This window comes from Pygocentrus nattereri, chromosome 9, assembly GCF_015220715.1.
Source record: "Pygocentrus nattereri isolate fPygNat1 chromosome 9, fPygNat1.pri, whole genome shotgun sequence".
Taxonomy (NCBI): domain Eukaryota; kingdom Metazoa; phylum Chordata; class Actinopteri; order Characiformes; family Serrasalmidae; genus Pygocentrus; species Pygocentrus nattereri.
Window position 1 is genome coordinate 12,303,797 of NC_051219.1, and position 144,179 is coordinate 12,447,975.

Here is a 144,179-nt window from a genome sequence, read left to right on the forward strand (position 1 = left end):
AGCTTGCATGATACTATTAGGAACAGTCAATGCCAGTAGGACCAAAATGTTCGGACAATAGAGACCTGGGGCCACCGGAGCCCTGTTTACAACAAGTCTGCGGAATTTGGTGCTTCAACCATGTCATAATTCATTTGCATAAAGTTGGGAAAATATCAACTCGTTTTGTCTATTATGGCTGCGGATCACCTGCTTCCATAGAAAAGAACTGGACGCCTGCCACTGTCTCGCCTGCTGAGGGTCTTTTGGTGTTTCACCAAAATCTTCTTTTAATGTTTAAGAATGAAACTCTATTACAAGATTCACTGTATCCTGTATAATGAATCACAAGGGCTTCTCTGTGCAGAACATGTGTTTTCCTGCTTCATGCAGCTCGTTCACCACATCCATAAAGCTCTCATCTGGACACAGACTCCTAGGAAGTCTAATCAAGCTTCATAATGCTTTATGATTCCTTATCTCCATTGTAATGCTTAACAGAGTTCCTTTCATTTGTTCCATCTGATTCAATTCAGACAAGGTTTAGATTGAGATCAATGCGGTTGAGTCAGAGCGACTCAGCACAATGGAATACAACTGAAGACAATGCTTGCGTCTTGTTCATCAAATGAATTGCTTTTCATCAAGATGAGCTTGATGAGATGGCGTTGTCAGCGAGCGAGGGAAAAAAACTTATTGTGTGATCTGTGAAGCTCCAGTGTTGTGAATAAACCCCCATTGCTACACTCATCATGCTTCAGATAGAGATAAAAGGGCCTGCTGGTGTTTATGTAGAGCGTGTAAGGGATAGCATGTTTGAGAACGCGTTCTGCGCTGGCGAAAAAACTTCTAAGATTTAACTCATGGTTCATTTGCTCTTTACGACTGAACTGATCTACTTTCCAGGCTTCTTCACGCACGAGCCGACAAAAGCCTCATTCAGGCCTCTGGAGGGCTTTCTCATGTGGTCAGCTTCAGAACATCAAATAGCCCTCTGCTAGCACCTCCCTCTGTCTGTCTCAGGCGGGACTTTTTGCAAGAGTTTAAAGCAGTATTCCAGCTATAAATGTAAATAATTTTCCCCTGTACTCCAGCTCAGTTTGCTTCTTCAGTTTTGAACTGGAGCTACTAGCTTACGAGCAAAGAAACCTTATTAGCATCTCTAAAACTGCATGCTTAAATCAGCACGCACTTTTTTCCAACTACATCATGCTGAAAAGTAATCTCAGATAGACCTCATTGTGTGGTTTCTGTCACTGTATGATGTACTGTTATCTATACACATGAAGAAAAGTACACCGTAAAGCTGAAAACAGTAGTAGAAGCAACCAAGAAGCCTGAATGCTGACTGTATATTTGCCATTTGTTAAATAACAGGATGACATATAGTGTCTGAAACTATGTAAGTGAATAAGGTGTAACCACCATGGTCACGTTTTCTTTTTGGGTGAAGAAGGTACCATTTTCTGCATGGCATTACCACCTCCAGCCTCAGGGATGACTCCCTGTTTTGACTCCTTGAGGCAAGAACAGGTATAAAGTTTAGAGAGACAGGAATTATGGAAAAAGTTGTTTGGATTCCAACACTTTATGCTCTCTTCAATCGTCTCTCTTTCCAGGAAACTTGTGTTTCTTACGCTGGTGAGGAGACTTTATACCACCCATCAGTTTGCTGCTGTGCAAGGCAATACACTTCGATTCACATCTCTGGGCAACAGCTTTTGTCTTCCTGTGGATTATACATTTCTCCAGACATTCCTTTTCATCTTCCTCTCTCTTTTCCTCCATCATTGGATCATAACCGGTGAGACTGTTCCTTATATAAAGCTAATCTGTACAGTTGTAAAGCTGGACTCAAGGACTGAAGAAAAAAGTATTTGGGACAATTTTGGTATTTGATGGTTGTTTGTGTGTCTGGTAAATCATATTTAATACACTTTGGGGTTTTTTTGAACACATGGGTATGATTGAATGCTAAATGTCTGTCTCATTGCTGTAGAATGTAGTAATATTATTCTGATGAGATCATACCTTATTAAGCTGCGGTAATCTTTATTATCTCATTCCCACACCAATTATTTTTATTTAAACAGGATGTCACCAGCAGGACTCCGTAGATGATAGCATACCACCACTAAGACGAGGCAGTCGTGGGCTGGAGGTTAGGGGAAAAGCCTTGTGACCAGAGGGTTGCCAGTTCGATCCCCTGAGCCAACAGTACGTGACAGGTGCCTCTGAGCAAGGCAGCTAACGCCCAACTGCTCCCTGGGCGCTGCGAATAGGGCTGCTCTGGGCAAGTGTGCTCACTGCCCCTTGTGTGTGTCTTCACTAGTGTGTATGTGGTGTTTCACTCCACAAATGGGTTAAAAGCGGAGGTGAAATTTCCCCTCTGTGGGACTAATAAGGCTCATTTAATCACTTTTGAAACTCATCCCAATGGTATTGGATGCAGTTCTGTCACTCTGGAGAACACAGCTCCACTGCTGTACAGCCCAATGCAACCCTTCTAGTTAAATCTTGGCATTAGACATGGTGACCTTAGGCTCATGTGCAGCTGCTTCTAAGCGTTCCATTCGATTAGCAGTGTTTTTCTACGGACATTATACAAGCTGTGTGTGCAAAATTGTATCAGCAATGAGTGTCTGGATACGTCTGGCCATACAGAGCACCGTCTATAATAAGTCTTTTGTGTCAGTCTCATGCACAAATGTTTACATAGTGAACTTGAACCACCTCTTTTAAACCCTGTGCATCATAAGTGAGCAGTTCGTGGGATGAGGCTTCATACGGTCTGCAGACGTAGTAAATTGAACATTTAATTGTAAGTGCTAGGGCTGCTTGTCGCCAAACATTTTTGCGTTAACTTCGATTCTATTTTGAAGGGAATTAATGGAGTCTACACAACAATCTCATCTCCAAAAAACAAGATATAGACCAGCACATCACGGTTAAGCTCCAACCCTAATCTAGCACACCTGAGCCAGGTAATGAAGGTCTTCAGAGGCATCTGAATATTAGAGTCAGGTGTGTTGGATCTGAACTCTCCAGGATGGCAGATCTCCAGGACCAGGATTCGGCACCCCTGTTCTAGACAGTGACAGCGCTGTCACTCTATCTTTCACTCGGGGGCACATAAGCACAGGCAAATTCTGGAGTTGAATCTCAAGCTTTGGAGTTGACTCTTGATTTCCAAATCCCTGTAATTGAGGAATGAATTCTTTCTGGAATGTACTCTCAGTCCTTGTGGCTGCATTGAGGCACACTGCACTGCGTATGCGCCCGTATGTACATCAGGACCCATTATGTACATCCGCTGGACTTGTAGCTCCAGTGCAAAACTACTGAAGCAAACCTCTGACACCAAACACATCTTGAGTGATTGACTTCATTTGAGTTCAAATTGGGTAAAGTTCAAAGTATCATTTTCAAACATCCTGAAGACGTAAGCTCCTCACAAAATCCTCTCCACTGCTTATACTGACAGGTCGTTGTCTGCATAAAACGTTGCTTGGTTTGATGACTCAGTGTGAGTAATCTCTACAGCTCAGCTTCATCTCTGACTCTATTGTCTGCTTCCACCCATGAAGTCTGAGGGAGGTTTGGACCAAGGGGGGCTTTCAACAAGCATCACAGACCACAAACCAACACTGTGCTCTCGCTAACATGCAGCAGACCATCTGCACACATGCACAGCGGCCCACTGAGATTCTGTGGGAAAGAAACTCTGTAGGATTTGTTTCCTCCTTCAAAACTGCTGCTAGGGGATCTAATGGTCTCACTAAATTCCTTAAAACCTAGTCAAAGCTATCAAAACAAACTATTCTCAAACTATGCTCAAAACATTGTTAAGTACTTTTACTTATAGCAATTTTACTTAAGTGTAGTAAGGTGTTGGGCCACCATGAGTTACCAGGATAGCATCAATCCCCTTTAGCATGGATTCTATAAGCGTCTAGAACTGTACTGGAGGGATAGAACTCGCCTCTTCCAAAAGATATTTCCTCAGCTGGTGGTGGAGATGATGATGGTGGACAGCGGTGTGCAGCAAATCCCCCAAAGACCATTCAGTGACATCTTGTGCCTTGCAAATGGGGGCATTGTAATTCGTGAAGAGACCACTCCCATCAGGATAGGAATGTTATATCATAAAATGAAGGTGATCAATCAGAAAGATTATGTGTTGATTTGCAGTGACCCTTCCCTCGAAGGGCACAAGTGGACTCACCACAAGAAAACCATTGGACTCCTCACTGTAGAGGTCAAGAATTCAGGCCTGTATTGTTGTCTTGGTACATGTCACACAAGCACCCACAAGTTCTCAAACTCCAAGTGAAAATTTGAGGTATTTGTTGATTAATGATGCTTTTGTTGAGGTAAATTAATGTATTTATTGAGATAAGTTTGGTAGCTACTTTTATTTTATTAGCACACTATGGAAACGGAAATCGTGATAACGTTCCAGGAATGTCAATAAAACTTTTTTTTATGTTGAATTTTAGCTGATAATTATTTACTGATACCTGAAATGTTAAATTGGAAGCATTTTTTGAAGACGTCTGCATAAATTTCTTGCCATGTCAGTCAGCGCCCAGCCGATACAGGGCCACAGTGGGAGAGAGAGAGCATGGAGAGACATTTCCTCTCCAGTAACCACCTGTCCTGCTCACAGCCTGTGCGGCCGGATGTAGAGGGAGCGGGTTATGAGCGGAGATGTTTGTTGTTTGTAAAGTGAGGACATCCTTGTGTGCGCATGAGTGATAGAGCAATGACAGCGAGAGTGCTATCATTTATGATCCTGCTACAGGATGCGGCCTTGGGGACTGTGCATATGCGTGTGTGTGTGCAGGATTGATGGCGATGTTTGAGCTTTGGCTTCCTGTGAGAGAAATATGTGTTGTGAGAGCACACTGACACCAAGGCCTTTATCACTATGAAATGTATGTGAGGGTGTTAAGGTGTCTATATGTACACATATACAGTACTGTACAAAAGGCTCTTCATTTCTTTAACTGACAGGCAAAACAGCCATTAAGTATTTTGTTTGTCAGGAAATGTTGCTGAAAATATGAAAATTGTAATTTCAACCAATTTCTAAGACTAAACCTTAGACAGGTGCAAGAATCACCCTGTAGATTTCTTTAAAAACTGAAAGCAAGTCTCCTGAAAAGAATTGAAGCTGGAATAAAGGCAAAGGGTAGAAACAAAAGTATTAAGACCTACACATTTCACTTACAGGACCTTTTATGACATCTCAGTCTAAATCCATAGGCAATAATATGGAGTTGGTCTCTTTGCATATATAACCCATAAACATCCCAAAGATGTTTGATGGGGTTGAGGTCAGGGCTCTGTGTGGGCCAATCAAGTTCTTCCACACTAAACTCATCCAGCTGTGCCTCGACTTTGCTTTATGCTTTGGGGCTCAGTCAAGGGTCTTCCCCAAAAACTGCTCCCAAAAGGTTAGAAGCATAAAATTGTCCAAAATGTCTTGGTCTGCTGAAACATTAAGATTTCCATTCACTGGAACTAAGGGGTCTAGGCCAACATCTAAAATCCACCCCATATCATTATCCCTCCTCCACCAAACTTTATAGTTGGCACAGTGCAGTCAGGCAAGTAACGTTCTCCTGGAATTTGCCAAACTCAGACTGCCAGATAGAGAAGCACATTCCATTGCCAGTGTTTGTCTATCGAGGCTGCATGGCTGTGTGCTTAATTTTATACAACTGTTAGCAATGAGTGTGGCTGAAACACCTGAACGCAATGATTAGGAGTGGTGTCCCAATACTTTTGTGCATAGAGTATTAACCAAAGTTTTACTGAAACAATGTTGTAGTTATTAAATCAACATAGATCTCTGATGGTGACTTTGTATTGATTTTGTTGTGTTGGCCATTGATGAGCTGTTGCTCTAATCTCAGTATCGATGTTGCTTTAATGTGGCAGCAGTTTTTACTCTATGATTTTGTGGTTTTAATTGAAGGTTGCTGTTCAACCATCAGCAAGCACAACTGAATCAACATTGGATCAATACACAACATGTTTGCTATTCCAGAGTTGAACCAATGGCCAATACAAGTAAGATCAATGCAAATTCAACCTCAGAGATCTATGTGGATTCAAACATTGAGCCAACATTGTTTCAAAGTGGAATAAATACTCTGTTTGATATTACACGTAGTTGTTAAGGTTTTTGTGCGATTGTCTGTTAATTATATGTTTTGTGTTTTTTCCGCAACCCTGAAAAATGAATAGAAATGGAAAAAAATGAAGGGTGGTCTCTGACTTTTGCACAGTACTGGGTGTCTGTGAGAGCGGGTGAGTGTGCATGTGTGGTCCATGGGGTAACAGGTTCAGCGAGACTAATTGAGGGGGGCTTAGATGGGCCCCGTCTCACCCTCCATTAGACACACACTCGCACATGGCAGACACTAGAGGCTCTTATACCCACCACAGGCCATTATGTTAAAAGTCATTACACAGGGGAGAGCAGAGGACATGCACTTTGTGTGCTCTGTGTCTACGACTGTGAGGTCACACACAGTTACAGCGTGTGTGTGTGTGTTTGTGTGCATGCATGCACATGTGTGAGTGGTGGTCTGAGGGTGGTCTATTAGGTAATTATTCCTTAAACACTACTGCTGTCAGTGTGATTACCTGCTGCCTTTACAGGATCAAACTAAACCTGCAAACACAGTGTTTACTGTTCATACAATGTAGAACTCTGAGAACTACTCAGACAGAGAGAGAGAGAGAGAGAGAGAGAGAGAGAGAGAGAGAGAGAGAGGATGTGAAACACAAAGATAAAGAAAGGGTGAAAGGAGAGAGAGAACGAGGCAGGCTGAGAAAAAAAGTGAGCAAGAGAGAAAAAAGTGAGAGAGAGAATGCAACAGATAGACAAAGAGAGAGATAGAAAGGAACAGAATTGAGAGGGGCAAGAGAAAGTCAGTAAGACAGAGAAAAACAGAAGAAGTCGAGGAGGAGGAAGAAAAAGAGGAGAAGGAGGAGAAAGAAGGAGAAAAAGAAGAAGGAGGTGGAAGAAGATGAGGAGGAGGAGAAGGAAGAGGAGGAGGAGGAAGAAGAAGAGGAGGGGAACGAGGAGGAAGAAGGAAAGGAAGAAGACAAGGAGGAGGAATAAGAAGAAGGGGGGAAGAAGAGGAGAAGGAGGAAGAAGAAGACGAGGAGGAGGAAAAGAAGAAAAAGATGAGGAGGAAGAAGAAGAAGAGGAGGAAGAGGAAGAAGAAGAGGAAGAAAAGGAGGAGGAAAAAGAAGAAGAAGAGGAGGGGGAGGAAAAAAGAGAAGGAGAAGAGGAGGGAAGGAGGAAGAAGAAGAAGAAAAAGAGGAGGAGGAGAAAGAAGGAGAAAAAGAAGAAGAGGAGGTGGAAGAAGATGAGGAGGAGGAGAAGGAAGAGGAGGAGGAGGAAGAAGAAGAGGAGGGGGACGAGGAGGAAGAAGGAAAGGAAGAAGACAAGGAGGAGGAATAAGAAGAAGGGGGAAGAAGAGGAGAAGGAGGAAGAAGAAGACGAGGAGGAGGAAAAGAAGAAAAAGATGAGGAGGAAGAAGAAGAAGAGGAGGAAGAGGAAGAAGAAGAGGAGGAAGAGGAAGAAAAGGAGGAGGAAAAAGAAGAAGAAGAGGAGGGGGAGGAAAAAGGAGAAGGAGAAGAGGAGGGAAGGAGGAAGAAGAAGAAGAAGAAGAGGAGGTGGAGGGAGAAGAAGAAGAAGAGGAAGTGGAGGGAGAAGAAGAAGAAGAGGAAGAGGAGGAAGAAGAGGAGGAAGAGGAAGAAAAGGAGGAGGAAAAAGAAGAAGAAGAGGAGGGGGAGGAAAAAGGAGAAGGAGAAGAGGAGGGAAGGAGGAAGAAGAAGAAGAAGAAGAGGAGGTGGAGGGAGAAGAAGAAGAAGAGGAAGTGGAGGGAGAAGAAGAAGAAGAGGAAGAGGGAGGTGGAAGAAGAAGAAAAGGAAGAAAGAAATGCTTTGGGAGAGTGAGAGACAAAGTGGCAGTGAGGAGGAGAGAGAAAGAGGAAGAGCAGAAAGGATTTTTAAAACTATTCAGCAAAAGTTGTGTCCTCAATAAAGAGAGGAAAGGAAGGGGAAAAGGAAGAGAAGAAGAAAGTGAGAGTGGAAGTGAGAATAAGAAAACAAAGAACAAAAGACGGAAAGAGGACGAGTGAAACAGAAGAGGAGAAAAAGAGTGCGAGCTGACAGAGATTTGAAGAGCGCATGAGGGATCAGGGGTGCTGCCCTGTTGGCCTCTGCGGAGGAGAATAAAGCCCCCATCTCTCCTCACGTCCCTCTGGCTGTTTAGACTGGGCTGCTTCAGACTCGTCTATCATCACCCGTTCACCGGCCCCTAAACCCAGCACGGCCTTCTCCCCTCACAGACGGACCTGGACTGTGTCTGAAACTACACACGATGAATAAGTGAACTAGTTTGCAAGGCTGGCCTGAGGTGTCTGAAAACACTACTGGAACATATCCAGAACATATACATGCACTAATGTAGAGATCAGTGATTAGAGACCGTTTCTGTTCTCTATAGTGTTCTATATAGTGCTCTAATGTAGGGAACAGTGATTAGAGACTGTTTCTGTTCTCTATAGTGTTCTATATAGCGCTCTAATGTAGGGAACAGTGATTAGAGACCGTTTCTGTTCTCTATAGTGTTCTATATAGTGCTCTAATGTAGGGAACAGTGATTAGAGACCGTTTCTGTTCTCTATAGTGTTCTATATAGTGCTCTAATGTAGGGAACAGTGATTAGAGACTGTTTCTGTTCTCTATAGTGTTCTATATAGCACTCTAATATAGGGAACAGTGATTAGAGACCGTTTCTGTTCTCTATAGTGTTCTATATAGCACTCTAATATAGGGAACAGTGATTAGAGACTGTTTCTGTTCTCTATAGTGTTCTATATAGCGCTCTAATGTAGGGAACAGTGATTAGAGACCGTTTCTGTTCTCTATAGTGTTCTATATAGCGCTCTAATGTAGGGAACAGTGATTAGAGACCGTTTCTGTTCTCTATAGTGTTCTATATAGCGCTCTAATGTAGGGAACAGTGATTAGAGACCGTTTCTGTTCTCTATAGTGTTCTATATAGCGCTCTAATGTAGGGAACAGTGATTAGAGACCGTTTCTGTTCTCTATAGTGTTCTATATAGCGCTCTAATGTAGGGAACAGTGATTAGAGACCGTTTCTGTTCTCTATAGTGTTCTATATAGCGCTCTAATGTAGGGAACAGTGATTAGAGACCGTTTCTGTTCTCTATAGTGTTCTATATAGCGCTCTAATGTAGGGAACAGTGATTAGAGACCGTTTCTGTTCTCTATAGTGCTCTATATAGCGCTCTAATGTAGGGAACAGTGATTAGAGACCGTTTCTGTTCTCTATAGTGTTCTATATAGTGCTCTAATGTAGGGAACAGTGATTAGAGACCGTTTCTGTTCTCTATAGTGTTCTATATAGTGCTCTAATGTAGGGAACAGTGATTAGAGACCGTTTCTGTTCTCTATAGTGTTCTACATAGCGCTCTAATGTAGAGAACAGTGATTAGAGACCGTTTCTGTTCTCTATAGTGTTCTATATAGCGCTCTAATGTAGGGAACAGTGATTAGAGACCGTTTCTGTTCTCTATAGTGTTCTATATAGCGCTCTAATGTAGAGATCAGTGATTAGAGACCGTTTCTGTTCTCTATAGTGTTCTATATAGCGCTCTAATGTAGAGATCAGTGATTAGAGACCGTTTCTGTTCTCTATAGTGTTCTATATAGCGCTCTAATGTAGAGAACAGTGATTAGAGACCGTTTCTGTTCTCTATAGTGTTCTATATAGCGCTCTAATGTAGAGATCAGTGATTAGAGACCGTTTCTGTTCTCTATAGTGTTCTATATAGCGCTCTAATGTAGGGAACAGTGATTAGAGACCGTTTCTGTTCTCTATAGTGTTCTATATAGTGCTCTAATGTAGCGAACAGTGATTAGAGACCGTTTCTGTTCTCTATAGTGTTCTATATAGCGCTCTAATGTAGAGAACAGTGATTAGAGACCATTTCTGTTCTCTATAGTGTTCTATATAGCGCTCTAATGTAGGGAACAGTGATTAGAGACCGTTTCTGTTCTCTATAGTGTTCTATATAGCGCTCTAATGTAGGGAACAGTGATTAGAGACCGTTTCTGTTCTCTATAGTGTTCTATATAGCGCTCTAATGTAGGGAACAGTGATTAGAGACCGTTTCTGTTCTCTATAGTGTTCTATATAGCGCTCTAATGTAGGGAACAGTGATTAGAGACCGTTTCTGTTCTCTATAGTGTTCTATATAGCGCTCTAATGTAGGGAACAGTGATTAGAGACCGTTTCTGTTCTCTATAGTGTTCTATATAGCGCTCTAATGTAGGGAACAGTGATTAGAGACCGTTTCTGTTCTCTATGGTGTTCTATATAGCGCTCTAATGTAGGGAACAGTGATTAGAGACCGTTTCTGTTCTCTATAGTGTTCTATATAGCGCTCTAATGTAGGGAACAGTGATTAGAGACCGTTTCTGTTCTCTATAGTGTTCTATATAGCGCTCTAATGTAGGGAACAGTGATTAGAGACCGTTTCTGTTCTCTGTAGTGTTCTATATAGCGCTCTAATGTAGGGAACAGTGATTAGAGACCGTTTCTGTTCTCTATAGTGTTCTATATAGCGCTCTAATGTAGGGAACAGTGATTAGAGACCGTTTCTGTTCTCTATAGTGTTCTATATAGCGCTGTAATGTAGGGAACAGTGATTAGAGACCGTTTCTGTTCTCTATAGTGCTCTATATAGCGCTCTAATGTAGGGAACAGTGATTAGAGACCGTTTCTGTTCTCTATAGTGTTCTATATAGTGCTGTAATGTAGGGAACAGTGATTAGAGACCGTTTCTGTTCTCTATAGTGTTCTATATAGTGCTCTAATGTAGGGAACAGTGATTAGAGACTGTTTCTGTTCTCTATAGTGTTCTATATAGCGCTCTAATGTAGGGAACAGTGATTAGAGACCGTTTCTGTTCTCTATAGTGTTCTATATAGTGCTGTAATGTAGAGAACAGTGATTAGAGACTGTTTCTGTTCTCTATAGTGTTCTATATAGTGCTCTAATGTAGGGAACAGTGATTAGAGACTGTTTCTGTTCTCTATAGTGTTCTATATAGTGCTCTAATGTAGGGAACAGTGATTAGAGACCATTTCTGTTCTCTATAATGTTCTATATAGCGCTCTAATGTAGGGAACAGTGATTAGAGACCGTTTCTGTTCTCTATAGTGTTCTATATAGTGCTCTAATGTAGAGAACAGTGATTAGAGACCGTTTCTGTTCTCTATAGTGCTCTATATAGTGCTCTAATGTAGGGAACAGTGATTAGAGACCGTTTCTGTTCTCTATAGTGTTCTATATAGCGCTCTAATGTAGGGAACAGTGATTAGAGACCGTTTCTGTTCTCTATAGTGTTCTATATAGCGCTCTAATGTAGGGAACAGTGATTAGAGACCGTTTCTGTTCTCTATAATGTTCTATATAGCGCTCTAATGTAGAGAACCGTGATTAGAGACCGTTTCTGTTCTCTATAATGTTCTATATAGCGCTCTAATGTAGGGAACAGTGATTAGAGATCGTAATGTTCTATATGACGCTGTCATGTAGGGAACTCACATGTCGGTTCTCTACAGTAGTAGTGTTACTGATTTTCAAAAGTAGGGAACAGTGACTATTTTGCCCACAACTCTAAAAAGAGAGAGTCGGAACACAAACACATGACAAATCTTGTTCAGATTTCCCTGCTTTTATGAGATAAACATGTTCGATTAGCTTGGAAAACTCTTTTCCACATTTGGTTTGAGTTTTTTTTTACGGCAGGCACTGCGAGAGTTAGTGTTCAGTGACAGCTTTACTGTCTTTCAGTTTGTTTTCATTTGTTTGTGCAATGTCACATGACAGAGCCATTGTCACCACATCTACCTCAAAAGTGCAAGTTCCTTGTGAAGTTTGTATGTTTTTTGTATGAACTAGTTTCAAGGAATACTCTTAAAGGCTTGATGCAGGCCTGATGCACATAGCGGTTCCCACTGGTCCTGAAGGATCTTCTCATTCCCTGCATAAGGGAAACTCCTTTTTTCACTTTACATCGTGTTAGGAATGGGTGAAAAGAAATCGGCCAGTAGAAATTTGGAACAGGAAGCCTTAAAGTTTCAGACAACCTTAAAGAAGAGATGTTATGAAACGTTTTGGCTCCCGAGTGGCTTCAGCCTCAGATCCAAAGTTCAGTCCATCGTGATGCCACAGTCATCCATGGCCGAGAGAGCACAACTGATCTCTCTGGGTGCGTATGATGTCCCTTCTCATCAGTGCAAAGCTTATGTGGTCATCTATTAGCTGACATAACAGAATTGCCCCTTAGCATTCTCCTCTAAGCACACTGAGTTGGCCACTGACGTTGCTCTAGCAGCAGTCCGGAAAGATGTCGTGGAGCTTCACGTGTCTCAGAGGAACCATGCGCTAGCCTTCACGTTCCCAACTTGGTAGCATTGTGTGATTGAGAGGGATCTAGCTAATGGAGGGCAATTGACCAATACTAAGGTCATCTTCACCCTCTCCCGTTTGGGCAAGGGGCTCATTATTACTGGTTTGCTTTTGCACACAAGAATTCCATCTGGACTATTGTAGAATTCCATACATCATTTTCTGTGCGCAGGTTTGCAAAAAGGTAGGCACTAGTTTCCTCTGCTGTCCTCAACAGCCATTTCCTCATCCTCACAAGGCTTGAAACAAGAAATGACACAGTAAGTTGGATGTTAGATGTTAGAAAATGAACCAATCACACAATAGCTTCTACTCATGCAGCTGACCGCAGCAGAGTTCACTGGAAGCAGATCCCAGACCACCAGTTTCAGGACCAGAGATAGGTTCTCTGGACCACTCCCAGGCTCACAGAGGACATGGTCCTGGGTCAGGAAAAAACCACAGTGTGAAATCACCCTAGATTGGGGGGATAAACTGGACGGAAAACCCCTCCAAAAGAGAGTTTCCTTTTCCTATAAGTTTACGAATAGTTTGGAAATGCAAATTGTCTTACAGCAACTAGGACACTTTGATGTCGTCTTTGCTCGTTGACAGGAGCATCAGACATAACGAGGGGAAAGGGCAAAAATACCCTTATTGAACATTCTGAGACCAAAAAAGTTTATTCACAACAACTATACAAGAGGCTGCTGCAAACAACGATTCAGCTTAACAGCATTCACCACCTCCGCCACAGCTCACTCGCCAACGCTAATGCTAACCAAGTCTGTCTAGCACTGAGAAATAGAAACTGGAGTTGAGTGTCGATGAAAGTGTCAGAAACTGATGGTGCTAATCTCTTTGATTATTCACAGAAGAGCTCGTGCTGTAAGGAAGGCATGCGGTCTAAAGCTCAAACCAGCTCCACTGTGGGTTTGGATGATTAGTCAGTCTAACTAGTCAGACCAGCCCACCAGCCTTATAATGGAGCTGGTTTGGGCTTTAGGCCTCATGCCTCCCTCGGAGTACGAGCTCCAGGCCGTAGGAAACCTCTGTGGGAGAGAGAAAATAAATGAAGTGGTCAGGAGAGGGATTTCCTCCTTGTTTTTCATCTTCGGCTCTTTTCTTCTCCGATCTTTTCTTTCAGTGAAACACGACTGACATCATTCCCCTTGTGTGTCTCCATCAACATCGGCGTGCGGAGTGAGGACAGCATGCGGACCGTGTGTGTGTATGTGTGTGTGTGTGTGTGTGCATAAGGAAGGCTGAATGCGCACAGCGGTGTGTACGTGAGTGAGGCTTTGTGTGCGTGTGTTGAGTGTGGACAGGTTTGTGGTGGTAATACAACACTTGATGTCAGTGATCTGTGCGCTGACAGGCCTGAAGAACGCTTTCATTTTTGTGGGTTTATTTAATGATCACCCACTGCTGATGGACACATCTCTCTCTCTTTCTCTCTCCCTTTGTCTCTCTCTTTCTCTCTTTCCCTTTCTCTCTCTGTCTCTGTTTCTCTCTCTCTCTCTCTTTCTCTCTCTCTCTCCTTCTCTCTCTCTTTCTCTCTCACTCTTTCCTTCTCTCTCACTCTTTCTCTCTCTCTCCCCCTTTCTCTCTCTCTTTCCCTTTCTCTCTCTGTCTTTCTTTCTCTCTCCCTTTGTCTCTCTCTTTCTCTCTTTCCCTTTCTCTCTCTGTCTCTGTTTCTCTCTTTCCCTGCTTAAAAAACAAACATTTCTCTTTCTCCGAACTCTTTCACTCATAAAAACGTTTCTTCCACTCATCCCACTATTGTATCGTTCTTTTTCCACTCATTCTCTCTCTCGCTTTCTTTCTTCTCTTATTCTTATATTTCCCATCTCTCATTTCCTTTTTTTCCTCATTGTTCCTCTCTTTTTCCTTTTTCAAATCTTCTACTTCTCTCTTTCTTTTGCACTCGCTTTATCCTCTTCTCTCATTCTTGGTCCTTTCCCCTTTCTCGCTCACTCACCCTCCCCTTTTCTCTTTCTTTACTATTCTTGCATTCTCTAGCTCTCTATCGCTTTATCTTTTTCTTATTCTTTTTCATTTTCTCTGTAGCCTTGTCTCTCTTTTCTCATGCTCTTTCTCCCCTTGCTCTCCATCTTTTTTCATTCTCTTTCTTGCTTTCTTTCCTTTTTCTACCACCTTTGGTTTTTCTTTTTCCTCTTGCTCCTATTCTCTCGTTCTTTCTTCTTTCCCTTCAGCTCAGTTTTTACTTATGTTGTTCTTCCTGAAATTCCTGTCATCTTTCTGTCTGTCCCTCTCATTCTTACTTTCTTTTTTCTTAATTACCTCGTTTTCTGTCATTCTTGCTTTTTGCTTTCTATTTCGTCTTTTTTGTCAGCCTTTCTCTTCTTTCCTATTTTCTCACTTTCTGTTTCCTTTCCGTTTCTTTTTCATATTTTTTCTTCTTGTTCTTCCTGCTCTATCTTTTCATTTTTCCCTTTCTCTAGCTTTTTCTTTCTTTCTCTCTCGCTCTCTCTCTCTTTCTCTCTCTCATCATGCTGTTAACCCTCTTTGTTCTCTCTCTGAACATAATTTTCCTATTTTCTTGTTCTGTCTCTCTCTCTCTCTTTTCCCCCTATTATCTCATTTTCACTCTCTCTTGTTCCCTCTGTTCTGTTTTCACCCCCTTGCTCTCTTTTTCCTCTCTTTTTATGCTCTTACTCTCTCTCTCTCTCTCTCTTTACTCTGGATTGTGGGAAAGCATTATTGGCTTTTTTTTTGTAGGCTTAAGCCCCACCCTCCTCATCTTCGCCGCATATTCACTGGAAATTACCCCTGCTCCCCAAATCAAACAGAATAAAGTGGAATTAAATTGTTGCTCTTTTTCAGCTGGAATCCCCTCAGAAAGGGGACGGCGAGGCATTCCAGAAACCGCTAATAACTCTGCAAACAGCAGGCCGCTGCCACGGGGCCGGAGGAGAGAGAGCGGCACTGCGGAATATTTGCTTTTGCTGAAGAATCCCCTGAATGGAATTCAGACGCAAGGATTATCTGCTTAGAGCGGCGTCAAAGTTCCTGAGAGATAAAGTTATGAACAATTTGAACAAATTACTCAAGCGGACCGTATTTCACACCAGGCCCAGACCAGGCCTTAGCTTCTAAATGGAAGGAAAAGGAGCTCGGAGGAGGAATTCAGGAATCCCACAATGCCTGGCCAGACTGGAAGACTCTATCAGCTCCCAGCAATAGAAAGATGGCAGGGGAAATGTTTTCTTTGGACCAGATTGGATCTCTAGACGAACGTGATCGCAGAAGGGCTCGATAAAGCACAGAAGCACGTGTGTACGTTTGACGGGCGTGGACAGCATGGCTTCACCACCTAGTATTCTACTGGGGGAGAACACACACTGAATGTTTCCGAATCTGCCGCTAACATAGGGCTGCCCAATATATTGTACATTAATTGACCTATTTATGCGCCACCCACACAAGTTCTTTGCTAGGCTGGACAAGATTTACAGGACATTGGAAAAATCTCATTCTAACTAATAAGAAACTGTAGAGACATAAACCATAAGAAACTGTCGCTACATAAAGTTTCCAGTTTGAAATGCAAGGCTGGACTATGCTATCGTAGCTAATCAAACTGTTCAGATCTGAAACAACAAATGTCATAAACAACCATGCTTAGTAACATGACAACAGCATCTGATATATCCTGACCCTCTGACCAATCACGCATACAACATAAATCACATTTGAAATGAATTATACATTCTAAATGTAGTTGATTTTCAAGTTTCTTAGGCTGAAATCTCAATAGGTTGAATTCAATTGTTGCTAACAATTTGTAAGTCTTCCAACCTCAGTAAAAGAACACATTTGTGGGCTGGGCAGAGATAAATCAGCTGCTATTGCAATGTAGGCCTTTGCAATACTGATGTCGTAGAAGGGAATCTGAACTTTGCATAACACATTGTCAAAATTGGCAACCTGCTGCATTTAGCAACACAGTTCCGTAGATTTTTATATTTGACCACAAGTCACACTGTGTTATAAGCCACATCCACAAATCTGTGTGACCTTAAGGAAGAGCCGGAGGAGAGAACAGGTTAAGGGAAGTTTTGGGCATGTAAAAGATTTGGGTGACCATTGACTTCTAGCACAGCTAGCCTCATACGTCTAGCACTAAAGTAAAGAAGCAACGTTCGGACACCAGAAATGTCAAAAACTGTGTAAATAAGATGATTTGCCAAATCATTTGGACCTCAGTGATGGATGCGCATGCTCTTCAGGCTTGGTACATGAAGGGGTCTTCAGCTTTCCCAGTTACTTCAGTGGAAGGACGTAAAGATTTTTCTCCCCTGACTGTACAATAAAGTTGAATTCGAGTCAATTCTCCCAGTCAACAGGATGCATCACTGCAATTCTGACTACAGCCACTAAGGGGCTTAACTGTAAACTACTTGCTCATCAAACATCAAATAACACATTAGATCTGAATAGAACGCATATCTATGGTTAACACCCCCTCCCCTAAAACATTCCCACACTTCTCATCCTCTTTTCCTATTTACCTTTTTTCTGCCTCTTCCTCCATTTTTCCGTCTCTCTTGTCGGTAGGCTGACCACACTGTGGTTTGCGGCCTGCTTCCTTCTGCTGGTACCCCTCCCTTTGTTTCCATGGTACAGGACCCACACACACACATTCACTTTGAACAGGCTGCTGGATAAGGGCAAGGACAGTGCTGGCATCTTCCCTACTATTCAAAGACACTTGGGAGGGCCTACAACTTAGTGCAACTAAAATGATTAACCCAAAAACTTAAACTAACCCTAGGCCTAAACCACTAAATTGTCCTGAGAATAATGTTAATCCTCAAACTCTAACAGCAGCCACATGGTTCATGGTTCATGAAGTACCTAACAACACCCCATAGCCGTGGTAAAATCACCATAGGTGGCTTACTGCTTTATTATCTCAAAAAAAAAGTAGACAATTTGTGTTAGCCTTTGATCTCTGGTCAACATCTGAGAAAGACCATCCAGCTAAATAAGATCTGGTCAGCAGTATCCCAGTGGTTCCAAATCCCAAAGAATTTTTATTCACAGACTTCACAGCTTAGAACTGTTCCCTGCACAGATGACTTAGGATACTGGTTACTCCCTTGAAGGTCCATTAAGTCCATCAAGCTAAGGCTTAGTGGCCTAAGGATAAACATGATACAAAATTTAAACAAATACAGTAAGTTATCAAATTCTTCATGTTTGACTAAGAAGATCAAGATTACACCAAGCAACATGTCCTCACTAAGTGGACATTTTTCCATCTGGTCCTCAGAAGTATAGAAAAAGAAGTATACGCGTAAACACACAGACGCTTTGGTTGCGTCGTGCACGATGCTGTTTCAGGACATACTTTGCATTCTGCGGCTCACGGACACATCCCACGCTACCTGTTGCCTTAGTGATGGTGAGGCGGATTGATTGGGTGGTTTATGCGGTGAGGAGTTAATGACACTCCTGGACCCAGGGTGGGGACCAGTGTCTGCCTGCATGCACATGTACACATATGGACGGGGACAGGAAACCAGTGCAACCAGTAAAAATGCTAAAAAGCATAATTAGAAACAAACACACTCAAGGCCAGCGAGGGGTGTGATACACCCTGTGACTGATGCACGAATGCAAGCGTTCAAGTCCAAGCATGCTGCACCAGGATTTCTCAGCCATCTCATAAAAATCAGTGGAAAAATAATTGACTTAATAATAAGAAATACATTTTGCAAATGGTAAATGGTGTTAACACAAGGCTTGCCCCTCATTAGCGGTCAGTTTCAAAGATTTGCCCTCTACTCAAATACTCAGGTCAGACTATTACTGCCCCTTTTCCATAGATACTATAAGGGAGGTGTACCTGATATAACGTCCAATAAGCACAAGTGGGCTTATAAACTGTCAACTCAGCGTACACAGTCAGTACAATGTTTACTTTTTATTACTTAATGAAAACTAAACTGAATTTAATTGAAATTTTATTGAAAACTAATTCGCAGGCAGCCATCCTGAGGTCTGCTAAGACTCGGTGATTCCTCTGTGGAACTGGGGGGAATCTGTTCTGTTGTGTGGCAAGTTCAGACAATAGTTTCCGAAATTGATTCACAACACTACTTTTCTCCAGTAATTGTAGTTGTTTGGCCTCCAGTAAAAGCAATTCATTTAGGCTGTGACAAATGCTTGAGTTCCATTAAGGAAAGACCTATTTGAGCTCACTTGTAGATTAAAGCTTGATCAGGTTTTTATGTCAGGTTTGAATATAATTTCTCAAATATTTGTGGGGCTGGGCTCAGGTTCAAATGAAATGCTCTGGTTTCTCGCACTGTGCCTACTTTAATCATGACTGGCAGTTACCTCTGCTTCTGCTTCCTCTACTTTTATTACCTTAAAGGGTTTTTAAATGACAGCTGTTATTGTCATTTATTCTTAGGAAACTTATATAGCAGGTAATGTAACATGCAGAATAGATATGCAGAGCTTTATTTGTCTTATTCAGCCTCTGTTTAGTTGTTATTGGCTTTTTGGGCTTGGACACAAATATGTTGTGCTTAGGTTGGGCTCAGATTTAACCTTAGTGCCACATGTTAGTTTGGGTCTGACTCAGGCTTTCTAAATTCCTGTATTATGAAATGGTTAAGATGGAGACATTAAAGTCACATATTAATGAATAAAGTATCATAACCTTGAAATGGTTATGATTATGCTGCCTGATGTCTGAGACTTTGTTTTATGATAGTTTTCAGATAAACGCTTGGCTTAGTATCCATTCTTATCAGTTTAATATCTGATACATCTTCTATATGAGGACTATATATTACATTGATTTTTAGAACAGGGAGACGGAAGAGGGGCTTGCTCCGACCACTCCACTTTTAGGGGCAGTCATGGGCTGGAGGTTAGGGATCTGGCCCTGTGACCAGAAGTTTGCCGGTTTGATCCCCAGCACCAACAGTCCATGACTGAGGTGTCCTTGAGCAAGACACCTAACCCCCAATTGCTCCCCGGGCGCCGTGGATAGGGCTGCCCACCGCTCCGGGCAAGTGTGCTCACTGCCCCCGTGTGTGTGTGTATCAGTAGTGTGTATGTGGTGTTTCACTTCACGGATGGGTTAAATGCGGAGGTGTAATTACCCCGTTTGTGGGATTAAAAAAGTATCACTTAAAAACCCATTCATGAAGTCCTAAATGGTCCCAAAAGAAAATGTGTTTTTTTCAGGATTAGAACTATTTCACCATCATCAGCATTACATACAAAAACTCAGAAGACACTTAAGTTCACTGGTGGTTTTGGATAGTAAATGGCTATATTTGTGTTGTCAACATTCATAGTGGTTGTGATTGACTGGCTTCTATCACCACCACTGTAAAGAAATCTGGGTAGGTTTTTAACTGTTAAAAACTAAGTTACTAAGTTTTTGTGCAGTGAATCATTTCACGTCAAACCACTCTGAATGCAATTCTGAAAAAACCCTAGCAGTTTTCAACCTGCATATTTGATATTAACATAATTTTGTTTCGTTATTTTCCCTGTAACACTGTTATCAGATTGACTAGGACACTGTTGGCGTGAAAAGTTGTGATATTGAGTTGTTAGGGAGCGGCGAGGGACGAGAACCCCCTGCTGCGAAAACAATTCACATCTTCCCGTAAAAACAGCTGTGCCAAAGCAATTCAGCCAGCACAACTGCAGCTTTCTTCATATCAAAACTTTGTGTACAACTGTGCTATAATAAAAAGTATATATTTTTTTTCCTTAACTTGCTTCCATTTTTTGTAAATCATATTTCCATCAAAATACAGAATACAAAATCCACAGATGTTACTGAAGAGTAAAAGTATTGCTCAACTGAGGGACCTCCTCCTAAACAGGCAGAAAGTGGCCTGGTACTTTGAAAAGGGGTTAAAGCTCTACCCAAGAAAGAGGCTATTCTAGTGCTACTGATTACGGCTAATTGAGTTCTCTTAAACAGCCACTTTAAAATCGCTTCCCTCAGCTACATGTACAGTAGGCACTTCATAAAATCACAGCAAAGCACTCAAAAGCAATGGCATACACATGCCTCACACGCATCAGGAAAAACCCTCACACATCTGAAATACCAGTTCGAACCCTCGAGCACTGAAGACTCCTCAGATGTAAGTGTGTTAGTGTATTGAATGTGTTCCAGTGCCACCGGACCAGTCGTGTGCCATTAATTGTTCGAGCAAATAAAAAAATAAAAAAAACATGACCACAGACCTCTTTTTTCCAATCTGCAGCCTCACCAACACACATGTGTTTGTGGTTGGTGGGCACAGCTGCCAGCGTGGGACGGCACGGTCACTGTTGTTGGGGCCACGCCTGATGTCCGAGGCATGGAGCGGTTGCCGTGGTGACCCTGTTCCCGCGGGAATGCCGACACACTTAGGGAAGTGGCTCACGCACACATAGGAACGTATATAGATCAGACAGATGTTCAGCACATAAACACATACAGGCCATGAGTGCTCTAGCTGTGGGAAAGCCAACTGGAAAAGTTCTCCTCAAGTGAACACATGCACACGTACACACAGGTACATATATAGATCAGAGCGATGTTTGTCCTGATACAGATGCAGTTGGGCTTGGATGAAGCGCTTCTGTGTGATTTGTGGACAGACAGTGAGGGAGTGTAGAGTAGCTGGGGTGTGGAGCCATCACTCACCGGCCTGTTTACACTGCTAGAAGTGGCAACTATTAATACAGCTGCATGGGAACACAGTGCACATCTGGCTGAAGAGTGTCTGCTCAGCCCAGCTTGGGTTTCCCATGTTCTGCAGCCGGCAAAGGAGGCTCTTGAGAAGAGCCAGCGGCTCCTGGGAGTTGCGAAACAGACCGTTTTACAGGAGAACTTGAGAACTCATGCTGAGGTTAAAGAACGGCTTCCAATGAAGAAGATGAATGAGCAAAGTAACGCAGTAACGTGTTGAGAAGCAACTGGATCTCAGATCTTGATCGCATAGCTTGACCACCCACACCAACACGCAATAGAGAATTAACACCAGCAGTTATCTGACATAAAGGTTTGTTGTGAGACAAAGAGATCAACTGAGGAGGAAAAGGAACGGAGAGAAAACAGACACATAAGTCTGTATCAGTATGAAAACCCACAAGAAAAAATTATGAATAAGAAAGCCAACAGCAGGGTAGAGGCCTCATTAATCCAAAAGTCAAGTATTAAATAGGAAAAGAGAAAATGGGCTGAATCTATGCAGCAGGAGTGGGCAATAGCACAAAAATATACCACAATACGTATGAGAAATAAATTGTACACAATATACATAACAGTATTTCTTTTTCAAAGTTCAGCTCTGAGTAGGATATTTCTTCAACGGTTTACATACTGCACCAAATTCAATGAAACAGGACTGATTATGCTCTCTATTCAATGACAACATCCACAGTATCCTAGTTCATCAACAGTCTCATCTAGCTATTAGCAACAAAAAGGCAGAGCAAAGAAAGATTTAAGAAGAGCATCGATGTTTATAAGCTCTCCAGATGTTTTCCTGATATGTTTAATCTGCAACAAGACACTGTCAAACACTAAACAGTGCAGCAGTTACATTCTGGAGTCTCAGGCATCATTTAATTAAGGTGGAATGGAAAAATTCTATCATGATGCTGGCGAGTAAAAAGATGACGAAAAAAAGTCGAATAGATACGTTTTACAAGAAACTTCTCTACTTCTGAGGAGAGGTTTCCTGCTGGAGATGTAAGAAAAGCAGCTTAAGCTGAGCTAAAGCTTAAAGCAGAGCAACGTAAGTCTGTGCTTTCGCTTATATTTTTAGGCTTTACTAGAACATCAGCACATACTGAGACATATTTACAGCCAAGATGGCAAAATGAACATAAAAATGTGGCTCCCAAGGTGGGTTGATTTTTAATGAAAGGACAAAATGGCTCTTCTTAACATTTGGGTTGCCCACCTCTGCCCTAGTTCCTGGGACAAACTGAAAAATAATCACTTTACTGCAGCCAATCAAAAACACCAGCTGAGCAGACCTTTCAAAATTTCTAAATAAACTCAAAAATATAACACATAAAAAATATATATGACCGGGTAAGCCTACTTTTGGGCAGTCACCAAAACTCTAAACAAGTAATGCACCTGAAAGCATTGTTCTTTTTGAAAGGCGGTTGATAAAATACCTGATGGGGTTTCTGATGTGTCGGGTTAGGAGGATCCAGAGGCAGTTTACAAACTGAGATGTAAAGCGTAACTATGTGGTATCCCTTCAGGAGATCAGGAGAGAGCACAAGAGTGCACAAACAGTAGAGTAAAATATAAAGATTGTCATTTTATTAGCAAATTCATGATTACCACGTACTCTTTATGGATGTTGAATAGCAGGACACAAACAGCAATCAATGTTCAAGAAAAGTATGCATTTAAACCTGATATATGTGCTCAAGTACTACAGACTTAAGGCCCCAATTTGCTGATCAATTAATTTTGTCCTTTAAAGGCTGAACATGTATGATGTGCAGATCACAGGACTGATCAAGTGTGTGAAATTTTAAGGTGTTGTCTTTGACAAGTCAGTGGCGGCTCGAGCCAAGTTAAAGCTTTAATCAGGCTCTAACCCGCAGTTACCATGCTTGGAGTCGGGCTTTAGTTAATGACTCTCGAAAGAACACTTGTAATCAACGCTCAAAGTACATATGATTAGCCTGCCATCAACAGTTTACCCAGGCTCAAAGGTTTATAATTAGCAAAAGCAAACAGCTGCCTGGGAATCAGGGATTTTCATAAAGTGCTGATGAGGACACTTCAGTGAAAAAAACTCAGTCTGAAGAAGCACTAGACACACATCATCTTACTCACATAAATGCTTTCTTTCTTTTTCACTCAGTCATCCTTTCCATTCCAGACTAACAAAGCACTTTCATACATTCACAGACTTGCTATGCTGAAACAGTAACAGTCGTTACAGTAAATATATTACTTACCGAGGTCCATACAGATGGAACTGAAGCAGTAAACTTACACAGCGTAAGTATAGAAAGATACAGATATGTGTAAAAGAGTCAGAATTACAAACTTTGATTTCAACTTCAATATCCCAAAAAACAATGGTAACAACAAACGATGAACAACACGAACTCAATCAACACTGAGCTCCTTTTTTGGTCCCACGAATAATAACAAAACGTCCCCTGATAGCAGTAAGTATGACATAAAAATACTGACAAAAGAACGCTGACTATACTTAACATACAAGTAACATATTTGTAATAAATTTAACATTTTTATTCCTGCTGAAAAGTGTGAATTTTATAAAACAATATTGTTTTATTATTGCATCGCTCCCACCTGCACTACTCAATATTCATCCATTAAGGAAAACATCACTGTGTTCAATGGAAACAGAAGCCGCAGAACCATCAGTGTGTGCATGTTTATGTTTGGAGAATTGTTTGTGCAGTTTAACTGTGATATGAATTATGTTCTGTGCATACAGTAAATGCAGGCTGTGTGCTTTGATATGGCTCCCTCTATATATACTGGCTGTTCAGCAGAGTCATGCATAGTTGAGATAGATAGATAGATAATGAGGCTAGGATTGCACTGAGAAAAGCAGCATTCAGTATTGAATTACTACAGTACTGCAGCATTGCTGAATACTGCAGTATGTGTTAGTGTGTGCATGTCAGTCAGACTGAATGAGTGACTTTGGGTAAATCTTTATGTCTGTGGTTCAACATCGAATGTACGCATTCTCTAACTTGTTCACCTGTTCCTGACTGTGTGTGTGTGTGTGTGTGTGTGGTTGTGTGTGTGTGTGTGTGTGTGTGTGTGTGTGGTTGTGTGTACAGTTGGATGCAAAGTATACAAAAGTTTGAACACCCCTGGTCAAATGACGTTTTGCTAACTGTTAACAACTTAAATAAGGCTTTTTCTGCCATTTTTAACAGTCTATTTCTATTAATTTGCTGAGTTTAACAAATTGGAACAAAAATAAAACTTTAAATATTAAATGTGCCATTAAGTTTGCAAAGACCACACTGTATGTTGTATTTCTTTCCCCAATATGTTAAATTCAGCAAATAATTTTGGATTCAAATGTGCAGAAATTTGTTATCTGTAAAGAATGTGTTATTGTCACTTAGAAACTCAACAAAGCATGTAATCTGCCAAGGGGCGTCCAAACTTTTGAATATGATTGCATAAAGTGATTTTCTACTTTACTAAGCACACCTACCTTGTATCTACACTCGCTGTCCATTTTATTTTAAGGTTCACCATCAGTGTCACCGCATTGCTGAAAATGATCCACCACATGAATAATACCTCTGACCACTAAGGGTAAAAGGGGGCTAACAAAGCACAGAGAAAACCACATTGACTACGGTCAATGGCAACTGTAACTGAATCTGATAAAATGGGTAATGAGTGTAGACACAAGTGTAGACATTAGTACCTAATAAAGTGGCGAGTGTACAGGTGCAATTGCAAATTTACAATCACAGACCGTATCCCATCTTCTACTGAACAATCAACCACGCCCCTCTACACCACCACAGGCAAATGTTATTTGGATGGTGGACCAATACTGTTATGTTGTCCTGAGTACATCAGGCACAGCAGTGCTGCTGGGGGTTTTAAATAGTGTCAACTTACTGCCTGCTCTTAGACACACCTACCTTATTGGTTTTCCTAGTAGAAGTACAGTTTTAGACTACAGCTCATTTTTTTCCACATACATCCTGTGTTAGCCATTCTCTTGCCCTTCATCAGTTGTCCGGATGTGGTCTCGTTCTCTCTACTAACGGACAGTGAAAAGAGTGATAAATTCTGCAATAACTGATGGGCTACAGCGTGAAATTGTGTATCTACAAAATGCACCTATATGGTGTTTCTGATAAAATGGCCAATGTGTGTACATCAGGAGATTCCTGCAGTTTGGCAATTGTCTGGCTCATTAATACCTGATTTAATTGGCACGTTTAGCTGGTGTCTTAAAGCATGGAAATTAGGAGACTATGCTGGACTCAGGTGCAAGTCCCCTCCGCTGGTGTAGATACATGGTACCGTAAGTGTATCCAACAAACAGGGAACACACGGTACAGGTAAGCAGCATTCTACCCTTCTGTTTCTCCATGGACATTTTCCATGTGCACTTTGAGGTAGTCATTGCGGGTGAACTTCTTGTGGCAGAGTGAGCACTCTGCCATTGGCCGGTTGGGGTTGTGGGTGAGCTTGTGTCTGATCAACATCTTCTTCAGACTGAATGACAGGTCACAAACCTACAACCAATCACAGAACAGAAAAATAAAGAAAGGCCATGTTAGACAAGTCTATAGTATACTGGCAGATAGCTTAAAAGGACTATTTACACACAATCAGAACAGGTCAACAAGTGCAACGCTTCCACAGAGAAATGAGAAACATACATTTGTCCTTGTGTTTGTCTGGTGTAATATAAAGCACATCCACTGTTTATCTGTTCATTGCTTCAGCATGTTTGCATGTAGGTGCTTGTCTTAGGGTGAATCTCTGCCTTTGTGTATATGTTTACTTCAGTGTCTGAGAGTGTTAGCACTGATGGGTAACACACCTGCTGTACTGTGAGAGCCTATAGAGAATTATTCTGGTGGTGTGAGAGCGTGGCCTCAGGGTGGTCTGGTACCTATTACAACATCTGGATTACATAACACTCACCAGGCATACAGCCACTGACCAGACACTGCAGATGAGAGGGGGTTCTTTAAAATATTTTTATGATGCACAATGTGTATGACAATATTTAGTTTTTCTGAGATTTGGAAACATAGACAGAATGCACCAGCAAAACAGCAGAAACATTTAGAAAAAGCTATCTAAAATATCATGATCAATATCACGGAAAATGGAATTTTTCTTTCTTTTCTGAAATAATGAGATTGTTGTAATACGTAAACACTGTTAAAGATTCGAGGTGTTCACTCCCCAGGCCACACAGCCCAGATATGGAAATAAAACAGCAAAAAAAAAAAAATTAAAAATCTTATGAACCTAAGCACATCACTGATCTTCACATTAAGTATATTTATGCTTGCAAAATCACCATGTGCCATTATAATAGATGCAAATAAACACTATGGCAGCAAAAAGTAACAAGAGTTTTGGATTTTTTTTGTCTTTAAAGAAGAATGTGTGAGTTAGTTTGAAGAACAAAGCACTTAATTTAAAATAAAGTATTGAATAGCATAAACCAGATGCTGAATGATAACCACAAGTAATACTGGGATGACACAAGCAGAGGTCTGGAAACACATTGGCAATCATAGCCTATTTGTTACTTGACAGGAACAATGCAGTTACTATACACTGGTGGTTCTTTGCAGGTTCATTATAATTGGTCTACATTTGTCTTTGGTTAAAAATATCATATCACAACAATGATAACCATGCAAAAATGAATATTATTGAATTGCCCACTGTCAGTTAGCATGTCTTTATGGTTCTTCCACTGTTAAGATATGGATGACATAGAAGGATTGGTATGGAGTGGAGCTGAATCTGTATCATGATAATTATTACAAAAGCAACAGCAAAACAAAAACACTTTCAGTATCAGATGCTCCCTACTGAGAATCCCTAACCTCAACACTTAACACCAAAACCACCTGAAATAGCACTGCCAACAAAAGTCAAAGAGCACCAGTTCAGAAACATCAGCCAAGCCATGCAATAAATCACTCACACTTAGACCCCTCAGAGCAACAGCCTGGTGCCAAGGTGCAGCTAACATACACACACACAGAAATGCACAAGAATGCACAACCATTTTATATCACACCCAGTCAATCATCTTTATAAAGCTGCTAAAACTTGGAATATGAGGAGTTGAAGGGAAACAGAGACACACAGACTAAGACAGACAGACAAAGAGAAATGTTGGGGAGGGAGGGAGAGTTGGGGGGTAAATCCAGCTGTTCTTTCCACACTGTAATGAATATAATCCCTCTACCCAAACACAGTGTGGAAAACATCTCGCATCCCCTCACAGCTCCCATTAGGGGCACGTGCATGCTCCACAATTTCACGCGGATTACAATGTGTGTGCGTCAGCCTCCTTCAGAAAATGACTGTAGCACCCGGTTCTAGCCTTTAGGAGTTCTGTTGTACTGTCTATGTACAGAAGCAGATCTTAGGACACACAACATAAGCAACACCTGAGGGCAGCAGGATAACAGCACATTTTATGGGTGGGCCCTACATATGCACTCGTGGAATCTTGTACATTGTGTTTTATGTGCAGAACAGTACATTTTTCAAGAGATATTTCTGAGATATAAGTGCAAAAACACAAACGAGCAAGACCTGGTGGACCACCACTCTCCCCATCAGATAAACAGCACTTAAAGCTTTCATGTTTGAGAAACAGGAGAAAACAAGCTCCACTCCTGCATCAGAAAAAATCCACAGGTGTTTCTGTCCATTCTTTTACTGTGTGAAGACAACTCTTACTATCTCTCTGCTATGAGACTGAAAGGATGTGTAGCTGTCAAGAAGCCCTTACTGAGAAAAGGAAAAAACCCAAAAAATATCTGCCAATCAAACAAAATAGCTGCTGTTGTTCTCGCAAACATGAGCTGACAACCCCTGATGAGTCCAGACATCAACTTTTAAGACTTTAGAGGAGTGGAAAAAATTACCCTTGCATTTTTTTATTTGGAAAACTGAATCATGTACATTGTGTTCTTTATAGGCACTTGTGAAATCGTGCACATTGTGTTCTATATAGAATCTCGTGAAATCATGGGCATTGTGTTCTATATAGAATCTCGTGAAATTGTGGTCATTGTGTTCTATATAGAATCTCGTGACATCGTGCACATTGTGTTCTATATAGAATCTCGTGAAATCGTGCACATTGTGTTCTATATAGAATCTCGTGAAATTGTGGTCATTGTGTTCTATATAGAATCTCGTGACATCGTGCACATTGTGTTCTATATAGAATCTCGTGAAATTGTGGGGATTGTGTTCTATATAGAATCTCGTGACATCGTGCACATTGTGTTCTATATAGAATCTCGTGAAATTGTGGTCATTGTGTTCTATATAGAATCTCGTGACATTGTGCACATTGTGTTCTATATAGAATCTCGTGAAATCGTGCACATTGTGTTCTATATAGAATCTCGTGAAATCGTGGGCATTGTGTTCTATATAGGCGCTTGTGAAATCGTGGGCATTGTGTTCTATAAAGGAGCTTGTGAAGTCGTGGGCATTGTGTTCTATAAAGGAGCTTGTGAAATCGTGGGCATTGTGTTCTATATAGGAGCTTGTGAAATCGTGCACATTGTGTTCTTTATAGGCGCTTGTGAAATCGTGCACATTGTGTTCTATATAGGAGCTTGTGAAATCGTGCACATTGTGTTCTTTATAGGCGCTTGTGAAATCGTGCACATTGTGTTCTATATAGGAGCTTGTGAAATCGTGGACATTGTGTTCTATATAGGAGCTTGTGAAATCGTGCACATTGTGTTCTTTATAGGCGCTTGTGAAATCGTGCACATTGTGTTCTTTATAGGCGCTTGTGAAATCGTGCACATTGTGTTCTATATAGGAGCTTGTGAAATCGTGGGCATTGTGTTCTATATAGGAGCTTGTGAAATCGTGCACATTGTGTTCTTTATAGGCGCTTGTGAAATCGTGGGCATTGTGTTCTATAAAGGAGCTTGTGAAGTCGTGGGCATTGTGTTCTATAAAGGAGCTTGTGAAGTCGTGGGCATTGTGTTCTATAAAGGAGCTTGTGAAATCGTGGACATTGTGTTCTATATAGGAGCTTGTGAAATCGTGCACATTGTGTTCTATATAGGCGCTTGTGAAATCGTGCACATTGTGTTCTATATAGGAGCTTGTGAAATCGTGCACATTGTGTTCTTTATAGGCGCTTGTGAAATCGTGCACATTGTGTTCTATATAGGAGCTTGTGAAATCGTGGACATTGTGTTCTATATAGGAGCTTGTGAAATCGTGCACATTGTGTTCTTTATAGGCGCTTGTGAAATCGTGCACATTGTGTTCTTTATAGGCGCTTGTGAAATCGTGCACATTGTGTTCTATATAGGAGCTTGTGAAATCGTGCACATTGTGTTCTATATAGGAGCTTGTGAAATCGTGCACATTGTGTTCTTTATAGGCGCTTGTGAAATCGTGGACATTGTGTTCTATATAGGAGCTTGTGAAACCGTGCACATTGTGTTCTATATAGGAGTTTGTGAAATCGTGGACATTGTGTTCTATATAGGAGCTTGTGAAATCGTGCACATTGTGTTCTATATAGGAGCTTGTGAAATCGTGCACATTGTGTTCTATATAGGCGCTTGTGAAATCGTGGACATTGTGTTCTATATAGGAGTTTGTGAAATCGTGCACATTGTGTTCTATAAAGGAGCTTGTGAAATCGTGCACATTGTGTTCTATATAGGCGCTTGTGAAATCGTGGACATTGTGTTCTATATAGGAGCTTGTGAAATCGTGCACATTGTGTTCTATATAGGAGCTTGTGAAATCGTGGACATTGTGTTCTATATAGGAGTTTGTGAAATCGTGCACATTGTGTTCTATAAAGGAGCTTGTGAAATCGTGCACATTGTGTTCTATATAGGAGCTTGTGAAATCGTGGACATTGTGTTCTTTATAGGCGCTTGTGAAATCGTGCACATTGTGTTCTATATAGGAGGTTGTGAAATCGTGCACATTGTGTTCTTTATAGGCGCTTGTGAAATCGTGGACATTGTGTTCTATATAGGAGCTTGTGAAATCGTGCACATTGTGTTCTATATAGGAGCTTGTGAAATCGTGCACATTGTGTTCTTTATAGGCGCTTGTGAAATCGTGGACATTGTGTTCTATATATGAGTTTGTGAAATCGTGCACATTGTGTTCTTTATAGGCGCTTGCGAAATCGTGGACATTGTGTTCTATATAGGAGCTTGTGAAATCGTGCACATTGTGTTCTTTATAGGCGCTTGTGAAATCGTGCACATTGTGTTCTTTATAGGCGCTTGTGAAATCGTGGACGTTGTGTTCTATATAGGAGCTTGTGAAATCGTGCACATTGTGTTCTATATAGGAGCTTGTGAAATCGTGCACATTGTGTTCTTTATAGGCGCTTGTGAAATCGTGGACATTGTGTTCTATATAGGAGCTTGTGAAATCGTGCACATTGTGTTCTTTATAGGCGCTTGTGAAATCGTGGACATTGTGTTCTATATAGGAGCTTGTGAAATCGTGCACATTGTGTTCTATATAGGCGCTTGTGAAATCGTGGGCATTGTGTTCTATATAGGAGCTTGTGAAATCGTGCACATTGTGTTCTATATAGGAGCTTGTGAAATCGTGCACATTGTGTTCTATAAAGGAGCTTGTGAAATCGTGCACATTGTGTTCTATATAGGAGCTTGTGAAATCGTGGACATTGTGTTCTATATAGAAGTTTGTGAAATCGTGCACATTGTGTTCTATTGTAGGCACTCATGATATTGGCACACTGCGTTCTATATAGGAGTTCATGAAATGCATATTTTGTTCTATATAAATCACACATTGTAGGTACAGAATACTTTACAAGCAAGTAGGCTATGTGAACCTGCATATTGCCTATATAAAGCAAAGAAAAATAAACCAAATTGACCGTCTGTACACATGAAACAAAGATCAGACTAAAAAACTGTGTCTATAACAATAACAATAATTTATAACAATAACTTCACCAAAGGTCAAAAAGGTTAAATCAAATAGTATAACAACAACATTTGTTACTGCTTGAATTCTGATGGTATGAGTAGGCTACAAGGATGGTGTTGGGTTAGGGTGGTAGCAGGTAGAATTTTACCCAGAGCTCCAAATAGGCCTGCCCAAATAAGCACGATGGTTTAAGGGAATCAAAAGATCAGAAGCAATGAAAGTCATTCCCAAAAGAATTCAAGCAAATAAAGCAGCATTATTTCTTGAAGCGCAAGGGCTCCTGCTGTATTTCAAGTTCACAGACAGCACAACATAACTGTTGTTTCTCATGTCATTATTCACAAACAACACGCAACAAACAAAAACCACATTATAGCTTTTTCTTTTTTCACTAATTCCACTAAAATCCCTACTCGACCAAAGACTCAAAAAGCATGAGAAGTAGACATGCATCTGCCTTCTGGTTAGTGTTTAGAAATATCAGTGTGGACAGAGTTAAGCCTCATCACGGCTCACAGGTTTAAGAACTGCTTTTTAGGGCTTGTGCCCCTCCTTGGTTATACACTGCTCAAAAAAATAAAGGGAACACTTAAACAGCACAATATAACTCCAAGTAAATCAAACTTCTGTGAAATCAAACTGTCCACTTAGGAAGCAACACTGATTGACAATCAATTTCACAGCTGTTGTGCAAATGGAATAGACAACAGGTGGAAATTATTGGCAATTAGGAAGACACACTCAATAAAGTAGTGGTTCTGCAGGTGGGGACCACAGACCACTTCTCAGTACCTTTCTGCTTTCTGGCTGATGTTTTGGTCACTTTCGAATGTTGGTGGTGCTTTCACACTCGTGGTAGCATGAGACCGACTCTACAATGCTGTGTCTGTCAGCGTAGTGTCCAGAGGCTGGAGGTGCTACCAGGAGACAGGCCAGTACACCAGGAGACATGGAGGAGGCCGTAGGAGGGCAACAACCCAGCATTGGGTGGCATTTCTTTGTAGACCCACACAGCCCTCCATGTGCTCGCCAGAGGTAGCCTGACTGCCATTAGGTACCGAGATGAGATCCTCAGACCCCTTGTGAGACCATATGCTGGTGCGGTTGTCCCTGGGTTCCTCCTAATGAAGGACAATGCTAGACCTCATGTGGCTGGAGTGTGTCAGCAGTTCCTGCAAGATGAAGGCATTGAAGCTATGGACTGGCCCGCCTGTTCCCCAGACCTGAATCCGATTGAGCACATCTGGGACATCATGTCTGGCTCCATCCACCAACGCCACGTTGCACCACAGACTGTCCAGGAGTTGGTGGATGCTTTAGTCCAGGTCTGGGAGGAGATCCCTCAGGAGACCATCCGCCACCTCATCAGGAGCATGCCCAGGCGTTGTAGGGAGGTCATACAGGCACGTGGAGGCCACACACAATACTGAGCCTCATTTTGACTTGTTTTAAGGACATTACATCAAAGTTGGATCAGCCTGTAGTGTGTTTTTCCACTTTAAGTTTGTGTGTGACTCCAAATCCAGGCCTCCATTGGTTAATAAATTAGATTTCCATTGATGATTTTTGTGTGATTTTGTTGTCAGCACACTCAACTTTGTACAAAACAAAGTATTCAATGAGACTATTTCATTCATTCAGATCTAGGATGTGTTATTTGAGTGTTCCCTTTATTTTTTTGAGCAGTGTATATTAAAGACGGTATGTAATTAATACCACTGCATCACAGCATTTCTCTAAACTAGGCATGATGGAAGGTCTTGATCACTATAAATACCTTCAAATTAGGTTTTATATATATATATATATATATATATATATATATATATATATATATAAAAGCAGAATCAAAATGAAGTTGGATAAGGGGTGGTTTCTGTGACTAAATTGCCACAGATGATGGCTGTTCTAGGAAGTTTGTAGGAGTTTTCAGAGCAAAATGCTTCACGGCTTAAAAGACCCGTCACATCAGGGGGGAGAAAGACTGGAGGAAACAGCCAATTTCTCTGGCTTCTGGATGTAGAAAGATAGAAAAAACAGCTAACTTCTAGAAATGCTTGGGGCTTGCTGGCAGAATCAAATAAAAACAGTTCAAGTGTTTTTCATTTGGTTTGGTGAGATCAGTGAAATTGTCATGTGTCCTTTCTGTGTGTGAGAAGATTCTTCCACCGAGTCTCCTACTGAGCGTTTCTCTCCTGTTTCACTGTGTAAGTATTACTTAGGAAGTGTATGGAATCACATACAAGTGTATGTGGATTTACAAAAGATCCTTATCTACTGGGGTTACCCACTGCCTCAATCTGGAGCCCTCTCAGGCCTGCACAAGCCCCACTGGTACTTCTGCTGAGAGAACGCCGAGCGCTATTGGCAGCTGCTTCTTGGCGGGTCTGTGTGTCTTTTAATTTTGTGTTGTTGCTGGATTACACATCACTAAGCTTTCATGCTGGACTGTTATCTGGACTATACGGTCTTCCTACCTGATTTCTGGAGTCATATTGTGCTGCTATTGGACTGTGTAACACTTTGGATTGCTGCTTACCCTCTGCATCGCTGGACGTTTCCACTAACACAGCCTCGCCCTGCCGTGTCTAGAAGCCTTCTCTCCTGTTACCCTCCACGGCGCACTCTGCTACTCAGCCCATTTGGTAAGTGAATATCCCCTACCTTGGCAGGCGATGTCCGATGGCTCTGTTGTGTTGTGGACGTAAGACCAGTGAGCTTGGCAATACGGTCAGGTGGCTGATGTTTGGTTTTGGAATACTTGCTTTGAATCTCCCAATCTTGGTACTTGAGTATACAGCAGCAGACTTACGTAGCTGGAACTGCCAAGTAGGATCTACCGGACATTCCACTACACCGTTTCCACAGTGTCGGCAATACTGTCAATGTGGTCATCTACACCGCACAATCCCTCTCCCTGCACAGCATGGACGCTGTGGTAGGGATTCTATTCGTTTGCGACCGGAGTCAGGAAACAGATACGAATCGCGAAGACACTAGTAGCTAATCTATCGTCCTCCTCCAATGCAGACTAGTTTTATATCAGATTTACCTCTTAAACAAAGGCTTGTGCTGTCCTCCCGCTCTTCAACGTGGTTTACTATTGAGCTTAGGGCTATGAAAGCCACTGGCAGACATCTTGAGTGGCTTTATAGGAAATTTTACTGTATATTCTTTAGCCTAGGCAGATCTTATTTCTAAATAGAGAGATGCTTTAAATAGGGCACGTTCCTCATGTCTATCTTTGGTAATCCACCGTAGTTCATGCAGGCCCAGGACCCTTTTCAACATTACTGACAAACTACTTCAGCCCCCTCTAGTAGCTTCTTGTGGTTCAGCTAAATTATGCAATGAATCTGCTCACTTATTTCAGAATAAAATTGACTCAATCTGCCATCCCCTTACTTCTGTGCATCAGTCCACCCTGGATTTCTTCTCCCCTGATATTGTCCAGCCACTCTCGTGTATCACTCCTGTCACATCTGTTTCTATAGTAGAGCTGATTATAAAATCCCATCCAACTCATTGTCAGTTAGATCCTCTTCCAACCTCCTTTATTAAGGAATGTGTGACAGAGATAGCCATCCCTATCGCACACCTTATTAATAGATGTCTTGCAACCTGTTATGTCCCTACTGATCTCATAACCTCTGTGTTTACCCCGTCCTGAAAATGCCAGGTCTCATGACTTAAATAATTACTGACCAATTTTTAATCTCCCAATTACTTCCAAACTGTTAGAAAGAGTAGTTGCTACACAGTTGCAGTCCCACCTGGAAGCAAATAATTTATATGAGCCTTTTCAATGCGGTTTCCGTCCCTTGCATAGTAGAGACCGCACTTTTTAAAGTTACCAATGATCTTCTATGTGTAGCTCATTCAGGAGCTCTTAGTATGTTTTTACTTCTTGATCTTAGGTCCGCCTTCGATACCATTTCTCATGATCTATTACTCTCTCGTATGCGCAGCATTGGTATTACTGGATCCGCCCTTTCCTGGTTTTCCTCATATCTCAGTGACAGACATCAATATGTAGCTATTCAGAGTAAAAAACCTTCTACGGTATCTTTGACTAAGGGTGTTCCACAGGGCTCAGTTTTAGGTCCATTGGTCTTCACTATTTACAAATAACATGCCTTCATGGTTTAATTTTTTCATTGTTACGCAGACGACACTCAGATCTCTGTTAGCATTAGCCCTGTTCAGACTTCACCACCACCTGCTCTACATAAGGCATCAATATTGATGGGATTCTAGTAACACCTTCTCCTTCTAACCTTGGAGTTATCTTTGACCCTACACTCTCTTTTGACATCCACATCAACTCTGTTGTTAAGACATTTTTCCATCTTTGCATTATTTCTCGTCTCAGATCATCATGACTGGACTACTGCAATGTTCCCTTTTCTGGCCTCCCTGTCAAAACGCTCACTATGTTAGAGTATATTCAAAATGCTGCTGCTAGGATCATCACCTTTTCAAAAAGTCTATTTGGGAGGCAACCTCTCTGTCTTCATTTAAATCTTTGTTAAAGACTTGTTTTCATTATGTTATCGTTGTTCTGTTTATACTTGAATGTTTACTTGTATTGCCTTTTGTTTAATGTGTTGATGTTCTTTGATTGTAAAGCGTACTTGAGCATGGGAAAGGCACTATATAAATAAAAGTGATGATGATGCTGGCATGGTGCCAAGTACTGCAAACTCTGGAGTCAAGCTGGTCGGGATTAGACAGTTTCTTCTCTCTCGCATTTCCCATTGACCGGTGACATGTTATCGATATTATATTGTTTCAAATTGCTGCTCTGACAATCACCTGCTTCTGCACAAAAACTCATGTGATTAGTCTGTTTGCATGTGTGTCAAACATCCCCTTCCTGTCAAAGTGGGTCTTCTTTTTCACGTTCAACCTTTTGAAAACTCTTTTGACTCTCTGGAGAGAGTCAGATGTCCTGTTTGCGAGACCTTGTAATCAATGACAGTGTGAATTCAATATGAATAGATGCTGGGTATCAGTGGTATTCTGATGCTGTCCACTGAGTTTTGAGGCATTTGGCAGCCATTCATGCTCATGCCACAATGCTTTACAGACATGGTCTTTTGGATCATGAGAAGTTCCTTTCTTTCTCCACACCATCATCATTCCATGGCTTTGGTACAGGTTCATTTCATTGCTTCATACAACAGTCCCAGAATTCCATCAGCATTATCATCCTACAGCATACCCTTTCTATTTTGAGTGGTTTGTAACTTGCGATATACCCTGTTCTTGATTCGTTCAACAATTTTTCTTCCTTACTGAATGTCCTCTCTGCTCTTCCATGTTCTGCCCAATTATTTGCTAATGCTAAGCAACTACTGCATTCTTGCTTATTAATAATGTACAACACAGTTTTTGCCCCATAATATTTGAGTATGCTGATGATATATATTTGAATGTTTATCAAGGCTCATCATGCCTGCTTTACTGCCATTGATACTTCTTTACTGTTGTGTCTCAACATGAGGAGCAAAGATGCAGCTTTAGACTTTTGTTGGCACTCTTGTTCATTAACAAATGATGCTCATAGCTAGATCGACTGTCTTACTTTTGGTCCTGTACAGTGTGGAGAAATATGCATAAAAGAGGATGTAATTTCAATAGGGTTCAACCTATATAGATTTAAATGCCCTCAATTTTGGCAATATAACCTCATAATTAATGTTTTATTTAAAAGACAGCAAATATACTGGTGGCCAAGGCATTATTAACAGATTAAAGGGAAAATGCTAAAGCTGATTCTTTTTATCAGAGGAATACCGGAATTACAATCGATAACTCTGCACTCTGCTCTGAGCTTGCGTGCACTCACACACATGTAGTCCCTAGTAGTGGGCATTTCCATTATTTTCACTCAAGTGTACAGCATAATGGAAAACATCACTACTCCATGCATGGAAGATTATAGGTTCAGTTCTCTGTCCTGCAACATCACAATGTCACTTGTCCTTGAGATAAGACTATTAACGCTACAATACCCAACCTTGGTAAGAGGCTCTGGATAGTGTCTGAAAATAAACTATTTGCAAACCAGTAGTGTAAAAGTTTACAAGTGTTTATGTCTAATTTAACTACATCATGGCTATGTAAAATCAAACAATGTTCCTTTTTACATCTGACACTCTGACCAACTGTTATACATTCTTCTTTAAGTTATATAATTAAGCCCAACAAACTACTAAAAATGGCATAAGAGTATCACCAAGAATTTGAAGAGCTATGAATATGCACAATTATGCAAATTGTAAACGTTGCCCTGGTGCCCTGTTTCTAAACCTCGCCCCTTCCCCAACTACCCTGCAAGGATATAATCAAAAAGTGGCTTAAGCTAACAGCTTCACACATCAACAGCAAGTTCATCCACTCAGATTGGAGTCTTTATCCTCTAAAGGAGGAATCTGTGTTGTGGGTAATGCTCAGGCCTCCTCACCAGGCTAATGCAGCGAATATGGAGTAAAAATAGCTTAGGCTAACTGCATCACACACAATTACATAGAACTCACTCAGATTTGAGTCGTCGGTGAGCCTGCATGGACATGTGCTGCGGTGAAACTTTTGCATGCAAACTCTTGCATTGCCATGGGATGTCAGGGCTGAAGCAAAGGGAGGTTGAGCGACACATTTTCTGCTCAGGCTCTCATGCTGCCCTTAACGAGAGCCAACTGATGCTGGTTTTACACTGCCAGTGCAGGCTCAAGTCACTTCCCGTACATTGGACCATGATAGCTTCAAGCTCATTTGTGACATACAAAACTAAGCTGCTATTTAAAGCCCCATGTATTACTTTTTTCGAATGTACTGAGAAAGTGGGTGCTTTCAATGTACACGTGTGAACTCTGCCCTACAGTAAGGCATCTGATACATATAATATATATGTATATTATATATATGTGTCTATATAATAATAATAATAAGTCATCCAAGCAGAGTTAGCCAAAAACACATTTTTGAGTGCTTGGCATCTTTAAAATGTCAAAAAAAGAAAATGAACTGTTATTTTTCTTTCTATCAGCCACAGTAATGTAGTAATTGCACCTTATCTTTCACAGCTCAGGCATTCTATATCGGTGCACAGTGAAATGTGTCACTATTCAAACACTTACAGACTGTGCTACATTTCCTCAAATTCACTGCTACATAAGAAAGATCATTATTTTTGGTCCTGGCCAACTGGTTTGGCTCATTCTCAACAAGACAGTCTGCTGTCCCCTCACTGACAGACAGGAGATGAGAAGGCCTTGTGTTATTTTAACGGTGTGGTTTGGAACTGGGCTTCTCTGGGTGTGAGGTCCAGCTGGTGTGTGTGTGTGTGTGTGTGTGTGTGTGTGTGTGTGTGTGTGTGTGTGTGTGTGTGGTGGTCAGACGGTCAGTTTTTGCAGGGCGGTTTCGGCCTTGTGTCCGCCTGGCAGGACATCCTTCCTCTGTGGCTCCAACAGCACAGCAACACTCCATCAATGTAGTCATATCCACTCCAACTCTCTCTCTCTCTCTCTTTCACTCACACACACACACACACACACAAAAATAAACAAACTCTCCCTCTCTCACTCCACTAGAGAACATAAAGTGAGAGACCACCCTTCATTTATGCAATTTCTAGTCACAACGGTCATTAAGTAGAAGTTATTAATTTTTCAAGAACTGTCCCCATCAGATGAACTGTACTTAAAACTTCATCTTTGAGAGAGAGGAAAAAAATCAAGCTCCACTGCTGCTTCAGATCTGAAAACATCCACAGGAGTTTCTATCCATCTTTTGTCCGCTGTGAGAAGACAACTCAATGCTATGAGTCTGAAAGGATGCATAGCTGTCAAAAATCTATTACTGGGTAAAAGAAATACAAAAAAGAAGAAATCAAACAATCTAATCATCTAACAAAGAAGCTGCTGGTGTTCTTGGAACAATGAAATGACCATCCCAGAGTCCAGACCTCAACGTAAATATCCCTGCAAATTCTTTGAAGAACTGTAAGCAAGTGGGTGCACAGTATCTCCTGTATCTTCATTCTTGTCGTTTTTAATTTTTTGACGTAAGCTGATAAAGTTGATGAGCCACACCATGAAGGTATGGGAAAGAGTTGTTGAAGCAAGGCTAAAGCGAGAGGTCCAGATCAGTGAGCAGCAGTTTGGTTTCATGCCCAGAAAGAGAACCACAGATGCAATTTTTGCATTGAGAGTGTTGGTAGAGAAGTACAGAGAAGGTCAGAAGGAGCTACATTGTGTCTTTGTGGATCTAGAGAAGGCATATGATAGGGTGCCAAGACAGGAACTGTGGTACTGTATGAGGAAGTCAGGTGTAGCTGAAAAGTATGTTAGGGTGGTGCAGGACATGTATGAGGATAGTGAGACAGTGGTGAGGTGTGCAGTTGGAGTGACATATGGTTTCAAGGTGAAGGTGGGGTTACATCAGGGATCAGCTTTGAGCCCCTTCTTGTTTGCAATAGTGATGGACAGGTTGACCAATGAGGTCAGGCAGGAGGCTCCATGGACCATGATGTTTGCAGATGACATTGTAATCTGTGGTGAGAGTAGAGAGCAGGTGGAAGAGAATCTGGAGAGGTGGAGGTTTGCACTGGAGAGGAGAGGAATGAAGGTCAGTAGAGACAAGACGGAATACATGTGTGTGAATGAGAGGGAGGCAGGTGGAAAGGTGAAGATGCAAGGAGTAGAGGTCGTAAAGGTGGATGACTTCAAATATCTTGGGTCAACCATCCAGAGCAATGGACAGTGTGGAAAAGAGGTGAAGAAGAGGTTGCAGGCAGGATGGAGTGGGTGGAGACGGGTGTCAGGGCTGATGTGTGACAGAAGGATAGCAGCAAGAGTGAAAGGGAAGGTTTACAAGACAGTAGTGCGTCCTGCTATGGTGCTATGGAAGATGTATGAAGATGCTCAGATTTTCGTTGGGAGTGACAAGGATGGACATGATTAGAAATGAGCAGATCAGAGGGACAGTGAAGGGGGAGCAGTTTGGAGATAAAGCCAGAGAGGCCAGGTTGAGATGGTTGGATATCTGTTGAGGAGGAATAGTGGATATATTGGTCAAAGAATGTTGGAGATGGAGCTGCCGGGTAGAAGGAGAAGAGGTAGACCTCAGAGACGGTTTATGGATGTAGTGAAGGTGGACATGGAGATGGTTGGTGTAAAAGTAGAGGAGGCAGTGGATAGGGCAAGATGGAGGCAGATGATGCGCTGTGGGATCAGCCGAAAGAAGAAGAAAGAAGACGTCATTTGAAAATCCCTGTTGCTTTTTACATTGTGTGCAAATGTCTGGTTCCATTGACTTACATTAATAGTAAAGCATGATTTTTCCTTCTCCTGTAGTTTTCTTCTGACAGCAGTGATCTACATATATATACATATATATATAAAATAAAAGGTGCACCTACAGGCTGTATTGACTGTACAATAAACAACTGAAGGGTGGTCTCTGATTCTGGCTCAGTACTGTACATACCCATGAACACAAACATCCACTCTCTGTCTCTTTCATACACACACACACACACACACGGAATATAAATCTCAAAGATTAAATCTGATTATAATTCTTAAGGAAATGAGCACATGCAGTACTAAATTCCAGATTTCCCAGGACTTAAATTGATTGTTTTGGTATGATTCAGACTTCTTTTTATAAATAATTATTAAACACTGAAACAAAAAAGTGACTGGAGGAACTATTTTCACAGTAGTGGAACACATACAAAAACAATATACTGATTAATTGATCCTGATGTTCCAGTTTGTCTGTTACTATGGTTCTGTAGAACAGTAATAAACAGCATAGTTGTGAACAGCTTTCTTAAAGTGTAGCTCAAAGGGTGTAGCATGGAGTGCTTGCGGGCGGTCCCACACCAGTACAAGATTAAATCCAATCATGGCTCCAGCCCCAGGATTGCACAGAGTTAAGGCCAGCCTAACTTCAGTGGTCTGAGGCTTCAACCTGACCAACGTCATACAGCACCCACAACCCACTGCTGTCTCTTCTCCTTCTGCAAGAGCCTGTGGACTGTGGTAAGGCTGTGTGAGTGTGTGTGAGGAGTGTGGTGCAGTACTAACGTCACACTGGAAGGGCTTCTCTCCGGTGTGTGTACGCATGTGCTCATCCAGACCTCGCTTCTGACTGAAGGCCTTGTTACACTCACTGCATTTATATGGCTTCTCCTGTAGGTAGGAGAGAGAGAAACAGACAAGACAGACAGAGAGAAAGACCATTAATAAATAGAAACTGCAAAAACAATGTTTTCATGAAAAATGCAAAATAACATTATTTTATTAAAAAAACAACAGATCCACACACATTAAAGAAAACACACGAACACGCACACACACAGACTGTTATATAACTGAAGATTCTGTAACGTAAACAAATTAAGTGTCTTTTCTGGAAATACACCTGGAACAAATTTCACAGGCCAAAGACTTACTCCCACTGCAATCCACCCTGCAGCAACACTCCTCCCCCCCACACACTTTTCATTCTTGTATATGTGATCGTTATCTAGCTTGTGTGAAACTGACCTGCACACACACACACATGTTGCCACACAGTATGGTTTAAAGTATGAAATAAGAAGAGGAAATGAGAAGAGTGCCAGCCAGGCACACTCTTACATACACACACAGGCAGACAGATAAAATGATAGGTATTAAGTAAATGAAGCTGATAACCAGTCAGGGTTTTTGTGCATATTTTGACCAATTCCAGTTTCAGACAAGAGTTGCTGTGGGTGTTCTGATGAATTAACGCTTTCCTGTAATCCAAGAAAGGTCCCTTATTTCAGTGAGAACAATACAAATCTGTCAACCAAGTCACATTATTTAGTCACCAATGGGTTTTACAGTTTCTCTCAAAATACATTTAATGAAACTGGGGTCAACTTAAGCTTTAACCTTCTGCAAATACGTTAACAAATTCTCGTTGTTTTCACCTTTAACACAATTTTCTATTTTTGATAGAAAAATATCAAAAAGATTTGGCCTGAGATATTCAGAAACATGCCATTTTTACTGTTTACTTTTTTCCAAATTAAAAAAGATTAACAATTTTTTACAAATGTATAATGGATGCTTAAATGTATGGACTTAGATGTGTGCTGGACCCTTCTTCTAAACTATGACCGATGATCTGGCCTACAGTTGTTTTGTCTGAATTTTACAGGAAATTTCAGTTCAGTATTCTATGCTCTTGCCTGTCTTTCAAGAATATGGGAAAAAGACAAAAGCAGGAAAATTTGTTTCTGTTTGTTTCTGAGAATTTTGGGTGAAATCTTTGGTCAGTTTAGTTGCAGGATTTAGTGTTTTGCACTCAAATGTATCTCTAGTAAAACTACCCAGAAAAAAAGAACCATTTCCCAGAGGTGTTATTCCAGCACATCTGCATGTTGTAAAATAATTTACAGCAAAATATCAGCTGACAGCACAGACAGCATAGCCATACAGTACTAATGAATGCTGAATAGTTTTAAACAATCCTGTTTATTTAGGTTGTTATTTACTGTGTGCTCGAATTGCTCAATTTACTAACCTAAGTTAAACTGCTTGATGGACACGTTTGCTTTTGTGGCATGTGTTTAGTATTTTATGGGGGTCAGACCATTCTGCAAATCAAATGTGCTATTTTGGCTAGCAAGCATCACTTTAATATCACGTTACTCGTTTTGAGAAAATGGCTTCGGAATGGACAAATACGTTCAAGCAACTGAGAAAAATCCATAATATATTTCAAGTCATATTGCAGTTGCAATATGTAGCATTATTATCACCGTACTAGTATTTTATCTATACTTTGTGACCCTAATACACACAATGCATTATCTCTTCTTCTGTGCAGCACAAGCCCATCAACATGCTCCACTCTGGATACTCCCTGGGCAATGTCAACTTCAACTCTGTGCTTGAACGCTTCAGTAAAAAAGCTCTTATGTGACAGGGTGCTGGACACAGATAGCACAGACCTGGCCCTGATTTAGCAGGTTTAGTTGTCATGGGAACAGGTGGACACAGGAAGAAAGGATCCTGGGAAACTGAGTTATCTTATGGCCCGAGCACACACACCCACACCCACACTCACCCACACCCACACCAAGTGCTGAAGATCAAGAGTGAATGTGTGCATGTGTGCTTGTCAAAAGACTTGGCAGAAAGAGATGGAGGGGCAGAGACGGGGAGATACTGAGAGAGCGAATGACAGAAAGAGGGAAAGAAAGCATGAGAGACAGAAAAGAAACAGAGTGAGAGAAAGCAAAAGAGACATACAGCAAGTGAGACTTACAGTAGTGCTGAATGATTTCTATACATCTGAATATGTAATCATTAGTTTTCTGATTAATATTACAAGTCTGATTTAAAAGCAAATAATGAAGCCCCCCAGCTTTGTTTTTAATATCTAAAAACATCAGCACAGGCACTTTTTCAGGTTTGAGGCATGAATGCTGAAAGTAGTGTGCCACATTGGCAGTGCACAAGCTCTGCATTAAAGGCTGAAATTTCCCCATTTATAACTTTGTAAGGCAATATTAAATCATGTAGGATATTATTTAAATCAGTTGTTGTGATTTTAAAAGTGCGATTTTAAAAGTGCGATGATATAAACATGATGAATCGTTCAGCCTTGAGTGAGAGAGTGTGAGAGAAAGACACATAGATAGAGAGAAGAGAGAAATAAAAAGAGAGACAGAAGGAAAAAGGAAAGCAAGAGAGTGAAAGTCAAACAGAGAACGAGAGAAAGAAAGTGTGTGAGAGAGACAGAAAGAGAAACAGAATTAGAGAAAGAAACAGTTTGAGAGACACAGTGAGAGGCAGAGAGAAATAACAAGAAAGACAGGGAGAAAGAAACAGCGAGAGAGAGAGAGAGAGAGAGAGAGAGAGAGAGAGAGAGAGAGATGGTGTCTCTGGTGTTTATACTCCACCATGCCAAATGAATTACTGGAAGAGCTCATTGTTGAATCTGTCAGTTTAACAAGTATCAGATCAGTCATAAAAATACTGGGCTGGAGTTTCAGCCGTACGACACACTTGCAAAAAATGCGAAAGGTCAAGGCTCAGAGACAAAGACAAAACACTGACGTGTAGAGGAGGACAGTGGTAAACCATCACATCTGCAGCAGCTGTCCATCTTTACTTTTTCTGACCCATAATCGTGAGATAGAGCTGTGCGTGGACGTCCAGCGTTTTTTTGTTAAGTCAAGGAAAACAAAATGTTTTTTTTTTTTTTTTTTTTTTTTTTGGGGGGGGGGGGGGGGGGGGGGGGGGGAGGGGGTGTAACAGAGTGTTAACGGTTTATATTTAACACCTGACTTTTTAATGGCTTGATTCAGACAAAAATGTAAGTAAAACTGCAGATTCGGCTTGGTTGTCTTTCTTCATTTTCTATGACATCATCAAAGCATCGTTCTCATTATGCCATCATCAACGCTGCTCTCGCTCTGCTGTGTGTCCGACGTCAGCTCATAACTTTTCCAGTAAAGAGGCAGGATCTCGGCGCTCTGAGGACTCTGCATTGATTCTACAGTCATGATGGTAGAGCCTGGTCTAATTGCACTGCAGTACAGCTCCAGTCTGAGCTGGAAATGTGTGTGAGGTGTAATTTCTTTAACACTAGACATCTGCTACTAAAACCTACCTGTTCTAAGGACTAAACTCTACCTGTTAGTCCTTACAAGTCACCTTTACTGCTGGCAAAATGACATCAAAAAAGTTCAGATTCTAAACTTTCAGTCAATAACATGTTTGTGTTATTTGTATTTGTATTGTTAGACAAATGACGCCATGATTCGAATGTAATGAAAACTTTTGCAATGTTTTCTTGTTATATATGCTCTAATAAAAAGTAGAAAGTACAGACTGGAACCGATGAATAGAGAATATAAACTGAATACAAGTCACTGCTTATTATGTAATTATAATAAGAAACCGCTTATTATATCACCTTCTGCTGAGAAGGTGATAGGCTACAGCCTCCCATCTCTCCAAGCAGACCCTTCTCACCCCGCACACGGACTATTTGATCCACTCCCCTCGGGCAGGAGGCTTCGGTCCATTCGGACCAGAACCTCCCGCCACAGGAACAGTTTCTTCCCCTCTGCCATTGGACTCAAGAACAATATATAATCACGTCACTTACCTCTTTATAACCCTGCCTTGGTCACTTTACTTGAATTGCACTACTCCACGTTGTATATAGTACTGTTGTACATGCCTTTTATATTTTTATTTTTTATTTTTATTCATTCTATCTATATTTTATATTTGCATAGAGTATTTATTTATGTGGACTTAATTTTGCATGCTTATTACTACTTGTTTTTATGTTGCACCTTCATGCCGAAGCAAATTCCTAGTCTGTGAATCCTGTTCAGTGACAATGGCAATAAAACTTCTTCTGATTCTAAATATGTACACTGTAAAAATGTAATATCAAGCAATACAACTGTTTTATTCAACTCAAACACACAGGGTGAACACACATTTTACACCCAGTGAAACTTCAAAATGAGCTTAAACTTCTGATTTGTTTAACTTTTTACACTGGAATAGTAAAATAAAAGTACCTCAACTTCTAAGGGTGAACAGTTAGATGTCACAGTTATTACCAGTAATAACAAAAAGCAAGATGATTTTAAAGTAATTATTTCTCAGTTGTAGCTCAGAAACAAGTAGACGAATTCTGTTGAAAATGCAGATTCTAAGCTTTCAATCAATTCCGCACTTGTAGGACATTGTAGGCAGTAAAAGACGTTTTACTGTGTTTTTTTTTGCCCAATAAAGCACTGGCTTAACCTTCTTATAGATCACTGCAACTTTCAGCAAAGTTTAAAAAATAACACCAAACTGATCACAGTTTTTACAATATATGGAGAGCTGATTTATCTTTCCAGAAAAAAAGTTAAAAGCCTGTATAGGAAGTGGGTATTACTACTCTGTATATTGTTCTGTTAAACATTCTTGTGTGTCCTGTCCTGCCCAGTTTGTCCACTGTCAAAATATTTTTTTCTCTTTCTTCTTCTGCCTGGTCAGCTGTCTCTGTCTTTCCTTTCACTTGAAGGGGTGGGAAAGGTGGGCAGCGGGGGTGTGGTGGGCAGGAGGAGTGAATGTAGGTGGAGGTGTGGGTTGGATGGCTGTGGTACCACATCATCTTATATCTGTACGACCATTAATAAACTATAAGTTGTGACATTAATAATGAAATAAAAAAGGAAAAATGAATGTCTCCGTAAAAGGACGGTTGTGGTGGTGTGGCCAAGGAATACTGGCCAGAAGATTTAATAAAACATATATATAAAAAAATATATATATATATTAATTTGATGAAAAGCTACTACTGTGTGTTAAGTCTTGTGTTGCAGAAAGATGAATGTTTCTGATTTGTCATTTCCTCTAAAGAAAAGGAAAAATCTGAACTTTAGACTCTGACAGAGAAAGTAAACATAAATCCATCATGTAACTATGTGAGTAATTACGTAATTGCGTTTAAATAGCATGGCACAGTGACAATAATAACAATAACAGAGGGCTGAATGTAGTAATTACAAATAAATGTTTTGGCTTACTTAGTATGCCCAAGTCAAAGCTGCATTTTGAATAAAATGTGTACCCAGGAAGACAAAAAAAAAAAAATGACACAAAGTCTGAATTTTCTCATTGTCCAATCATTATGGGGACATTTTTCCTACATGTGTGTGTAGGCGAGGTGCTGTTCAGCAGTTATTATGTGTCAGTGTGATGTATTAGTGTGCAGTATAAGACAGTGTGTAATGCAGAAGCACTGGACGGGCCTGCGGTATAGTAAACAAGGCCAAGTTTCTGTGGAAATTCTGTTTTTCTAATAAATGATAAAAGTAGCAAAGACTAACATCACAGCTTTTGATGAGTGAGCCACAGTCTTGAAACTTGCTACACTAGAATCTGAAAAAGGAAAGATCTTTATTTATGGATTATAGCATTAAACACCACAACTGTTTCATCAGTAACAATAATCATTTTCTCAGTGTCAGATACTCAGCTCTGTTTATTTTAACTGGGTTGAGAAGAGAATGGCCTAGCACGATCAAGTTTTGATATATAAGGCAGTATTAAGAGATAATCCTAGTCTTCTTAAATTGCTGTGGTTTGAGAGACTGGATTACGACCTGCACTGGCACCACTGCTACTGAGATTTTTTACTTTCCTTTTAAATCAGTTTGTCCACATAGTTAAAAAGTTGAAGATTTTATTATGATAATATTATAACATAAACTTCGTCTCCCCTGAGCCCACCATGTTGAATATTTGAAACTTTCGCTATGATGTGATGCACATGCGCACTTACACTTTTCTACTGGGAATGTAATCAGATAAATGCATTTACGCAGCTATTATTCTTCTGTTTAATTGATTATTTACAGGATTACTCACCTCATTCAATCGGAAAGAAGCTGTATTCCGAACAGCCTCAATCGGACTAGTCTATTCCGACTAGGGTGTATACACAGATATATTATACTCCGATTAAGCTATTCATCGAATTATTAACGGATTATAAGGCTGCATGTAAACATGCCTACAGTGAAGCACTGATTTAGTAATATTGTGTAACGTAGCACTTTTGCATCCAAATGTATCTTCACTTTCCTTGTTCAAACTGGGATGGACGATTGTTTGCCATGTCCTCATTTCACCTACTGAACACACAGCACATCTGAGCTGAAGAAGAGATACTCCCTACACACAAGAGAGTGTGTGTGACTATGTTTGCTTAGTCACAGTAAGCTCCAGCTTACTGAAGCATAGCAAATCAAAGGGTATGGAGATAAGCTTTTTCATACCCTTGGATATCCTTCAAACACACAGACACTCATGCATGCACCGTGGTTGAATTGTAAAAAGAATTCAAAAGGGACGTTGGGTTCAAAGTACAGGGCAGGAACTGTAGCTTACTTACTTTTTTAGCGCTGACAAAGTCTTAACCCAAAGTCTTATCGGACATCCCTTGGCTTATACAGTCTTTAATCTGCGCATTTGTTTATACAGAAATAAGTTTAAGTTGTAATTCTAAAATTATTAAACTTTTTCTAATGAAAATGCATGGAATTTTCTACATAAGCACCTCCTGGGTACAAACTTCTTTTTGCCCTGTTGTGATGACAACTTGGAGTGTAAATCTCTAATGTGGATGGAATATCTCTAATGAACTGAAATATCATTAACACACATGTCAGGGTAAACCGCAGAACAGGTGTGTATTACAGTTATATCAGGTATATTTGTTTATCAGGTATATTTATTTATTTATTTTAGTATGTTTTGATTTTTCCATCTGAATTTACGTGACCAAATTGTAAAGCAAATTATTCAGTAACTACATGAAATAAATGTCAATTTATTTATGTGGTAGAAGTTCCCCTCAAATTAACAGAAAGTGTTATATGATCATATACATACTATACACTATATACTATATACATGCTATATGTTTACAATTTACTGCTGAAAGCCAAAAATCTTACTTTCTTTGTATTATTTTATAAAAATAATATTTGTATTAATTTTTTATTAAAATAATATTTTAGTAAGTACATCACTGAAAAGACACCATCTGTTTATAGTTTATAGCCCAGATTTGTGGGAAAATAGGTCGACTTTCAGTAGACCAAAATTTGTGAGTTCAGCTTCTTTTATTATAAGGGTTTAAAATTACATCACCCTTCTATTTGACTGGAAAAAAGACCCCCACCTTTAGAATGTAGCTTATGAAATATGAAAGTTATGAAGAATATGATGAAGTGCATTTTGGATCCAACGGTGGTGGCAAGAAATTGAAGAGGTTAAGGTGTGAATTCCACAAAATATTTCTAAATCTCTGCATAACTCAATGGTTTAGATGTAAATAAAGTCATGCACAGTAGTTTGAAGTGAAATACGGCATTCTAGAAAAACTTAGTCAGTGGTGGTGACAGGAACCAGACATCAAACGCATTTAATGCCTCTTAAAACTACATTACAGAAAGTTACTACATGAAATGGTAACAGATACAATGTCTGATACCTGAGGCACTGTTTTATATTAGTTTTGAGAAAGATTTGGCCTGAATCGCGTTTGCATGCAGGCATACAGGGCATTATAAGGCAAAATATTGCTCAAAGGAAACTTTTTTTTCTTTCAAGATTTAGTACTATTTTACCATAATCAATGTTTTATGAAACTTCAAAGACGTGTAGGGTCACTGGATAGTAAATAGATTTGCTTTGTAGGCACTGCAACCCCTGGTTCCTATCACTACCACTGTAAAGAAAGTTGGTATGTTCTGCTACAGTGCTCCATTTCATGTAAAAAATGAACCTCTGAATTACTTTGTTTACCTTAACAATTGAATTATTTAAAAATCTTTAAATATTGGAATCCCCCTTTAGTCCAAAGGAGATGGGCCAAGGGGATAGCAGAATGATTTTTTTTTGCCTGGAGGAATGCCATCCCCTTGCCTCCTACCTCTAATTGAACTGGGTTCTCTCCAAATCCTGTTTCACCATCTGGTAAAAAAGTGCATTTGCTTGTATTTGAGAAAAGACACTCTGAGACAGCTCATCCTGTGGAGAAGAGGCATTTTCCTAACCAGCTAAATGACATGATGCCTAAAAATATCCACAGAAACAGTTTTATAATCCTGTTGCTGTACATAGTGCTGTAAAATTCAGTCTATCCCCATGAGGCTCACACACAGATGCTCATATGCACTAATATTAGTGTTGTGGAAGTTGATAAGGCAACAACATGCTAAATTATTAATGTTTTAATGCTATTTTCTAGACTGACCATTAGAACCAGTCGCAGTTCTACCCTGAAGCCCAACGGCAAAATTAAATGAAAAACTCCGTTTAAACTTTCTTCAAAAAAAACTGTTATTTTCAGTTACTCCCATGCTGTGAATTTGACAGCCCTAACCAATATATAAACATATTGCCCCTCTTAATAGCTCCCTTATAATAAGAGACAAGCTTACATGTTTTGTTGATTTTCTAAATGAAAGTAAGAAAGCACATCCTCTACAGAGAACTCAATTAAATTTCTACACAATTTTTAATGCACAATTTCTGGTTATACACTACTCACAAAAAATTAGGGATATTTGGCTTTCGGGTGAAATTTCAGGATGAACCTAAAATGCACTCGAACCTTTACAGGTGAACTTAATGTGACCTTCTCTAAACTTTTGAATGTCCAACTGTTCAATGTTTCAGTACTTTTTGCACAACTTGCTGTTCTCTAACAGGGCAAGGTGGTGGTGTTAGTTTGGGCAGGTGTGTCTAGTCAATACAGAACTGCCCTACACTTTGTGAACGGTACAGTGACCCAGTGGCCCATACTAATGAATAACATCATTAATCCAGTCATTGTGCCTCTGCATGAACAACACAGGCCTAATTTCATCTTCATGGACGACAATGCTTCAGCTCATCGAGGTCGCATCATTAGGGAACGGCTGCTGGAGACTGGGGTACCTCAAATGGAGTGGCCTGCACTTTCTCCAGACCTGAATCCCATAGAAAACCTATAGGATCAGCTGAGTCCCCATGTAGAGGCTCATAACTCTGTACCCCAGAACCTCAATGATCTGAGGGCCGCCCTGCAAGAAGAGTGGGATGCCACGCCTCAGCAGACAATGAGTCAACTTGTGAACGGCATGAGACGTCGTTGTCAAGCTGTAATTGATACTCGAGGGCACATGACAAGTTATTGTAATGTAATGTAATGTAAGTTCTTGTAAGTCGCTCTGGATAAGAGCGTCTGCTAAATGCTGTAAATGTAAATGTAAATGTAATTGAGACATTGACATTTTTTGTTGGGGTATACCCACCACTTTTGTTGGCTTTTGTTTCAATAAATTGCTTGAGATGAGGAAATCACCATTGCATGCTTCTACTTAAATGCCCTACTTTCATGATATAATATCACTGTAGCGTAAACTTTTTACATTTTCCATAAATTTCACCCGAAAGCCAAAAATCCCTAACTTTTTGTGAGTAGTGTATATTTCAATAGAGTGGAAAAATATAAATGTGCCACAGCTTTTGCACAGGCCACATTATATGTTTTATGTTTTCCCAATATGTTAAAATCAGCAAATAACCCGTTATTGTGAATTAAAATGTGCAGCCCTTTGTTGTTGTTAATTTATTTTTACCCAGTAAATCAACAAAACGTGATGTGACCAGGGATGCCCAAATCTTTGCATAGACTGCAAATACAGAGACACACACACACACACACACACACACACACACACACACACATAAAGGTGTTAGTTAAAGGTGGTATGGGAAGGCAAGAGGACAGAGAAAACATATTCATTCAGGCAAACCCATGCTTTACCCAAACATGAACAGAACCACTCAAGCACAGACAGAGAGACAGATGAACAGACAGAGAAGTAAAGAAATATTCATCCGCTATGAGTGTGCATGTGTGCAGATATGTGCATGGGAAAGAATGTCCATATGTGTCGGTCAGCTCATCAGGAATATCAGTTGGTCAGATGTTTATGCATTTGTGGGCGTGTAAGGGAGGGAGAAAGTGGACGGAACTGTTCGGTCTTACCCGAGTGTGTGTACGGATGTGCATCTTCAACCCATCATTCTTGCTGAAGGCCTTGTCACAGTAAGGGCACTGATAAGGGCGTTCACCTAAACACACACACATAATCATGATCATCACCACACTGGAGCACACCTTGTTTAAATACAGTTGTCAAGCCAACAGACAGCCCACAGACAGTCAGCCCACAGACAGGAGTGGATCTAATAAGAGCCAAGACATGAGCTGAGAGGACTTGATGCATATGAGAATGGCAAAATCTAAGGCACAAATATAACATCATGACACTTGAAGACATGTTCACAATAATGATATGCATCAGAATCCTTTGCATTTTTTGCAGAAAAGTTGTAAAGTATAAATGCCACATTCTAAAATAGTACAACAGTCATGCAAGTGGAATTTAATTTCAGAGCTGAAAATATGTGGCAATTTTCTGTTGGCACTCTGCTTAGACACACATCCAACCGCCCAGGGCCTTTTAACTGGTGCTTCTGCAAACTGTAATGCACTTAATATCTTCAACTACTGCTGAATAACTGAAAACAGAAAGGAGCACTGTAGTGTAGTGTTCACTACAGTATGTGTGCTCTGTGGCTATACTGCTGAAAATGGACAGTCATGGTGTGAGGCACTGAGGCACAGTTAAGTTATGGAAGGGAAGTGAAATTAAAAGACCCAGAATACAGAAAATTGAATGTCTCTTGCTTTTTGGAAATGAAAGTTTGATGTAAACACCATTTCAAAAAGTTTTAAAACATGTTCTGTCTACAGTCCATTTAATCCATACATGGGAACTAAATTAATCATGATGTCACAAAGTCTGTGTTGTCACAATAACATGTTCAGGTCATTAACAAACAGCACACATAATGCCCCCCAAAATCGTCCGCCCTCCAGTTTCAGCAGCTTTGGCATAGTGCGAAATTCCCATTCCCCTCTTTGCCAATATCTGTAAGGAAATTCAAACTCAGAAGCTCCCGTCTTAGTAGGGCATTTAAACAATATTTGTTATTCTTACAAAAAATCACTTCTGAAAACAATATTTAAGTATCGCTAACAGTGTTGTAGTTCTGCATACACAAAATCACAGCAACACACAACACTATTTCCATTTGTATGAATATTTGTCTCTATTAGTTGTTTTCCGTCAAACTGAGGTGAAAAGTTTTTGGGTATGGTAACTAATGTTATACAGAGTAAAGGTGTCCACAGTGGACTTAATCTCACTGTAAACACAATACGCTGTTTTAAGCAGAAAGACGAGTTACAGGAAACCCAGGCAATCTTCGATCGGAAGTGAGGTGGCTGATAGTGGTGGGTGCCCATTATTTTAGCAGTTTTTACGTCAAAGTAAACAAACACACATATCTCTCCGCAAAACATTAATTTAGGTGAGTAAAACAATGACATTTGTCCAGAATGTACAGCAGATATGCTCTCAGTTTGTTGATTAATTAAAGAATATGTGCTTCAGTTTTCAATATACTTCTCTCTTTCGCCAATATTTTGAGTACATTGCATATAAACACATATATAATCGAGTTCTGTATAGAGCCAGCACTGCTAATCTAACCCTTTCCTCTATCGTCCTGATCTCTATCTAGGCTGACCCACAGTGGGCGGGGTCACCCAGGCCACTCCCCATTGCACATCAAAGTCCTGCTGCTCTGACTGGGAGATGCTATCTCACCACACTCAATGGAGCTGCAAACAGAGAATGACAAGCTGTCAATCACAGAAGGGGTGGACACGTGGATCTGTTTTAGGTTAAGCTGATTTGGGTAGCAGATAGCAAAACGCAGCTCTGATTAGAGGTCTGAAGGCCTGTACTGTGAGCTAACTCAGCTCAGGCACCTCACAAATCATCAAGGACTTATCATTTTGCTCGTTTGCTTACGGATGCTAGTGACTATGTCTGGAGTAATGCCTAATTAACAGAAACTTGAACTTGAAAAATGACTTTTGCATCGGCAAAAACCTCACATGGGTCAAAAAGATACCACAGGCATGCTCATGCACTCAACAATTTTCTTTTCATTACAAAGAGAGGAGCTGCTGGTTAGGTAAAGCATGGCTTTTTGCTGACTATCCCATGTACAAAAGGCTATAAGGACATACGAATCTGTAGGGGTCACAGCAGAAACGTGAATAAAATCGGCTTCAGAACATAAAATTCTGTTTCTAAGTAAAATGCTCCACACAAATATGCCAATGTTAGCATTTCACACACAAATGCTCATGTGGCCAGTTTCATTTGAAAGGCAATAGAGGCCAGTTAGCATGACTATGTATTGCCACTGTGGTTAAAAAAAAAAAAAAAAAACCTGGCAACCTTCAGTTGTTAAACACAACTCAAAATGAGATTAGCTTGTATAGCTGGATTTTATTATTAATTTTTTTGCATGCTTGTGTGAAAGTATTCCTGAAACTGTGTCCAGTATGTGCTGGATGTACATGCAGTTGCGGCACGCACGGAATGAATCACTCTGCTGCTTTTGGGAAAGACGGAAAATCTCTGTCTTGCGCAGGCCTCTGTTCCGCTGGCTGTATCAGTCACCACTGGGAAGCGGACAGGAACCTAGGCCCATGAAACAAAGCCTTATTCTAATTTCAGCTCTTTCTGGGCTAATGAAATAAGGCTTTGCTGGATGGAGAATGGCTCCCTTTGGAATAAGTAATGTGTCTGGCAAGTGGGACAGATCCTCAAGGAAACACGAAATGGCAAAGCATAACTTAATAAGATGCAGCCTTTAGAGAGATGCCAACTGCTCCGCATATGTGTGCGTTGCTGACTACACAACAATCTAATTTCTAATTCACGTTGTTAGTGTAACCTCTTAAGGGACTAATTGTTGGACAGAAAAACATGTTGTTTAATTAGATAAAGTGAGAGATTGTTGGAAAATGTGTTTTTTTTCCCTGTGAGTAATAAGGTTAATTAGCTCGGCTTCGGGGGAGTTAACAGGGTAAGATCCTCATTAAGCTGAAGATTGCTCTCAAGGCAAATCTGTGGTGAAATTACCAGCTACACATGATGGCGTTAGTTTAACCCAGCAGCTCTCATTCCGCCTCTCACATTACTTTGATGGTTTCATCTCCAACTCAATTAAATTCAGTTCAGTGCCGTTTTGATATAGATACTTCAGTGTCAGTTGTGTGGAATGTGATCATATATCTATTCTTAAATTGACAGTGTAGCTACAGCAAAATGGACCCCCAGCAACTAAAAAACCTGGAACACATTTTTTTTTCATTTACTAGCTCTGCCCTAGCATAAATATAGGATATGATCTTTTAATAATCAGAAAATGTTTCACTGCTTTTTTTATCTCTGTAATTAAAAGATAAAAGATTCATACTAACTAAATGCATAAGATTTCAATTAGTGCCACACAATGTACTGTTTGTTAATCATTATTACAACATTTGCCTGTATTTTCTTTTAATTACAAAAAAGAGCTGTTGGTTATGTACAACATGGCTTTGTCAGATTCTCTGATGGGTTTTTGTGGGTGTTTTGATGAACCAAGGCATTCACATCACCAAATAATCAAAAATAATTTAGTCAAAAATAATGCAGGCCAGTCTTTCATGTCACATATAGTGCTCACCACTGTGGTTTGCCAATAGCAATCACAATATGGTATTCTGTCCTTATCAGGATCCCCCAATATCAGCAGAAGCAGGTCTGTGTCAACAGTAAGAACTTAAATATCATTGAAAACATCACTGCACCGAACTACTCCACTTCCCCACCATTTCCAGCTCTCAAAATGAAACAGTGATAACCAATCCAGAAGTTTAAGAACAACAAGCCTCATTCACCGAATGTTCTTAAGAAGAAATTTCTTCTTAAAACTCACTTCTGCAGTTTTCTTATTTGGACTTTGTTCTCAGGCAAGAACAGAATCCAAAGAACAAGAAAGTGCAAACAATTCTATGGTTTAAGGCTGCAGAACAAATCCGACCTACACTTTTTCTTAGGACTTTTCTCAAGATCAAATTTAAGAAAAAACTTAGGAAGATATTGGTGAATGAGGCCCAGTGTTCCTCAATGAGCAAATCAGGTATTTCACCCTTTACAGTGCACTACATCATCAAAACATTCAGAGCATCTGAAGAAATCTCTCTGTGCAAAGGGCAAGGCCACAAACCACAACTAACTCCCCATAGCCTTCAATCACTAAGACAGCACAGCATTAAAAACTGGCATGATTCCAAGATAGACATCACACAGGCAAAAACTGTCTTAAATGCAAGTTACAAATTTAAGTTAAGACTATGCCCAGCATAAGCCATTTGTCAGCAAGGTTCCAAGACGCAGCTTACTTCTCTGGGCTCGAGCCCATCTTAAATGGACTGAGGTACATTGGAATGCACAGTAGTCTGACGAGTCAACCTTTCAGCCTGTTTATGGAAATAATCAAAGTCGTGTTTCTCAAAGAAGAAAGGGAACACCTGAACTGTTACCAGCGTAAAGTTCAAAAGCCTGGGTATGTCATGTTATGGCGTGTATGTGTGTATACACTAACCTTTTGGAACAACCTCTGCTGCCTCCAACATCTATTCCATATCCATGCTTATTCCAACATGACAACACCAAGCCACAATTGCAAGTGTTATAACAGCATGGTTGTGTAAACAGTGCAGGTTCTAGACTGACTTACATACAAACCAGACCTGTCTCCCTTTGAAAATGAGGCCTATGAAGTGTAAAATACAATGAAGTCCCTGTACAGTCATGCAGCTGAGGACTTGTGTAGTGGAAGAAAGGCAAAAAACTGAGGTTGGTAAAGAGTTGTTTTAGCAGGCCTTGGTCAAGTTCTATCCTGAACCTTCCGCCATTCCAGAATTCTTGCTCCATCCTTTCAAGGGCAGATTATTGACAAACAAGCCAATCTAAACCCCAGATGTGCTGTGAGAACATCAGAGAGAAGCTGTCCTTTGTGTAACAAGTGGTGTATCAGGTTGAAGCTTGTATTTCGTACCAGAACAGCTCTGTGGAACACATTAGAGAGGCAATTCAATTGAGGCAAAGTGCAGAAGTGAATTCTGGGACTGTGAAGGAGACTTGCAGTTTTATAAAGCTTGTAAAGCTGCATTAGGCTAAGCCAAAAAGAGCCCACAGTCTTGCTAGGAGCAGATGGTCTTAGGATTGACTAACAGTGCTACAATACTGAAGCTACATTAGACTATTTGAAGCTCTACTGCTTGGATATACATAGCTAATTTGTACTGCTGGCTTTCCTGTCTCTGAGCACTGATGCAAACTCTTAACAGCTTAGGCCATGTGTAACTGAGAATCAGGCAAGGCTCCAGGCACCGGTCTCAAAGTACAACATATTCCAATTTAATACACAGTCAATTTAACTCAGCCAAACTGAAGTGTGACAGTTTCAGCCAGATGCCGTTATGATGGGATTTTCATCTTATTGTTATTTTGATTTAACGCAGCCACTAAGGGATTAGCCTGTGTGATAGCTGATGTGTGTAGCTGTGTGCGCGTAAAGAAAAAGAGAGGCTAATTGATTTAACATGCTCTGTAAGGGGACACCATGTGTGTGTGACCCCTGGGTGTCTCCACAGTCTACCTTTAGCCCCAGCCGTCCCTAGCGGCCCCCAATGCCCCAGCCAGCCAATCGATTCATTTGGCACCCCTCTAGCGTGTGTGTGTGTGTGTGTCTGGTGCACAGATGGCTGTCCCCGTCGCATGCTTTGCCCGCTGAGCATTTCATTGGGGTTATGCGCAGAGCTTTGTAGCTCTATGGCTGCAGTCTGATATACATTAGCCTTGTCCATCAGGGATTTAGTCTTGGCTTCTTCCTCTTCAGCCAGACATAGAAAAGATCTATACATACTTTTCTGTCTACACACAGAGAAAGAGCGAGGGGGTAGGATGAAGAACTGGCATAATATTAATGTTTTAGCAGATAAACTGTGGCTTTTATCACTCAGGGTGATGCACAATATCTATTTGACCTACTAACTGACCAGCAGGCTTTCATAAAACTGCCTTAACGTTTCACTTATTTGATGATTTTATTGTCAGTGATCTGCAACCTCATAGTCTAATCACACATGAATTACACCAGCTTTGTACTTGAAGCAGCCAGTAAAGCCTAACATATAGTAGTAAAATGAGTCCGCGATGCTGGTAAAAGCTACACAGATCAACGTATTGCTAGGTACATACAGTACTGTACAAAACTTATAGGCCATCCTTCACTTATTCACTTCTGCTTTTCATGATCCAAGTAGTCTTAAACATATTCAATTATGCTGAGGTCTTGTTTTTTGGTTGGACAGTCCAACAGCTTCTTTGTTAGATTCAGAAATGTTCTTCTTTTTTTTTGACTATTCCTTTTTCCCAGTAAGGGCTTCTTTACAACTGCACATCCTTTCAGACCCGTAGCGCTGAGATGTCTTCTTACGATGATCAAAAACTGTGGATTTTTTCACATCTGAAGCAAGAATGCTATCTCTCAAAGATGAAATCATTGCTTATCTGATTATCTCATATCTAACATTTTTGGTGGTAAACCAGGACTTGCATGTTTTATAAGGAGTCACATTTTCTCTAAATATTAAATAATGCTTTAACACCATTTTTTCCTACTTACTTTCTTTATATTTCCCCTTTCTATGCAGGTGGATTATTGAAAAAAAAATATTTGCAAAAAGCACCAAGCACAAATGTGACCGTTTGAGATGAAGGGCTTGTGTAAATCCACTCATACCAGCACAACACACACCAACACACCATCACCACCATGTCAGTGTTGCTGCAGTGCTGAGAATGATCCACCACCCAAATAGTACCTGATCTATGAGGAGCTGATGAGTTTTCTTTTACACACACACACACACACACACACACACACACACACAAAACACTCTGAGATCCCAGTGTTTCTACAAAGACCTTCCAAAAGCTCATCACAGCTGTCCTCACATAGACACATATGGGTCACACAGATAACACCGACAACTAAATAAAGAGCACAACTAAATGTGCAACTGCATACAATAGAAAAGCTTGGGGGTCATGAATAACCACAGTTCACATCTAGTCTACTACTTGCGTATGACTTTCCAAATTCCAGCTCAGAAATGATGAGTCCATACAAGAATACCACACACATGAGCAAGAAGGATGACATTTCAGGATTCAGATGTGCAGATGTTGATGCTGACCCTCTGTAAGAGACAGTATGTCCCATGTCTGAACACTACAGCACACACAAAACTACTGTGAGGGGACAGACTCCTACAGAGAGGACATCCAGAGGAATTATCCATAACCAGACACACATACATGCACACAGTATCGGACATGCGTGCACATGTACACAACCCACACAGAGAAAGACACATGGTTGAGCTTTCTCTCCCTCACACACACGCATCCTCTCTGTATCTAAGCCAAACTGAACACATATGTAGAACTTTCTTTACTGTACTATTGTATTTCATATTGATACAGTATCTCATATGGATGTTATAAAGTGCTCTTTCAAGACTGCAGTCCTGACATTCAATATCATTGTGTCCAATCCATGTCTTTGCCTGTTAGGATTTAACTGTTGCATAAACCATTTGTCAGAGAAAAGAAAGTGTCCATAATCTGAAATATAGTATTTGGTATCTTACATGTCAAATGGTTCTTTGTAGCTTAACAACTCTGAGGGCTTTTTAACATTTTTTTTATAGTGGTGGTTTTAGGATCCAGGGGTCCCGATGTCTACATTACCAATATACTTTATTTACTATCCAAGGTTAGTAAAGTCCAATATCTATGTGTGTCTTCTAAGTTTTATATATAATGTTCATAATGGTAAAATAGTGATAACTCAGAGTAATCAGTGTAATTCCCCCTTAACCCAAGCAAGACAGTAAGCTTATACAGCTAGTTTTAGGGACACTGTGTCTAATGAGAAATTGAGCTGAAATAATTTTACTTATGTATTTCTACCAGCTACACAAAGGGATCTCTCAGACACACACACACACACACACACACACACAGGTAATGTAAACAGTTTATGTACTAGTACTTCACAGTGTCAAAACAGTGTAGCAATACTTATCACAGTATTACATACTTAATTATCAGGACTAATTCTTTAATTAAATAACAACAATAAGTATAAACAATAATGAGAGATAACACCAATCCAATACCAGGTCTCGGTATGGAGGCGATTTCTGCAGAAATGCTAGATATCGGAGGGAAAAAAGTGATCCAATCCTGACTAAATCTATCCTGAAATTGCACTCACTCACACTGTGTGATGTGCTGTTGTTAGCTGTGTAGTACTTCCTGTAGGGTAGCAGAGTGTTGGAGAAGTTTCCGTTTGATGGCCTACTTTTAGATGCTCATTTTAAGTGAAGTGCTTCTATGAAAAACAGATCATTTTAAAGCTTAGTCCTTTTAAAGAAAAAATATCAGTGCATATATCGGATTTGACCAATAGTTGACGTAACAACATCAGAATCACAACGTGAAAAAGTGGTATTGTGCCTTCTCTAGCTAAAACCCATTTACTTAAACACAGTGTGATTAAAGTTTTAGGTCAACTCACTGTTAACCTTCCCTTCAGCACACACTGAATGAGGCAATGTTTATTTTGTGGAGCTACTAAAGGCATCAAATTTAATGTGATAAATTAACACCATGACTCTTTAAAGCATGTTTCTAGTTTGACCTTTCAATCGACCCACAGCAGCACAGGCTATAGTCCAGCGTGCCTCTGCGCTGTGTGTTGCAATGATAAACATAGCTTTTAAAGTAAACCTTCGGCATCTTAGCAGGTAGGAGATCTATGGATAAATCAACAAGCAGCAAACTAACAAAAGCAATAACTTAGTGGAAAGCTATAAGTACTATCAAAACAAGACAAAGCTGCAATATGTAAGATTTCTTCGTCAAAACAGAAAGAATTTACACCTCTGAGTCAAGATAATTTGCTAAAATATGGTGTTGATAAATGTCTCTGTAAAGCCTGAAACATTCATTCTAAAGACAGAGCTGTTGGATCAGATTTGGCGGGAGTGTTTCGGACCACGTCAGGACGTCAGGTATTGACATCACACACAGATTTAAAGCGAAGGTCCAGCTCGATGTGGGCTGGTTACCTGAGCAAAGTTGGTAGGGGTGTTGCTCACAGTGCTGAAAGTTAGTGAAAGAAAGGAGTAAGATATCGCTGAATATGGAGACACCGGAACAGCAACAGAGCTGGTGTTCTAACAATTTATCCTACCCATGCAGCTTTAACACAGCAGTGTGACAGTGAGAGGCTACAATCATGGAGCAGCTAGAACATGCCACCACGGTTACTTTCACTGGAAATCAGTGAACAAAACTAAACTGCGTTCACCCTGTTTCCATGCTTAAGTTGCGTTCACATTAATTTCAGGTTCAGGTTCATAATAAAATAATCACAATAAATCTTATTACATTGTGTACATAATTGCAATTCATTGCAAGTCACTATTTTATTTATTTTACAGCAGAAATGGTTAATTCATTTAACATTTGAACACTTTCACATTAGTAAAATGAATTACACACCCTAAAATGAAATAAATCAACTTGAAAATGAAAGATGTAAATTAAGTAAATTAAGTTACAAGTGACCATTTGTGTATTTCTCAGTGTTCAATCGGCATCTTGTATTGCGACAGCCCTAGTATGTACACTCACACTACACATCTCTGTCTTACAAGAGGCCTTTTAGTCTTATTTTTAGAGAAATGTAAATGCAAATCCGGCTAAACACCTAAACCTGGGTCTCTTCCCAGCCATGGCATGGCCTATGATGTCATTTTCAGTGTCTGCATCCTGTGTTTCCTTCAGGTCCTCCTACTTAGCCTTTTAGCACACTACATCACACATTGACGAGGACACACTTAAACTTACTTTTTGCGAGTTTAACACGAACACACACACACAGTCCTGTTCCTATGTCCTACTGCTTAAGGAGAAGTATACACAAACACATACACACCTGCCCTATGACATAGTGTTGGACCCCGGCTGACAAACGAAACATTCATTCACACTGTCTCAGATGTGTCTGAACGGGCATTAAAAGGGGAACACCCATCCCCAGTTTGGCTCCTTAAACATTCTAACCTCCTCTTGCTCCTTTCCATCACACTCCATATTTCACTGTCTAAATATGCTGCTGTTCGAGGCTGATCCAAGAACAGTTCTACCACAGCTTAAAGCAAGGTTCTAAAGCTTTCCTGTCTGACCACAGCTCTGCACAGCACAGTGCCTTTCCTGCTTCAGCATACCTGATGCAATTCATTAGTTAAATGAATACTCTAGCAACATAATCTGTGGCCTCTATATGGCTTAATTTACTCAAAGCCACTGAGCAGTTGCTACATTTTTATGAATAAACAGAAATAAATACCTTTATTATACCTTTAGTTTCATATAAGCATTTCTTGTCAGGATCATCAAATAAGGCCAAATCAGGTCCATCAGAAAGTATTCTCAAGCCAGTCTGATTTAAATTATATGGTAGGGTAAGACATCAAGTACCGTTCTGGAATTGACCAGGAATATGCATTCTGATTAATTTTGATATTCGAGTATCTGTAAGAGTTCAAAATCGGATACTTGGTTAACCACAGAGAGGGAAAAGGGCTAATATATTAATATAGTGTTGGGATGCTAGAAAACAGTAGCCCAAAAAATTCTGCAATATGCAGAAGATCATACAACAGTTAGTTCCAGCCATGCAAGCTGACTGAATGAGAAGCCTTCTAATCAGGCTGTTATTTTGACATAACATCATGGGTTTTTCACAAACGCCATGTCACTCTGCTGAGACGCCGTTGCTAAGCAACGACTTTGACAGCTGTAGGAGATGCTCAAGCCATTTGAACGTTTTTACTTCTTACTTTCTTACACAAACAGCAAATGGATACAGTTGCATTTGGTCTTCACAGACAGGCTGGAACAAAACAAAATTAATACTGATCTGGCAAAATTGACAAAACTGAGCTAAACTTGATATTGCGGCAGTTTTATGGCTCAGTCTATACTTCAGAAGGCGAGGCTTACAGCATACTGTGCAGAGTGATTGGAGTTTGTTACTCCAACATGGCAAAAATAAAAAGAGCTGCCTGTTAAGGAACTATAATTTGGCGGAAGGAACTGTTAACATTAAAACATATTAAATGCCACGTTCACGGCTCAGTTTATTAATTTCTTACTTTATTTAACTGTTGCATAAAAGCAATAGAACACTCGAGGTCGTGAATATAGTATTATTGTCATGATGCTATTTCACGACAACACACTCCCTCTCGTGTTCTTGTCTTTTTGTGGTAAGGGCATGTACACTAGATGATCAGGCAGAGATAGATCCCCACACATAATGGGTTTGGGCTACAAATAAGCTTCAAATCTCAAACTTACTGTTGTCATGTGCATTGCTGAAATGGGACTTGTTTGTGCTTCCACGTACACACAAGGCACGCAGAAAAGATCCAAACTATGGATAAATATGGAGTTGGGAAATGCAGATATCGTTCTATTCTGCAGCAAAAACTGAAGAAGCATTCTACTACAAACTGGCAGGTGGCATGAAATTGTTAAATTGCTGTTATTTGTGAAAAGATGCATTTCTGCAGAACTTAAGAAGCAACTCCTCTATCAACACACATATATATTCCTTTGCTAATACACATATATATTCCTTTGCTTAGCTCCCTCATTAGTTGCTGTCTAAGTCACTTAATCATTCAGTTAGGTCATCTGTCTAAAAGCTTTTGATTTTTTTCTTTTTATTTTAACAGCTCAAAATGTTAATCACCTGGGAGCTAGAACAGAGGGCTAATGGATGGACTACTTTCCTGTATCACATCACCAGATCATCAGCATCATCAATCGAGCTGGAAATTTGCTTCTGAACGAGAGTATTTGTTGAAAGGTGCAAAAGGTGGTTAAATCAGGCTAATAATAACACAGTGCACGTTTAGCTTTAGGTTGAAAATGCTGGATTCCTTTCAGATGCATTAGAGCAGTGAAAACTAAGCAGTGCAATGATGTGGCCCTGCAGGATCTGGGTTTGGGAACCTGCCTATTAAACAGATTCTGGGAACAGCACTGGCAAAAGAGTCCACAGCAAAAAAGAGTGATTGACTCTAGCAGAACAAATGACCGTCTTAACAAGCTCAATCCTTAGTGGCGCCTAAGAATGACTTCATCAACACTTTGGACTAAAAGAACAGTCATGGCAGGCCGCTGGCACATGGGCAAGGTGATCGTGAATAAATCCTCTCTGCTCTGGGATCTGTTAAACCAAAGCCTACTCCACCATTTATACAGTGACAGTCATGTACAGCCCATGACGCAGTGGCTAAAATGAGTTTTTCTTCACATACAGGGGAACATCAATGTCAAAATAGGAAATACTGCGTCTGGTGTCTGTCCTCATGATAGATACACAAAAATATATACATTTATTGATACACTAATGTGAATATGACTACGACTTATACAAACAACCTTAAACAACAACATTCACCTGACCAGCTGTTAAGCAGGTTTTCCCCTTTTTACTACGGCTAAACAATTTCTGGAAAATATCTATATATATCTATATATCTATATCTATCTATCTATATATATATCTATCTATCTATCTATCTATCTATATATATATATATATATATATATATATATATATATATATATATATATGCACATATGTGTGTGTGTGTGTTTATATATATATATATATATATATATATATATATATATATATATATATATTTTCTTTTTTTTTTTTTTTTTTTTTTTTTTTTTTTTTTGGGCCATTAAGACTAGAACATCCACATTTTTGTATGTGATCCATTTTGTTGTGGTTGTGATGTCACAACACATGGAGGTTTGGTTGCCTCTGATTGGTCTAACTCATCTACGGGCAGCTGTAAAATTTCAAAGGTTTTTCCTAATGTACACATTGGTTCTTCAAGGGTTCTTTAGTAAAAATAATGGTTCTATGTAGAACCATAAGGAGTGGTGAAATGGTTGTTCAGACTGACAGACAACGTATTGTATATGGTTCTCTGTAGAAACTTTCTGAAAAGAGTTTTGATAAGCTTGTCATCAACAAGCAACAAACAAACAGTACCAGAAACCTTTTTGATGCTATACAGAACCTCATACAACACATTCTGTTCTGCAATATGAAGAACCATTTCACCATGCAAAGATCTTATTATGCATGTAAATGGGTTTGAGTGTTCATGTTTGTATACAGAATGACTGTCTTCACTAAACCATCTTTTTAAGAACCATGAAGAACTGTATTTTTTAAAAGTGTGGGCTAAAATTATAAAAAAAACATGCAGCTCTTGCAATTTGGAAATTGTCTTAAATTGCGATTTCAATATCTTCTTCTTCTTCTTTCGGCTGTTCCTTTTAGGGGTCGCCACAGCGGATCATCTGCCTCCATCTTGCCCTATCCACTGCCTCCTCTACTTTTACACCAACTATCTCCATGTCCACCTTCACTACATCCATAAACCTTCTCTGAGGTCTACCTCTTCTCCTTCTACCCGGCAGCTCCATCTCCAACATTCTTTGCCCAATATATCCACTATTCCTCCTCAACACATGTCCAAACCATCTCAACCAGGCCTCTCTGGCTTTATCTCCAAACTGCTCCACCTTCACTGTCCCTCTGATCTGCTCATTTCTAATCTTGTCCAGCCTTGTCACTCCCAACGAAAATCTCAGCATCTTCATCTCCGCCACCTCCAGCTCAGCCTCCTGTCTTTTAGACAGAGCCACAGTCTCCAAACCAAACATCATAGCAGGACGCACTTAAATTGCGGTTTCAATATAAAAATGATTCATCTTTCAGCCCTAGTTTGTACCTCATAAACAATTGATCAGTCAAGACACTGATTTGATGTTAATGTTTTTCTTTTGATTCTGCATTTTTATAGACAACAATATGCCCTACAGTGTCAGAAACCACATAAAGTAGCCTACTGGAGATTACTTAACAACTTGAGGTGAGAAAGTGATGATTAATTGTGTTCATTGTTGACTACTTGTTGCATTTACAAAACTAAAAAAGCCAACTTCAACTCCAAACATCAGTCTTAGCTGATAAATTCGGAGTAAGAGGACAACTGTGTAAACATTTTATTCAAGCTAAAGCTACAGCAATAAGAACCACTTTAGAACAAAGACAAAAACCATGGCATTTCTAAACTGATTTTTCCCCACTTTGATAAGATTAATTAAATAAAGGCAGTTTGTCTAATTAAACATGGTCACTACCAACAGGTTTACTTGTCCACTCATAGATGGAGTTCTTATTAAAGTACATGATACCGAACGTTCAGCGAGTTTTTAGCATGTTACCTCTTTAGGATGCATCTTCCTGCAATTAAAGCTTTAGCTGGGCTTAGGAAGAGATTGGTGAGTGTCTATAAGTCAAAGAAGTCAGGTTTAAGAATAAGCCTAGCTTTAAGCTTTTAGAGGGAGTGTTTACTAAAGAAACAAACACTGTTTATAGTCTACTCCTCTGCAGGCTGATCAAACACACACTCAAGGATTAATTCTTTAGGTCTGTCAGCACTGGACTTCACCACTTTCAGCAGGGGAGCTCAGGAAGAACACTATGGTGTTACTCGTTAATCCTTTACTGACTTCCTGAGTACCAATGTCCTTCAGATAAGAACCACACCACCACACAATGCTAAAGCTTCTAGATGTTGAAATATGTCCAAAAACTACGGGACCCCACTATTCATATCAGGTTCTATCAGGTTTGGACATGGTTTCTTAAATCTTTGTTGGGCTCAAGTCAGACTCAACTTTCAGATTTAGGTTTATCCTTGTGTATCTCTCATTTTCAAAGTTTTTAGGTCTGCAATACTGTCTAGTTTTTATACCTTCATTTTTTCTTCCTCTCTATTTTTACCACCTTATACAGTTTATAATCTGTCACACTGCAAGTCCCTCGTGTTGTGGGCAGAACTTGGTTAGGTTGCGGTGGCTGGGTTTGGGCAGACTTTTGTTGGCCTACAATCAGATTTGGACAGAATTCAGTCAGACTGCAGTCACTTTAACAAGGAATTTTGCTGAGTTGGGACAGAATTTTGCATGGCTCCTGTCAGGCTGGAACAGAATTTAGTCAGGTTGAGAGATTTCTGTTGGGCTACACTCAAGGTTGGGACAGAATTTTGTCTAGCTAAAGACAGGGGGTTACACAGTGAGGTTAGGACAAGATTATGTCTTGGCTAGAGTCAGGTTCAAACAGAATTTTTTTGGTCTGCAATCAGGATCAGAAAGATTTTTTCCTCAGAAGCTGAATTAGGTTTAAAAAAAAACATATGTAGGGTTACAGTCAGGGTCTTTATCGAGTTTGTTTTTCAATAATTGGATTGGGGTGAATTTTGTCAGGCTAATACCAAGCTGGGAGAGAATTTTGCCAGGCTCCAGTCTGGTCAGGGCAGAATTTGGTCAGGCCACAGGCAAAATTTTGTTGGTCTACAGATTTACACATGAGACGTTTGTTGGATGACATTCAACTTGGGACAGAATTTTTGGCATGTACATTTATGGCATTTGGAAGACACTCTTATCCAGAGTGACTTACAGTTTAAGCATTTTTATACAAGTAGGCAAAGGTAGTTTTAGGAGTCTTGCCCAAGAACTCTTATTGGTATGGCATAGGGCGCTTGTCCAGGCGGGGAACTGAACCCCAGTCTAGAGGCTAGGCACATTTACATGGCTACGGTTGGGTTCAGACAAAATTTGCAATGAAGTTCAGACAGAATTTTGTTAGGATTCTGTCTGTTGTCATGCTACAGTACTGAGGTTGGGTTGGGTTGGGTTAGGTCAAGCCTCAAGCAGTATGTTCTCGGCCTATATTCAGTTTTGGATAAAAATTTCAGACCCGAGTAAAGTTCTAAAAGCTTCCTAAGCTCAGTCACTCATTTGTGGAGTAAGATCCTCCTAAACATTGCATGTAGAGGTTTGTGCAGCATCTGTTTAACCTATACAGTTTATTATTTATTGGGGTTCCAAAGGGAGAAAAGGAGACTAGGTTGACACACATAGTGGGTGAAACACTATATGAGAGAGAGAGAGAGTGAGAGAGAGTGAGAGAAAGAGAAAGAGAGAGAGGAGGGGAGAGAGAAAGAGAGAGAGAAAGAGAGGGGAGAGAGAGAGAGAGAGAGAGAGAGAGAGAGTGAGAGAGAAAGAGCGGGGGGGAGAGAGAGGGATAGAGAGAGAGAGAGAGAGAGAGAGAGAGAGAGAGAGAGAGGAAGAGAGGGGGGAGAGAGAAAGAGAGAGAATAAGGGAGAGGGGGGGAGAGAGGGAAAGAGAGAGAGTGAGAGAGAGAGAAAGAGAGGGGGGAGAGAGAAAGAGAGAGAGGGGGGAGAGAGAGGGAAAGAGAGAGAGAGAGAAACAGAGAGAGCGAGAAGGAAAGAGACAGAGAGAGAGAGAGAAAGAGAGAGAAAGAGAGGGGGGGAGAGAGGGAAAGAGAGAGAGAGAGAAAGAGAGAGAGCGAGAAGGAAAGAGACGGAGAGAGAGACAGAGAGAGAGAGAGAAAGAAAGAGAGAGAAAGAGACAGAGAGAGAGAGACAGAGAGAGAGAGAGAGAAAGAGAGAGAGAAAGAGACAGAGAGAGACAGAGAGAGAGAGAGAGAGAGAGAAAGAGACAGAGAGAAAGAGAAAGAGAGAGAGAGAGAAAGAGAGAGAGCGAGAAGGAAAGAGACAGAGAGAGAGACAGAGAGAGAGAGAGAAAGAAAGAGAGAGAGAAAGAGACAGAGAGAGAGACAGAGAGAGAGAGAGAGAAAGAGAGAGAGAAAGAGACAGAGAGAGAGAGAGACAGAGAGAGAGAAAGAGACAGAGAGAGAGAGAGACAGAGAGAGAGAGAGAGAGAGAAAGAGACAGAGAGAGAAAGAGAAAGAGAGAGAGAGAGAGAGAGAGAGAAAGAGACAGAGAGAGAAAGAGAAAGAGAGAGAGAGAGAGAGAGAGAGAGAGAGAGAGAGAGGAACACTAATAAAAGTGAAAGGGAGCCTGGGCTAGAAAAACAGGGGCCAGATTTACAGGCATGAAGGGTCAGAGGTCTTGTTGCTTGATGCCTTTTTAGAGTGCTCCTTTCTCTCCTTTCCCTTCTTTTTACTCTCCTCTTTTCTTCTCCTGAGGTGCATCCTTCTCTCCCACCCCTCCCACCGCATTCCCCAACACCCCTCTCTTTGTTTATCTGTACAAACACAGTTTGTTTGAGGCTCTATACACTAACACTTACAAATAAAAACACAAACACGCACACACACATTCTTATATGTACGCTACATACGAACATCCACAGATTTATCTTGTTGTCATTCTCATTTGTCATTTTTACAGCAGACATGTTTATATGCATTTATGTGTGCGTGAAAGAGTGTGTCTTCGTGTGAAGGGCTGCAGTTAATGGGTGGGCTGTGTTAGTCTGTGTACAGACAAAGGACCTCTAGGCCCATAAAAGCCCAGAATGTGTCTGATATAGCTCATTAATTCTGTCTACAGTGGTCAGACAGGAGACTAACAACACAGAGAGTGGAATCACAGCATTCCCTAAAACCACATCTCGCTTTGAGACTTCATAAAAACTGAGAACTGCCATATTTTCATAAATTCCAATTGTAAGAGGGGGAAATGAGTTGTTCTTTTTGTTTGATATGGCTTGATTTGACCTTCTCCAACCCTAAGTCCATCCATGTGTCCATAGCAGTATTTTCCAGGCTGTAGTCCACCTGCATTCAATCATTTCTTGTTTTTCCTTGCATGCTAACTATTGACCAAGCCCTTCTTGAGCTGAATTAGGTGAGTCTGAAGGAATAAACACGATCCTATGTGGTGGAGATCAAAGAAGATGGAGCTGTGACGTACATCTACAGCTTATTCTTCAACTCTAAGCCTCTGATGAGGATGTTTGTGATCGATTTGTATGGTGAAAAAAGAGCAGAGTTTGTAGGAAATCCTTAGCTGTGAGTAGAAATGGAACAGTTCCTGGTTTTATTTACATGGCATGGTATAAAACCCAATGCTAGTCATACTATATCAAATTTTAATAATATTTAATCATATTATTGTCATTTTGAAAGTAACAGGGGAGGTAAATAAGCTACTACTCCACCTTCCTGCAAAACAGGTTTAAATAGTTATAGTCTGAACAGTAAGAAGTGGGTTGCGCTGATACTTTCATACTTATTTCAAGGGAATTTGTGCCAAATAATCAAGAAAACAATAACATTTTTATTTAAAAACAATTTATATGCCAATTAATGATCAGCTAAAATATCATAATCTTGATAAGTGATATACCAAAAACAAAGTTTGAAAAACTAAAAATCAACAATTAAATTCAACATCAATACTGTTTTTAGATTTTTTTAACCATTTTCAGTTCAAACATACTATGATAACATCAAAGTTCATTTTGGAAACTGACATCAACTTAGGAAATATTCACATCATCCCATCCCCAAGTGAGACTGCTCAGACACTTGGTGGAATAACAGGGTAATAGCATAATATAACTTAATATCAGATTATATCATTGTATTAACCTGTTAACACACATGGCCAGAGAGAATAAGATGGTTGACATTATATAAAGATATTTCAAGACACGACTTAATGTGGGGGATGGGAAAGGCAAGAAGTGTGCGTGAGTTCACACACATATGCATGTGTGTGTGTGTGTGTGTGTGTGGCCTGGGCTGAAGCAGGTTGTTATGGCAGCACACAGGAATGTCTGGCTCCCTATTATAAAGGCCCTCTGTCACTCTTTCTACATTGAGAACTGCACAGGGCAGCAGCATTCTGTGTGTCCCTCTGGGGGAGCCATACTTCCATAAAGTCAACAAAATTGGACTGGGCACTATGATTCAACCTGCTAAATTAAGTTGGTTGATTGTGCACACATCGTGACTGTTTTTAGGCCTTAAGAATCTACTTGTTTTTGAACGCAAATCCAAATTACTGGTTTATTCACCCATCACTTTGCAGGAAATACATTTTCAGATGTCAAAATCTTCCTTGACAGTTGACTGCTCTTGACAATAAGGAGATCTGACTGTTTGACAGTGCCAATATACAGTCAACAATGGGACAAATCAATCAAGTGTCTGGGTGTACCCTATACTGTGATGAGACCCAGAATTTGGACAAAAATACACTTGGACGGGGTTTACTGACCTGTGTGGCTGCGGATATGCACCCTCAGAGTTCCGTTGCTAGCAAATTTCTGACCACAGTACGGACAAATTTTCTCCTTCTCTCCTGTGTGTGTCTGCCAGAAAAACAGAAATGACATCTGAAAAAAAGACACTAACACAACCACTGATGTCGAGGATAGTACTAGTGTGACTTTTTTATTGGAACCCAAACCAGTACACACTACTGTTCAGTAGCTCAGCATTCTGAAAATACTGAATTAACTGTTTTCATCCATATACAACCAATTCTGTTATAGGTACAAGCATAAACTAGTACTTTTATCATGCTAGTACTCTACAAGTTCAAAAGTTTCAAAAGCGGTAATCAAATCTTAACACAGGTAATATACTAAGGAATTACTGTTAATAGATTACAATAAATTATTTATCATTCATGAAGTTCCTGCTGTTCCCCAAATACTTGAAGTATTGAAAAAAAAAATCTTTAAACATCCTTTAGTTGATTGGAAGAAATAACAGTTACCAATATGACAAGTGAAAAGGGAAGTGTGTAAAATTTTGACTTCATGCTGCTCTGCCTTTGTGTTTTTGCTGTCATCCAAAACAAAACAAAAGCAGAAATACATGCCTTTCTTAATTCACCACAGACAGACAACAGGCTAAATTTGTGTGGGTAAACAAACACGCAAATCAAATCAACTTTATACACCACCAGTATATACTTGCACGCTGTTGTGTTAGAATTAACACGAGGTAGTGGAGCCTACTAGATGAAAATGGTTCAAAATTAGAGGCCCTGCTTCCAGTATGAACCAATGCAAAAGAAGACTGCGAGAGGGAGAGGGAGTAAAGAATAAAAGCTAAAAAAAGGGGTACAACCCTTCCTCCCCTCCCTCAATTTTTTCAGTTTCTTTTTCTTCTCTTCCTCCCCTTATCCACTCAGTTCCTTTCCCACTCCTTATCTCCTCCACCCCATCTCCACTTCCCTCCCTCCATCCCTTGTGCTTCCCTCAACCCAGCTATTGTCACACACACAAAGAGAGTGGTTTGTTTTCATACAATGTCAGGACATATGTATCATATATATTTAAGTATAGTTACATATAGTAATGTTTATCATATGTATTGTACATATGAAGAGTTTCATTCTATAAGGCCTGTACATCAGTTTTGTATATAACAAGTTTCTGAAAATAAGAACAGCTGACATATAATTGGAACATTTTTTATTTTTATTATTTAATAAAAGTGGCATTTGTATTTCTTATATGTGTAAAGCATTCTATCAACAAATGTATATTATAAAAAAAAAGAAAAAAATAAGTATATTTATATAATATGTTCCATTTGAATTACATACATCTACATGGGATCAGTCTAACCCTAATCCTAAGCAATAAGGCTCTACATCACTGATTTCACATTGTATGTAAATATCATGAGGAATGGACTAAAAGAAGTGGCCCAAAATGACTTGGAAGAAAGTCTGGTTCCACTGACTTGCATTAAAAGTAAAGTAGTTTTTTTCCATCTCCTGTAAAGTTACAATTTTTGGAGAGATGAGTCGTCATCCAACACCCCCCCCCCCCCCCCCACCACCCACCCCCAACAACAGCAATATTCTTATCTATCCAATAACAAATAAACTGTCCTTTTTTCCTTCTAGCTCTCTTCACTTCATCCCTTTTTTTAAAGGCCAAGTGTGGCGGGTCAGCTTGACATTTCATTATTCATCAAGTCCATCTGCCTCCCAGTAAAAACCCATCTCCCTAAACAGTCTCCTGGACAGATCCAAACATATACACATGTCCACCAGATGCAGTGTGTACAGTTTGTTTGGAGAGCTGTTTGTAAGAGAAAGAGAAGTAGAGGTGATGCAGTCAAAGAAACATTTAGACCCTTTATAACCAGCTCAATCAAACTGATAATATTATACTGCACACATATTATCTCACTGACAACTCTCTCCCTCTCCCCCTCTATGTGTGTGGGTGGTTAATTAACTTCATACATTTTCAGGACAAAAAAGCCCTGACTTTGTAGGAAACCCAGAGGGAAAAAAGAGGGCTACATTACCAATATAGCGAGTGTTTTTGTTTTGTTTCATTAGCTTATTCTAAACAAAAGCTCTAAGCTTCAAAACTGAAAGGGAAACAGTATTTTTTGTTTACTGAAATTAAGGTGAGAATCAGGGTTAAAGTTAAGCTTAGCGAATTTTAAAGAACACTGTAAGGGTCGTGGGCACTAGGACAACTTAACATGCAGTGTTTGAAACGAGTCGGCTTACTGGGTTGTGCATGGCTGCGAGTGTGTGTAGTTGTGTTGTGCTAAAAAAGGCAATAAATACTGTAGGACTGCATAATATATATAGTCTGTCTGCTGTTATTACACCACTGGTAACTGCAATATTGATAACTGCAGAAGGTTATAATAAGGAAATAAAAAACATTTATTATTATGATTATTTTGATTAGCATATTCACAAGACCAGAAGAGTGTTTGGTAGTTAGTTTGATGAATCAATGTACAGTATTTAGATAATCCAACAAGGAAAGGTACAAGGAAACAAGGGAACAAGGAAAACAATCCATAATATATTACTAAGTAATATATGACTCAATATATGACTAAGCATGTGACAAAATTATAAGATGATGTAATATAATCAAAATATGATATTTTGTCTATAGTGTGCAGCTCTACAGCACCGTCTAATCAATGCTACCAGAATACTGTCGCTATAACAAAACCTCCTATCTAAAAAAAATAAATAAAACTACCAGACAAGGAAAAAACTTTTTAAAAATGTCCAGTCCAATGTAAGTTAGTAGGTTAATGTAACAAGATTTTATTCCATGTACCTTTGGACCATTTCTATTGGTCCATTCTGCATTAAATATTTATATAACATACAAGGTAGAAGGCATTTTCAAATTATGTTAATAAAATAAAAAAAAAGACCAAAGGTTTTGTTCTGACAGCCACAATATTCTTTTATATACGTGCCTATTCTTTATGCTGCTTCTTATAATAACAATACTCCTCCAGAGCCTTTAGTCGGTTTCCAAGAAAGGGTTTAATTTCAATCTGATCTAAAATCAGATCAGATACAGTCAAAACTGAGTGCTCCTAATCTCCATGATCAGGCTTATACTTTGAAAGCTCTGCAAAGCTAATGTCCTGCATGCCTTTTGGTCTGAATTCGGCCTGTATTTTCCTCTGGAGCGAGAGATGACAGGAAGCCAAGCTACAGTGGGGTTCCGGATTACTGTACCTGCTGTGGCTATTCAATCAGTGTAAAGGAGTACAAAGACAGACTTAAACAGACTAAGCAGAAATGGCAGTTGTTTTAGATGAAGCCTGCTGGAGATAAGAATCCAAAACACTCATCACAAGCTAAAGGGTAAAAACTGAAACCATACTGGGTGTGGGACCACGCAAGGGCAGCAACAGCAGACCTACTAACCAATGAATGCATATGATTACTGAGCTTAACTGATGGACTAATGAAGAAGGCCTACAAGCAAGTAGAAAAAGCAGTCATTGCTAACCACTAGTTCACAAAAACATGAATAAATGTTAAATTAATCTTAATGCTAAGACCTGTAACAAAGCCCAGGAATATCAAGAAACTGAAGTTCCTTAACTTCTGTTTAGTCGTAATAGGTTAGTTCAGTCCTTGTGGTGTGGCAATAAATGCTGATTAATTTCCAAAAAAGTCCACTTCTGTTTGGAACAATCAAAGGATCTCCTGCTATCTATTCAAATCATCTAAACCTGTACTACACATTTACATTACATTGTGTATATTAATTTTATTTAATTGAATTCAGAAATAAAACTTATTTAATTACATACTCGATTGCATAAATTCCCTGTGAAAGCATGCCTGGCTAATAACAATTCTTATATTACATATATCACTTTGGATGTACAGTACCTTCTTGTGGCTCTTGAGTACGGAGGGAGTGACGAAGGCTTTCTCGCACAGGTCACACTTGTATTTTTTGTGTCCATCGTGTACGACCTGAATGTGCACGTTCAGTGTGTCCTTGCGCTTAAACGTGGCGTCACACTGGTCACACTTGAACGTCCTCTCACCTGGACAGAAAGAACAGTCGAGACGCAAGGAGTCAGCGCAAAAGAACAATTTCCCCTTTTTTTCCACACAAAGAGCAGGAGACTTGCTTTTGTTCTGCGTCTGAAAGCTTCGTTCAGCGCCGTTTGACAGGGGGTACCACTTTGTGTCCCAGCCGCTTTGAGGCAGCCACTTTGCTGCCCCAAGAGTCTGTCTAGCTTTGGAAATGGTTTTATTATTGTCTTTTTTTTTTTTTTTAGACACAATTCTTCTTTTAGAGTGAAGAACAGGGGTGTCTGCACTCATGTCCATCATAGAGACCAATAAAAAAGGGAATGAAAACTGGGGTGCCAAACAAATGAAGAATGAAGGGTCCATCCACCTCCTCCAGAGAAGCCACAGTGCCCTTCAAAAGCCTGCTTCTCTCTCCTTTCAGTTTTATAGAATGACACACAACCATGGAGTTTTTACCGAAACGTGGATGGTGAAAAACAATCAGGAACCTCATAAATGTCGGCTAATACACTGTTTTGAGTAATAAACAATAAAAACAGAGCCAACTGTTTGTAAACCTCTGTCTTGACACTGTTTCTGTTTCATCGTAGTATGTGTGGTGAAGTAGGAACATATAACTGTAGAACGCTTAAAAACAGTTCTTCAAGGATTCATTAGTAAAGGGAATGCTTGTATTTAGAATCATCAGTTCTATATAGAACCATTGTCTGCTTAAACGGTTCTATAAATGGTGAAGTGGTTCCTCGGATTGATGGAGAATGTGTCCTACCTGGCACCAAAAGGGGTTCTTCTATTGTTACAATGTCAAGTTTGTAACAACAGAAGAACCCTTTTCAAAAAGGTTGCTCTCAGACCACTCTGCATGTCAGTCATTTGTTAATGACACATTTCCTTCATGGATCATATCCAATAAACTATTCAGAAAAACAAAAACTCACAAATGTTTAGGTGTACAATTTGTTCATTATGCTATAATAATAATGTAGACTCCAATGACGTAAATGAGTCTCACAATATCTCCAACAGATCTCCAACTTTCCAACAATCCCCTTAAACAAATATTACAATGAGTCTTCATGCTGCATCTGCCACTTTATTACAAGCACCCACTTTGGTGGTGTATAGTTAAAAATTATAGCCCATCTGGTGGAGATCAATCTCTGCTAGACCTCAATGGTCAGTTTCGGTTAGATGTTTTTTAGGTGGTGATCCACTATCAACCTCCAACTCTAACAACACCACTGTGTCTTATACACTTGTACCAGTCCCACACACACACACACTCAATCATGTCGTCGCTGTCTAACGTCCCAAATAATATATGGTCAACAGCAGTCCTGTGGTTACTGACCAGCGATGAATGAGATGGGGTGACTGGAAAATGGTGCATCAACAGATAAACTACAGTCAGTAATTGTACACACTGTACATCTATACAGAAGATCTACAAGGTAGGTAGATCTCATAAGGTGTGCAGTGAGTGAGAATAACAGAGAGGTGCTCAGGTGATAAGCGCATGAATGAATGATGAGTGTACAACTACTGCAGGGACAGTATGGACACATACCACTTCTCCTCAGAGAGCAGTATTTCAAAGCATCCCAGCTAAGGAGTAGCTATAGCACATATACTATAGCTACACTATGGCTACTTTCTCCTGTATTCCACAGGGAGCTCTTTTCATTAAGATCTAGTCTTGTCCTATAATCTTTTGCACAAAAGCTCAATAGCCGAAGCCCCATCCACACTTATCCAAATATTTGCGATTCGGCCTGCTGTCCACACAAAAGCTGAAATGAATGTAGATTTTTTTTAAAATATGGTTTTCAAAACCATGTTGGACAAGGCCTAACACCGCATCAAAAGACTTCAACAAAAGCATCCATGCATGATAACAGTACTGAAGATTGTTAACTACATAGAAAATAATTGAAATAACTACACTAAACTATATCTCTTTTTCATCCATAACAACAGTTAATAAACTCAATGAAAAAGATGTATTTAGGTAAAAGTAGAAAAAAATCCCAATTAAGGTACCATTTTCTTATTTGGTTATCTGTAACAGTTCATGAACAGACATCATGTTAACAGTAAAAACTGATTTCAGCTGGAAATAATCTACAGCTGTGTCTTACCTTTTAAGGTGACAGCACTGGTGTCGCACAAAAGTTTCGCATCACACAGTGGAATACATTTCAAAGGGTTTTACGACTGCCAAAGTGAAATCATAAATTAAAAAAATAAAATCTGTGTTTCAGAATATAGCTTGATTTTTTCAGTCTTACTGTGATATTATGTAAATACCCAAACAGCGATTTCAGTATTCAGTATACTCAATTACACATGCACATCCTCATAACCTAACAAACACACACACACACACACACACACACACACAACTGTTTATGAGGTGTACGTTAAGGCCTGACCCTGTAAGCCAGTTGACCCTGTTAAAGGAGCAAAGACTATTTAAGTGATTCTCATAACAGCAGCTTTAGCTTCATGAGAAAATACCACGACAGCTGTGTGTTGTTTTCTCACAGTAAAGAGTGTGTACATCACTAACCACATACACCCACAGATATGTGTAGTACAGCCAAGATATGTGTTCATCTTTTCACCCTCCTCCTCCTCCTCCTCCCCCCTCCCTCGTTCACGGACAACCCCGGCGTAAGTCCCAATAACCAGGTCCTGCAGTGACTAGGGAGGGCAGTGATAGGCCCCTGGGGAGGACAGCAGGAAATGCCTGCAGCTCTATAATCTCTGTGTCATCAGTCTAGACTGGGCAGAGCAGAGGCCAGCTCCATCCTGCCTGGACCAGGCGGCTCCATGCAACCCCAGAAAACGCTTGCACCCCCCCAACCCCAATGCCACGGCCGGGGCCGCGGGAAAGGGCTTGCTGGTGGTCGACTAGGTGACTACTGAAATCGGACTGGAAAATGGACTGATATAGAAAATAGAAGTGGGTGTGAGGATTAAGATCTAGTCTAGTGGTAGACTACATTAAACTGTCAGAGATGATTCTTCAGTCAGTCCAAATCCCTGTAGGAGTTGGACTAGTTTTTGGGAGGCCCTATAGTTGCTTGTCAAGTCATTTTTATCCAGTACAAATCTGCAGTATGTCTAGTTTCTACAGTCTGACAATAACAACTGTGGAGTGATTTTAATCCAATATGAATCTTAAGAATGCCTACTTTTTACAGTCTGACAGTAATGATGGAGTGATTTTAATCCAGCATGAATCTGCAGTCTGTGCCATTGCCACAGTCTTGACAGTAATAACTGTGGCGCTCCCTGAGTGATAGTAATCCTGTTCTGATCCACCTCACACTAAGGGAGTAACAAAACCTGCTAGAAAAACACAGCCATGCGCTGTGTTATTATTGTCATTGAATGTGGTATAACGCTGACCTTTTAACCCAGGATTAATGTGGCAGGTGGGAAAATGTGGGAATTTAGGGAAATTCTACATTTGTTCTGAAGCTCTCTGACACTGTACCTATGTAAACAAAAACACAATATCATTCTATAAAACACATTTTACACTCACACAAACATACACAATTTATGGTGAGGGACTTACTGTTGTGGATGAGGAGATGGCGCTGTAGGGAGAATGGAGTGCGGAATAGGGCCTTACACTCCTCACACTGGAAAGGCCTCTCCTCTGAGTGAGTCTGGAGAGAGGAAGACAGAAGTGTTAGTGTTAGTAGAAGTGGTAGTAGTAGACAATATATAACAATAAGAATAACGTTAACAAATATCAGTAATTGCAGGAGCAGTATTACTGTGACGTGATGGCCACATGCTTAATTGTTTCCTCCTCTCTAATGCTTTCAGTTCTGAGTTGTGTTGGGTTTTGGGGCACTATCAGCAGGACTAAAGGTCGAAGGTCTTTTAGAGTTAGTAGGGGTCAGGGATCACCAGCAGCTTTGGCTGAGGCTCCACAGTGGCTGATTGGAGCGACGATCTCCATTAAGATAAGAGGCTTAGAGATCCTGCTCCGTATTTACCCATCAATCTGTCTGTCTGACTGCATTGACCCACTATGTCTGTCTGTTGGTCTGTCTCTCCCTCTCTCCTTCTCTCATCTTGTAGGTTTATTTGTCTTTTCAGGTTGTCATTTGGACATTCAACCTCCTGTTTTCCACTCCCATTTCCATTCCTCTCCTTTATCCCTCTGTTGTAGAACTTCAGATACACACCAGTACAATCTCCTCAGTCAGAGGTCATGCGTTAGCCTAATTGGACACCTAATTACATAAAACAATTGAAAAGCAAAGGAGTAAGACCTCATTCGAATAAATAATTGTGGCCAAAAATCTTATTGAGCAGCAATGCGGTGCTTGTTTGCACGTAGGTAACGTATAATATTTTCAAAGGCTTCTTAGTGTTGCATAGAACACATGGCTGTAGAGACACACTACAAGTTTATCTTTTGCAACAAGAACTGAATGTGTCGCATGATATTTAATACAGTAATTCTAACAGCCTATCTATAGTTTAACTTCCATACTGTGATAGGGTCCAACTACTGTACAGATACACATAAAGCTGCTGTATAGATAAACATGTATAGTCATTTTTAAACTCTCCATACGTCGTCTCAATGATGGGCTCAAGAACTTCAATAATGATAAACACAAGACCCGATTAATGCAACATACACAGCAGCTGAACTTGTGTAGTAGCACAAGTGAGGTACCTTTTTGTGATTCTTGTAGACGTTGCGGTGGGCAAATGCTTTCCAACACAGCTTACACTTATATGGTTTGTCTTCACTGTGAATGATCTTGTGAGCTGTAACCTGGTCCAAGCGCTTAAAGCTGCGATTGCAGATCTCGCAAGTGTAGGGACGTTTCTCTGAAGAAGGCATACACATCAAAACATTCAGATGTCAATTTCCATACATTCTAGACAGACAGTTTATGGCTAATTCCAGCAGCAAACCACCAGGTGCAGGTGAAGCAGTTGCAGTTGGCCCATAGCAACCAGGCCCCTAATGTATTTACTGGACCCCTATGGTTATTGCATAACCTATGCAATTCTGTATCCACAACCTATTGGCAGATGTGAAAACTTAATAATATAAATAATATACTTCAGTCATTAGCCTTGATTGGAAAACCAACCTGGCTGAGACACAGCAATCGTGAGAAAACTAACTAGGTGTCCTAGTTAGATCCTAGTTACACCACTACTGATTTCCCAGCTATTCTGAATTTGTGTGGCCGTAGGAACATGATACCTGAATGTGTGATCATATGCCGTTTCAGCTGATTGGTTGAGATGAATTTCTTGTCACAGGCAGGACAGTCAAATATCTCATGGACCTGCAGACAGACAACAGTTTACTACATTAGTCAGTCTGACACACATTTGCGTAAAGACCCTCATTCCAATGGTCTGCAACGCTTTCCTACTCTGACACACCTTATAAACTCAACAAGCAGGGAATGTGCAATGCAGAGGACCTCCAAGTGCTGTGGTTAAGACTTTCCCCACTAAAAAGTGTCAAAAATGCATAAAGAACCAGACAAACATCTAAAAAATACAATATCCACAGGCTCTACGAACTTGAGAAAATAAAAACTAGAATAAATTTCATTGAACATCGCCAAAAAATACAGCAGCATTGGAGTCTAGAGAGATGCAAGTGTATAATGACTGGAGCACATATGAGGTATTTTAATTGTAGGTTCAGGGTTGTTTCAGAGCTTCCCTTGAGTGAGATTTAGTTGCCCATTCACAGTGTACAGCCTTGAAAATGTCCTCAGACCAATTCACCAGGGAGGACACAGAGGCGCATTAAAGTGCCTCAGAGCCACACACATACACAAGCATGAACACACACAAAACATTTCTACAGATGGAGAAATAATTCAAAATCTTAGCGGCTTCAACAGAAACCCGGCCCAAAACAACAATACTTAAGAACGTTGATAATATGTCTGCTGAAGAACATTAACACAGGCTTCAATGGACCACACAAACTCATGAAACGACTTTCATGAATATAACTGTCAAAATAAGTGACATTTTCTCAAAACTAGAAGGCAAAATAAAGTAAAAACACTCCAAGTTCAAAATCCACAGATGATGATTTAAGTGGATAATAAAAAGACTTGGGGCTTTTGTAGTCAATCTCTGTCACGTTAGACTTGGGAAAATATATCTGCAATAGAGTAATATTTGTATAATGAAGTATTTTATGTTTGAACCCTTACATGGTGAACGTATTCCAATATGGTGAATGTATGAGTTCCAGCAAAATGAAGCCACATCTAAGATTATTACAAGATCTCTCAGAGACTCCACAATTACAGTCTGAAATATAAGACTTTCAAAAAATACAAAATTTCTTGAGCTCTGTTCTTCACTCTAATGAGGGCTTTTTGAATTGGTGGTCAAACAAAGGGGACAAAGGACAGTTAAAGCTTGTCAAAACTTCACAAGCTTTAAAGGTAAACTTTGAAGTTCATTAACATATTGCTATTTCGCCATTTATAAGACCGCAGCGTCTTTTTTGTGTGATAACAAAAACAGGTTTTAAGGCCATAATAGGCTTTCTACTCCTTTAGCATATTGTTTCAGTGCTAAAACAATGTCTCTTGATGGTAAGACCCAGAAATTAAAGTCTTTTTGAGGGTGCACAGTCCACCGTCAGCTTCTCCTGTTTTTGTTCCATTTTTCACCCTCCTGTTCAGAACTCTGCTGGAGCTTTGCTGAAATAGCAGCGCTCTAATCTCTCCTCCCGGCTGAGGATGTGGGCCTAAACCCATCAGAGAAGCGAAAAGACATGCTAGACAGCTTTAGCAAGCCCCATTGACGTTAGCTTTCATATGTAGACATGCATTTCACTCAGTTAAAGCCATATGGAGGCTGCGAAAGCTCCAGTGAGCGGAAGAAGTGACAGAAATAGGACTGATCAAAACTCTATTAAGTGGACAAAAACGGAATGAAAATCTTTAGGCCTCTGAGCACAAAGAGATGCTCTACATTCAGCAATTTCTAATTAAATTCATGACGTCTGCCAGCGGATTTTGGCAATGAAGTTGTCGACTGAACACACTCTAAACTTCTGCTGAAGCCCCAATAATAAATGTTATATTTCCTTCTCGAAGGCCCTGTTCACACCTGGCATGAAGATCCATCTTGAGGGATATGATCATAAGTGGACAGTGAGACGTAAAGCCATTCAGACCTGACATTTCCATGTGTCTCGAATGTGAAACTACGTTAGGGCCTTTTCACACTTGGACTGTTTCAGTGTCTGAAAAGGACGCCGCCACTGAATGATGGTGTTCTGAGTATATGTGAACATGACAAACAAACTCAGACGCCTCTAAAAGACCCCAAAAATGAACTGGACTCAGACCACCTCTCAGTGGTCTCAGTTTACCTCATTTGTAGTTCGGTTTGAGGTCCAATTTGTGCACTGTGGGGGAAAAAAAATGGCCCCAGTCCACTTTTGGACCACAAGGCTTACCGTATGTACACAGCCAAAATCTTCTAGCACTTTAGTGGGAACACCAAGACCACCAAGTATCATTTATAGGGTACTACACGGCATCAAGCCTGCCAGTGATCTTGTGACAAGACATCAGCACTGACATATAAAAGCAATAATATTGTGATTGTATGATTTTATCGTTTTAAAGGCTAAACGCCAGAGTTTTAAGCTGCTTTCACACTGAACCCTGGATGAATGAAAATTCACATCTGCTCTTTCAAAATGTCTGAAGAAGAAGTTGCCTGAGATCTCATTAATACTAAAAAGGACCAGAAAGAAAAAGAGTTCACTTTATAGTTCACTTACATTGTGAGCATTAAAAGCACTGAGGTCATTTGTAGTTGGCTCTGCTATGCAGCTCCATTAACCTCTGCTGTCAAGATGCAGTTAACCAGACAGTCCTTCATCGAGGTCTGGGACACAGTGATATGCTTTAGTGTTCACACAACGTGAGTTATGTGGTCATATACGCTCCTGACCACCTCTAAAGGTGACTGGAGAGACTAAAGATACATTGGACTCCACTTATTCCCGTACTTAGTAAGGGCCACTTATAATCGGATCACCTGAGACGTATGCTAATGTCAGGTGTGAGCAGGGCTCTAGAACAGAGCTCCTGCAACAAAATAATCAAGCGAAATGCGCAAAAGGACAACCTATTTAAAGGAGCACTATGAAATTCTGCAGAACAACTGTTGATATTTGAACTCAACAGCAAAACAAAGGCAGCACTCACTTCAGTGCTCCTTGAGAAGCTCCGCCCCCAAATTCATCAACATGCACTGTCGAGGTCAACAGACTTTTTTTTAGATTTTTGTGACCATAAAACCCCGAAATGTCGTACAGAAAATACCATAACATAACGTTTCAGTGAACAATGACACGGCAAGTAATGTAACAAACATTAGCTAGCATGTGGGTTAGCAACCTGTCGCTGCAGTTGCTGTGAAGCTAACCAGTCGTCTATCACAAACATTCGCAAACAGGACAAAACAACCTCCTGATTCCATGAAACAGCAACACTGAGTCAATGTTACCAGCCAGTCCAGCAGGGGCAACATCTGCATCCCTTTCCATGCATTACAACAGTCAATGAAGCTGAAGTCGGCTTTTTTCTTTCTCTCAAAAAACCGTCTTGTTCGAATTTTCCTGTTCTACCTTAAAAGGTGCAGCTGTTAACACTACATTCTGGTGCCTCAGCTTCTTGTTTCAATTTTCCTGTTCCACCTTAAACTGTGTATGCACGCTATGTGGGTGGTCACTGTCTGGGGAGGGCAAAACAAAACGTAGGGAGAGCGAACGTTTTCACGGTGCGGGATTAACGTGCCGGACCCGCTATGAAAACAAAAAACTGAGAAGCTCAGATTACGGAACGCACAGAGTGGGCGTGACTTCATTCTCTGCTTAGGACGGCGTTACTTCACTGTATCTTTACACAGAAAATAGTTGTTTGCTGATATATTAATGTTTAAAATGTCATAAACATCACCTTTAAACAAGGTCACAGATTAAAGGATCATCTCAGGACGAGAGTCAGAGTCAGAGGGACACCTCTATTGACCTCGTACAGTAAAGCTATCGGAATGTGAAATGCAGATTTGACCACTTTTTAGGAACCGTTCACAAAGAAATCTGAATGATTCCAAAGATTTCACATAAATGTCTCACAACTGTATGTCTCTCACCCCAGAGCTCGTGCCTGATTAGTCTGAATTATCCCTCCATCTAAACTTTTCTGAGCAACACTCAGTGCTACATTAAGCACGTTGGACAGATCAAGGGCACAGCTCATCTTATAGAGCCTTTCAGAGGATAAATGTAATAGTGCTGAGTTATGCTGTCCCTGTCATCAGGAGAAGACTCTGGAGTAGACTAATGTCGATCAGAGCAAGTTAATTCTCCCCTGGGTAAAGAAGAACCAGACAAGATCTGGTCATTTAGGGTGAGCTATGGGACGAATGTTACAGGGCTGTCTCAATGGGGGAAGACAAACCACTAGGCCACAACGAGATGTGTTCCAGCACAGCACGCACGTGGTAAACTCATTTAGGCTTCAGATGAATTAGGATGACTGTAAAGGAGAACGAATCTGTTCTCAGAAACGCATTGTTTGGATAAACCACTGCTGACGAGGCTGCACTCCGCTGCTATATATCAGCATAAAGCAGGCTGAGCTGTGGGAGAGTTCAGCAGCTTGTGATAGTCTATCCTGTAATGGGGAAACATCATGCCCTTAAGTAACTGATTCTCTGTTTGCACAACAAGCTATTTTACATTATGTGTTGTTAACTGACTACTGTTACTGCAGTACTACTAAAACTACTACAATCAGGTACAAAATACACTGGCGCAATGCTTTCCTCTCATTAAAACTGAAAACTCAATTGTAACAAAAGCGTAACAGGAACATTCAGCTTTGCTGCATCGCTTTTGTACAGTATCAGCCATGCAAGCTCATAGAGCACATTTTCACTGTATGCCTCTAAAATGATGTACAAAATCATGTGATGTTAAAAAAACAAAAGCAGTTCACACTTATCCCATTCATGTTTAATTACATTAAACGTTCCACATAAAAATGCATGTGTAAAAGGGCCTTAAACATATTAAGCATCTCAATCTAAACATGCTGGTTTAGCACCAGGTTCGTTTTTATGCATATTAAACTAAGACTAAATTTTTTTAAACACTGAATTTAATTGTGTGCTTTTACAAGGACATTTATTCAAACATATGTACAACTTCTATCTTGCACACCAAACACAATTTTTTACTGGCAAGTATTAATACATTACATTATTTTGTGCGTTTCCTGTTCATTTTTTCACCCCAAGCATCGTTTTGTTTGACATGACGGCAGCCAAAAGCAATTCAAATGGACGACTAAAAGCAGGGGCAATAAGATAAAGTTTCAGTTCTCAAACAAGGCTGTGAAATTTCCAGAGCAGGATGTACTCAAGTCTTCCACTTTTCTGGGAGAACCAAAATGTGAAATGTGAAAATCTTTTTCACAGAGAGAACACATTTTGTCCATTTTCCTTGTGGTTGTTCATTGTGGCCGATGGGCATGGTTTGAGGGAAAAAACGAATCTGTGTTATTTCTGATGGGTTCGGTGCATAAAGGCCTTAAGACTTGGTCTGTGGTCTTATTCTAAAGTAGGTTTGGTCTCAGCCTGCATTGTGGGAACTACGTAAGACTTTTCGGAGGCAGTAGAAATCCTGACGCCAGGGCTAACGGCCGATAGTCTGCTCTCTTTGACTCTTAGATTTCACAGCGGCCGCAGGGATGAGCTTGTGAAACAAAAGACGACCTTTTCTTCACACATTTGCACCAGTGGAAAAATGTTACAGCGTCAACACAAACCTCACCTCCTAGAGAGAGAGGCAGAGGCAGATAGTGTGTGTGAGAGAGAGAGAGAGAGAGAGAGAGAGAGTGAGAGAGAGAGAGAGAGAGAGAGAGAGAGAGAGAGAGAGAGAGAGAGTGACAGACTGTCGAAGTCCAAGAGAAATGCTGGGAGGGATAAATATATTTGGAAAGCTGGAATGTGAGACAGTGAGAATTATAAGCCTGACAGAGAAGAGAAGAATAGGAGACGAGCATGAAAACACAAGAGAGACACAAGAGATAGATTGATGGAGTGAGTAGAAAGAAAAATGAAGAGCGAGGCGGAGAGATGAGCGCAGGGAAAGGAAGTGGAGATAGGTGATAGAGGGAATAGAAGAAGAGAGAGATGGATGGAGACAGGAGGGGGAGGAAATGTATCTGACCTTGCGATGCTCCTGCAGGTTGACTGAGGATGAGCATTTCTTATTGCAGATGGTGCATATGAGCTTCCTGCGTGCACTACCTGCAGAAGCACACACATACATAATACACACAAACATCAATTAGAGGTCAATGTGCAACACAGTACAGAGCCCAGAAACCCTGCAGTAAAGTACTGTATTCCTTAAAGACAGCAGTGACAACACTGCATTGTCTTGTTGGTGCTGGTTTAAACAGCAGTATTTAGCTGAAATGCAACTGTATGTAATATTTCCCTGAAACCTCTGTCAGCAGTAAGGTTACTACAGAAGACTACTGTATTATGAAACTGCAGTATTGTTCAGAAAATAGAAATTACAGCAATGGGCAGCAACACTTTACTGTAAAAAATAGCTCAATTCTGTTCATTTCAAAAACACAGTAAAAACCTGTATTTTTGGTTTAGAGCAATTCACCGTAAGTGCACTTCAGTACTGTGAACAAAACATGGTTAAATATGACCAGTTAGTTCAATTAAAAGACAGAAAAATGCCACAAACATTTGGGGGTCAAAGGTCCATCACTAGCTGTTTTTCCTCAGTTAAAGAGCTGGAAGTGGAAAAGTGTGTCATCAATAACACGAGATCTTTATTTCCTTTACTTCTGCCTCCTCTGTGCTACACTAATATTTTTAAAGGCTATAAAATGTCCTATTAAATGGATACAGGAGACCAGTTTAATACTCTCACAAACGCATATGTGTGTGGTCCTCACTATGTCCAAAGGCACTCCCCAGCAGTAGTTCTGTTAAGGGATTTGTGTAAATTGATTCAGTTCCTATTCAACTGTGTGTTAACAGCATGACTAATTTGCTTTGATATTACCACATCATTGAAAAACCACTATAGTATCAGTGAACCGCTGATTCAGGACCCTTTGTTTATACTCAGATTCTTCGATCAAGACCCTCTCCTCAGTTTAAGCTGTTTTAAATAACTCTATTAGCACAGACATTTCTATTGAACTTTGACAAATAAGAAAGACAAGAAGATGAGAGAGAGAGGCAGCTCAGAGAGAATGCATGAAAGAGAGAGAGGGAAACAGAGGGACTAAGAGGACTTCTTGCATTTATTGCCTGCACTAAAGCAAGGCTGAACAGCTCTCTGTTGAAGCTGAATGGACAGATTAGCATGGCTGTTTGGAAGAATTGAGATTAGCTGTCATGTGGTATGGCTAATTAGACAATGAGGGAAACACACAACAGAGCAGAGACACTTGTGGGGGCTAAACGCTGCTACAAGGAAACAAATGCCATAAGCCATAAGCTCATGTGTGGGAGTGTGGGTACCTGTGTGAACGTTGCCTTTGTGTTTTTTCAGAGCATCTTTGCTCTTGAATCTCTTTCCACAGCTCTCTGCCTTACAGATGAATCTGGCATCTCCTTTACACGCCTCCTTATGCTGCTCAAAGCTACACACGCAAAACCATACAGACACATTGAGACACAGGCACAGTCGTTTGCAAAGGTTGAACACCTCCAGTCAAAGTGCAGGTTTTGTCTACACTCAAAGTGAAAGTAAGTTAAAGAGAACTAACTTAAACGTAATCATTTTCCACATATTGTAGTGCGCAATTTCTATTCATTCGTTGAGTGTAACACATTGTAACAATACATATAATTAATGAATCAAAAAAATTAAGATGTGATATAACTTTTCCACAGGCCACAATTTATATTTTACTTATTTTTTTCTCAATATGATAAAGTCAACAGTAACTTTGCATTAAAAATGTGTGTTCTCCATAGATGATCAACGATCAACGAAACATGTCATTTGACCAGAGGCACTTAAACGTCTCCACAGGTCATGCTGTATATGTGACAATAAAGTACTGATTTAACTACTGAAGTCTGAGTACTTTTCATAATACTGGCTTGAACTGAACTTTTATCTCTTCAAAATCGCATCAAAGTATCCGGGATAAAATGTTCCACTCTGGTCAACCTTGAACATACACACATATAAAGTACACATATAATCATAACGAAAAAAAAACATATGTTGTAAAAAAACATGTGTGTACCTAGACTCAGAGGAGAATGAGCTGTGGCAGAGAGAACACTGGTGAACTTTAGACGCGTCTCCTGTCAAAGTCGGACTCTCCGTGCAGTGGAGAACGCTAGAAAACACACAGACATTCATATAACTTGCTCCCTACAGTGAGCTTCAATCATCTCAAATTATTATAGAAATGAAGAACAGAACTAGTAAAGGGTGTAAATCTGAAAATTCTTTTCAGTGATGTAGTTTTGTGTGTGTGCACTCACTGGCGCTGGAGTGCTTGTTTGATGGGGAACTCTTTGCCACAGTTGCGGCACTTGAACTCCTTTTCCTCTGCGCTGCCTCTTTGGTGCAGACTCTGCAGGTGTTCAGCCAGAACTTCCTCACTGGGGAAACTGCTCTCACACAGCAGGCATGGGTGATCCTCCTTCTTTATTACTGCCTCTATACACGCACACACATGCACACACACACACACACACACACACACACACACACACACACACACACGTTACAAATAATTGTTAAAATAACTACTTGAAATAATACCCACATGTGCAATACCATAGCTGCTACAGTCTTTTACATCCAGCCTTCTTATTTTACTTATTTCACTTTTTTATCATTTTATTTTAATTATATTTTAGTCCTTTTCCTTTTTTTATAATTTTAAATTAGTCTTTCCAGTAATATTTTGCATTTATATTTTATATTAGCCTATATTTTTGCTTTATTGCTAGTTAAAATTGCTAGTTTATTTGTTTATGCACTGTTAGGATTGCTACCCAAATGTCACTGCCCCCAGAGCAACGACAATAAAGAATCTTGAATCTTGTGAGTCACTTTAAACTGTGTAATTAATCATGATTACTCCCACATTTATTCCCGTTTAAAAAACTGGATTTTCTTCTAGCAAGATGAAAAAACAAAACAGGCTTCATCAGTATGAATTCGTTACTTCCAATAAAGCAAAATTAGAACGTCACAGATTACGGAGTTTTTGTGTTCAGTGAATTTTTAAAAATAACTGTGTAAAAACTGAATTGTGGTGAGAATTCATGAAGCACTGGATCCTAAACTACAACCAGATCGAATCACTGTGAGGTCAGAGGTTCACAGAGATTCCCTAATCTAATGCGTTTATATATTGCCGTTATATGTTGATGCGACAGACATCAACATGAAGCCACGCAAGCACTGCCATGGTGACAGTGTGACTGGAAAAATGATTATCAGAAAAGAGCTCTAGCAATTGTTTATTTAAAGCCTTGGATTCACTGCACAACTTTTAAAGTCTTGACCTGAAATATTGGTGATTATACACTAAACACACATTTTACGTTGTTGCCGAAGCGAACTCACCGAACAGTGACACAGCATAGAAGCATCAGGTAAGCATGTTTAAGTGAGGGTCACGGATGAAAAGGTGTCATGAGTGTGGTTTTAGAGTTTTACATGCACTCAATTGTGCCTGTGCCTTAAAGTTTCCTCAGAGTTTCTAAAAAGTTTATTATATGTTTATTATATGTTTACCTGCTATATTTTCATCTTTCGTGTGCTCAGCTTTCATTTGCTATTGGATATAAGTCCATTTAAATTGAGTCAGGAGAAAAACTTAGTCTGCGAGTCTTCGCACTTTACTATAGTCGCTCTCAGAACTGTCAACGGTGACTGACTCAAAATCTGCAGACTAGAGCCAACCAGCACAGCCTAAAATCGGGGAAAACACTCTGTAGCGTAACCTAGCTTAAATGGGTCAGGAGGATGCTCTGTACTCTTTAAATGTCTGGATGTGTAACACTGGTTGCTCATGGGCTTCATGGTTCATGGTCCATAGCTCACATAAAATGTATATATGGTTTATTCTGCTGCCATGGTGCAGCTTGCTGTGGTATGCCGTCATTGCTGCTGGTGGTGGAAGAATTTTCCATCATTGCTCAACTGAAAACAGTGGAATGTCTAGTTTACCAGCAACTGACTACCACCAAAATGTAAACGCAGCATAAGTGTATAAACACACTGACATACACAATCAGGTTTGTTATCCTGGTGAAAACACAAAAATGCCCACAAACCTGGCTCTGTGCTGAGGAGCTTGGCCTCTTTGCTGTTCTCGTCTTCGTCTTTGATGATCTCATCTTCTTCCTCATCCTCCTCTTCCTCCTCCATGTCACTATCCAGATAGCCAATCAAGAGCTCCGTGTCTGTCTCGATGTCATCCACAGCCAGATAAAAGATGTTCTCCCCATCCTAACAAACAACAAACATGCATTACATAACAAAAGTAAGAAGGCTAAATACAAAAGTCTTGTTCTTATTAATTTCTCTTGATTATCCGTTACTAACAGGATCAAGGCAAAAGCGTTTCAAACTGCATTCCAACTTACAGTCTTGAAATGAAATGGTCAGTAGGTTTTGATAAGTTTGGCAAGTGAAAACAAGGAAGGTATGTGGCAACAAAGGAAACATTTTGCATTCCATCAGTGTAGCGCACATCTACGCTAAACATGAGAAGAGTACTGGGTGGAATCCTCCTCTATGACCGAGCCCTGATCTTTCCTACAGTGATACTAACCACAGTGCTAACTATTCAAATGAAGACACAAATGAAGATAACCACACACACACACACACACACACACACACACACGATCAAAAGCAGAAATGAGAACATAATTATAATAATTATCAAACCCATCTGTTCCTATGACTGTGGTTCTACATTTCAAAGTGATACTGTGCAGACAAGATGACAGAGGAACAGCTAATGAAACACACACAGAGAAAGAAAGAAAGCAGCTCATCCGTTTCTCTTGATTAAGGTCACAGGTCAAACTCTGGGAAATCCTAAATTTGCCATTATCAAATCTCCATCTCCGCAAAGGTCAAGCAGTCACCACAAATCGCTCTTCTTTCTTTATTCTTTCTGTCATCACTTTAATGTTAATGACAAAACTGAGGCATATTACTGCAGACTGCTCTTTTAGACTAAAGACAGAAAAAAATGCTCATGACGTCAGCGTTTTAAAGCTCAGGGCACCCAGGGCTTTAAACTGCGGTGTGACAGTGTGTGTGTGTGTGAGAGTATATGTGTGTGTGTGTGTGCGTGTGTGTCTGTGTGTGTGAGTGTGTGAGAGAGAGAGAGAGAGAGAGAGAGAGTGAGTGTGTGTGTGAGAGAGAGAGAGAGAGAGAGAGAGAGAGAGTGTGTGTCTGTGTGTGTGTGTGTGTGTGTGTGTGTGTGTGTGTGTGTGTGTGTGTGTGTGTGTGTGTGTGTGAGGAAGAGAGAGGGAAAGAAAGAAAAGAGATAAATACATTTAGAGGCACAGAAAGAAAGAAAGAAAGAAAGAAAGAAAGAAAGAAAGAAAGAAAGAAAGAAAGAAAGAAAGGGAGAGGGGAAGTGAGAGAAAACATAAATAGAAAGAAAGAAAGAAAATTGGGATGATGAAATGGACAGGAGAGAAGGATGAGAGACAGTAAGACATAGGGGGAAGAAAAGAGAAGGAAAGGAAGGAAAGAGAGTAAGAGAAAGAAAGAAAGAAAGAAAGAAAGAAAGAAAGAAAGATGGGAGAGAGAGAAGGAGGAAAGAGAAGGGAGAGACTAAATATAGAGATAAAAAGAGAGGGAGAGAGACAGAAGGAAGGAGAGAGAGAAAGAAAGAAAAATAAATATAGAGAGAAACAGAAAGAAAGGGGGAGAAAGACAGATGGAGGGAGATAAATAGAAAATAGAAAAATAAATATAGAGAGAAAGGAAAGAAAGAGAGAAAAAATAAGTATAGAGACAAACAAAAGAAATAGAGAGAGAGAGAGAGAGAGAGAGAGAGAGAGAGAGAGAGAGATGAAAGGTGTTGTGTGTGTTGGTGTGTGCAGGCATGTGCGTCTCTCTTCTCTTATCTCAGTCCAGGCCTCATTACACCTCCTTATCATAGACACCTTCAAAGCTCCCTGTCATACACACACAGTTCTTTACATCAACACACAGCTACAGCAGACATAACAAACACACTCGCTCTCTCCTGCTCGCTGTCTGCCTCTCTCTTTTCTCAGGAACTTCTGCCCCTTTTCCTTCTTAATCCCAGACAAACACTAAAACTCAGGAGGGTCAAAATGAAAGAGTGGAAACACTTTCAGTGAAAGCCGTGTCTTTACCAACCTATGAGCACATTAATGATAGATCATCGCTCATCATGTTGGCCTAAAGCCTTCCGTTTATAGAAGGTACCAAAACGCTCCATCCAACGGACATACTGCATGTGACACGCAGCCCATACACACGGCCCCGTGTACAGACAACTACCTTTGCTAACCCTTTAGTCGAAAATGTAGATGGTTATATACAGAACCTTTTTGAAAAGGGGTCTATGTAGCACCAAACGTGTACCGCTATTGTTACAAGACAAAGAACCCTTTTTTGTTACTATGTAGAACCCTTTTTCCCAAGAGTGTAGTCAAGATAATGTGCATGAAATCCAGAAATCCATCCCATCGTCCAACTGCTGTTGAGAAATTGTCAGACGAAGCGAAAATTCAGCTCAATTCATTAAATCTGGCTAAAAACAGGCTAAAATAGAGGTGTAATAGTGCTGTACAAGCCATCATCTTGTAAGGCCAGAACACGCAATGCAATCAGGTCCAAACATCCATCCATCCATTTTCTAAGCCGCTTCTCCCTCAGGGTTGCTGGAGCCTATCCCAGTGGTCATCGGGTGGAAGGCAGGATACACCCTGGACAGGTCGCCAGTCCATCGCAGGGCAGACAGACAGACACAGTCACTCACACCCAGGGGCAGTTTAGCATGTCCAATTGGCCTGATTGCATGTCTTTGGACTTTGGACAGAGAGGACCCCGGTCACCCGGCCGGGCAATCGAACCCAGGCCCTCCTCGCTGTGAGGCGACAGTGCTACCCACCACGCCACCGTGCCGCCAGGTCCAAACAGTATTTTATAATAAAATATTGTTTACTGTATAATCACAATGTGATTTTCTGAAGGCTGCATCTGGTCACATGTCTCTCTGCTGCTGAGCAACGGTAGCATCGTAGCTGTTAGCTTCACTATGTACAGGCAGAAAGGTCTAGCCTTTTCCCTTGTGATCTACAATTCACTAGCAAGTGTGGTGCTGCTAGTAGAACAAGTTAAACAAAAAATACAGACACCCGGCATCCGTCACTGTAGGCCCACCTTCTTTTTGAACTGACTAGCCAGAACAGAAACAACTCAAAACATAGACTACTTGACCCCAACTCCCATCCCCACTACACCCATCCACCACCTCAGCCAGCTTGCATTGTACTCCATGTAGCTACTAAATAATAAGACTTCTTATGTAATAAGCCTGGTAGTATAAGGTGGTAACCACTTATGAATTATTCTTGTCAGGTATACTCATACTTGTCATTAGGGATACAAGGATCAAAATGAACAGTCATATTATGATATATAAACTGTATCTGTGAGCTACAATTAGCGTGAAGCATATTTTAGACTAAAACAAAATTTGTATTTCCAGTATTTCATTTTCTGCTATATCAGGAATGTGCTCATAGTTTCTAATAGATCATTTATAGAAAGTGTTACCAAAAAAAAAAAAAGTGATTTTTAAGTGCTTCTTGCCAAATTATACAACATACAATTATATGAATTCCATTTAACCACACACTCAGCTCAGGTATTTCAACACTTTCATTTTTTCCAGATTTTTCCATATTTGTCTTACATGCAAAGTCTTCCATACTTATCAGACTTCTCAGGGTCAGAAAACCGGCCTGGGATCAGAGTCTGTTCTTTCTGCTGTAGTGAACACAAAAAGACAAACTGACGCAGATCCTGATCCTCGACCAGCGCTTTGTACGACTGTTGATAAATATGGGTCCTGGACTGTATCAGCAGGATCAGTCTGGCTCTGCGTTTTCAGTAGAGATAAGGTTTTCAGTAGGATAAAGTGTTGGAGAACTACTGTCTTCCAGCTCTGCTCATCTCGGCTCTCATACCTGGATGGCAGCCAGGTTCTTCTGCTCCTGAGATGGGGCCTGGTGCACGAAGCGGAGCCAGTTCGCGTGCCGGGGGTTGCTGGCGTCCAGTATGTACAGCACGTCGCCTCTGTTCCCTCGAACCTGCAGCACATGAACAGAAAGATGCTTAGCTCTGCCAATCAAAATACAAAAGAACTCAAATTTTAAAGATAAATTACAGGCAGCTAGATGTTTTCATGGAAGCAATAGTCTACATGTTCATGTATTTTATGTGTTTTAGTGTTTATTTTTGTTTGTGTACCAGAAGCAGCTGTAATTCATTTTACAGTCATAACCCACATAACCATTTCCTAAGCCTTAAACAGGCTAAACACCATGAGAGTTTCTCTCCTTGATCAAGACTTTTTGTGAGAGATTTTGTGTCCACAGCCAACAATAAAGACTTTTCAAAAAGCTCCATGGATATTTCTTTTTACTCAAGCTATTAAACCTCTTTCCACACAGCACTTTTGAAATTTGTGTGTTTATTTCCAGTGTTTATTTTTATATCAGTAGCACTCTCTCTTCTGTCTGCTTTTGCCACAGCTAATGCCACTGCTCCAGACACATCATTTCACTTCACACCTTCTGCCTCAAAAACAGTGAGTCTGTGAAGAGCTAGTTCACTGATACCAAACACGATAAATGTTTACTTCTATTGAATTACATGAAAACTTCATTAAACTCCAGAAACATTCTTCTGGAAGTGTGATTGGGGCAGATGCTGAGAGCACATTGTGAAAACAGTGTGATACGTGAAGCTGCTTTGCAAATGCAACTGCTGCATTACTGCAAAGGCCAAAATCCCAAATTCCATACTGTGCAGCCACATATGCAACAGATGTCTTTACCACACTAACCATTCTTATTCATCAGCCTCATCACAAACTTTTTGCTCTAAAAACAGAAAAAAATACCTCAAAGATTTCTTGGACCCAAACTTGCAATATGCCAGCCTTCACTTCTGTGTGTCATCACCGCATCCATAGTAACCCATGTACAGTAGCACACAGCAACACCAAGACATTTAACAATACATAACAGGTCATTCAGCAGCTGCTTCTGACAAGCTAAGGAAAGCTCTTCCAGCTTCTGTTTTTGGTTACAAATTATTATTTTGCACAACTATCCCAGTTTTAACGGACTGAAATGATGGCTAATGATGTCTCGCTCTCACAAACTATGAAATGACGGTCTCTCTTAATTGCACAGCTGCAAGGAAACCATCGAGCACATGAAAGACAGTTCGGTAGAAGATTACATGCCATGGCTATATATCAGAGTAATCACACACAGCACTGTAATTTAGGATTTAAACCTACTGCACGCAGTGCATCAGAGTGTCATTCAGACAGGCAGATGTATAAATCACTGAGTAATGTGGCTAAGCCCAGTACGATCTAGACTCTAATTAAAACGTCACGTAGCTGAAAATAAAACCTGAATCTTGCACAGCAAATATCGGCTGGCACCTTAGAGACAGTGTGCGCAGGACAGAGGGGTTGTGTGCTATGCGCACGTGGAACTGCTTGGCACGCAGAGCCATTATTACAGAGACGACGGAGGCCAACAGGCATGGCTTAAAGAACCTGGTCTACATGCCTGCTCTGATTAACGATTGCCCAGAAAAACCCAGTCAAGCATCTCTGCACCCCAGTATTGTGCTGGCACAGTTTGAGTGCAAGGCCAGTTTCAAATATCTATATTTTAGCCATGCTACACTAGTCTGCACATACAGCGATTAACTGGGGATCAGACATACAGGGCACAGAGTACAATAAAACCGAAGCACTACATGACATATTCATTCTCATTGGCCATTTCATCAGAAACACCTACTATACTGGTACATTTTGTAGGTTTACCGGTACAAACTGTAGCCCACTGGTTGCTGTACAATGTCTCAGACAACTCCTATCATAGTAAAGCCATCATTGACCAAATATTATTAGGTGAATAATTAACTATTCCTGTTAATTTTCCCCCCAAAAAAGGGAAAGAAGTGGAGCCAATATTCTAGACAGGGCTGCACAATATCAACAAAATACTGTAGTTGTACTGTTAGATAGGGATGCTGGATCATGTCTTCATTCATCCCAACGTTCAAAGAACATCTCAGATTGATCAGGATGCTCATAATACAAATTCACTGGTCAGAGGTTGCATATTGCAGAGTTCTGCGACATCAGCACTGCAAATGTCAACACCAGGATGATCTGTGAGGAATGATGTACTGCGCAGACCCACTGTATGTTCAGGGATATGAATTAGCAAGAGGAGATAATATATAAAGGCCCAAAACATGTGCACTTATTGGTTATTTGGATTTTTGTACGGACTATCGATCACACAGCACTTAGACTCTGCACAAAATCAATTATGCAACAAAAGCAATTACGCTTAAACTATTTCTGTATGAGTTAAAAAGAGACAGGATAATTTAGGATAACAGCGCCGTTTCCATTCTTACGAAATCTGAAATTACACGAGCAGATATACAGAAAGCTGCCGGGCTCCTTGAAGCTGCCTAGCCATTCAAAAGCCCTTGGACTGAACAAAAACAACTGTAAATAAAATTTTAAGATAACTGAGCTCAAACAGTGAGTAATGCATTTTCTCCGTCACAGACGGAGCTGCTGGTCTAAAGCTGAGTGGTTTTCCTGCTACTGCAACAACATGTACTATAAATACATATGAATGTAAATCTTCACTAAGCGTGCTTTCCCACTGACAAACGCTCCAAAGCATGGGCTCTGGAGTTATTTGATGGGATGACGTTTTAAGTCCACCCACCTCCCACATCAGCCTGGGGTCCATGCTCTCATCCAAATCACTGGGCATTCTCTTCTCCCCAGCAAACGGACCAAACTTCTCTCCCTGAAACACAAGAGCGTGATGGTAATTACTCAAGAAGGGCACTTCTGCTGGGGATTTACGTGTTTGTGGAGTTTCAAACGTGAAATTTGTGCTTATGTCAATGAAAGAGAAGGCATGTTGAGGGATGCAAAGCCTAAAATGCGTTAAACCTTATGCTTGTTTCAAGCAACTCTACAGCCATATCCTTCCACTTCTCAAGAGCCTGGAACTGGTTTCTGCTTAAACTGGTTCAGCTTCTTATTTGAATTTTCCACTCCACCTTAAAATGAAATTCCAACGATTTTTAAAAATGTTCTCAATAATTCAGACCTTGAGGTGTGAACAGTCATTCAGAGAGGTTTGGGGTGAAATTGTTCACTGTAGAGACAGCATTGCTGATAGGAACCAGGGGTCACAAAGTCTATAACACACATATAGCAAGTTTATTTACTACACACAACCACCCGTGGACCTGCACGTCTTCTGAGTTTCTATATACAGCGCTGATGATGATGAAACAGTGATAAATCTGAAAATACTGCTCTTTCTTTGGGCGCTATTTTGCCTCACAACACCCCTCAAATCCATGTTAAGCCAAATCTTTATCACAGCACTGTCATAAAACAGTGTGTCCGACATCAGGTAGCAGATATCTCACCATTTCGTGCAGTAACTTTCTGAGAGGGCGCTTTTAGAGGTGGATCTCTCGTTCCTATCATCACCACCACTGTGAATAACTCTGACTCCAAGTTTCTCCAGAATGGAGCAATTCACAACAAACCACTCTGAATGACTGTGTTTACACCTTAACCACGTATTTATGTAGAACTTTGGAAAAACTGGTGGAGTTCCCCTTCAATTGGTGCAGCAGCCGGCTGCATGTAGCTGCTGCACGATTTAAGGTGGAGCGGAAAATTCGAATAAGAAACTGGCGAAGACGGAGCTCCATAAGCTGTTAACCTATGGTGAACACCTAGGTCAGTGCTTTGGGCCACTGTGCTGCCGCTGCCTCTGACTTTTCAGCTGTTTTATTCGCTGCCCGGCCTCCTTTAAATGTAGGCTTGTGGTCGACGCCTGTGAACGTTTGCTGTGGAAAAAGGCACCGAGCTGTCAGAGGGACACGGCGGCTACCTCCTAGCTAGGTAGCCTCCTAGCGCGAAGGGGAGAACTCAGTCAGGGTTCCCGTCCGCTAGAACCATATACGTGGCACTTCGCGTCAGCGGTCACTCAGAAAATGCAGTGACTTGGCATGAAGGCTGAGTAAAAGCCGACATGATACAAATAAACGCACCGACGAAGCGGTTTGGGTCCTATCGGCCGTCTAACGCTGCGACTGGCGTCGACGTGGCTGCTGTTGTTTTTTTTTGTCTCTAAAATGAACAAACCTTCTTCACTCGCCTCGCAGTGTAAAGCCCGACTCCGTCTTGGACTTTGGAAGACTTCAGAGCGAACCTGTCTGGCACGTACATGCCCAGCATTGTCATTACTTTCAGACGAAGACCTGACGGGAGGAGAAACTGCGAAGCGCGCGGAGGGCGAGCGGGGCTCTCAGCGGCTCTCGCGCAGAAACGGAGCCAGCTTTCTGCCAACCGTCAGCCTCGGAACCCCGACGCAGCTCGAGCTTCCATGTTGCTCCAGTTGTGAGGCGAGAGCGCGCTGTGATTGGTGGGAAGTTTGCCCTCGGCGCGCTGTGATTGGTGGGAAGTTTGCGCTCCGCGCTCTGTGATTGGTGGGAAGTTTGTAACCAGGGGCTACGCATTCTTCAGTGAGGCGGGACTGAAGATGCGCTTGTGAGGCGCTGACGGTTTCTGGCGTCGCGATGCTGAGCTTCAGTCTCACGTGGTGCTCACTTCTGTACAGTTTCGCATTAATAACTGTCTGAACATTTTCAAACGATGATACTTTCCCCGCTCTCGTGGATGTTTGTGCATCACTACTATTATTTATAAGGTGACCGAGTGATTATTGTTTAATAAGGAGGGGCCACAAATAAATGGACTGACTTACTCTACTGAGGCCCCAGATTACTGTGTAAAGGCTTTGAGTTATTGAGGCCCAATTTACTATACTGGGAATTACTGTACTGAGACTACAAATAATGATACAGAGGCCACAAATTACTGTACTGAGACTACAAATAATGATACAGAGGCCACAAATTACTGTACTGAGACTACAAATAATGATACAGAGGACACAAATTACTGTACTGAGAGTACAAATAATGATACAGAGGACACAAATTACTGTACTGAGAGTACAAATAACGATACAGAGGCCACAAATGACTGTACTGAGAGTACAAATAACGATACAGAGGACACAAATTACTGTACTGAGAGTACAAATAACGATACAGAGGCCACAAATTACTGTACTGAGAGCACAAATAACGATACAGAGGCCACAAATTACTGTACTGAGACTACAAATAACGATACAGAGGACACAAATTACTGTACTGAGACTACAAATAACGATACAGAGGACACAAATTACTGTACTGAGAGTACAAATAACGATACAGAGGCCACAAATTACTGTACTGAGACTTCAAATAACGATACAGAGGACACAAATTACTGTACTGAGACTACAAATAACGATACAGAGGCCACAAATTACTGTACTGAGACTACAAATAACGATACAGAGGCCACAAATTACTGTACTGAGAGTACAAATAACGATACAGAGGCCGCAAATTACTGTACTGAGACTACAAATAACGATACAGAGGCCGCAAATTACTGTACTGAGAGTACAAATAACGATACCGAGGACACAAATTACTGTACTGAGACTACAAATAATGATACAGAGGCCACAAATTACTGTACTGAGAGTACAAATAATGATACAGAGGCCACAAATTACTGTACTGAGACTACAAGTAACGATACAGAGGACACAAATTACTGTACTGAGAGTACAAATAATGATACAGAGGCCACAAATTACTGTACTGAGAGTACAAATAATGATACAGAGGCCGCAAATTACTGTACTGAGAGTACAAATAATGATACAGAGGCCACAAATTACTGTACTGAGACTACAAATAATGATACAGAGGCCGCAAATTACTGTACTGAGAGTACAAATAATGATACAGAGGCCACAAATTACTGTACTGAGAGTACAAATAATGATACAGAGGCCGCAAATTACTGTACTGAGAGTACAAATAATGATACAGAGGCCACAAATTACTGTACTGAGACTACAAATAACGATACAGAGGCCGCAAATTACTGTACTGAGAGTACAAATAATGATACAGAGGCCGCAAATTACTGTACTGAGAGTACAAATAATGATACCGAGGCCACAAATTACTGTACTGAGAGTACAAATAACGATACCGAGGACACAAATTACTGTACTGAGACTTCAAATAACGATACCGAGGCCACAAATTACTGTACTGAGACTACAAATAACAATACAGAGGCCGCAAATTACTGTACTGAGAATAGAAATAATGATACAGAGGCCACAAATTACTGTACTGAGAGTACAAATAATGATACCGAGGCCACAAATTACTGTACTGAGAGTACAAATAACGATACAGAGGCCGCAAATTACTGTACTGAGAGTACAAATAATGATACAGAGGCCACAAATTACTGTACTGAGAGTACAAATAACGATACAGAGGCCACAAATTACTGTACTGAGAGTACAAATAATGATACAGAGGCCACAAATTACTGTACTGAGAGTACAAATAATGATACAGAGGCCGCAAATTACTGTACTGAGAGTACAAATAATGATACAGAGGCCACAAATTACTGTACTGAGACTACAAATAATGATACAGAGGCCGCAAATTACTGTACTGAGAGTACAAATAATGATACAGAGGCCACAAATTACTGTACTGAGAGTACAAATAATGATACAGAGGCCGCAAATTACTGTACTGAGAGTACAAATAATGATACAGAGGCCGCAAATTACTGTACTGAGAGTACAAATAATGATACCGAGGCCACAAATTACTGTACTGAGACTACAAATAATGATACCGAGGCCGCAAATTACTGTACTGAGAGTACAAATAATGATACAGAGGCCACAAATTACTGTACTGAGAGTACAAATAATGATACAGAGGCCGCAAATTACTGTACTGAGAGTACAAATAATGATACAGAGGCCACAAATTACTGTACTGAGACTACAAATAACGATACAGAGGCCGCAAATTACTGTACTGAGAGTACAAATAATGATACAGAGGCCGCAAATTACTGTACTGAGAGTACAAATAATGATACCGAGGCCACAAATTACTGTACTGAGAGTACAAATAACGATACCGAGGACACAAATTACTGTACTGAGACTTCAAATAACGATACCGAGGCCACAAATTACTGTACTGAGACTACAAATAACAATACAGAGGCCGCAAATTACTGTACTGAGAATAGAAATAATGATACAGAGGCCACAAATTACTGTACTGAGAGTACAAATAATGATACCGAGGCCACAAATTACTGTACTGAGAGTACAAATAACGATACAGAGGCCGCAAATTACTGTACTGAGAGTACAAATAATGATACAGAGGCCACAAATTACTGTACTGAGAGTACAAATAACGATACAGAGGCCACAAATTACTGTACTGAGAGTACAAATAATGATACAGAGGCCACAAATTACTGTACTGAGAGTACAAATAATGATACAGAGGCCGCAAATTACTGTACTGAGAGTACAAATAATGATACAGAGGCCACAAATTACTGTACTGAGACTACAAATAATGATACAGAGGCCGCAAATTACTGTACTGAGAGTACAAATAATGATACAGAGGCCACAAATTACTGTACTGAGAGTACAAATAATGATACAGAGGCCGCAAATTACTGTACTGAGAGTACAAATAATGATACAGAGGCCGCAAATTACTGTACTGAGAGTACAAATAATGATACCGAGGCCACAAATTACTGTACTGAGAGTACAAATAACGATACCGAGGACACAAATTACTGTACTGAGACTACAAATAACGATACTGAGGCCACAAATTACTGTACTGAGACTACAAATAACGATACCGAGGCCGCAAATTACTGTACTGAGACTACAAATAACAATACAGAGGCCGCAAATTACTGTACTGAGAATAGAAATAATGATACAGAGGCCACAAATTACTGTACTGAGAGTACAAATAATGATACCGAGGCCACAAATTACGGTACTGAGAGTACAAATAACGATACAGAGGCCGCAAATTACTGTACTGAGAGTACAAATAATGATACAGAGGCCACAAATTACTGTACTGAGAGTACAAATAATGATACCGAGGCAGCAAATTACTGTACTGAGACTACAAATAACGATACAGAGGCCGCAAATTACTGTACTGAGAGTACAAATAACGATACCGAGGACACAAATTACTGTACTGAGACTACAAATAATGATACAGAGGCCGCAAATTACTGTACTGAGAGTACAAATAATGATACAGAGGCCACAAATTACTGTACTGAGAGTACAAATAATGATACCGAGGCCACAAATTACTGTACTGAGAGTACAAATAACGATACCGAGGACACAAATTACTGTACTGAGACTACAAATAACGATACAGAGGCCACAAATTACTGTACTGAGAGTACAAATAATGATACAGAGGCCACAAATTACTGTACTGAGAGTACAAATAATGATACAGAGGCCGCAAATTACTGTACTGAGAGTACAAATAATGATACCGAGGCCACAAATTACTGTACTGAGAGTACAAATAACGATACCGATGACACAAATTACTGTACTGAGACTACAAATAACGATACCGAGGCCACAAATTACTGTACTGAGACTACAAATAACAATACAGAGGCCGCAAATTACTGTACTGAGAATAGAAATAATGATACAGAGGCCACAAATTACTGTACTGAGAGTACAAATAATGATACCGAGGCCACAAATTACTATACTGAGAGTACAAATAACGATACAGAGGCCGCAAATTACTGTACTGAGAGTACAAATAATGATACAGAGGCCACAAATTACTGTACTGAGAGTACAAATAATGATACCGAGGCAACAAATTACTGTACTGAGACTACAAATAACGATACAGAGGCCGCAAATTACTGTACTGAGAGTACAAATAACGATACCGAGGACACAAATTACTGTACTGAGACTACAAATAATGATACAGAGGCCGCAAATTACTGTACTGAGAGTACAAATAATGATACAGAGGCCACAAATTACTGTACTGAGAGTACAAATAATGATACCGAGGCCACAAATTACTGTACTGAGAGTACAAATAACGATACCGAGGACACAAATTACTGTACTGAGACTACAAATAACGATACCGAGGCCGCAAATTACTGTACTGAGAGTACAAATAATGATACAGAGGCCACAAATTACTGTACTGAGAGTACAAATAACTATACAGAGGCTGCAAATTACTGTACTGAGAGTACAAATAACGATACAGAGGCCGCAAATTACTGTACTGAGAGTACAAATAATGATACCGAGGCCACAAATTACTGTACTGAGACTACAAATAACGATACAGAGGCCGCAAATTACTGTACTGAGAGTACAAATAATGATACAGAGGCCACAAATTACTGTACTGAGAGTACAAATAATGATACCGAGGCCACAAATTACTGTACTGAGACTACAAATAATGATACAGAGGCCGCAAATTACTGTACTGAGACTACAAATAATGATACCGAGGACACAAATTACTTTACTGAGACTACAAATAACAATACAGAGGCCGCAAATTACTGTACTGAGAATAGAAATAATGATACAGAGGCCGCAAATTACTGTACTGAGAGTACAAATAATGATACCGAGGCCACAAATTACTGTACTGAGACTACAAATAACGATACCGAGGCCGCAAATTACTGTACTGAGACTACAAATAACGATACCGAGGACACAAATTACTGTACTGAGAGTACAAATAACGATACCGAGGACACAAATTACTGTACTGAGACTAGAAATAACGATACAGAGGCCGCAAATTACTGTACTGAGACTACAAATAACGATACAGAGGCCGCAAATGACTGTACTGAGAGTACAAATAATGATACAGAGGACACAAATTACTGTACTGAGAGTACAAATAACGATACCGAGGCCGCAAATTACTGTACTGTGACTAGAAATAACGATACTGAGGCCACAAATTACTGTACTGAGAGTACAAATAACGATACAGAGGCCACAATTTACTACACTGAGTTCACAAATGGTTATACTGAGACCAATAATTATCATATTAAGCCCCCAATTAACTATATTAAGGCACAGATTACTACATTGATGCCAGAATTTACTTTAGTAAGACTACAAATTACTATATTGAGGCCCCAATTTACAATACTGAGGCCAAAAAGTAGTATACTGATACCACAAATTACTAAACTGAGGCCACAATATACTATTCAGGCTGGAAATTAAAGAAAAAGTTGATTCTTTTTTATGATGATTCGTTTTTAATAAGGCATGGCCATTTATTAATATACTGAGGCCACAAATGACTATGTTGAGGCCACAAATTAGTATATTGAGGCCACAAGGTAAGTTTCTCTAAGTTACTAATGGTCTCAATATAAGGAGTTTTTGACATTTCACATCTTCATGCGACTATCAGAAATGTATAATTTTCTCATTTGGTCTGGACCAAGGAAACTACAAACTATTGTGTGCGCGTGAACATATCTGTTTAAATCAGTGGCAAGAGATGAAGAATTTTGTCAAATACTGAGACGACCTTGTAATGCAGCCTAACTTCAATAATATTAAAGAACAGTCTTCAAGTTTATGGTGGCTCCTCCCATGTCTGACACCAAAACCTTTGAATATTCTACTACTGCACAGTACAGAAACTAAACACTGACTAAATTACTGGCAACTTCCATCAGTGAGCTCAGTACTATAATGATTCTCCATATCGGAGCTACTAAAGGCCTAGCAAACCAGGAATAATTGGAGTCAGGTTATTGCCAGGAGCGATGTGAGGGGAAATGGATATGCTATCCAGAGATCACTGAACATGTGGACAACCAGCTGTCCAAATGAACTCACGTGAGAGAAAGAGATGAAGGCCTACACACAGACACACGCACATGCAGGAACTCATGAACGCACATGTAAACACACATCTGTGCAGGCTTTTAGGCCTGGATCGTTAAACATAAACCTGTTCCTTTTGATTTACTTATATGTTAGTTTGCATGAGAGCCTTTCGTGTAATCAACACAGAGAAAGTGCTATGTGTGTTCAGATGACGCGTTTGCTTACATCACAGTACATTGCTGAACACACACCGTCCACTAGTCCCCACTCTCCTCTAATCAGTGTACTGTCAGTGTAGTGATGAATTTGTTTACTCCCTTTGCCGCCCATGTTTATCTCAGCCACTTCCCGACCAGCCACTTCTCCAGCTCCGGCCTGCCCCGATTGGCGGAGGCCGCAGTCATGTGGCTGTGTTTGGTTGGCTTGGTTACACTGTTGGCTTCTTGAAAGAGGAGGAAACAATATGCTTGTTTATTTGAGAGTGGATCTAACGGAGTAAACACAAAATCACACTCTGATTCTCCCGCGATAGATGTGCGTCCATGTGAAGGAATGAGAAGAGAGGCTGAAGGTGATTAAGTGGTTATGACAGTGCACACCCAGAAACATATTATACATGGCCCATTACTCAAGCTTATGTGTACAGACATACTATTGTAAAAGTTAGTTTTCTGAGTTAAAAGCTTTTTTATTCTATAATGAAATAACTGTGAATATCACTTAAGCAGATATGTTACATTTAACAATTCCTAAGTAGTTTGTTTATTTTTATACATTTCCAGGACAAACATATCCTGACTTTTGCATATATATATATATATATATATATATATATATATATATATATGTGTGTGTGTGTGTGTGTGTGTGTGTGTGTGTGTGTGTGTGTGTGTAAATAATGTGTATATATGTGTGTATATATATATACATATATATATATATATATATATATATATATATATATATATATATATATATATATATATATGTATAATTACACGTAGATACTTACATGTTGCTGACCAAAAACAAAAGTATCTCCAAAATAGCTACAAAATAGCCAAACACTTTCTTAACTTTTAATGTAAGTAAATAGATATTATTCCAACTGAACAACAGAGCACATAAAGGGCAGCTGCTGTATCCAAATGATGTACAAAAATTAAAAAAAAGGAAAAAAAAGCAATATATAACATACATATGGTGCTTACATATCATCATGGTTACATCAAAGCCTTGTGTCTCCTTAACAGAAGAAGGACAAAGTTTTCTAAACTTGTACTAAAGTTGAATTAAGATTATTTTTCCAAGTATTTTTGGTTCTTTTCTTTTGAGCCATTCATCATGATTTTTAACACAATAGAGGCTATATAAAGGCTTTATAAAGGGCAAAAGAGTTTTAAATGAAATTTTTAAAAAATGAGAAAAAAATGGAGTTCACGCAACCGCAACAATATACATATGGTATAAATGTATGACACCCCAATCAAGTACACTGCTCAAAAAAATAAAGGGAACACTCAAATAACACATCCTAGATCTCAATGAATGAAATATTCTCATTGAATACTTTGTTCTGTACAAAGTTGAGTGTGCTGACAACAAAATCACACAAAAATCATCAATGGAAATCTAATTTATTAACCAATGGAGGCCTGGATTTGGAATCACACACAAAATTAAAGTGGAAAAACACACGACAGGCTGATCCAACTTTGATGTAATGTCCTTAAAACAAGTCAAAATGAGGCTCAGTATTGTGTGTGGCCTCCACGTGCCTGTATGACCTCCCTACAATGCCTGGGCATGCTCCGGATGAGGTGGCAGATGGTCTCCTGAGGGATCTCCTCCCAGACCTGGACTAAAGCATCCGCCAACTCCTGGACAGTCTGTGGTGCAACGTGCCATTGGTGGATGGAGCGTGAAATGATGTCCCAGATGTGCTCAATCGGATTCAGGTCTGGGGAACGGGTGGGCCAGTCCATAGCTTCAATGCTTTCATCTTGCAGGAACTGCTGACACACTCCAGCCACATGAGGTCATTGTCCTGCATTAGGAGGAACCCAGGGCCAACCGCACCAGCATATGGTCTCACAAGGGGTCTGAGGATCTCATCTCGGTACCTAATGGCAGTCAGGCTACCTCTGGCGAGCACATGGAGGGCTGTGTGGCCCTCCAAAGAAATGCCACCCCACACCATTACTGACCCACTGCCGGTCATGCTGAAGGACGTTGCAGGCAGCAGATCGCTCTCCACGGCATCTCCAGACTCTGTCACGTCTGTCACATGTGCTCAGTGTGAACCTGCTTTCATCTGTGAAGACCACAGGGCGCCAGTGGCGAATTTGCTGATCCTGGTGTTCTCTGGCGAATGCCAAGCGTCCTGCACAGTGTTGGGCTGTGAGCACAACCCCCATCTGTGGACGTCGGGCCCTCATACCATCCTCATGGAGTCGGTTTCTAACCGTTTGTGCAGACACATGCACATTTGTGGCCTGCTGGAGGTCATTTTGCAGGGCTCTGGCAGCACTCCTCCTGTTCCTCCTTGCACAAAGGCCGAGGTAGAGGTCCTGCTGCTGGGTTGTTGCCCTCCTACGGCCTCCTCCACATCTCCTGGTGTACTGGCCTGTCTCCTGGCAGCGCCTCCAGCCTCTGGACTCTACGCTGACAGACACAGCAAACCTTCTTGCCACAGCTCACATTGATGTGCCATCCTGGATGAGCTGCACTACCTGAGCCACTTGTGTGGGTTGTAGAGTCCGTCTCATGCTACCACGAGTGTGAAAGCACCACCAACATTCAAAATTGACCAAAACATCAGCCAGAAAGCAGAAAGGTACTGAGAAGTGGTCTGTGGTCCCCACCTGCAGAACCACTCCTTTACTGAGTGTGTCTTGCTAATTGCCAATAATTTCCACCTGTTGTCTATTCCATTTGCACAACAGCTGTGAAATTGATTGTCAATCAGTGTTGCTTCCTACGTGGACAGTTTGATTTCACAGAAGTTTGATTTACTTGGAGTTATATTGTGTTGTTTAAGTGTTCCCTTTATTTTTTGAGCAGTGTATATGCATGTGTACTTGTTGTTTGTAAGTAACTGTATTGCTAAAATGGCCATTTTTGTCAGTTACATTGGCACTTCTTCTCCTCCTGTCTTTGGGAATAACTCTGCGTTGTCTTTGTGTCCTACATGCTAATTTGCTACCAGCTCTCTCCATTCACTTTCTTTCAGATCATACAAATAACATGAGGGCAGAATTAATTTGTCCAAACTTGAGCTTGAGCCTTATGAGTATTTTATCTTAATAACTTATCAAACTGTGTAACTTTTATGTTTGGATATGTGATTGAGCATGCTGTGCTCACTTGAGCGTGTGTGTGTGTGTGTGTGTAATGGACAGAGAAAGACAGCAGTTCCAATGGTGGTCTTTGTGTGGCCCCCTGCCCCCAACCCCAGCGGCCTCTGACCTCTGGTGACCCTGCTGTCAGCACGGCTGCCGTAAGGAGGGCTGAAACGATTAGGACCCGATGACCCCAGACCTGACTCCCTTACACGCACACACACACACACACACACACACACACACACACACACACACACACACACACACACTTTCACTAGCTGAAGACACAGTCACCTCAGAGCTACTGAAGTAGATCGCCATGTCCTCATAGACACGCTCGTAAAAATAAAGGTGCCAGAATTGAATTCAGAATTATCAGCCAGACCTCCGCATTTAAACCAGCCGTGCAGTGAAACACCCACATACATGCACACTTGTAAACACACACACTAGGGGGCAGTGAGCACACTTGCCCGGATCGGTGGGCAGCCCTATCCACGTCGTCTGGGGAGGAACTGGGGGTTAGGTGCCTTGCTCAGTCATAGAATGTCAGCCGAGGGGATCGAACACCTGTGGGCTGGTTCCCACAGGGTGCTCTGGAGTTATATCACAGAAGAACCACACCTAAAAAACCTTTTCACAGGTGGAGAAGCATTTCTGAAAAGGGACGTGTGAAGGCTTCAGTATTGCCACATAATTTGGATATTCTATCATCTGTAAGTTTGGCTTCACATGTTGAAACCTTTGCCTGTAGCATCATTTCTGACAATTATACGAAGCAATTCATAAATAAAGCTGCATGCAACACACGCAGTTGCTCCTAGATAGCTACATTAGCAGCTTGTTTTTTTTTAAACACTAACATTCTCGCTATAGGGTCATCCATGAAGTGTAATTTATGTATTTTATGAATTTTTTTCCAGTGCTGTGCTCTTTATATATCTATATATTGTTCATTCATCTATCCATCTAGAGTTCTTTACTACATAATTTGTTTGTATGAAGAATAAACACTGGAACAAGCAGTTATTTAAACAGCTATTAATGTTATCTGGCTATTTAATCCCACTAGATACAGAAACATAAGCTTTAGTTAGTCATGGTTCAGGAAACTGGCAAAATGAAAAGTGACCTCCAACCACCCAATAAACCATCTTCTGTTTAGATTTCCTTTTCCACTGATCAGGTGAAATGAAATGTTTTGACATATGTTGTTTGACATGATCACGTGACGCTTGACATTGACTTGTTCCTTGACGTTGAGAGTATTGCAACTGTCACGGCTGAGTGATACTTAGTTTCTTGTGGGTTTCAAGTAACAACAATTGCATGACAGTTTCACAGTTTAAAGCTAGTCTAAGAGAACATAGACAGAAAACTGGTTAACCATAGGAAAGAAAAAGCGACATTAATGTAGGGCGATACGCTGCCCTTTTTAGGTGGTCACACTGGTGTTGCACAAAAATATAGCAGTAGACAGAGGAATACATTTGAAAATGTTTTATTATCCAAAAACAGCTAATAGGTAGGTTTTTATATTGGATGGCTATCAGAGGCTGCCACTTCAGATGAGCTAATGAGATAACAGAGGTCGTAAGTGTCACATTGGATGCTGATGAGGACTTTTTGTCTTATTTTCTCCTCAGTGGACCACATGTGGTTTGTCTGAGAAATATCTATTCATTTTTCTGGGCTACAACAGCAGAAAGCGTAGTTAACAATGCAGTTGCACTGTTCCTCCCACCTACTCATCTGCGTCCACCACACGTCCTCGACATGCAGGCACTCACGTTTAGGAATAGCAAAGTACAACATGCTCGCAACTATGAGCAAAGCCACCTTATTTCACTGAAGTGGAACCCATTTTCATCTTTCCAAGATGTTACCTAACATAACATAACCCAAATAATGATTTTAGTGTTTGAGTACTGGTACTTTGAATGGGTAACTCAGTATAATTTCAGTGAAAGGAAGCTCAAGTTGACCAAAGCGGAAACCACCTTCTTACAAACTCTCAGAATTAGTGTGAATTAATTTCCGGCTGCCACGCCTCTTTTGCATGAATCAATCAGGCTTAATGTAATGTGTTCATCCATGGAGTTTGTCCAAAATTCAGGCATTTTCTTCGCCAGAGTCATTTTTATTTACATTTACATTTCCAGCATTTGTCAGATGCTCTTATCCAGTCTTACAGTCTGATCCTTTTACACAGGTAGGAGAATGTAGCATTAGGAGTCTTGTCCAAGGACTCTTATTGGTATAGTGTAGGGTGCTTGTCCAAGTGAGGGAATGATCCCCGGCCTACAGAATAGAAGGCAGAGGTGTTACCCGCTACACTATATCAACCACTACGTCAGGCAAACGTCCTCTCCGCAAGAATTATACCAAGGCCTTGAGTGTGCAGAGCCTTTTAAAAGTTTAAAGAACTTCCACATAATGTCCTAGGAAGTTCTAGGAAGTACTGTCAAACTGGTATAGAACCTTTATATTATGTGAAAGCTGTTCAGACATTTGAAAGATTTTTTACCTGTACAAATCCAAAAGTGGTTCTTCTAGGACTTTCACTTAAAGAGTGCACACACAGCTCAAAGTTACTGAAATCTATACGAAACTGTGGTCTCTGTAAAAATATCCTGACCACTGTCCATAGGATCATGTTCAGAAGTGAATCGTACCAAACCTTGAAATCCAGAATAGAGCAGAAACCAGAATCCTCCTGAACCAGTGTGAGGACCACTGAAGCCAGGTACTTGTCTGTCAGTGCTGCCAAGAACCAGGCCAGAGAATAATTGCAAGCCAAAACGGACAGAAAAACCACACTCGGTTTACAACATGGCAGAATCTCTCGTTCTCTTTCTCTCTCTCTCTCTGCAGGCCCTCTTTTTCTCTGTGCAAATATTTCCTCTTCAGGGAAACCTCAGTTTGGCAACGCACAGCTCCCTCGGCTGAGGATTTTCTCTCTGAACGCGCATATTTCTGCAGGACCCACTGCCTGATACCGAACAATCTCAGCAGGGCCAGACTGCCTTTTTTTAGTTTGTGTTTCTTTTCACGTCAAAACCTCAGAAGAAGCCCCTGTTCCTCCACTCTTAATCCCACTGGGGGTGGCCGGGTACTCCACATCTCCTGCAGGGTTCAGACTTAGCAATTAATGGTTTTACTTTGTTGGAACACAAAGTTGGTTGGATCGGGGGGCCCTGGGGACAATGGGGGGAAGAGAGAGAGAGAGAGTGAGTGAGCGAACGAGAGAGGAAGTGAATACAGAGATGAGGGAAGAGCAGGAGAAGGCAGAGATCATTGTGCAGATTAAGCGTGAGAAAATTGCTGCCATCTGATGAGGCCGAATCACGACCACCCCTTAATTACAAGAAAAAAATAAGTCTCACACAGACATCTGAGCAGCGGCCCGTACGACATTCTTACAATCATGTTGTCAGCTTTCATCCGTGTCTGGTGGACGGAGGGCTTTTTGCCACCAAGCAATACTGTCCTTAATAGTCTGTAATCTGATTTAATAGGCAGTTTGTAGTGGTCTGCATAGCATAGCCATTTTCAGACATAATCCTTCAATGGGTCTACATTGTTAATGTTTGTAAGATTACATTTTTTCCTGCCCAGTTTTCATCTTGTACAGTTCCACCTGCTGGTTAGGTCTCCAATCACACAATACTACCAACACGTGAAGACTAACACATCCCTGCATAGCTACACATGCATGGAAGAGAAGGCTGACTGTCGTACTGTTACGTTAGCTAAGGCTGGCTTTACATGGTGAAACCCACATGCAACTTTAGTTGCTTGAAACCTACATGAAACTAAATTGCACTTGAGTTGCATAATGTAAAATGCCCTGCAACTCATTTGATATTCAGCCACAACAGCTGCAGGTACAGTTACTCAATTTCATGGAAGTTTTCAAACAAGTTTGATGAACCTGAAACAGCCGATCAAAAAAAATCGTGCTGTTAGTGAAGTAAAAGCTGTTGCAAGCAACTTTGTTTTTGAATTGCTTCATGTAACTGACAAAGGATGCTGCAGGCAACTTACGACATGGAGCTAGCTGCATGAAAGATTCACTATGTTAAGCTAGCCTAACAGAGACTTGCATTAGCTCAAATCATACTGGGGAAAAAGGAGGGTTTACATGAATGGCTTACATGTGAAGCTGTTATTAGAAATTGTTCGAATATGTGGCATGATGTCTGGGACATTGTTGTATAACGTGGTCACTATTTTATCATTATCAACATTACGTAAAAACTCAGAAGACACATGTAGTTCTACTGGTGGTTTTGGATATATTTACATTTATATATATATATATATATATATATATATATATATATATATATATATATATATATATATATTTACATCAGCAGTGAGTTTATCACAATATACATTAGAATAAAGTCATATTCATAATTCAAATAACATAAAAACAATAAAAAGTAACAAGAATTTCTTGGGGTCCATATTTTTCCTTGACACCTTCACAGCCGCCACAGAGACTTGTTAATATCATCAATGACATCATGACCTCAATTTACTGAGGCACTGATTGGTCAAACCAGGAGCTGCTTTTTAACTACATATAATACTGGGCTTCCTCGAGGAGAGGCCTGGAAATGGTTAAACAAACACACTAACCATCCATAACATCGCTATTTATTATAATTAATATTTTATACATTTTTTTAAATATTAACACTTTTCTCAGCAGATGAACACATACTACACAAATAAAAGTGAAGAAATCTGAGAACTTTGTGGACACTGTTGATTATAATGTCATTTATTAAAAATAAAACCATTGATTTGTCCAGATTCCACAAACATGACAAATATACAGTATGTTGAGGGCACCAACGCTCCCTTATGCTCATTCTTGCTGACCACTGAGTTAGACACTTTCAGGAGAGGCAAAGCAATGTGGCAGAAAGATGTTTGCAGTGTTCTGTTATCGTTCAGTAGAAGGAAAAGTGACAGACTTGAAGCTGAAGTGAATTCTGACGCAGGCTTTCAGGAGTTCACCAAAGCTAACACAGAGCCAAAGGCAAGCTGCACACATTCCTGGTGGAGCAGAACTGCTCTTTCTGACCTCTCCGTTCACCCTGTCTTGGACTGAACCCCACCATACTGCGTGCATGTGTGTGCTCTTGTTTGTCTGTGTGTGTGGAGTGTAGAAGCAGAGACCACAGAATGCATTTTTGACTCTTGTGGCCTGGTAGCTGCTCCCTCCATTATCATTTTACTGCACTTCATACTCTGGTGTGATATCAGTCACTGTAGCATGCGTTGCTATCAAGACAGCACACAGAATCAGGTGAGAGTTCAGTGTTTTCAGAGAGCCTGCCTGGTTAGGTTTGAAAAGATGCCGAATTAAACCAGTCAGAAAGTTCAGTGTTAGAAGTTGGTTGCACCGTGTGCTTCTCCCAATCCAAGATACATTCCGTGATGTTGAGGTCTGGACTCTGGGGTGGTCTGTCAGTTGTTCTGAGATCTCCAACAATTTCTTTGTTTGCTTAGTATCATAGTGTTCGGCTATTGGTTCGTTCGGATGTAGACGTGCAAAGGCCGTGGGAAAGTGCTGCAAACGTGGTAAGAGAGACTTTAACGTGTAAATGTTTGTGTGCATTATGTGCACATCAGGGTTGTTTGTGTCACCCTGTGCTGGGAGGAGGGGTTAGTCGGCAGTGTTTGCATCTACCATGTACTGGAGGCTGTTGGTGACCTGCCTGCTTCCCAGCCACTTCTGTTAGCTCTGGGTGGCTATGCCCCACTGTTGCCAGTTCAATAACAGAGCTTTCCCCAAAGCTCAATGTTTACTGGACCTCCTACTTTGCCAGATGCCGCCGTATGTTTCTTTTTTGTCTGTTTCCTTTTCTTAGTGAGGGCTTCTTGACAGTTACTCATCTTTTCAGACTCATAGTGCTGAGTTGTCTTCTCCCAGTGGATGTGGATGGTTTAGATCTGGCGCATAAGTGGAGCTTGATTTTCTCCTCTCTCTCAAAGAGAAAAGTGCTCTTTATCTGATGGGGACAGTTTGGTGGTCTACCAGCTCATGCATGCCGGTCATTTTCTGGATAGCTTTTTGAATGCATGAATGTGCTATAGACTCTTTCATATAGAACCTTTTTGAAAAAGGTTCTATATAGCACCCAAAAAGGTTCTTCTGTTGTTTCAAGCTTGACATCATAACAATAGAAAAACCTTTTGGGTGGTTTATACAGGCCTTTTCAGAAAGGCTCGATGTAGAACCATCTACAGTGCGTTCTCTGTCAGTTTGAAGGGCCTGTTCATGATGCCAAGAACCCTTTAATCATGCAAAGGTTTCTTTGAGTGTTCATGGTTCTATATAGAACCATTTTCTTTACTAAAGTCAGCCCAAGATCTCAGCCTCAGCCTCGGTCAGCCACAGCCTGGCCAGGCCTCGTGGCTTTTCCGGTCGCTCTCCTGTCGACTCTTACCTTTCTTTTTCTGTCTGCTTTCAAACAGAATCACACACGCGTGCCACAAACTGAAATGGTATGCTAGTGTGTTTATGTGGTTGGAGTAGGAGTGTGTGTGTGTGTGTGTGTGTGTGTGTGTGTGTGTGTGTGTGTGTGTGTGTGTGTGTCTGTGTGTGTGTGTGTGTGTGTGTGTGTGTGTGTGTGTGTGTGTGTGTGTGTGTGTGTGTGTGTGTGTGTGTGCACCACTCTGACTTCTGAGACTTCTTCACAAATGCTCTCTAAAAGTGTCACTGAGATCTGAGTTCAAAATTAGGACACACACACACACACAGTGTCACACACGCTGGTACGAGTGTATTTGAGTTATTCAACACTGTGTCCACTCACTGTCCACTCTATTATATACTCCTACCTTGTCAGTCCACCTTGTAGATGTAAAGTCAGAGACGGCAGTTCAGTCGTCATCCTCTAGTCCTTCATCGGTGGTCACAGGACGCTGCCCACAGGACGCTGCCCACAGGACGCTGCCCACAGGACGCTGTCGGCTGGATGTTTTTTGGTTGGTGGACGATTCTCAGTCCAGCAGAGACACTGAGGTGTTTAAAAACTCCAGCAGCACTGCTGTGTCTGATCCACTTGTACCAGTGCAACACACACTAACACACCACCAACACGTCAGTGTTACTGCAGTGCTGAGAATGATCCACCACCCAAATAATATCTGCTCTGTGAGGGTCCATGGGGGTCCTGACCACTGAAGAACAGGGTAACAGATGTATCAGAGAAACAGATGGACTACAGTCTGTAAATGTAGAACTACAAAGACCAGCTATACAGTAAGTGGAGCTGATAAAATGTAAAGTGAGTGTAAAAACAAGGAGGTCATTTCGTCATGGTCAGAACAAAAATGGTATCTGACCTTAATCTTAACCTCAGTTAAGAAATGTAGCTTTAAAGCATGTTGTTAGTCTTTTTCTCTCATTTTCTACACAATGAAGACAATTTTGTCCACAAACTGTACAAAAACAAACAAAGAAGTCCAGATAAGAGTAGAACGAATGTAAAAATTCGCCATTAAATGCTGAAGGCATGGGGTTTGGATTCAGCATATTCCTGTAGCATATTTACTGCGCTCTCTGTTTTCCCTGGCCACTTCTTCCCATCGATCTGCTCTTCCAGCTTCGCTCCTCTGAAACGCAAAGCCTCTACTTTTACAGTCCCGCAGTGCCACAGCGCAGTTTGAGAGCGTTTATTCAGTCTATCTGAGCCTCTTCCACTTTTTATGACACGAATGTGAATTGCTTTTACAGCAAAAGTCCTGTTTTGATAGCACTATTATCATTTCTCTCCGAGTGAGTGTTGGCCGCTGTCCGCAAGCAACTGCGGTTAGCAAATGTTCCAGGACGAGGGATAAGCTGAGGTAAAGGGACGCTGTGCCTGCGTATGTGTGTGTTTGAGAGACAGAGATACAGATAGAACAATTACCTTTATGTGTGCAGGCGCATGTTCTGAAAGCACTTACTGTAGCTGAAAGGGGAAATTCACACATATGAGCTTTGTTTGGCCTCCAGCGGAGCCCCCTGTGGCGGTATCCCTTCTTAATGAAAATAATGAGTGGATTACTAAGGCGTGGGAACGGGATCCTAATGCTTGGCCACAACTTAGTGAGTGGGAATGATATAATTAAGTTGTGATAGTTAAGTCATGGCCACAACGTAATTATCTTATTCTCATGCCATACTAAGTCATGTCCACAACTAAACTCTCAAATTCTCATGCCTTATTAACAGGGTTGGGTTAACTACTGAAAAGTGAGTAGTTAGCTGCTTTGTAGCTACTTTCCCCAAAATTTTATCTGGCTACAATTTCCAGGCATTTCCTAACAAAAATCAACAAAAACAACCGAATACAAACAAAACAAACAATTTTCTGCAGATCATTGTCAACTGTCGAAATAAAACTGCTCCAATTTATACATTTCAGCAAGACACACCAATCAGGCAGAGCATCATGACCACCTCCTTGTTTCTACGCTCACTGTCCATTTTATCAGCTCCACTTACTGTATAGCTGCACTCTGTAGTTCTACAGTTACAGACTGTAGTCCATCTGTTTCTCTGATACATCTGTTACCCTGTTCTTCAGTGGTCAGGACCCCCATGGACCCTCACAGAGCAGGTACTATTTGGGTGGTGGATCATTCTCAGCACTGCAGTAACACTGATGTAGCGGTGGTGGTGTGTTAGTGTGTGTTGCGCTGGTCTGAGTGGATCAGACACAGCAGTGCTGCTGGAGTTTTTAAACACCTCAGTGTCGCTGCTGGACTGAGAATCGTCCACCAACCAAAAATATCCAGCCAACAGTGTCCTGTGGGCAGTGTCCTCTGGCCACTGATGAAGGACTAGAGGATGATTAGCTCATACTGTTCTTTACATCTACAGGGTGAACCAACAACGCAGGTACGTCTAACGGAGTGGACAGTGAGTGGACACAGTGTTTAAAAACTCCAGATGCACTGCTGTGTCTGTGTTGTGCTGGTATGAATGGATCACAGTAAAACACCACAGAGTTATTGCAGTGCTGAGAATGATCAGCTTCTCTTTCTCCGGCTTCTCGTCGAATTCTCCCGTTTCATCTTAAATGGAGCAGCAGTACAGTCTGGCACCTCAGGCACAATTTAAGGTGGAACGGGACAATTCAAATGAGAAGCTGGAGGATGAGAAGCGACTTCAACCTCGCGAACAGTCAAACATTGAGAGACATTTTACAAGAAACTCGCGGAGAAGTTTCCCGAGATGTGAGAAAAGCGGCTACAGCTGAGCTGCAGGTTAAAGCAGAGCAAAGTGAGTCTGAGTCTGGGTTTATACTTTAGCTTTTACTGTGAGCTCACGCTGAGACAGACTTACAGCCAAGACGGTAAAACGGACAGAAGATGTCGGGTAATAATGGTTTCATTATTGCTGAAAGGACAAAACTGCTCTTCTTAACATTTCGGTTGTGACCCCTGAGTTAAGCCTGCTAGTAAGGGGTGATCAGCGCGTGCCCGTCTGCTCGAGCCTATGCCATTCAAAGTCATAGTAACAACTTAATGATCTCATTCCCAAGCCTTACTTAATTATACCTATGACCTAATTATCTCATTCTTACCACTTACTAAGTCATCACTGTGCATTAGGATCCCGTTCCCACACTTAAGTAAGTTGTGGCCACATTATACATTATATTTACTAAGATGGGATCAGCAGAGCTCACGTTTATTAGCCTCTTACAAGGCCATGATTCCTGAACCAATCCTAGGCCACTTTCAGAGCTCTTCCACGTCAGTCAGGAACAGCAGGGAGGCTAATGTAACACAGGTGTGCTTGTATGTGTCACTCACAGGCTCCATTTGACTGACAGATGAGACACTATCAAGCTCAAAACATCTCAACATGCGCTCATACAATCAGTCCATGTTCGTGTTCGGTGCCGATGGTCACTCACGACTGGAAACTTGAGTTTTCCTGAGAGTATAAACTCGTCTTTTCTTTAGAATCCTCGTATCTCCAAAATGGTAGCTTTACAGGAGAAGGAGAAACCCTACGCTACTTTCAGTGTAAGTCAATGGAGCCAGACTTGTTTCCGAGTCATTTCAGCTCATTTCTTTTAGTCCATTCATCATGAAATTTGCACACAATGCAGGACAACAGGTGTCGAATCACGTCAAAAGTGAAAAACGTCAAAAACGGAGATACAAGGTTTTTTCTTCAATACATGCTCAAGCTTCAGAGGTTGAAGATAAAATCTTATTCGTGTATGTTTTGAACGATGATTTGAATGTAAACTCATTCATACCATATTCAAACTCGCTTCAGAAATCAGGGAGAGGAAAATCACCGTCCATGAGGTTCGAATCATTTGATTGGCCAGTTTCCTATGATTACTTTAGAATTTTGCTTGTTTTATTTTTGTTCTGTTTCTGCAGATTGTCTAAACTTTCCTCAGCCTTCACTCAGCAGGCCGTTTGGAGCGGGGCACTGGTTTTTAGCAACGTACCAACCAATGCAATTTACAGTGATTTGCTGGCAGTTGAGAATTGTTTAGAAATATTTTACAGCACTCTGGTAACTCTGCTGCCAGCAAATGACTGTAAATTTTACGGTATTTTTTCCAGTGTGTGGTTAAGTGGGCGAATGATATTCAACTACTCCTGTAACAAATACTGTGGCTTCAGAAGAAGGTGAAAAGATTCAACACTAAAGACTGACATCAGGACTTTGAGAAGTGGGGTTTGCTAGTCGATAAATGTGTCTTGAATTTTTTACAATCCATCACCAGAAAGCCGATGACAATCAGCAGCAGTACACCGGCGATAGGGTAGGTATACCTCTTTTTCTGAAATCACCATTTATATTTCTACTTAGAATTAGAAGTAGAATTTTCAATGTTTCTACATAATTCAGTCGTTGAGACGGAAACAAAGTCATTCAGAGTGAATGTCACTCAACAGATAAAACAAAAATACATTGTGGGACAAATCTGTTGTTTCAGGAAACATATTCATGACAATTCAGTGTGATTACTGTCTGTGAGGGAGCTTCCTGAGGCGTTAAGCATTTCAGACGTCTGGTTCCCATCACCACCCGTCTAAGCAAGTCAGACTTTAAAGGTTTAAAGGGGAACTCTGCCGATTGTTCAATTTTTCTGCACAAGAAAATGATTAGCATGTAAACAGAGGCGTTCACAGTGGGTTGGTGTGGAATGCCCAGTTCTAGAGAAACTTGAGAGTCATAATTGTTCAAAGTGGACCTGATAGGAACCAGACGTCTGAGGAGTTTAATACCTTAAAAATCTCCCTTACAGAAAGGTATTCCATGAAATGGTTATGAATAAGCTGCCTGATGCCTGAGAATAATTCAATTGTTTTCAGATTTTCCACTGTTTTACCATCATCAGCATTACATATAACACTCAGAAGGCACGTGTAGTTTCACTGGTAGTTTTAGATAATAAATAACGTAGCTGTATTTGTGTGGTACTCATTGTGACTCCTGGTTCCTATCACCACCAGTGTGAGGAAATTTGAGTCTGTAAGTTTGCCTACAGCGAAGCACTTCACATCAAATCACTCTGAATGGCTGTTTACAACTCAAGGACTGAATTATTCAGAATTTTTGAAAAAGGGGTGAAAATCCTTTTTAATTGTGCAGAAATATTGAAACATTGGTGGAAGTCCTCTTTAAGCTTCACTTCACGCCCTGATAGTTAAACTGAATCCATTATTAATATTTTGCATACTGACCTGTCAAAATCGTTCATTATTGATATCTTATAGTATTACTCTTTAGCATACAGTTGGGACACAGCCTTAAAGGCCGTTGGATTGGATACCGAGGCAAAAAGATCTTAGGGCCCATCTGGGTCTCGACACAGTATAATGTGTGTGTGCGTGAGAGAGAGAGAGAGAGAGAGAGAGAGAGAGAGAGAGAGAGAGAGAGAGAGAAGTGAGGAATAAGTGTATAACATATATCATAGTTGTTAACATGCAGGATTGAATGTCACTATTTATTTGAGCGTGCGTATTTCCTTACACACGTGGATCTAATCGTGAACGCAAGGTCACCATGAATCAGGTTGTTTGTTGAGCGAGAGCCAGAGTCTCTGCGCTCTGCACTACTCTGCAGATTTCTTTAAACAAACCAATAAACCGAAAGCATGCTTTTAGCTTGTTTGAGGTTGGAGTAGATTTGTGGGGAAAGTTGTATAAGTTGTATAAGTGTCAGTAAGCCTGGTCTCGTCAGCTCCGGCCATCATGAGCCCGAGCAATGACATCTGGATTCAGTACGTGGAATTGTGGAGGCGGAGTCTGACTGGTTGCAGGCATGGCGGGCGAAGGAGGATGGCAGTAAATCCTGACGCATCACGACTCTAGTAATTCGATTCTTTGGCCTGTGTTTAAGACATGGCGGGCGCATTCCTTTTGCCAAGGCCGCGCTTGTCCGGGCAATATTGTCACCTGGTAATTGAGGCTACGTTAAGCCTGGTGAGGCATTAGGTCAGATGCCTTTCCATGCTTTGTGGGACCACTGTCGGAGCTGTGGGTATGCATGTGTGTGTGTGTGTGTGTGTGTGTGTGTGTGTGTGTGTGTAATTTGTGCGTGCACCTTCCAAAACTTCACAAAATGTTATACCATAATCCAAGTACAGCGTCCCGGTCATGGGTTAGAGGACATGGCTGCTGATCTTTATCCATGGGCCACTTTATGAGCGAGTGATTATCCCTGCTGAGAAACACAACACCAGGAGCCACACCAGGGGGATTACTGGCCTCTATATTTAGGGTTTTATGTACATGAATATTGGCAGAAGCACTCTGTACATGTGACAGGCAGAGCAGACACAGAGAAAGAGCACATTTACAGAATCCCAGACCAATTTACTCACAGAATGAGATAATACACAGACAAAAAGGACGGGGGGGGTGGGGGGGTGGGGGGTGTTGTTTGGGGGGCAGGGGTTAATGACACCTCAACAAATGCCCGACTTCATCAGAGAATTTTACAACATTTTTTTTTTATATCGGAAATAATTATAGCCAATAACGCACAAAAAATATAACAGTTCAAATAAAGAAACGAAGACATTAAGAGGTATAAAATAATTTAAGAACTTTTCCTAAACGTGTCATGAATACTCAAGTGAGAGAGCAAACAGGGGACGCAGTAGATGTCTCTGTAAAAGGGTACAATGGAGGGAATGCTGCAGGGACAGATGAATTAACGCAGTTCTCGCGACATGGCCGAAACAGAAATAACCCAGACGACAGCTCCCAGCGCCTCTCCATCACGAGGCAGCGGTCTCGACTCATTAGCGGGACTTGTTACGAGAAATATACAGGATGCTATCTCTCTCTAGGAAGCAGTTCAGTCTCTGCCACACAGAGCTGATGGTGTGCACCAAGTAGTCAGTCTGCAAAAAAACAAACTTAGTAGAATATCACTTCCAGTTAAATAAACTTCTTTTTTCTCTCATTATATATATAATATATTTACTTCTGTGCAGAGTCTGTTTTATGTTTTTTTGCATTTTTGCTTAATTATTTCTTTTATTTTAGCAGTACTTCCTTGTTTTCACCAGTTTGCTCTGGTACTTGACCGAGTGGCCGCTGTGGCCCACCGCATAAACATCCAGCAAGTAGCTCTTGCCAGGCTCAAGCCCGCCGACGGTCTCCGTGGTGACAGCCTTCTGTGGGTTGGCGCTGTGGAAATACTTGCAGAGCACCTTCTCGGACTTGCGACGGCTCTGGGGCCCGGCACACTGGTTCTGCTCCCGGCGCCGCTGCTCTTCTCCGTAGGCCTCATCAACTTGCCGCCGGTACACACAGTACTTGTTCCTCTCCTGCGTGCCCAGCCATGCCACCGTGACGGAGGTGCATGTGCGAAGCTTGTCGAAGGCTTTAATGCGTGTGTCTTCGGGCAAGGAAGGGAAGGGCTGCTTGGCGCTTTGGCGCGTGCTTGCCAGAACCTTTAGAGTAGAGGCACCTTTACGGGATCCCCGGAGACGGATCAGGTATTTGGCCTTGGGTTTGCCACGCAGCTGGAATTGCCGAACACCCTCAACATTTTGCGAGAGGAGGAGCTTGCCATCGCGACGCACCTGCAGCTGCACAGCATCCAGGCAGGCGTGGACGTAGAGGGTCACGCGCTGGTGTGAAGAAACCGGGGCAAAGCGCAAGAACTTGCTGCCCTTCCTCTTGATGAAAATATCCGCCACTTTGCCATCCTTTAGCTCCACCGTCTTCTGCTCCGCCTCCTGTTTGGTGCGGGCGAAGGTGCCCACATAGGCCGTGCTGGTGTTGGTGGCTGTGTTGACGGCGAACACGTCAAAGTAGTATTGCGTATCTGGCTTCAGGTCTGAGATGGTGAAGATGTTCTTGTTGCCGATGCAAATCTTTCGAATGTCTGAGATTCGAGGTTTGGGGATGTAGGAGCGAGACAGCTTGCCGCCCAGTGCCCGGTTAGTGGCCAGAGAGCGGTCCTTGAGGAAATCATTCTCAGATGGGACAAAGCCGAAGTGGGCGAAGTCGAATGGGCTGAAGTCCCGGCCTGGCTTTGGCGCAGCCATGAAGACGTCGTCCATTCCCATTTTGGCCTCAGCGGCGCACAAGCTCTTAAAGTTGTGCTCCTTGTTGATGACCACGCAGTACTGCACAGGCTGACCCATCAATGAGCCTGTGGGTGTGGGCTTCCAGGCCAAGGTGACGGTAGTGCGACCCAGGGCAGTCACATCCACTCTAGGGTCATAGGGAAGCTCAGGGTAGGGTTGGTCAGATTCTGGAGTGGTTGTAGCATAGATTTTGAAGTTGCTGTCCTTCTCAGTGGAGAGGATCTCTAGCTGGTAGAGGCCGGACGGCGAGCTGGTGGACACAAAGGATTCCACATCGTTGCCTTTGTAGGTGAAGAGCTCAGTGCCTTCACTGGCCGTCACCTGCTGCTTCTGCTGCTCCAGAGGCTCTGGCTCACCTATGAAACATAAAAAATATACACATGGATTAGGTTTTGTGCATTTGGGCTGAGGCTGATGTCAACGCATAAACGCATGAATAAAATGCGGATAATTTATTGCTGTAGCTCAGAGTCGCCTAAACATTCTGTTCTTCTTCAGTACAGCAAAGACATCATCAAATATTGGTTTGAATATCAGTCAAATCTAAATATCTGTTCAGTACCGATAATTTTTATATGGAGATGAGGAAACTATTCTCATGATTATTGACTATTCAAGAAAGAAACTATTTTGAGTTTGTGTTCAGACTTCTGCATCCAACAAATCCACTTAGTTTATACAATAATGATGCACATTCACTTTTGACCCACCATCCTTGATTTCTTTACATTTTTACTTGTTTGTTTTCCTTCTCTCCTCCACCAGACCCCAATTAGCAGCAATGCTAAACAACCTGTAGCATAACTGAGTGTTCTGGGTTTTAGTACACTGTTCTGGGTTTTTGGCCCTGGTGAGGTCACTATGACTGTCCCGTGCCCTAGAGCACGATTAGCCATTGGCGGCACTAGCCAAAGTGTTTTCTCTCTAAACCACGCTTGACATCACAGCCCCACGTTCACTTTGCCTTCCCCACAAACCCCTGCCCTGCACAGAGATGCCTTGTAGCCTCCTTGGTCCCCCTCCTTGGCCCTCTCGTTTCAGCCCGGCAAGAAAGCATAATATTATGTTTGTCAACCGGAGAGAACCCTCGCCGAAGTACTAAATTAACACACATCGCACTCAAAGGCGCTGCTCCCTCCGGAGGCATTCAGCAAATAAGGCAAAGGGCACATGGATTATGTATGGACACCCAGCGCTTGTGTAGATTCATGTATATTTCTGTATATTTACAGTATACAGTATGCTGTGAGGAAGGATTTACAGTTTTATATCAACAGGTACACATAAATACTTTCCAAAACTCAGTCAGAGGAATTCCAATTCATTCCTCAAGTCCACTGTTTGTGCCTTGATGGTTCACATTTGTGTATCTGAGTGAGAAAGGACCCACATGTGCACGTTTTATCACCATTCATTACTTCCAGTGCTGGGTAATGAAAACAGTAACTTACAGATATGAAGGGAAACGTCAGGTAAAAAAAATCCAATTTCTCATTACAGCCACATGGTCAAGTGCTACGTCCAAATTATACTGGAAAAAGTAATTAATTGAATTTTTTATCTATATTTATACATCAACAAATGCATTAAAATTACACAAAATCTAATTGCTGCAATTTCATTTTTGAAAAAAATCAGATGTATTTGGACCTTAGTGAACATAGTCTGGTGTGGTTGAGGATTATGATGAATGCCTTTTCCTCAAGATCCCTGACAACAGCCAAGACAGATCATCACACAAACCAAGGGGGAATTATTACAATTTCTGTAAAAATCTGTGTCGGAAACCAGTCAGTAGATTAATGCAGGAGTGAGTGATGAGGGTTCTGCTGTTCATCAGTCTGACCGATGGGAGCATAAGGCCTGGGACACATTACTGTACGCACAGACCCCCTTCCAGTCACACACACACACACACAGCTGCACAATTAACATAGAGAGGAACGCCAATATACACCCCTAAACACCACTACTAACATTAGCTGAACTGAAATACTGCCTGACTGATAAAACTGGCCAATGTGAAGGTTATACAGCATTGGTGAATATCACACAGCGTCTTACACTGAAGTTAAGAGCAAACAGCCTGATGGTAACACACTTCCTCATTCACAAACGAGGACTACATGTGTGTTTTACTGTGTTTCACTATTGCACCATTAGTAATTAATTACAGAGCCTCAAACTCCTCCTGAAATAGTCTGTTATTAATGTTACTAATGTATGTTATTAAACACGTTTGATCACACATGCAAATCATGTATGATGAGCCAGTGCATTTAAATCACACGTTTCCTTTCCTTTTTTTCCCACTCGCCACCACATTGTCTGTGGATAAAAGTCTTGGTTACATTTGACACTTCGTTAATATGATCCACAATTATTTATTATTTTGCAGTTTTACTAAAGAATGGGCTATTTCTATGTCTTCAACACAGCTTGTCCATTTTGGCACCCAAAGAGATTCTGTGCATTGCTCATTAATATGCATTAGCTCATCAACATGTCAGATGTAATTGCCTTTTGCTTAAGACCCATGAAAAAATACCACAGTGGTAAAAAGAGGCCAGCATGGTGATCACTGCAATGACTTTATGAATACAACTTAATGAATAGCTCACTGTCTCTTAAAACATAATAAGAAAAATGTCATATATATATATATATATATATATATAAGAAAAGCATCACACAACATTCCTCTGCATTATGCATTTTGCTTGAATTACTTACATAATGTAACTTTAAGTGCTTAGTTTCATATTTTTTGTGAGCTTTTGCTTTTTATTTAATCGCTTCCCTCCATATTAGTTAGGCCTTAACATTCGAACACATACACACAACAAGTATGACTCTCTCATTCTTTTATCCTCTTTCTGCCTCTGAATAAAACCACAACTCCCCTCCATGTGGTGTGCTATGGGGCTACAGTTTGGGGGGGCGCTCACTCAATTTTTGCGTTTTCCGATACTCTCCAGATGTAGAGAAGGCAGAAATGGAGGAAGTGGGGAGAACAGAAAGAAAAGACTGAGGAAAAAAGGGAGGAGTGGGGGCGGGAGCAAGACCAAAAGCATGAGCAGGAGTGATGACCTTTCTTTGAGAGCGGTGATAGGGGAAAGAAATGGAAAGATCACGACCCCTTTTTGCTTGAATTATGTTCTGATTTGATGGGGCCACAGGAAGGAGTACTAAGAGTCTATTTACCCTGTATTTATGATATCTCTCTCTCTCCTCCCTCTTGCTCTTCACCTCACTGCCCTACAGACTGTGGACGTCAGATGCGGTTCGTCAGCACGTCAAGTGTGGTCACACTGGGTTCAGACACATACACACAATCCACCCACACCCTAACGATCGACCACTCTGGAAAAGGCTAACCCTTGCAAGACTCACTCCCACCGCCTCTCAGACAACAAATATTTACCCAGCTTCTTGGTTATTCACTTTGCATGTGTGCTCTCATTCGTGTGATCTGTCCTCTGTTTTTGTAAATCATTCTATGGCTATTTTTACTCAAGCGGTTCAAAGGCCCCTCTCTAGGAGATTCTCTTCAACTCCTTTGGCCTTTTGAAACAACATATCGCAAACCTGTTGGTCAGCACACATTAGTGTAGGTTCACCTCATAAAAAGGGTCGGTGCTACAGAGATTAAAGCAATACTCCAGCATTTCCCAGCCTAACCTCTATCTGCACATCCACAGCATGACCTGCCCATTGGATTCTTCAACTGTCATGTGCAGTATGTCATTGGTAGATGCATCCAGGACACAATGCTCTTTAATAATCCCTCTTAGAATCCCTCTTCACTGCCTTTGCATTTAGCAGTTTCTCTTTTATTGGCTGAGGTTACGATCCAGGATCTGTCACATGGCTGCATATTAATGCCCATATTATCATTAAATCTGTAAGGAATTATATGCAAATGCAAGTTCAGAAATAAAGGTTATACGGTTGTACGGAGCATCTATCAAGCCTTGGAAGTCGCCGATAATGTTGGTGATTTATATGAAAACTATTAACATACAGGCGCACTAATATGGACATTGTACACATACTTGTATGTAAAAGTTTGAACACCCCTGGTCAAATGACATGATTTGTGAAAATAAGTTAACACATCCTCTATAAATACCACACTTAAAATATAGCACTTTATGCTAAATTATCTACAGTGACTTTTGTTTCTAGCAGTACCTGAGCTCAGGACTGTCTTTCTCTCTAACCTATGGGTTACTAGCAAAGACACTTTCTCTGGACAGACAAAGCACTTCTTGTAAGCCGCTCTGGATAAGAGCGTCTGCTAAATGCAGTAAATGTAAATGTAGAGGATGTGTAACATATTTTCACTGTGCTATTTGACTGGGGCGCCCAAACTTTTGCAAATGTCTGTGTCTGCCAACAAACAGAGGTGGATTGAGTGATTTCGAGGCTCTAGGCAAAACACAGGAATGAGGCCCCCTGCATGCACATTTTCAAAGTAGTTGAGGCTCTGGACTCTCAAGTGGTGCAACTATCTACACTGGAAATAGTGGCGTCTTGGCAGGTGAACTCATTTTATTCATGAGTAATTAGTAATTTAATCCCATTACATTCTGAGAGAGCAACAAACGTTTTGCTTTCCTCCTTTCTGCATTTCTCAGCTGCACTTGGACGACTTTGTGATTTTTTTGTGACTCTCAATACCCAGAAAATCACTATATTGTCTTTTTTCATTCAAGTCTGTCTTTATGCAGTTATGTCATCACATAACAGCATGGAATAGTGCATTATAACCATGACCAGTGGGGTGGGGAAGGGCTACCTCGACATCACTGAGAAGAATTACTATAATCTCATGTAACAGCTATATATATTAACTTACATTAATATGTACAGTATTACAGCATATCTAAATGCAATTTCATGGGGCTGTTGGCTCATGGGGGCCCCAGCTGCCTACATTTGCCTAGTGCAAAGACCGCCCTTACTAACAGCAGTGCATAAACCTTATAAAATGTAGAAATTGGGAATATATGTACCTATATAAGCAAGAGAAATATAACTATAAATTTATTGCAGCAACGCAGCATCACCTAAACATTCTGCTTTCATAGTGCGCGAAAAATACACCATCAAATATGCTTATCAGTCAAATCTGTCATTTTTGAGCCATTATCTAAGATTGAATAGTATAGTAATTTTATATGAATTATTTCTCAGGTCAGTGAAACAAGTGGAGAAATTCCTAATTACATTCAAATAATTACACAGTGTAAATCAAATGTGTACAAAACCAGACAGTTGCTGGACCAGCTGGAGGAGAGTTACTGAGTATTTTACCTGATCCCTCTCCGCTGGCGTCCTCTGGCAGCTCCTGCAGCGTCAGCCTCCACTCCAGCGGCGCGTCACATGGCGTCACCGTCACAGACAGCGGCGTGTTGTCCTCCTCTACCACAAAATAGTACCTACAAAAGTGACAGACGCTTCAGCACAAGGGCAGCTGCTAGATACGCTCTTCCACTGAACTCTTTCTGACTGTTCTCAATAACACACTGCCATAGCTCCTACACTTAACCCCTTAAGTCACTATGCAGCGTGATCGGCAGTACATTCACAGACCCTGTCTCTGTTAACTCGTCGAATCTGCCCTGAGAGTAGTTGTTGGATCAGCATGTGAAGGTGGAGCTTTCAGTTTACTACCGTGTTTTTACTATCACTGTATAAAAGAAGATTCAGACTACAGTATCAGAAGAAGACGTAAAACAGACTTTACAAGGCATTATAAAGCTCTATAGACTACAAGCTCTTACTCAGGCCCATCGATGTCTGCTGGAACTGTAAATGTGGAACAGTTACTTCTCCCTGCAGGCCTTAAAAAGGGCAATCCCAGAGCACACTGCTGCCATTTCAGGCTGCTGCTATGATGCTGCTAAATGAGCTCATCAGCCTTTCCTGATTTCTCATCATGGCTAAAGGAGTTCACATATATTAAAACGTCTCCCTAGTCACAGCTGGCGAGCGCTGTCTAATGAGGAATCACCTGCTGAACAGAGAGCAGCAGTGTTTTAACACCTCTAAACACGTCTCTGTTAGATTACTGACCCGTCTTTAGCGCTCTGCTGCTACAGCGCTGGTGAGGTTTTTCATGTTAGCGGACACACATACATCACAGATCTACATCACCAGACACTGAATCTCTACTTATAACATTACAGTATCTACCGGCCAACGCTACTGAGATTCCTGCAGGAAATCTATTCATCTGTTGAACAGTGGCATCTTAAAGGACAGCTTAACATGCTAGCATAGTCAGTTAATGAAGGCTAGTAGGCACCAACTACACACACACACACACACACACACACACATGTCTTCTAAGCCACTTCTCCTTCTGGGTCGCGGGGGGTGCTGGAGTCTATCCCAGTGGTCATCAGGTGGAAGGCAGGATACACCCTGGACAGGTTGCCAGGCCATCGCAGGGCCTAGGCCAACTAGCATGTCAGATTTATAATGCTAATTGGAGGGCTATGCACTTTCATTCAGGGCTAGCAACATTAGCTTGTTTGACTGACCTATTCCCTCAAATAGTGTATTGTTATCTACACAGACTCCATGTATTAATGCTGAATCTGTGATAATGTGGTCCAAAGGAAATTTTCACAATTTCTGCATGAATAAATCATTAAGATGTAAATATTCAGAGTGGTTGTGAAACGCTAGAGACACTTATCGAGTCTGAGTTGTTCGTGGTGGTGATGATAGGAACGAGACATCTGAAGAGTTTAATGCCTCACAGAAACTTATTACATGAAATGTACGAATTCACTGCCTGATGTCTGAGACAGTTTTACGTTAATTCTGGGATTATTTTAGTACCTGTAGGGTGTTGTGAGGCCAAACAGCCCCCAAAGAAAACTTTTCAGATTTACCTCTATTTTACCATCACAAACAAAACAGAAATAGTGGTAACAGTTCAGGATAGAAACATCCCGGTTTGTATGAAGCACATGTCAGACCTTCTTTGAGAGGTCGTAGTTGTTGCCGATGATAGGAAAAGCATGTGTGATGCTAATTCTAAAAGTAGGGAGACAAGGACGTGGTGACGACATCCAGCAAATGATTCGCCTTTGTTCATTTGGGATTTTTTTCTGCTTTGCATTTGTTTTGTTTTTGCTCATTTACAGCAGAATGCGTCATATGATGCTCTAATGAGGCGAGAGACGATGATACCTATAACTGACACATCAAACTGCCGACACACCTCATTACTCTGCTCAAACTTTACACCCAAAAGCTGAGTGGTGATTCCATGTCCCTGTCAGGAGACACCGATATGGGAACTGTGGGCTGACGCTGATATTTGATATTGTTTATGTCCGTGTCTGTGAATACATGTGATACATAAAACTTACAAAGTGTAGAAATTGGGACTACATCATGCTAAATATGCACTACATGAGCTTTTTCCGGACGATTCTTTCAAATAGTTGAATTGCAATGCAGTTGAGGTCATTTTGCACCTTGGGCCTGATTATCTTACTCTAATACTTGGAGGCCCACTGATCATTTGGAGAGTAAATAAAATGGCTATATTGGTGTTTTGTGTCCCCTCATCCTCTGATTCCCATCACCAACACTGTAAAGAAATCAGAGCAAGTTTCTCGACAAGCAACCATTTCGCAGGAAAACACATCCAGCTTTGTTTACATCTTAGTAACGGAAGATTCAAACATTCAGAAACCCTTTAAAATTCCACGTCAGAGTGCATCTAGCTTGCATTCTCTCCCGCAATATAAAGCTAGACAGTGGAGTGCTCCATGTTATAATCCTACTCAAAGTTCCCTTTATACAGTCACTGCTTATTACTAGGTTAAAACAAGCATGTGTGAAGATTTATGAGCAAAGCCAATAAAAGAAGCAAGCAGGTGAAAATGTCAAGCAAACCAAACAAACAGAAATAGTGCAGAAGTGAAGAAAGCTCCCCCAGCAGAGGGTAATACTAGAAAGCACAGTAAGAGAGAGAGAGAGAGAGAGAGAGAGAGAGAGAGAGAGAGTGTGGGAACGGTCGTGCAAGGCCATATGTCTTCTACATGTTTGAGGTGATTAATTCATGTAGGCCTGCACCGACCCACTCCGCAACTGCCTCGTCCCCTTTTCCCCAATATGAGCGTGTATGAAAGAGAGAGAGTTAGAGAAGTGGTAGGAATGTCCTCTTTCGTTAAGGCCACCTGCTTTTTTGACCACTTCTTCATCAAAAGAGATTCTCCTTCAAACACAAACATAAACACACGCGTTTCCCAGCATCTCATCCATAATGCATGCCTCCTTATGCCCTCATCAGCTGCACGCTGGCTCTAATAGATTCCACATTCTCCATTAGCTCACTCAAAACATATCCAGACATCTACATGCTAAGTGAAGCTCTGTCTGCCGAGCCTTGGAAAGCATGATTTAGAACATATAAAAGGCTTTGTGATGAGGGAAGGGCACATGCGAAAGACTTGCAGCTCCGGGACTTAACAGCAGCAGAGAAAAAGAGTTCTTAGCTTTAATGTATGTTAAAGAGGAATTTGAATTTTTGAAAATTCTGCATAATTCAGTGGTTAAGATGTAAACAAAGTCGTTCCGAGTGGTTTGGTGTGAAATGCTTCATTCTAGAGAAACTTTCTGACTGAGAATTGCAGTGGTGACAGGAACCAGACACGGGAAGTTATTATATGACATGGTTATGAATGCACTGCCTGATGTCTGAGACATTGTTTTATGATAGTTTTATGTGAAATGTACTTTTTAAATCTGTTCACAGCGGAGGAGTACATGCAGGGGATTATAAGGCCAAATAGTCCCCAAATAGTTACCATTACCAACATAGAAAAACTCAGAAGGCGCATGTAACTTCACAGGGCTTTGTGTACTCCTGGTCCAATGGAAAGTTTTGTTGATTTTCTAAGTGAAAACACTCACTTCTGCACATTTTAATGCACAATTACTATGTATTTGCTGAATGTAACATACTGTGAGGAAAAAAAAACATAAAATGCTGTGAGCCATTATTTTGATTTGTTTACAAACCTTTAAGAAAACTTCACCATGCCTGTGAATGTGAGAGAGCTGTACATACGTGTGTGTGTGTGTGTGTGTGTGTGTGTGTGTGTGTGTGTGTGTGTGTGTGTGTGTGCAGGCATACCTCTTGGGCGTGTCCCTGAACAGGTATCCGCTGATCTCCGCCCCATCAGGAATGACAGAGGAGTCGTGGAACAGAGCCTTGTCCCGGATCTGCATCTGAAACAGGCCTTCATCACGAGTGGGCAACTTCTGTCCCACCACAGCCAGCACCAAGACCACCAGCACACCAAACCAGCCAAACACCAGCCTCATCCTGCCAGAAAGTGAGAGACAAAAAGAGCATGGGCACATTATAAGCAAGATATTAACCCTTAGAAGCCTCGATAACAAAAGCATTTTGTAATCTGCCATTCAAAATAATGATAATAATTGGTTGTTTACAGCTGACCGAAGTGAGGGAATTTTGTTGAAAGTGTGGGATGAGGAGGCCCAATAAAGAACGAATAACGTTATGTACAATGTAGCTTTGGCTAACAGAAAGTATTGAAAATGTCGTGTTTTGCGTATTTATTCAGTCCACACAGTGAAAACCTTGCGTAAATACAAGCTAAAAAAGTTGTGCGTTGGCCAATTTGGCTGTAAAGAAATCAGAATCTGAATCTGAAAAACAAGGGCTCTAGACTATTAGTGGAAACCTGCCACATGTATGCTGGGAACGAAGTGGTCAGTGTGGGCTCAGTTCGTACCTTCTGTTAAATCATTACTCATTGTACAGATCAACAAGCCTCCTGCTTTCCTGACCTCTTTCATTCCCAAAACAAGCATTACAAAAGCTTGTGCTCAACGTCTCCATCAAAAACTCTCTCTGTTCCACAGTTACAACAAATGCAGTCCACTTCAAGACCCGTGCTGGGCCACATAGTGCAAACTGACTTTGGTCTTGATTCACCGGGCTTTGACGCTCCCTCGATTTGAAGATACAGACGTGATATGGTGTAGCATATAATATCTGATGACTTGCAAATAACCTTTTAAAAGATTGGGACACGCCTGCACTTTTCTGTCTGCTAGTTATCTCCCGCAGAACTGAACACAGTCTATTCGTTTAGATAGCAGCTAATAAATAGTGATAAAAGGCTGTTTACTGACTAATTATCTACTCTCAACCATGAAAATGATAAATAAAGGGCTTTAACTTTATCTAGCAATGCTGGCAGCTAGCACTGAATCTGCAACTGTACTCAGGACAAGTACACAGACAAGTACACACAGACAGATGTGAAGCACATGTGGCTATTTGTATTTGTTCTGGAATGTTTCAGTCGTTCTAACTACTTCAATTGTCATGTTAGTTCCTTTTCTCCTGGTCTAGAGCCAGTTCAGCAAACTTTAGAGAGTCAGGCGTGTGCATGGATGTGTGGAGATCTTATCACTGCGCTAATATAACGTGGGGCGTTTGATAAACAAATTTAACCCAAGTCTTCACAAGTTCACAGTTTAAAGGAATATTTAAGCATTTTTCCACTTAAGCTCTATCTGCTGCCATTGTATTGAATGGTCATTTACCAAAGACAATCATTTTAAAGTGTTTCCCTGTAAAAGACAACAAAAACCAATGATTTGGACCCGAAGGCAGTTGCTGAATTCCAAAGTTCATGATATTTTTCGTTTGTAGACGGCTTTTAGAAGCTATGAATCTGTACACACAGTGTTTTTTTTAAAGATGAGACTAATTTTCCAGAGTAAAGAATTTGTAGTAATACCTTACCAGCATATTTGTGTTGAGGAGACTAGGGAAAGACCCTAGGGAAAGTTAAAGTGACCGGAACTACTTTTTTGCTGTAATGTTTGAAAGTTGAATAAAACTTTAGAAGAACACTTTTGGTATTTTGTCCGTCTCAACCTAAAAGCTGTATTGTTAGAGTACAAACATAAAAGGTTAACTCACAAACTTCAGCAGCTGCCCACTGACCTGTACTATAAGTGAGATTCAACAGTCGACAGGTTTTCTGCTGTGCAGGAAAATCAGCAGTACAAAGAAAGATTATGTTGTGATTATGTTGAAAAACCTTTGAGAATTCCTTTGAAACAAGCTGCACGGTTTTATGCTTCTTTTAAGTTTCTAAGATGCATCTTACTTAGGAATGAGTAATTCATCATTTTGATATCAAAATCAGTGCAATTTATATTAGTAGTGGGCAATATATAATCTCATCTGGTGTAAATAAGTATAGAAGGTAGAAACATTTTTTCTGTTATTCCACATTAATGTTAACCCGTTTAGCTTAGTGGCTGAGTCAGGAATGTTCAATGAAAATGCAGCAGACCCACATTGCACTGTCCACTCTGTCTCTGAGGCAGTTCACATGAAGGAGTGGTCGTCTTTGGAGGTTAGCCTTATCTTAACATGGACACCAGGCAGACTGCCACACTTCCTCTCATACTGCCTGAGAAGCAGGCTGACTCGGTCAGCTGCTTCAGAGGAGGCCTTGGTCTCGGGGCCGTGGACCATCTGGTACTAAAGTGTGAATGGCTATAATATTTCCAAATTCCAGCAGCGAATGATGGTTGGAGAGTGTGTATATGGGACATACAGATGATGTAAGAAATTCAATTAAGCTGAAGTTGGCCTCAAATTTCCTGTTCCACCTTAAATGGTGCATTTACAATCAGGCGCATGTACAGGTGCCAGAATGTAAACACTCCTCCATTTAAGGTGGAATAAGAATTAAAAAAAGCCGAATAAGAATATCATGACATATGAAATCCACCAGAAATTTGAACTATACCATGATATAAAAGGCAGCATTTTTCCTTTCGCTTAACCTATTGATGTTTTCTGTTGTCAGCTGTGCCTTTTTATGGTAAACTGAGACCAGCCCTACTAATTGTTCAATTCCACATGGAACTATGTGAAATTGCCCCGTCCAGGCAGCCCTTGTCCATGTGTGACTGCATTATTCCCACCAGCCCATCAGTCTCTGGCCATTGCCCAGCATGCAGCGCTGCTCCATGTCATGTCTGCCTCGCCTCTTGAGTGGAGGTCAGATCACATCCTCTGTCTATTGATTGGGCCTCATTGATCGGAGCTGATGGGAAGGCCCAATCCCTGCTGATATAATCAGGCTAATGATGGCAGATTAGCCCGATACTTTACTGCCATTTTACTGCAGGAGAGAGCGGGTGTCCCTTTAATGACCCCTCGTCCACCCTCTCCCCCTCTTCTCTTTTCTCTTTTCTTGCCCTCTCTCTTTCTCTCCTCTTTTCCAGTCCTCATTCATTCAGCTTTTTCTTGCTTTGTTTTCCCTCCTTCTATCACTTTCCATTCTCTTATTCCACCTCCTTCCTATTTAATTACAAATGTACGCAAACATTCTTTCTGTTCTTCCTCTGTCTAGGACGTCTGGCTTCTCACTATTGGCAACACATTACGAAAACTTTGCATTAAAGAAGAGTTTAGGTTTACAATCAGAGCCAGAAACTCTCACACGCACACCTCTGTTTTCAAACTATTGAGAAACCAAGGAGAGGAAGTACTGAGACTGACTACATACGAGCACAACACTTTCGAAAACTCTATAATCATAACAAGGTCATAAACATGCTTCCTCCAAAATCTAGACTGCTGATTGGATGTCTAAATTACATGGGAAATTGCATATGATTCATTACAATCAGTAAATATACCCATTTCCAGCACTTTTGCTCATTTCTGGTTTAAGCCTCACCCACTTTTAGTCTGAAAATAGCATCGTTCAGAAAGTGAGGTATTTATTGTTGGTATTGATATTGAAAAATGTTTAATTATAAACACACAGATTTCATAAACTTGGCACAACGTCTTTCAGAAAATGACTGATTTCTCTCCATTCCCCAGCTGGAGGAAAATTGAGAATTACAATTTTCTTAAATTAAATTCGCTTTTTTTGGATGTGCATGTCATTATATCGTTCACCCCCAGCTGGAGAACACACTACAGGACAAATGTAGGGATGCCCCAGTATGGAAATAGTGAATCAGTGCTGACATCCAATATGTTTAATGGGCATATCTGGCAACGCCCATATAGAAACATTAGCAAAAAGTACAAATAAAGTAACACTGACAGTCATATGCGAAAGTTTAACCCCCCTTAAACGATACTGTATGTAGCTTTTCTAAGTAAAAATGAGTTAACACATCCTCTATAGGGAACACACTGGAATATTAAATTTTACATATTGAAGTTTACATTACAGTTTAACATATTGGGGAAAAAATATATAATAAGCCATAATTCTGCAAAAGCCATGTTTTTTTTCCTCCTAATACGTTAAATTCGTCAAATAAACAGCCGTTGTGCATTAAATTGAGCAGTGTGTTCTCTGTAGAGGAACTTCACTTAGAAAAGCAACAAAACCTTTACATTTCCATCCTTAATAGCAGTTTAATAAAATGCAGAAGCTCAGCATCACCTACACATTCTGCTTTTCCAGAGTACAATGAATACATCAGCAAAAATTGGTTTTAAGGAAGGGTTGATTCCATCTAAACGTCTGACTGATGTTTAGTATTTACTTGTTTTTTTTGTTTGTTTTTTTTATTCTGACAGGTCATTTAAGGTACCAGCCAAACTACTTTAATACCAAGTACTGAAACATTCCACCTCATTCAATATTCAATATCTAATTTACATGCCAAAGTATTCGGTCTTATGAGCATCAGTGAACCAATAAGCACACTCGTTCCAATGTCTGGACTGCTGACATTCCATATGCATAACCTCAGCACTTCTTGATAATCCATTAAGGTCAGTAAATGCAAGTCCTGCAACTCACCGCTAGATTAAGCCACACCCAAATTATCATTCAGGAATCATTATTGACATTTAGGCATTGGTATTGGAGTACTGAGAACATTCTGGAACAATACCTAGTCCTACATTCATAAAAAGATGGTCCTTCAAGGGTTCTTTACTAAATGCAATGGTTCTATTGGCAGTTCTATACGGAATCATTTCATGCTTATATGGTTCAGGTCATGCTGAAATGGCTCTTTAGATTGATTGAAAAAAAGTGCTTTATATAGGGGTTCTTTACTAAAGGGAATGGTTTTCTTTAGAACTATTGATTCTATTTAGAACCACTTCATGCTTAAATGTTCCTCTGCATGTTGGAATGGTTCTTTGGATTGATGGAGAACGTGTTCTATATAGAACCTTTTGAAAATTGTCCTGTAAAGCACCAAAAACTTTTTCATTAAAAAGTCGAGCTTGCTACAATAGAAGAACCTTTTTCTGGTGCTATGTAGAACAATTAACACCCCATTCTCCATCAATCGGAATTCAATACCAACCTTTTATCATACAAAGAACCATTTAAGCATAAAGTGGTCCTACACAGAACTCACGATTCTAAACAGAACTGTTCCCTTTACTAAAGAACCCTTGAAGAACCATGTTTTTTTAAGAGTGTAGTCTAGATGCTTGGTCCGCTCAGCCTGAGATGGTTGCACGCTATCACAGTGGCTCACTGCCCGGTACAGTTTCCTTTGAAGTAATAGGACATGGCGTGGAATTCCGGTTTCTTTGAAGTTCTAGTTCTAGAACACAAACTCTACATTGACATTCATTTCATAGAACACGAGAACATCAGAGCGCCGAGACGGCCATCTTTCCCACAGCGGACAGCAGTTCTCTTGCTAAAATAAAACTTCAAAACAGCCCCATCTGGAACAAATAACGCTTAATGTTTAATTAGAGCCGGGGAGAATGTCTGATCATAATTTGAGAGGGGATAATTTGAAGGCAGGGCCGGCCGCAATCGTGTCAACTTTGTTTTGCTGCTGTTTTTATTTATTTATTTATTTACATGCTCTATTGTGTATTCTCTTGATTTTACTACGGCTGGACCTTTCTTCGGAAATTGCGGGGCATGTAAAAAACGATGTGTGATGATCTGAGCGCTGCGCTGCTCTCTGTATTTGTACGCATGTGTGTGCAGATTATGATGCTGACAGGAGGATTGAGAGGGGATAATTCTAAACAGCTTACGCTCTTTGAGCATAATGGACCGTAGTTGTTTGTACGGCCGTACTCAAACTGCTCTTAATCACTTACATAAAAGCCAAATGGAAACAAAAAGTCAACTTCTGTGGTGCTATTTGACTAATTTCTGCAGAATCGTTTAAGCCATAATTCTCCCCTAAACCCTTTCTGTGATGTTCACAATCATCAAAGAAAACAAGTGTATGGGTCACAATTACTCGGCACCAGCTGCTTCAGAACTGAGCTGACAGTGGGAGAAAATGACTGATTGGTCTCGATTCCCAATGGTGTGATTTTCCTCCGTTTAGCCACATTCTCCTAAAAATAGACCTCTCCATAAGAATACAATTAAAGGCAGGATTTTTTTCTCCTCCATCTGACTGTGTGCATGAGGCGAGCACAACAATGAGCCATCAATCAGCGCAATGCATTGTGCTCATGAGGAAAACCACAATGTTAAAGAGTGAAAAGTGTTAGGTGAAAGAAATCAATCAACTTAGATCAATACAGTCTTTAATCAGTCACTCAGTGAGTCGAATGAGAGGGTCTAAAAGGTGTTAATGTGCAGCAAACCATGCCTTCTTAGCAGAATCGGTTCAGTCACTGCAGGGAAGGCTCGGTTAGTTGGAGTCTATAGTTATACTAGCAGGTTGCCAATGCAGAGCGCGCGCACACACACACACACACACAGATGAGTAGCACATGTATGTTAAATGCACAGAAGCAGCATCAATGGTGTGGAAACAACCACTTCAGAGCGGCTTCCACATGTCAATCACTCCACAGGCGTTCTGCCCACAAACAGCAGAAAGACATTATTAATGAACGAGTGCTTTTTTTCTTACAGACGATGATGAACACGTACATCTTAACGTGCATGTACACACACAAGTACCTGCATGTCATGATTGCATACCCTATGTGTACTATACAGTGCTGTGCAAAAGTCAGAGACCACCTGTAATTCGTTTAATTTCCAGTCGAGCCCCAATTAGTCGTTTTTAATGAAATCACGCTCCACTCTTGCTTCAGATCTGAAAAAATCCACAGAAGATTCTGTCAATCCTTCCACAGTGAGAACACAACTCAGCACTATGGGCCTGAAAGGATGGGTTGCTGTCAAGAAGCTCTTACTGAGAAAGAGAAATAGACAAAGAAGAAACTTTGAAGAACACACAATCGTGGTTATCTGAGACGTGGAGAACGGTTTTACAGACTGATTAGTCTAACTTCTAAGACGAAGGTGTGGAAACATCGCCTTGCAGATTTCTTCGAAAAAATCTGAGAGCAAGTCTCCTGCCAAGAAGAGAAGCTGTAATAAAGGCAAAGGTGGACATGAGAATTTTCTAAGCTTAACCACAAACCTACCCTTAATCTGAACCTCAGTCACCAAAAGAAATGGCTTTGCTCTTTCTGTTTTATCAAAATAAACATGGACCTTTCGCAAAGAGCATTTTACAACACGAGGAGTGTTTTGTTGGCTCTGCAGATGCCTGCACGGCCATTTAGGCAGCTACACAGCTGTGCAAATTGCCTTACAAATATCTGACAATGCAAAATACAATACAATTAAACTTATTAGAAAGAGAAATTGTACAAATTGGACTTATATTGCCCCAATCCCTCCAGGTCTAAGTGGGGTGACCTCCTTCTGTCCAGATGGAGATCATTAAACACTCAGCAGAGGGAATAAAAAGTAGACATTTCAAGTTCAACACTAATATGATTTACCTTTCAGGCTGAGACGGTAGCAGCAGCCTGAAGCTTAATACAGTGTTTTCACTGTGTTTATTACACCCTGCGTCATCCAAAGGAAAGCAAATACAGCCCAACAGTGCTCAGAAAAGAGGAGAGGGGAAAGACGAAGAGCAAGCCTGCCTCACAATGTTACCGTACTGATCATTATTTACAACTAGGGCTGGGCAATATGACGATATACATCATTACCGTGATAAATAATGTCACGGTAGACTACGATGTGCTCTTCTGAACATATTGGGGATACCAACAGTACTTAAGTAAAATGCTGATCATTCGCCTGTTTCGTTATGAAGAGAACAAAATTAACCGTATTTAACTGGATTTAGTGCAACACAGTGCGTGAAATATTGAATTAAAACCACTGTGTTCACAGTTTTCATGTTATTTTTTATTGTAATGCTGACTCTTTTTCTCTGTTCCAACTGATGAGATAAAATGAATATCACAACATATCGTCTATCGTGAAAAGTTCTTAAGTAATGCAATATGATATTTTTGCCATATCGCCTACCTCTGTCTACAACAGTTTGTTGCCTTTGGATATGGATCGAACCCCTTAAACTGAAGGCTTATTATTGAGCTATTGGTTCTAAAACTCATTTTTCAATCACTAGTCCCTCCAATAAGACTTGTAGGTTATATAGTTGTGAGTAAGGAATTGAGGTCCTTGCGGTGAAGTGAAAGGATAAAGGTGACATTTTTTTTCATAAATATCAACAGCGCAGCATTTCAAATTCCTTGCGATATCTCTAGTGCAAATCTTTATTTACCTTCGCATTGTCCAGTCCAGCTCTCCAAAGGATGGCAACTGGAGCCTGTGTTCACACAGAGGCTCTCGAGGCCAAGATTAGCACTCAGCGTGGATGTACAAGTCTCCGTCACACACTCTTCAGAAACAGCCCCTCGCATTCTCTAAGATGCTTCACAGCTTGAGAGCCCTGGACTCGAGCTGCATTTGACTGCCAAACCAAAGCGGCACCGCTGCGCACCGGGCAGCCAAACGACACACACGCACATTAGCTAGCAGAGGCCGACGGCTAGCGCTAAGCTCCAGAAACAGCACTGGAATGTGCGGCTGCCAGGCTCTCGCGCTCTTTGGCAAGCGTGCAGAGTGATGTTTGCTGAAGCTAAACTTGGAGGCTGTTTGGCGGCGTTAGCTACGTGACTGTTTACTCTAGTCTCACACAGAGAACGACATTAGTGTGTACGTTTTGAAAAATGCCAGTGTGGTTAATAGCAAGGCTATAAACCACATGCTCACAAAATCTGCAATGACTTGTCGAAGCTTAAGAGCAGAGGTCTTTAATTCAAATTCAATATGGTTCAGTCAAAGACAATTTCCTCAAGCAAAAGTCCAGAACATCATAACATCTGACTTGCATCATGATTCAATGCTCAACAACTGAATGTCGGATCAAATAAAGAACAATGCAGTGATAGTTCAACAATATGTATTGTCAGTCTTCTCTTTTTAGAGCACGCCATGTGAAATAACCTCCCTCTGACTCACTTTCTTCTCTGACTGCTGTTTCTCGCCTCGTCCCTCCCCTGTGTGTACGCAACTCACTCCAGTCTCAGTGCTCAGATCTGATTGGCTGAGTAGCGTCACACGTGACTTTTACAACACGTGATTGGTCTGTGGATTTCCCAGGCTGCTAAAGCCGTACCGCAAATGAACAAAGTTGAAAAGAATGAAAAAAAGAAAAGTTACGCAGATTAAAATAGGACCACCCGGTGAAAATGAAATAATTCTCCTTAGTTTACTGCTTATAGGCCCAGGTCTGCATAGGACAGCGTCTGGGTCTGGCTATTAGTGACCTCTGCTTGAGAGCCTCTGCATTAGAGTTGCATGATATGGAGATATTTGATAAAGCATCACAAGACAATATAAGAACTAAAATTATAAAATTTAATAATAATAAAAATAGTGTGCCTCTATTTTTGCTGTGTAGATAGAATTTTTACTAATCTCTCCTTTAAAAAGGGAATTCCACAGATTTTTCAAAATTGCTGTATAAATCAGTCATTGAGATGTAAACAAAGTCATTCAGAGTGGTTTGATGTGACACAGTTCATTGTAGAGAAACTTACCAACAGATTTCTGTGGTGGTGACGAGAACCAGGGTCACAATGTCTACAATACAAACATAGCCACTTTATTTACTATCCAAAACCACCAGTGAGCCCACACCTGAGTTTTCACATATGATATTGATCACGGTAAAAGAGTGGTACATCTTGAGAAATACATTTTCTTTGGGAACTATTTTGTCTCATAACACCCTGCAGGTACCCCTGGGCCATTAGGAGAGATCCATCACAGCCAAATCTTTTTTCTAAACTATCTTAAAACAATAGTGCAGACATCAGGCAGCAAATCCGTATCCATTTTTAAGTAAAACCTTTCTGAGGTATTACACTCTTCAGACATCTGGTTCCTATCACTGCCACTGTGAGCAATTCTGAATCAGTATGTTTCTCTTGAATAGTGGAAATAACGACACAGTACTAATTGCTCCTTCAGAACTGTTTGATTTTTTTTGTGATGTGTTTATCGTGGAAATTCCTATTATGATGATGATATAAACATGATTTACTGTGCAGCCATAATCTACACCAAGAGTCACTAATCCTATCCAAAAAGGGCCGAAGTGGCTCCTAGTTTTCAGTCCAATCAAGCAGAAGCACAACTGATTACACTTGTTTAATCAAATGGTTCATTAGTTACATGAGATGAGCTCCTGCTTTGTTGGCATGAAACTCCGCAGCCACACCAGCCCTTTTTGGATAAGACTGGTGACGCGTGATCTATACAATGTCCTTTACAGTCTGATTTCTCATGTCAGCTGATTAACAAGAGGAAGGAGGTGCAGGGGAAACACTAAAGTGTGTGTATTGCTGCTCTCTAGGACTGATTTTTGAGACTGCTGAGTTAATTGGTGTTGGATACTTTTCATGTCACTCAAATGGCCTTTTCAGTCCATGGCCATGTCAACAAAACCAGACTCTCTGACGACTGGCAGAAATCTGGCTATACAAAGAAATACAAGGCTTTGTTATGACAGTGACTACATGTTGCACTGTACCATGCTGTTACTTTTGTGAGTGAAAATAAAAAATCAATTTTGTACATTTTGGATCTCACCAGCTTCATTTCTTGAACCTCTACACCATTTCTTCTTTTGCAGTGCAATAGATGCCTTGTCACTCCCTACGCTTCCTGGAGTGTACTGCAGTCGGTCCGAATGACCACATATCATGACATGAACATTATAACGTTATATTATTATAATGTTATATTATAATAATGTTCCAGACATGAACATTATAAAGAAGAGCTATTCAATTCTGGTTTTTGAATCCAGATTCCGGTCCTAGATTTTGTAATCACCGCTAGGAAGTATTCAGCGATACACCGGTTCATCCGGTATACCGGTTGAAATTCTTCCTAATGTAATTAGTGTAATTAGTTCAGGTATAATTACTTTTGTCATTACTGTTATACTGGTGTGCTAATGAATTCAGATAACATGACATACAAACTGCAAAACATGCAGATGGCCCTATGGCCCCCCTCATTTGGCCAGCTGCCGAGACCTTGGCATCGCCCTACAAGCTCAGCTAAAACTGACAATGTGAATGGCTTGTAATATTAACTATATTCCAGCTGTGAATGACAGATGCAGATGAGAGACGCACATGAGACTAATGACTTTGGTGGGCTCAGAACCACTTTTGCCGGGCTCAGATAAGCCACTGTGCTTTACATACACTCGTCTTTACCTCGTTAGGATTAGAAAGCAACATTGACATCTGTCTATATATTGTTCATTTTTTGTTTTTACTATTTTGTCCAATAAATATATTTTTAGTACTTCAGTTTTTAAATTTGGTTCTCTTTAAAAGTGAAAGGACATACAGAATAATACGCCCTGTTAATCTACTTCAAAATGGT

At 40.7% G+C, this 144,179-nt stretch overlaps 2 protein-coding genes and 1 pseudogene across 3 annotated transcripts in view; 1 reads left to right on the forward strand and 2 right to left on the reverse strand.

Moving 5' to 3' along the window:
* Positions 1-19,237: 19,237 nt before the first annotated feature.
* On the forward strand, positions 19,238-19,414 carry LOC119264110 (annotated as a pseudogene).
* A 3,390-nt stretch (positions 19,415-22,804) lies between these two features.
* Positions 22,805-98,939, reverse strand: prdm5 (PR domain containing 5). Of its 2 annotated transcripts, none has more exons than XM_037541069.1 (16): positions 98,718-98,939; positions 97,257-97,340; positions 94,443-94,565; positions 90,528-90,702; positions 88,719-88,896; positions 88,475-88,570; positions 87,738-87,859; positions 86,413-86,492; positions 80,380-80,464; positions 79,837-79,994; positions 78,715-78,808; positions 74,976-75,136; positions 71,055-71,148; positions 51,822-51,907; positions 41,309-41,413; positions 22,805-25,774 (listed from the first exon to the last, which is right to left on the reverse strand). In XM_037541069.1, exons 2-16 carry the CDS (start codon positions 97,302-97,304, stop codon positions 25,610-25,612), a joined length of 1,770 nt encoding a protein of 589 aa, XP_037396966.1. In that variant the 5' UTR covers positions 97,305-97,340; positions 98,718-98,939; the 3' UTR covers positions 22,805-25,609. The 2 variants fall into 2 exon arrangements, with proteins under 2 accessions (XP_037396966.1, XP_017566949.1); XM_017711460.2 differs by having other exon boundaries at positions 98,705-98,939.
* A 22,600-nt stretch (positions 98,940-121,539) lies between these two features.
* The window catches only part of ndnf (neuron-derived neurotrophic factor), a 27,428-nt gene continuing 4,788 nt past the window's right edge, over positions 121,540-144,179 (reverse strand). Inside the window, exons 2-4 of the mRNA XM_017711463.2 lie at positions 132,560-132,751; positions 128,713-128,837; positions 121,540-123,749 (exon numbers count right to left, since the gene is read on the reverse strand). Of these exons, the coding sequence (XP_017566952.1) occupies positions 122,338-123,749; positions 128,713-128,837; positions 132,560-132,750 (1,728 nt within the window). The 5' untranslated portion in view covers position 132,751 and the 3' untranslated portion in view covers positions 121,540-122,337. The remainder of the gene's footprint in view (positions 123,750-128,712; positions 128,838-132,559; positions 132,752-144,179) is intronic.

Excerpts from the sequence above, each read along its gene's own strand:
- prdm5 (XM_017711460.2), bottom strand. The coding sequence starts at position 98,803 with ATGACAATGCTGGGCATGTACGTGCCAGACAGGTTCGCTCTGAAGTCT. Across the intron at positions 94,566-97,256 it reads ACCCCAGGCTGATGTGGGAG|GTTCGAGGGAACAGAGGCGA; the intron begins GTGGGTGGACTT and ends CATGTGCTGCAG. Across the intron at positions 86,493-87,737 it reads CAAAGGCAACGTTCACACAG|GTAGTGCACGCAGGAAGCTC; the intron begins GTACCCACACTC and ends GTGCTTCTGCAG.